The 144179-nt window shown below is 35.1% G+C and overlaps 2 protein-coding genes and 1 long non-coding RNA gene across 7 annotated transcripts; 1 reads left to right on the forward strand and 2 right to left on the reverse strand.

Annotated features, from left to right (window-relative positions):
- Positions 1-50444: 50444 nt before the first annotated feature.
- On the forward strand, positions 50445-96633 carry LOC127859943 (galactocerebrosidase-like). Of its 4 annotated transcripts, none has more exons than XM_052397582.1 (19): positions 50445-50649; positions 60858-60929; positions 61980-62048; positions 62439-62502; positions 63243-63331; positions 67524-67688; positions 70772-70810; positions 71186-71322; positions 72105-72222; positions 74019-74056; positions 75287-75411; positions 77553-77692; positions 78279-78368; positions 80251-80340; positions 81943-82084; positions 83900-84071; positions 84459-84625; positions 88237-88313; positions 89499-96633. In XM_052397582.1, the coding sequence occupies exons 1-19, from the start codon at positions 50509-50511 to the stop codon at positions 89778-89780; spliced, it is 2217 nt and encodes a 738-aa protein (XP_052253542.1). In that variant the 5' UTR covers positions 50445-50508; the 3' UTR covers positions 89781-96633. The 4 variants fall into 4 exon arrangements, with proteins under 4 accessions (XP_052253542.1, XP_052253544.1, XP_052253543.1 ...); XM_052397585.1 differs by lacking the exon at positions 50445-50649 and adding an exon at positions 53130-53247; XM_052397584.1 differs by lacking the exon at positions 67524-67688.
- A 1252-nt stretch (positions 96634-97885) lies between these two features.
- On the reverse strand, positions 97886-109961 carry LOC127859944 (uncharacterized). Of its 2 annotated transcripts, XM_052397586.1 has the most exons (9): positions 108319-108452; positions 106224-106526; positions 105332-105629; positions 104801-104938; positions 104358-104495; positions 103916-104062; positions 101864-102051; positions 101089-101214; positions 97886-98691 (listed from the first exon to the last, which is right to left on the reverse strand). In XM_052397586.1, exons 2-9 carry the CDS (start codon positions 106512-106514, stop codon positions 98599-98601), a joined length of 1419 nt encoding a protein of 472 aa, XP_052253546.1. In that variant the 5' UTR covers positions 106515-106526; positions 108319-108452; the 3' UTR covers positions 97886-98598. The 2 variants fall into 2 exon arrangements, with proteins under 2 accessions (XP_052253546.1, XP_052253547.1); XM_052397587.1 differs by lacking the exons at positions 105332-105629; positions 106224-106526; positions 108319-108452 and adding an exon at positions 109879-109961.
- A 7075-nt stretch (positions 109962-117036) lies between these two features.
- LOC127860549 (uncharacterized) lies at positions 117037-119191 on the reverse strand. The gene is made up of 2 exons (XR_008039839.1): positions 118678-119191; positions 117037-117731 (listed from the first exon to the last, which is right to left on the reverse strand). It is a non-coding gene; the product is annotated as an uncharacterized LOC127860549 (long non-coding RNA).
- Positions 119192-144179: the final 24988 nt, after the last annotated feature.

Here is a 144179-nt window from a genome sequence, read left to right on the forward strand (position 1 = left end):
GCAGTGGCAGTGGCCGCGGCAGTGGCAGCGGCAGTGGCAGCGGCAGTGGCAGTGGCAGCGGCAGCGGCAAGTAGTAGCAGTAGCAGTAGCAGTAAGAGTAGCCGAAGCAGTAGCAGTAGCGGCTTTTTGCTTTTTTGTTTTAGAAGTGTTTGTCGTATAAGAAGAACGCAAGGAAGACAAATTAATTGTAACATGTGTTATCTTAGTCTCCGTTGTAGTAGTATTTGTTGTATCTACACAGCCATTTTTCAGTCACCTGAGAGACATGTTTTGATAAGAGATTTAATGGTGGACCAATACATCGTGTATTAATATCAGTGTACCCACTGGGACACCACATGGGGCGAGGATTAACAGATAAACTAGGCCTTCAATTAATTATGCGCCTAGAGGCAAACAATACTATAACTTACTGATAATTTTAGGATTGGGATGTGTTTGTATCTTATTTGAAATTAGCTAGCTTAATTCAAAAACTAATTATAGCCTCAATATTATCACAAGAACATCATCACATATTCATTGTGCAATATATAATCATATCACCATCACAATATGCCAGAGCGTTAGTATTTATTGTGCATACATATCCTACAGCAACATTTACAAAACTTATTACAACCAACCGCTCAAGCTTTAATTAAGATTGATTTCAATTTATATTATGACATACATTAAAGATCACTGTCAATTAATTAAAAAATAGCTTGATGCTTCGTACTCAGCGATTTAAATAAAAGAAACGTTGCGTACACAATAATTGGGGTTAATAAAAAAAGTCTGCAATTAAAATAATCAAATTTAAATAATACTAGATTTAGTTTCAAATTGTCGCTCAAAAATGTATCAGTTATATCAGTTACTAGGGAATCGATTTGTTTAATCTCCGCAATCCAATAATAATTATGGTGTTTGTTTGACAAATTAATAGCTATTCGTCATTGAATGTATGATACTCATAAAAATATTGAAACAATAACCACAACAACAACAACATATGTGATTATGTATATATCTTCTTCAGATACTCTGTGTCATACTTTCAAAATTATCCTCATAAGATTCATAATAATAAAATAAACACTATTGCAATCTTAGTAAAAACCAACTTAGCCGTTATGCTAATGATTTTATGTTCAGTATGCGTGTACATTTCAATATTATATAACAACAAGTGTTCACAAATACCTATGTTTAATAAATATTAAAACATGAGAACCAATGAAGGTATTTCATTTTAATAGACTAGTTTTACCGTGTGTGTACATTCATATAAAATCTTTTGAAAATCACACTTGAGATAATGTCTTTAGGTTTTGCTATTTCTAATCGATTTAAACACCATAAAACCACCGTATTTTCTCTTACATTCTAAATTTTCTTACATTTCCTTTTTAAGCCAAAATATTTATGTTTTCATGATTCTAAATTTTCGGACATACGGATTTTCGTACAGTCAGTTAAACAGCGCTATTTTATCAGATTTTGACCCTGTTTTTGCTTATCTGATGACCCTTCGGTCATGCATTTTTACAACCGGATTAAAGTAATAAAACAGAATCATGCCTAAGGGCAATCGACCATTACATTTGCGTACTTGGGTAAATTACCTTGTAAACCTCTAATAAGCAATGGTTCCTTCCAACAGCGTTTGAAATGATATCGTATTAAGAAAGCCAAACGTTTATTGTTTTTACTTTTTATATATTATTTCAGTTGATTGCAAAGCTGTTAAGTTGCATTTTTAAAGTTAAGAACGAAGGGAACAACACAATAAAATTATGTACACTGATGTATTATTTCTACTTCAATTAAATAATTGACAAACAAACATAACACACTTGTCTCTAAATATTTTTCGTATTTAAATTTTCCAACACGAAAAACAATATCTTTAAGTGAACGGAAACTTATAATTATTACGGCATATAGTAAAAGCAGAGTTGTCTGAACCATAAGTAAAATAAAAATAAAAAATGACACAGCTTATTTTTCCCTCAAGTGTTAATGATAATATGGATAAACAATTAAAAATACATAAAGTCAATTGTGTTGATAACTCGTTATTGAAATATTGCAATGCCAATTATAAGACATATGATTAAAAACAAAATGTATGGTGGAATACCTAATCTGGAAATACAAACTAATGATACTATTAATGCAACAACAACAATCACATCTTTTCAAGCGCAATCAGAAAACTGCTACAGCTTTGTATTAACAAACATAAATATGTTTGTGCTTATAGATTTAGATAAACTTCAAATCTTTAAGCGTGCTATGAATTGAATATAATTTATATTTAAAAGTTTTGCTACTCTGTTGATAACTAGCAACAGCAAAAAGGAAGATACCATTTTTATCATCTAATTTTATTTATATTTCATTGTTTATTTGTTTATGATCACAAGGATTGTTTGGATAACAGAGTGTGTCTAGATATACCGGTACCCTTAAAAATATTTTTATGAATTGCAATTAAGCGTAGAAATTAAACAGGCCCTAATACAGACACCATTTTTATCGGAATGCGATTATAGTTTCAATAGCAACTCGTAACGCTTTTTGGATTGAATGTGTAATGACTACTTTTAGCGACAAATTGACTTGGTCAAATACTGCATCTTAAACGGATAAATAAAATTGAAACCATTTATTTTCAATATTATCAACATTATTATTTAGTTATTAATACATTAAGCAGCAAACTCTATTAATCAAAAAGATTTGATATAACATCCGAATTCACTGCAAAAATGAGCTGAGCGATAGGTTTTACGGTTGTTGAAATTGTTCATGATGAGAATGACGATGACGACGATGATGACGATGACGACGACGAGGAGGAGAAAAACGACGATAACAATGACGATGATGATGATGATGATGACACTGATGATGATGATCACGACGATGACGACCATAACGATGTTGTTGGTGATAGTGACGATAATGCTGCTGCTGTTGCTGATGACGATGCTGCTGCTGATGATGCGGTGGAGGCGGAGGAGCAGGACGAGGACGAGGGCGACGACGACGACGACGACGACGACGACGACGACGACAACGACGACGATGATGATGATGATGATGATGATGATGATGATGACGATGATGATGACGATGATGATGATGATGATGATGATGATGATGATGATGATGATGATGATGATGATGATGATGATGATGATGATGATGATGATGATGATGATGATGATGATGATGATGATGATGATGATGATGATGATGATGATGATGATGATAATGATGATGATGATAATGATGAGATGATGATTATGTTGATGATGATGATCATGATAACGTTGATAACGATGATGTTGATGAAAATAACGATACTGTAAGTAGTAAATTAACTCATTAATTGTTATTATAATACACAAGCACATGCTAATGGATCTGTATCCGCAAGGCGGTCAAATGGAAACTTACTTGGTATAAATATGAAAAATTGAATCAAAATATCATAATGCGGAGTGTTAAAATGTGTTCAAATCTAGCGAAATTGTTGCAGTACTTTTCTACCGAAACCAATGCTTAGCCCAGTTATTTTAAAAATAATTTCAAAATACCACGATACACGTCAATTGGCTAACAAATACATTTGTAAGTTTAACCTCACTCAAAACAGTATTTATTGAAGACAGGGCGTCAACAATGTCCGAGTTTCTTCAACGTAGCTTAAGTACCTAAAGTACCTTTCCGTTTGATTTATCGCAGGATCCTGGGTCCGCACCCACAGTCTTTTAAAGTGTCTGCATTAAAAAAGATAATAATTGTTGTTTGTAATAATCTTTGACAGCTCATAAAAACATGTAAATCCTCAATTCGTAGAGTTTCAGTATGATTTCATTTATTTAAAAAATAAAGACGGTTAACATATTTTATACACACATATATTAGTAGCTATACGCCATATAACATAGGACATAATCTATATTATAAATCAAAGCGCTGAAGGCACTTTAGTTGTTCGCTGTTGTCGTCCTTGATTAGCTTGTTCGCATTGCATATGCTTTTCATTGTGCACAGGCTAATCTTATTTGACGTGCATTAAGCCTCGTTTTCCATGAAAGCAGCCAATATGTGCATATTTTAATGATAAACACTAGACTGGCCAATGGCGTTTACAAGCTGGTATATACATTCACTGCTAGAGCAGAATCATTTGTCGTCTGCTGCAGACAGGCAGTGGTAATCGTTCCTAGCAGAGTGAGTTGTGGTTCTTGCCGTACTTAAGTCTTCTAAGCACCTACTGATTTGCATTTATTACCCATTCTCTTGAAACGCCGACTAATAAAGTGCGATAAACCGCCTTTAAGCACTTGGCACATTAACAAATAAGAACATTCCACACCTAACCGAGAACCGACGTCTTTAATCGCGAAACTATTACCAGAAATTGAATACCGCCAGAAACAACAATGTGCTCACTTCGATTAAATATAAATACACTATATTCATTGCGTCCTAAGCAGTCAAACATATCAACCGAAAATACCAGCGAATACAGTATTATATATGACATCGATCTTATATATCGCCTCAGACATGCGAGAGCGCCACGATGAGTGAAGAGTGTGTGTATGAGAGTTTGTTTACAGGTCCTACTGGCCTCTTCACGAGATTTGTGTAGCCCGACCTGAATGATGAATGAAATGGATGTAGTAACAGTTATATGAACACGATATATCCGTACCAATATCCATGTGAGCATATACTAATAATAATTAATTTTTTAATCGCCATAAGCTTGAAAATAAACGTAAATAGATACAACAAAGACCAATTCGGAGACTTTAAAAATTTTAAATTACCTCCCCTGCAATAGAAAATATATATGGAGACTCGCATTCTATGGAATATCAAAATCTCAATATATCTTTCTCCGAAATTTTTTTCTGGTAAAAATCATCTTAAATTTAGCTGTATATTCGTATGTAATTAATTAAACAAGAGTTATAAAAAGGCATTGCAAAAATATCGCGTTTTACTTGAATAAGTTACCTCCCTTAAGCCTATCGGAATATCAAAAATACGTATATAAACAAAACGCGTTCCTTGCATAAGTGATATTAAAGCGCGTGCCTGTGCCACTCGTCCTCCAAATACTTACTAAATATAGTACAACGTATCTACGACTAACTCATACCTCAGTAAATAAGTAACCAGGATAAATATACGTTTAGGTAATTAAGATATAAAACATACATATAACAAGAAATATCTTTAAAAAAGATATACGGCGTTGATTGTGGTTGCAGTTAATGATAGGTAAAGACTTCAATGAATGAGATCAAAGATAGCGAATGTCTTTTTCTGTGCAGTTCTTAGCTGCAGCAAACGCAGTACGGGATGATACGCGGAGTTTTCGCGGCTTATTTTACATTATTACATATTGCTGGTCATAAACGTATAGATACAAAACAGAAAACCAAAAGAAGAATGGAAGTGAAACATATGAGTCAACCGGCCACACGCGAAGTATCCGTACATATTTTAAATATTTATACGCGCGTTCTTCGAACAAACCTGTTTTAGTGGTTTGTCTGGCGTTGCTATTTGATTCGATTATTAACAGTATCGAGAATCATTGCGCTCATGCTTAATTCATTAGACAATATGATGGCATAATTCTTGTTAAATTAATTAAAAATAATATTTATCATGGTATTGTTGTAAAACACATTAAGAATCTGTTATTGACAAACCATATGCTGGATATCTTCATTTAACATCTGTCTGGTCTAAAGAAAATTCCAGTTCACCTAGTTCACGCTATAGCGTCTTTATTATGTAACGATTATTTTCCTGGCCGCGAACTCCGATCAGCACATAGGGTAGAGACGCAGCGATGACCTGTATGTAACCTCTGACATTCACACACAGTGGCCGCAAATTGACCCGATATACCTCGCGAGTTGAAATGCAATGCATTAAAGTGAGTCTTCGCTTACACTGCTCTCTATACTTTAACATGTTAACATGTTGACAGGAATATGGAAGTTAGTACTAAATATGAGAACATAGCCTTTAAATGCAAACGTTCTCGCGCTGAAAATCTTCTAAAAATAAAAGGTGGACGCACAAACTGTATTGATGTCGAGATTGAGTGTAAAACTGTTCTATCTATTAAGCCTTTTCATTAGATATAAAATTGTTTCATGCTGAACACGCAGTAAAACAGTTTTCCAAAGACGCGGACATGTTTCCAATGTTCTGGTCGTATTCTCAAATCAGCCAATGCAGTCAATGAAGTGTATTCATCTGTACTTGGCCGCGGGAAGTTTTATTTGAATTCTATTGGACGCTAACAAAGGTCAGGCTAAGGTGAAAAGCTGGCGTATACAGCTAACGCCGAAAAATTTACATGTTCCCTGTCTGCCGAACCCGATCCATGGACTATAGCCACAAGAGGTTTCTATGTACCTATGTAGCCGGATTGCGCCCTCAGAGCGCCCAACACCGACACAGATCACGCTACTCTCCGGTCAAACACAATACTGCATAGGACTGCTGCCTTTGTCACCATATTATCAGAATCATTAACGTGCAAAATGGAAACTTTCAACTGTCCTTTCACTTCATACATAAGCCATTGCCGATCTTCAATGATCGCTTATTTCCGAGAGATGCAATTTTTTTTTTTCAAACTTCGAATTTTGATATATGTTTAACTTATTCATTTAGATTACATTATTTTCACTATAAATATTGACTTTGATCCAATTATCATCTGAAAAATACGATTTCGCGATTTCTTCAAAGATCGAGCGAGCCTTTTTACCTGTTTACTTATATATATCTAATTTAAGGTTACACAGATGTAAAGTTGTCGTGGCCGAGTGGGTAAGGCGATGAAATTGAAATCTTTTGGGATTTTCCCGCGCAGGTTCGATTCCTGCCGACATCGCATACTTTTTGCGACGCGTTTTATTTCTTTTCTAACGTAATTTGATTTAATATAGCACATAAGCTATGTTTATTGTTAAATATGTTGAAAATTGTATGCACATCCTTCAATTTTAAAATTAAAACAACGTTATGGCTAAATTGATTAATTTACTGCTGAAAATACGAATGATGCATGTTGCATTTTTATTTTTATTTCAAAAAGTAAACGGTAAATCTGTTTATTTTTTGGTATTTTTGCTGTATATAGTGTTTCTATAAAAACTTCATTTAAAATATAACTTAAATGATACTATTTTGAATTTTATGACACTTTGTTTTTAACCGACCCAATTTTTACTTGGCTGAAATCACTTACATTTCATGGCGCTATTCCATAGATTAAAATTTGTAAAAAATAAATGTCTGTAAAAGAATACTTATTTCATCTTGTTTTAACTTTAAACACCTTTACTGCATCTGTACACACCAACTGCATGCCCATATTTGGAAATTTGAATGAATTATGGAACTTGTATATACCCCAGGGGTGAAAATAAACTGGACAAAAGCCGAGCGTGAGGGTGGTTTTGAAAAAATCGGTTTATTTTTTTTTTAAGCATGGAAAGCTACCTACAAATTTGCATGTAGTTTAGTGAAATGATGCTGATTAGGAAAATAATTAATTAAATTATATTTGGATATGTGCCCATTAGAGGTGCGCAAGCTTAAAAAGTTAGAATTACCGAAATTCCCGTTCTTACACGTTGTAGCATGGATCGGGTATTGAACACGATACACGTGTGTATTAGCACCTTACTGTAGTCCCGGCGGGGTTATCAACTGCACCAATACACCGGTAAGCAACCAGGGGAATATCATATGAAAAAAGAACTATCATGCATGTTTGATTTGTTAAAGTGTGTCACAAAATTTCCCTAACTGCCGATGTCTGCTATAATTTCGGTATAAACATGCAAAGAAATTAACATATATATAATGTTAATGCCGATATGTTATTGGACATTTTGTATGTCAAATGTTCATTATTTGTATTAAAATTAAGACGATTGTATTGAACACGATACACGTGTGTATTAGCACCCTACTGTAGTCCCGGCGGGGTTATCAACTGCACCAATACACCGGTAAGCAACCAGGGGAATATCATATGAAAAAAGAACTATCATGCATGTTTGATGTGTTAAAGTGTGTCACTAAATTTCCCTAACTGCCGATGTCGGCTATAATTTCGCTATAAACATGCACAGAAATTAACATATATATAATGTTATTGCCGGTATGTTATTGGACATTTTGTATGTCAAATGTTCATTATTTGTATTAAAATTAAGACGATTCTTATTTGCCAGAAAGCGTTTATTTCAAATTCAAAACAAGCAATAATCATACATAATACAAAAATATAAAACTAACAAAATGACAACACTCTCGCTTAACGCAACGTTCAGAAGCACGCGCACTTAACAAAATTATTGCAACTAATGCAAGCTGTAATTAATATGTGACTACTTGCTATACAACCAGTATCATGCGAAAATTGATCTTATTTAATTGTGGTTCCCTCTTTGAATTTATGTTGCCTGTCGACTTTTAGAATAATGTGTCAGTAAGAAATGTATTGCTTGCTCTACAACCAGCATCATGCGAAAATGGATCTTATTTAATTGTAAATCCCTCTTTGAACTTAAGTTGTCAGTCGACTCTTAGAATAATGTGTCAGTAATAAATGTTTTTCTTCAGTTTCACATGTTTTTTTAAGAAAATTTAGTGAAAGATGCAAATGTGTCTTATTTATTTTTTTCTGTGTCTTCAATGTATCTTATTTATATGTGACTGCGTGCTTATTTTTTTTTCAAGAAATGAAAGATGCAAATGTGTCTTATTTTAATTATATTCATGTCTTAAATGTGGCTTATTTATATAAGATAAAATGATATACTGCCAGTGTCATGCAAAAAAGGATCTAATTTCTTAATATCCACATTCACGCTTTGTTCTTTATTAGCACCGTCTTTAATTAGGCTATCTATTTAAAGTACAGATTACTGTGAACTTAATAATTGTGCAACGGTGATGTTGATCCATTATCGTTGTTAATTTAAAATGTAGACAACAAGTTAGCAATTAATGAAATCAGTTATTTTGGAAGTAAATCTAATTTTTTCTGTACAGTAGCCAGGTGGATGTGTATTGAGCGGATAAGATAGGGATCACCACAACAAGTTTCTAATACACAGTATAGACTTCCCCTATTATTATTAATTACCTGATTGGAATAAATAAAGTGTTAAAGATCATTTCATGTGAAAAGCAGGATTTCTGACATAATTTCAATCGTTTTGCTTTTATACACAATTTCATGGAACAATGAATATATTGGCGCGATGGAACACAATTTATAAATCAAGCTGACAGTATAGTATCATTTTTTAATTATGTGTAATTTAATTCGCATCTCTCCCTTAACTCGTTCAATGACACGTGAACTTATATCAATTATAAAACATCACGTGCATCATTAAAAAAAAATTTTAATTATGAAAACATATATGTTCTACATGGCTTTGTTTAGTTTTTTTTCTCAACCAGAGAGACATTATAAAACATTGTTATATATAAAGCGCTTTACTTTTCTACATTACATAAAGATATATCGATTTTTTTTTGTTAAGTGTACGTGCTTGACATATTTATAAGAAGGCAGTGTTTATTTTTGTAATAAAATCGAAAATTGACATTTAATTTGATGCAATCCACATTGTTTAGCGGCCAAGCGCAGTATTCCGCTCTCGGCGGCCGATGGTGTATTGCAATATATACAATGAAAAGCTGGGTTTCTTACATAATTTCAATCGTTTTGTTGACGCGGACGTGCTTTTTGGTGGCCAAAAATACTATTGTTCCCTTTATTTAAACCTAAATCAGTATTTGTTTACACTTGAAGGTTTGTACAGCGGGGATTTCGGTACCGGCGCGGGTTTATGTGCTTGTTAAGAATTACCGAAATCCCCGCTAAGAGGCAACATATTATCCTGATTTATGCTTTGATTAAACATTGATAACTAAATTGCAAAAGTGTATAGCATATTGTAAATAAGGTAGTACGATATCATTTGTTTCATCAGATTTGTTTGGAAAATACTTTCTGAAGACTTATTATTACTATGTCATGTTATATTTACATATACTTTTGTGTAACCAATGTTTTAAATGTACATTTTACCTTTTTTACATTCGTTTACACATTTTTCACATTAATAAACTATTTAATAATGGAAAAAAATATTCTGATAAGAGTGTTTAAATGATTAACACTAATAGGATTGTGTACAAATCAACATTAATGCAAAGCCAAAATCCAAACATAATGACATATAGACCCTTTAAGGCGTAATATGGGGGATTGGCGTAAACATGGGTGATTTCGGCTCTGGGCGTACGAATGTAGCAGTACCGAAATCCCCTCTAATTATTTTCCAAAAGAAGTAACCGAATGGGAGATAATACATGTCACTGGTTGCTAATGAAAAAAAAACACTATAATAATTTTGTTGACACTTGAAGGTTTGTACAGCAGGATTTCGGTACCGGCGCGCGTTTAAGTTCTAGTGTAGAGTTACCGAAATCCCCACTGAGAGGCAACTTAATGCTGTCAAGAGTGCTTAATAATTAAAATTAATATCATTTTTTTGCACCTTAACATTCATGTGAAGTCAAAAACCATTCATACCGATGACCTATTGACCCTTTAAGGCGTAAATATGGGGATTTCGGTACTAGGCGGGCGAATGTAGAATTACCGAAATCCCCTTTTCATCATCGCACATTAGTGTAACATAAACTTTAACACAATATATGTAGGGAAACTCATATGATTCGCGTAATGTGAAAATGATTATTATGCTATAATTCGACCACGAAACTTGACGTGACTTAATACCGGACATTATGGAATGGAGCTACGCTTGCCGTATTTGACATAAGACCCATTTTCGCAAATTATCTTATCAATGCTTATATGAATTTGATTGCTATAATCTAATTCGTATTCGACACGGAATTATTGTCAAGGTTTTTCATTTTGTCAATATTTATCATAGCAGGGGACATTGCTGACATCAATATGGATACTGTTTTCATTTTCTGTCGAGAAATGATATGACTTATTATCAAGATTATTTTATAGTACGGTAGCGTTCTCTTCACAAGTGAGATTTATTTGTACTGGTAAATTGCTCTTATACTCACCATTCGGACTCGACGATCGGCTCGAATAAAAATGTTAGTCGCTTAAAAGTACAAATTCATCATATTGAGCACGATTATTATTATTATTATTATTATTATTATTATTATTATTATTATTATTATTATTATTATTATTATTATTATTATTATTATAATTATTATTATTATAAAGCTTTTAGAAACTTATACATTAAAAAAAATCCCATTGGAAAAAAAAATCCCATGGGAAAAAAAATCCCATGGGACAAAAAAATCCCATGGGACAAAAAAATCCCATGGGATTTTTTTATTATTTTAAAACACGATATAACGCGTTGAAATCGCGAGAAATGCTCATCATTTGTTAAAAGGTAGTGTTTCTGAAGGTTACATAAATAAATCTCTAAAAATCAGAAAAAAATCCCATGGGATTTTTTTTTCCCATAAAAAAATGGGATTTTTTTTCTATCAAAGTAAATTGAACGAAAATAAGCACAAATGCTTTAACAATGCTTAAAATCGATAACTAAGCACAAACGAACGTGTTTTATGTTTTTGAAAATCCCATGGGATTTTTTCTCCCATAAAAAAAGCTGGAGAAAAATCCCATGGGAGAAACCAAAATTCCCATGGGATAATGAAAAATCCCATGGGATATTACAAAAATCCCATGGGAACCCCAACTTTGCAAATAAAGTTCATAGTGAAGAAAACGCATTTAACAAGCAAAAATAACCAATTATTAATCACAAGTTAGACTTTTATCTTATACTTTATCACAAATAAGCAAACCTTCAAGAAAAAGGGTACTTAAGTTTGCGAAATTTCGGTTTCGCAAAGTTTTTCCGGTGGCCGTTCATAAAGAAATACAAATAAATTTTACCGAAATGAAGTCTTGCTTTTAAATGACCTCAATTGTTATTTTATTCCCCGCTTTCGATGTGTGAAATATTTTCTATTTTCCTGTTAAAGTCTCTATAACGGTCAAAATCAACGAAAATTTCGTAAAGTATTTCGTAAAATAAAGTTAACACCTAAACAATCAGTGTTCCTTATAGCAATAGCCACAATTTCAACGCTAGATGTGCTATGAATACATAGATTTTTGTAGATACAAAATGCTCGTTTTTATTTATTTGTGACAATTAATTTCATTTTAATTTCCCGCGAATATATATATATATATATTCATACGACACACGAACATTATGTTAGTGTTCATGTGTCGTATGAATAGATATCGTTGCGGGAAATTACAGTGGAAAAACAACGAGCATTTTGTATCTACAAACATCTATTTTACAAGACCACATCTGGCGTTGAAATTTCGGCAATTGCCATAAGAAACACTGATTTTTAATTGGTTAAGTTTATATTACGAAATATTGTACGAACTTTTCGTTTATTTTGAGTAGTAATGTTACAGTAATTGAGGTAATTAGTAACTGTTGTTGTTGCAATCAATGACAACCTCCATCCTTACGTTCAAAATGCTATTATCGTGGGACGATCGAAATCTCCATGGTTGTAAATTTGACTTCCTGCAGGCGCTGTAACGCTGTAAAGAAGACACCGTAACATGCCTTAGTCGTAAGAGAAGATACCGTGACATTTACGCGGAGTTGACATGCTACAACTTTTTTGAAAAATCGGATAGAAATCACCAATAATAGTATACACATGGGCATCACATGTTTGTAAAAGAGTGAACTTGATACAAATCATTGAAAATAATCATCGTGACAGAAACTGCAAGCAGAAACAACGAATTTATTGGATTTTGTTTTGAGCTTGAACTTCTTTCTTTTATCATGATTTCACGCTAGAAAATGTCTCGATAGCTTAGGTAGCGAGTAAAGACACATTAATAAATGAAAATAAATGCCATATCGCGTTTTACGTGTAAGTTTAAACAAAGAATTAACTCTGTAAACGCGTGTGTATGTCTTTAACTGTCAAGACGCTGTAACCGCTGTAGTTATGACGCCGTATCGCGTTGTCGTACAGACGCACCTCTCAGTGTAACGTAGTTCAGCGGGAGTGTTATTTGTTGTAACACGCACAAATGTTCAGGAAGTTTATTCAATTCGTCTAGAAGTGAAACATATTGCTTTATTGAAACTGGACGATATCTTGGTATATATAAAATATTATCTAAGATAGTGTACACGTACAGTGTCGTAGAAAACACTTGTGTCAATCAAAACGACTACGTAACAGTTATTATCTCTCGAATCTATGATTTTACAACATAATGGTGACTTGTTTTTATAAATAAAAAATAATGTACATGAATACATTTGCAGATATGAGCCAACAGCAAAGAGCAGCTGCTCTTTTAAGGCAGGCAGCAGATTTGTTGAATGTTAACACATGTGACAGGAGTACACAATACCAGCACCTGCACCAGAAACCTCTGTCAGTAGCACTAATGCTGCAAAGGCAATTTTTGCACCCGACAGTTGAAGAAGGATGCATGGACATGCAAATACAGGAACTGTGGCAGTGTCAGCACTTGACTATTACACCCAGGTGTAATCAGGTAGGCATCACTAAAGAGGCCTGTGCTAGATATTTTGGAACTACAGTCTATACCACATTAATTCTTTTTTAATGTAAGAGTTCTATTGTTTCATAATATTCATGGATATACATCTTATTTTACTGTGCAAACTTAAAGAAGTCATTTATTATTGAATACTTCCTAATTATTGTTTACAAGACCTTCCTGTACTTTCAATTTTTTCTTGAAACTCCCTACATAATTAATGATAAGGAAAAATGCTTTTAGCAGCTAACTCTAAAAAGGTTTATGGAATGAGTTCCATAGTTTAGGATATTTCAAACACTTTTGAATTAAAAAAAAATAATTCCCAAGTGTACCCGTCCTTTTTCCAATTGGGCAAAGACATCGCTGCAATACCGAAAATCAGATTCCACAACACGGCACTTATAAGTACTGTATACAAATTAACATGTGTATCAAGTTGAGTCAGGTTCAAACTGCACAGGTTATACCGGTAACTCTGCTGGTATCAGTTATAGAATAAAAATGTTTTTTTGCCCGTAAAATCCAAGGTAAATAACTATAATAAGTTATCAGTTATACAATTGCATATACTTAACGTTTCTTAATAAGGCCCAAGCTTCGCATAAATCAATCTAAATATTAAATGATTTCAACCTTAACAAGACAAAGGTTTTGCATTCACTTCCCTACTGTAAATGCAGGTTCCTGGTTACAACTAATGACCACCTGTTGAAGGAGCTAGACGTTACCAGGGAGAGACACCAGCACAAAGGTAAATCAGATTAACTGGAGCTACAAGCAGCTTAAGAAAAACCTTCAGGGACCAGTCTAAATGGTCTGATAATGATAATAGAGTGTGTTATGTGTTTTATTGCTAAGAATTTTGGCTACTCTGTATCCAATATCTAAAGTGGTATTTTATTAAGATTTAGAAAAAAATAAGGCCAATCTTAATAAGAAATATTCTGCTGGAACATATTGAAATGTTTATTCAATCATGCAGCAATTTGTTGTTTGCCATTTGAGCATTTGGCATGTTCAAGCTCAACATAATATTAGAGAAATTGATTTATTTCACATTATTTTACTTATCTTGCAATGATTTTACAAGCATCTTTTTCACACATCTTGTAGATTGGTAAGCAGATATGTTCTTGCTAGATTTCAATGGTGTAGTTTTTTAGTAAAAATGTCTTGCCTTTCTATTTTGTTGTGCTGCCATTTAGACATTAGTTATAATTTGTTTGCAGTGAACAGCCTAGGTTAAGTAGACCTGTATTCAATCAAATTGAGCCGCGTTCTGGGGAAATTGGCTTTATGCATGTGTGTGAAGTGTCGTCCCAGATTAGCTTATGTGGTCCACACATGCTTATCTGGGACAACACTTTCGGCCTAGACTGGATTTTCTTTTTCAAAATACTTTCTTTCAACGAAAAATCTCATAAAACCAGAAAGTGTCTTCCCTGATTAGCCTGTGCGGACTTTACAAGTTAATCTGCGACAACACTTTAGGAACATGCATTAAACCCCATTTTCCCAGAGCAAGGATCGATTGTATTTATTTCCTTTCAATATGCACATGCCCTTTATTTTAGGATCCTACAGATTCTAAATGCCTATTTATTGAAAGCTGAATATTCAGTTATAACCAAAAAGTGTCATAAGATCTTTGTTAAGACAGGGCCCTGAATTATAGCATTTAATGAGGTTATGTGCTTTTCCACACTTATTCTATGTCTTTTATAAGTAAAAGTTGAAAACTAGCAACAATTTGCTACCAAAAATGTTTTCCATATATATTACTTCTTTTACATGAAAGAAATTAACATGTGTAAAAACAAGTTTGGCAAACAAAATGACGGGTATTAATTTCTTTGTGATTTTATGCATTTATTTTACACAAATTATAAAACCATGATGAAGTAGATCTATATGTAATTAACAAATATAAATCAGTTTATTTATTGTTCATCCAGGCATATACACATAACCAGACAGCAGTGCAATCTCACATGTATATGTAGGTTTTTAACTTATATTGCATATAGATTGTTTTGAAAACAATTGTATGATCATGTTAAAGTTGCATATGTCTAGTCATAAGCAGTATGTGTGGGATACACTAGCAACAGGACCAGAGTGATCATTTTGTTTTCAGATGATGTTTATTTAATGTGTGTTCCATCCTAATATTTATTTAACCAGTATGCCATGTAATACATATATTTCCTAATTTAATTGTTAAAAAGGTTATTCAGTATTTAGATTATGTTGACACGCTATTTCATCATGGATGGCTTCATCCACCGTCATTACAAGACACACAGCAACAACCTAATTGAGCCAAGGTCTGGGAAAATGGGTCTTAATGCATGTGTGTCAAGTGTTAATCAGGGCAAATCAGCGATGACATTTTACCTAAATGGAATTGTTCGATAAAAAAAGTCTCTGGCGGAAAGTGTTGTCCCTGATAAGCCTGTGCTGACGGTACAGGCTAATCTGAGAAAACATTTTAAGCACATGCATTGAGTCCAATTTTCCCAGAGCCAGACTCAAATGTTAAAGCAATGCACTATTAAAAATATATCCAATGAAGAGCAGCAATAGTGGTTTGCATTTTATTGAAAATCTCATAATTGTTCAAATAAAAAAGATTTATTCATTATTAACAACAAGATGCAATCATCTTTCCAAAACAACAACACAGTTGGCATTTCTTGTAAACTTTAAAAGGCTATTCACACTATATGATAAATTAAACTGGTATTTATTATAAACAATATCATATTAAAGAAGCACATACAGTTCTCACTATTCTATTCATAGCAATTCATATTGATTTCAACAACGACTACCATAAACGACATTCAAATTTGCATCTTTTAAAAAGAACAAGTATTTTAAATGCTATTTCAAAACACAACCTATCATGGAAACATAATGTTGACTTTTGAAGAGGCACTGTCGTATAAATCTCTTTCTTAAAATGCACGTTTTTTAGTAAGCAAGATAGAAAATTACAGTACCTCTTCGACTCCTTCAAAATATATTGGTACATACAAAATAAACACAAACTCATACTGATGTAACAACCGGTGACATGCAGTCTGATTTCTGGTTATCTGCTGAAACACCCTTTACAGTGTGAAAATTACATAAAAATAGTATTGTATCTAAGACATTTCTTGCTGAACAAAAGCTTTTTATAACAAACAAGAGCTGTGTTCGTGAAACACAATGCCTCCTACTGCGCCGCTTTGAAGCCATATATTTGACCTTGAAGGATGACCTTGACATTTCACCACTCGAAATGTGCAGCTCCATGAGATACGCATGCATGCCAAATATGGAGTTGCTATCTTCAATATTGCAAAATTTGACCTTGACCTTGAAGGATGACCTTGACCTTTCATCACTCAAAATGTGCAGCTCCGTGAGATACGCATGCATGCCAAATATCGAGTTGCTATCCTCAATATAGCAAATTTGACCTTGACCTTGAAAGATGACCTTGACTTTTCATCACTCAAAATGTGCAGCTCTATGAGATACATATGCATGCCAAATATCAAGTTGCTATCTTCAATATTGCAAAATTTTGACATTTGACCTTGACCTTGAAAAATAATGACCTTGACTTTGACCTTTCACCACTCAAAATGTGCAGCTCTATGAGATACGCATGCATGCCACATATCAGTTGCTATCTTCAATATTGCAAAATTTGACCTATGACCTTGACCTTTCACCACTCAAAATGTGCAGCTCCATGAGATACACATGCATGCCAACTATCAAGTTGCTATCTTCAATATTGCAAAATTTGAACTTTGACCTTGAAGGATGACCTTGACCTTCAACTTTCATCACTCAAAATGTGCAGCGCCAAATATCAAGGTGCTATCTTCAATATTGAAAAAAATATGGCCAATGTTAAAGTTTTCGGACGGACAGACAGACGCCATATATATGAAATTTGACCTTCAAGGATGTCCTTGACCTTCACCTTTCACCGCTCAAAATGTTCAGCTCTATGAGATACACATGCATGCCAAATATCAAGTTGCTATCTTCAATATTGAAAAAGTTATGGCCAATGTTAAAAGTTTTCGGACGGACGGACAGACGCCATATATTTGACATTTGACCTTGAAGGATGACCTTCACCTTCACCTTTCACCACTCAAAATGTGCAGCTCCATGAGATGCACATGCATGCTAAATATCAAGTTATTATGTTCATTATTGAAATAGTTATGGCAATAAAAGTTTTCGGACGGACGGACAGACAGACAAACGGACTGACTGACTGACGGGGGCATAAAAACATATTCCAACAATTATATTTTAAGTTATATCTAAGAAAAGGTTGTTGTTTTTTGTACAAAGGCATTACCTCAAGTGTAAAAAATCTTGTATAATCTATATAAAAAAAATCATTTTAAAATCATTTTTCAAATTTCTTGAATCATTCATAATAGTTTTCTAATAAACGTTCATTCATGTATTTACATGATTTTTAGTATATACATTTAGGAAATAATAATAGTACATAATGATGTTATTTATCATGTCTTTTGCTTGTTCTAATCGAGCAACAATATGAAAGCAGACGAGAAGTCTTTTCCACCAAATCCGTGATTAGTCATGATGCGGTAATTCTGATGAGAAAGAGACCCATATGGTGTCGGTCACTTCACTGCCATCACTCGTTTTGAGCAAGACCCAGGTCCTACAATGTTGAACATTAATGTTTATGAGCCTTGTCGTGCGAATGGATATTAGAATCTAACTTGTGCATCTGCCTACCTGTCTGCCATAAAGTCACGTAAGGTTTCGTGGTCTCATAAGGGGACATTATGAATCCTTATCAGAGTGTACGGATGGCAGAGGCATATCTGCAGCACCGCGCTGATATGTCCTAAGACCCATTTTTGCATGAGCTTCTGAAGTAAATTTCTCCTTAAGACATTTTTTGTGATCAAAATCTCAAAGATAACAAGCTGGTATATATTGTTTATAACTTGTTTGTAATGTGGTAGTTTATACTATTAAAGGGAAAATAAACCAAAAAACTACAAGATAATTTAAAATCAGATGCATTAATAGTAGAGGAATCGTTCGTAAAATGATTAAGGGCTAGTCTATAGATGCATTTTAACATTATTGTTTTGACAAGAATAGCTGGATGCGGATGTTCTGATATTGCAGTGGTATATTGAATGCTTACTTAGGTGATCCTCACTCAATGCCGCATTGTCATGACAAAACCTCATTAAATTTAAAAACAAACACACATACAAGATATGCACTCACCTTGGTCATAAAGCGTGTCCTGAATCCACCTTTGGAGTAATTGCTTGATGGAGCCCCCTTAACGACACCAGGGCCTTGGTTTAACATTTTAGAAGATCAGCATCGCCCTGAACGCATGTTTAGAACCTTGGCAAGCAACATTAGACACAGCCGGACCTGCAATAACACAGCAGACATATGGATTTTTGATGGCATTCACACTTACGCAAGAACATGACTATATATATATAGTAAAAACACTCTTTTATTAATATTTCGCCCAAACGGGCTTTATCAAAGTTTACAAACACGAATTCACTACATAGTTATAACTGTCGTATACACCAATAAAGTAAATGTTTTATAACGTCAAATATGACAGGAAATGACGTCATGACGTCGTACTTTACCATGCGATATACAATTGCGCCAAAATACATAATATACATGACATTTCGTTGTATGGTTCTTATACTTTATCAGAAATTCATGCCCATTGTAATTTTCCAAATTGAATTTGATAATAAAAAGTATTACAATAACATCATATTGTTATATCAATAATAATAACTATATTAATGATAACAATAATTAGGTTTTGTGTATAAAGATGTTATTACTTTCCTATCTTCTATCTTCCTCAGACAAGCACATGTATTTAAACTACAAATCAAGCCATCCAAGAAAAACAAAAGAAGCCATTCCATATAGTCAAGCCATTAGACTGAAAAGAATCTGTTCTAAAGATACAGATTATCAGGTCCATAAGAAAAAATTAAAACACTATCTTCGTAGACGTGGCTATAGCGGAAAGATCATTGACAGGCAATTTGATCGAGCAGACAAGCTGGATAGGGATACTCTTTTGAAACCAAGTGAAGACAAGAAGAAAAACATGAAAAGAGTTCCACTTGTACTTACGTACTCGAAAAAACTACCACGCATACACGATATTGTGAAAAAGCACCTACCTCTACTGCACGAGTCGAATAGAATGAAGGAAGTTTTTAATGAAATGCCTATTGTTGCATACAGACGAGACAAGAACATAGCAGATATATTAGTGCATGAAAAAACCAATCGTACTATGACAAGGGAGGTCAATCCAGTAGAAAGATGCACCAAAAAGTGTGTAGTGTGTGACATGCTAACAAGGGGGTTGCACAACCGTGGAGGGGTGAGTGGAGTGACCATTAGCAAAAGGCAGACCTGTGAAGCATGTAACGTCATCTATGGAATAAACTGTATACAGTGTGGCAAAATAGTTTATGTGGGGGAGACATCACGCTCACTAAAAGAACGATTAAAGGAGCATGAGGCAGATACAAGGCACCACAGAAGCAAACCTGTTGCTGAGCATTTTAACTCCGGACAACATAGTGTAGAAGACATGGGAGTATGTGTTTTACAAAATATTAGAGACAATTCGGATTACTACCGCAAGATAAAAGAACTTAACTGGATTCAATTGTTAAAGACAGAAGTTCCAAATGGACTTAACACAAAAGCAGCTTCCGATTTAGTATGGCAGAATTATAGGCGATAGTGTAGGCCAATACGAGATTCGTGTAGACAGTTTAAGTAACGATAACTATTTTCAAAATGCATAATTCTCCAACAATAGTGCATGCGAGCGTAAGTATGTGAGAGGGTGGATATGTATGTGTGTATATATGAGTATATGTGTGGGTGTGTATATATATATGTATATGTGTATGTATGTACACATGTAGGTGTTTATTTGTGTACCTGTAATTATATGTGCAAGTATATGAGTGAATATGTACAAGTGTGAAGGAATGCGTATATATGTGTGCATATGTATGAACACAATACATTAGAATTTAACTTCATTTAAAAGATTGGAATTAAAATTATTATAAATAATTAATTATTAATCATTTCAATGTGTTTAAATGTTGATAAATATAGTCAATAAGAATTAGTGTTGAGATATTATAGTAATAGTGTTGACTACAAAATAGGAATTTTGAGTTTGTGAATATTATTTTTAGGTTGGTACAGTAAATATCTATATTATTATTATAGTAATTATTGTTATCATTAATATAGTTATTATTATTGATATAACAATATGATGTTATTGTAATACTTTTTATTATCAAATTCAATTTGGAAAATTACAATGGGCATGAATTTCTGATAAAGTATAAGAACCATACAACGAAATGTCATGTATATTATGTATTTTGGCGCAATTGTATATCGCATGGTAAAGTACGACGTCATGACGTCATTTCCTGTCATATTTGACGTTATAAAACATTTACTTTATTGGTGTATACGACAGTTATAACTATGTAGTGAATTCGTGTTTGTAAACTTTGATAAAGCCCGTTTGGGCGAAATATTAATAAAAGAGTGTTTTTACTATGAAATATGTATATCGTTATCCCTACTGGATATAAAACTGAGTATATATATATAATTTACTCATCTCTTCAATGTCTTTCATTCATGTTAAAGGGACAAAGAAACAATACTTGACTGATTAATTCACTTTATGCACTTGTTCAAATTTAAACATGTGGCATAGTACCTCATTTTTATGCCCCAGGATCGAATGATCGGGGGTATATTGCTTTTGGCCTGTCTGTCTGTCTGTCAGGTCTGTCAATACTAAATAAACTGTACGCTGAAGTTTCTTTAGCTAGTTACAACAGAGACACGTTAAGCTTTTAAGTTCCTGTTGTAGCGTAATTACACATTGTTCGTTGATATCACACAGTAATAACCAACAAAGTTCATTTCTGATTTCTTTGCGTTTTATTTCTGCTTATTAACACAACACAACGTTTCCAAAATGTTTGTCAAATACAAGATACATGCGAAGCCCGCAATGGGCCCATCCCGCGAAAGCCAGCAATAATGCGACTTGTATGTTCGGCCGTTTAAGTAAGACTGTCTATAAATATAGATATAAACAACGAAAGCTTTGATAATTGTTATGTGTACAATTCTGATTGGCTGTGTAACGTCACGTGTCTACATGTACAATTCTGATTGGCCGTTTGTTAAGTCACGTGTCTGCAACCTAAATATACGTATGCAACGGACACCTAACGAATACATACGGAAATGACCGAAGATTGGCACATACGGTAAGCAAATATTCGTGTCCGGTAATTATAACCCGAGGCTAATGATTTGTTGATCCAGATGGCTGCCTATTTAAGATTGTATGAAATGTGGTACAAATTTCGATCATTATATAAATCCAACAATGCCCCAAATGTGCGTTTTGTGTGCGTTATGAACGCATTAAATTTCTAATATAATTGTTTAAGGGTTACAATTATATTTTATGAGCAGCACGGCTGACTGATCAGCGTTCGGACATACCGAGCCCGAGGTTCTGATAACCTTAGCGTCCTCATGAGTTAGAGAATTTATCCCTGTGCCATCGAAGCAAATTACGCTATGGACAGAAGATGCGATGTCGCATAAGAATTATTTGAGTAGTTCGATTAGGAGCAAAGACCTGAATTTTGAAGTATACCGATACGTGTTCTTATATTATGAAAGCATATATATAAAAGTCTGCCTTGTCATATTTGCGCATTTTTACAAGTGCACAGGTCAAACATGTCAATAAATCTATGCCCAACGGCAAAACTATAGTGATAAAGATGAGGTTTATGAAACCATGATATGAACAGGTACGTCTATCATTACCCATTACTCTAGGTCAATAAAGTGGCGCGCGCCTGTCAAAAATTTACTGGCTGCACGTGCGTAAAATGATTATGCCTAAGGCGGTACACAAGTCATATTAAGTAAATGGCTTGTCAGATGTCAAACTGATTGGCCGTTTGTTAAGTCACGTGTCTGCAACCTAAATATACGTATGCAACGGACACCTAACGAATACATACGGAAATGACCGAAGATTGGCACATACGGTAAGCAAATATTCGTGTCCGGTAATTATAACCCGAGGCTAATGATTTGTTGATCCAGATGGCTGCCTATTTAAGATTGTATGAAATGTGGTACAAATTTCGATCATTATATAAATCCAACAATGCCCCAAATGTGCGTTTTGTGTGCGTTATGTTACACTGTTATAGCGTAAATAAATCACAAAAAGTAGATCTTACCTGGGCATCATGTTTCTCAAAGCGTTGCATCATTTTTCTCAAAGCGTTTACAATAGCAATAAGGTGTCGATAGTGGGAATCCAAGCAAAACAATAGGCATTATGTCGACGGGCAAGTTTTTTACTCTATCATCGCTTTTTACGAAGGATTCCAGAAATAGTCGATGTATCGTGGTTTATACCGGAGATTTTGATTTTGATGTTAAGAGTGATCTCCCGGCAATAGTAATTTACGCTGCAATTTGCGCTGGAATTAGGTTTTTTAATACTGCTTCCCCTTTCGGATTGTGAACTATTTATAATGGCGGTGTATGCAAAATCGAAGACTAATTCTTAATCAAAGACGCACTAGCAATCGACTTAAGAAGTAATATAGATCCACAAAGATATTAACAGCTTGTTAAATTTAGTAGCAACATAGCCAAATGCACATAGTTAAACAAAGAACGCCATTAGAATAAGCATTAATACAAATTCCAAAAGTCCAACTGCAGTTGTCAATAACACACACGAAGTAAAGATATATATGAAGTAATTATAAACTTATCATCGTGCGACATGAAATGTTTGCATAGCAAATGTAACTAGGCAAAATACAAAGACCATGTATCAGAAAGCATATGACAGTAGTTAAAATGAGAATGTCATTTAACATCATGCATGTACTGGCGGATATTCCCTTCCATATTTCATTGGTCTACATTTCACGAAGAACATAACATTCATCTTTTTTCTTGGTATAGTGGAAACAGAGAAGAAATAAATTTTATTAATCTAATGAAAACTAAAAATGATCTGACATTGAAATATATATATATATATATATATATATATATATATATATATATATATATATATATATATATATATATTTATTTATACTGTAACCATCAAAAATCGTCTAAAGACAGGAACTAAAGGGTATTATCTATACTCAAGAAGTGATGTGTTTACATATTTTCCTCTCAAATATACACTGAGAGACTTTAAAAACATACATTTGCTCATTATTGCCAAATATCATACAAATAGAAGAATGTACTTTACCATTTCGTTATTTTTACAACTGGAGCGTTTTTAAAGTCTCTCGGTGTATATATTTAAACAAATGCACTTTACTTAATCACAATCAGTACATTAATGAGGTGCAATATTAAAATATAAGAAAATTTATTTATTATCAAAGAGCATAATGTCAGGTATAAACATCAAGTGGGTATTGAACTTGTGACTTAAATAGTAACATAACGACTTTCAGATCGGAACGTCCAAATTACCAACAACGCAGTTCTCAGGCGTTCTTGGTCAAGCTAGTGACGGATCACACTGGATGTAAAGAGGTAACTTAGGCAATCAAACAGACATTGTTTATGTAAATACTAAGTTAGAAAGATATAATTAAAAACATAATAAGAAATGACATAGATGAATTGGTATAGTTATGCGTGTAAATTTTTCAAAGATGAAATTCTTAAGTTTGCCATTTAAATTTATTTTCCGAGACCCTACTTTTATTTTAATTAGGTAGGACACACACGTATTGTTTTACAGAGCAATTGTATTATTTACCGCTTTCTTCAGAATACCGAATATTTCGCGGTGTTTTATTGTTTTATTGAGTATGCGTCTTTAATAAACTAAGTAGGAACCCATTTAGAAAATCTTATCTTGATCATTATATGTTTTGTTTTTGTAAAGGATGTCGCTTATCGTGGCCCTCGTGACTCGTTCATGCAATATTGGATGTAACACGCATATATATGTGTATACTAAATATGATCCGTTTTGAACTCGAACGACTGTTAAAGTTATACCAAAAACGCCCATGTGGACACGAATAAATGACGATTGCATTTTTTTAAATCCGAGCTCAAATTTAATTTTCAATGTGGTTAAGTGCGAAAACTAAGGAAAATTGACCTTTAAAATTAAAATATTCATACTTATTTTTGAGAGGAAAATATATAAACACATCACTTCTTGATTATACATGAACCTATTTTCCAAAAACTTTTGTTCCTGTTTTAAGACAATTTTTTATGGTTACATTCATGTCTAACTTGCATTTCCAGGTTTGATATTTAGAAAGTGTCGCCGCACTCTATTCTTCAAAAACTGCTGGTATTTGATCAACACACATTATCTTTAGTCTCATGCCAATCGTTCAGTACAAAGCATTTAGCTGTTATCCAATATAGGGATAATACACGTTTTCGAGGGCATGATCATCTGCGGGCGCTCGAACAGTCCGTTCCTGTCCAAGTGCGTAGCTTTCATAAAAAGTCAAGTCAATCGTGCCTGAATTCTCTAAAAGAAATCAGAAGAGCACTTATGAATGTGAATGTTCGATGTAGCAAAAAAATGAATGGCTGGTGGAAACACTGCTCTACGTAGCAACACAATCATTTTTACATATTCATATGAAATACGAATTCGTTAACACATATCAAACATACATGAATAAGAAACGTTAACAAATTGGGCAATACAATACTCAACCAACTGCATTTACATGACAAAGTTAAGCATTTGTTATTGATGGCCAATGTAACCTGAAACTTTGACCTAAATATAAACACAGCAGGGGAAATATAGTTAAATATGCATGTGCAATTTGGAGTCGGTGTGGTGGAAGCACTCTCGTTCAATGACAATGGACCTTTCACATAGTGGCCTCAAAGTAGTTCAGATTTCATCTAGATACATGAACATGTCAAATTTTTAGGTAATTAGTAGAAGTTCTGTTTTTAATATTTAATGCGAAAAGGAAATGTTTCTACAAGAATTAAGTACATGTTTGCCGTGAAATTTGACCAAGTACCCTCAATGTGGATGCGATATGCAGCGATCATGCATGTACACAGACGTTTGTATGATGTGAATATTTGATGAATTATGTACGGATCATTTTATGTCCCCCAGTCTATACTGGGAGACATATTGATTTTGCCCTGTCTGTTGGTTTGTTGGTTTGTTTGTTGGTTTGTTTGCATCAAACTTTAACATTTGCCATAACTTTTGCAATATTGATGATAGCAACTTGATATTTGGCATGCATGTGTATCTCATAAAACTGCACATTTTAAGTGGTGAAAGGTTAGGGTCAAGGTCATCCTTCAAGGTCAAAGGTCAAATATATGGGGGTACATAGTGTTTCACAAACACATCTTGTTTTATAATGAACTAGAAGCGCCCGTCCTGATTTTCAGCAAGAGTCATCTAAGGCATCCGAAACACGTATTCGCCTCGTTTGTTTGAAGCCAACCATTCATTAATAGAGGAGGTGATGTAACAAGTAAGTGCGTTGACCGCAGAGCGGCGGGTGAGGAATCAAATCTGTATTACATTATTGAATTGCGTCATCAGGAAATTGAACTTGTTAAACCTTCTTTATAGTTTCGACAGTATTTCTCGTCTCATAAACAAATATAGATCTGGAGCCTCAATACCGATCTAAGAGGGTAAAACATCGAGTTCCTGTATAAGAGCAATATAAAGAAGTGAAACTCCAGCTGCTGGAGCAGTATTAAATTCTCATTATACACAATTAGTTGGTCCTTTATTTAAGGCAAGGCAAGTGATCTATTGCCAAAACAGCACAAAACAGCACAAAACAGCACAATACAAAACAACATACATAACACATAAATGAATAAAGCTGGGGTCACCGCCTTGGAACGGTCAATGCAAAACATTGGGGGTTTAAACCGGTTTTAGAGGGCTCAACCTCACACTTGGCCCAGCAGTATTCATGATACATTTAAGTGTAAAATATTTAACCTCATAGCATTGTAACTCAAATTAAACAATATTAAAAGGAAATTAAAACTCATTAAATTTAATTACCGTTTAATTACTCAATGGTAGGAAAGAGATCAGAGCAACAGAGCTACAACTTTTTGAGGAACGATGAAATGAAACAACGAACAAGTGTCAACTACATTCCTTCTTTATATAAAAAGATTTAGGATTATAGCGTTATAAATTAATAAATCAGATCATCATCGCGCAAATACAGGAAGAAGCAGCAATAATGGGTGTAAAAGTTCCATATTACATTGCTTGGTTGTTTATGTGACTGCAAAAACATAAATCAAACAAGAAACGCCTGTCAGAGAGAAAATAAAATGAAAATTGAACGCTATAAACCCAATGACCTATGCATGTAGATTACAGCTGTGAAAGTTGGTCGTATGACTTCTTCAGTGGTGTATACAGATACAAGGTGCCTGAACCGCGTGACTTTTTCGGCTATGTGTGGGACAATCGGATGTAAACAAAACGCTTCAGGTAACGTTTTTGATAATTTCTTCATTATTTCAAAACCATTTGCAAAAAAACAAAGACGAGTGCCCGGTCATTGTCAAAAGACACAACTTTGGTAAGTTTGCGCTAAATTAATTAAGTATTTTTTCCAAAAAGTGCAACCGCGCGTTTTGAAAACACACGAAGGGAAATGTTATGTGTGGTATATTTTTTATTCGATCAACAAAAACGTTGATTACAATGTTGTCGAGGGTTTAAAAATAGGGCGGACATTGTAATTCTTCATAGAGAAGCTACATACATTGTATGTTTGCGCAAATACATCTGATTCGGAGTGTGTGTATGAAAATGTAATGATGCTATGTGTGGGACAAAAAATTTAAATGCTATGTGTGGTATACAAACTAAACTAGAGAATCGAAAGATTGACATTAACGTCAATAATATTTAAAGTCGGTCTGAATAACAAACGTTGGTCAATAAACATTGTTGGTAGTGTTTTGCGCGCCTTAAATATGATAATCCTACGTTCATGTTACTCGAAATTATCATGATTGTCGATAACTTATATTCATATTTTGTTTACTTTTAGAATGCCATTTGTTTGCGAACGGTGTGGCAGAGAGGTCAAAACACGGTCGGGGATCTCCTAACACAAAGCCACCCACGCACGGACAGGAAAATAGTTCCGTTGGGCAAACTTTTTCTTGTTTCTATAAAATTGAAGTTTTACAAAATGTTGAATTTCAGTGAATTGTTACTGCCAACTAATGCACTTGTTTAATACACAAAATCGTAAGGATTGTTTTTGCAAGATGTCATGTAAATATTGTTGCAACAAAACTACAAACAGTGTTAGTTGTGTGTTTTTTAGCAGGAATGTGTAGGCATTTTTGACTGTAATGATAGTTATTAAATAAGCATGAAGAAATCATACAGCATTTTGAAACAAATAGACACTAGGATCAATTTTTTTCTGGAAAAACACGTATTTGTATCTAAATCCTATTGAGCTATCTGATATATCACGCATGCTATTTTTTTCGGCGTAAGCTGTATTAAGCCAGCTTTTCACCCTGACTTGACCTTTGTAAGTGTCCAATAATACTCAAATAAAATTTCCCGCGGCTAGGTACGAATGAATACACTTCATTTATTCCATTGGCTGATTTGAGTATAACACCAGAACATTGGAAACATATCCGCGTCTTTGTAACACTGTTTTACTGCATGAAACAATTTTATCTTTAATGAAAAGGCTCAATAGATAGAACAGTTTTACAATCAATTTTCGACATAAATACAGTTTGTGCGTTCACCTTTTATTTTCAGAGAATTACCAGCGCAAAAGCGTTTATACTAAAGGCTATGTTGTCATATTTAGTACTTACTTGCATTGCATTTCAACCCGCGAGGTTTCGGGTCAATTCGCGGCCATTTGTGAAAGTCAGAGTTTATATACAGAACATCACCGGAGTTCGCAGAAGGGGTTGCGATCATTGTGTTACACCGGTCTTACTGACAATAACGTAGTGACTGTAATGCATTGCATTCCAATCCGCAAGGTATCAAGGTCAGTTTGCGGTCAGTTGCAGAAATCTTTATATAAACGCCGTCTCGTAAACTTTGTGCACTTGAAGTCTGTTTTGATCAGAAAGATACTAAATAAAGATATTCGGCGATATTATTGTGGTATGTCAATCATCGATTTTTAATATGGTTTCAACATTTGCATGATAAGGACCAATTTTTATAAAAATTAATTAGAAATATTTATCCATTTAGACTAGTTTATTAAACATGAGCACAATAATTCGCTATACTATAATTATGCAATTAAATACGATTCGAGTATTGCCGGCTGACCTATATGCACTCGTTTATTTTCATGTTTCTTGTGTTTTTCTATTCTGTAAATATAGATATCTGAGTAATAATATCACATAAAGCAAAATAAGCCACGAAATCTGGCGCAACACCCCGTAATTGATTTGCTTGTGATGTAGCTAAGAACTGCGCAGAAAAAAGGCATCCGCTACTTTTTATCTCATAGAGATAACTTTTGATCGTTCATAAACATCGACAACAATCAACGCCGTATATCTTTTTTAAAGATATTTCTTGTTAAGTTTAACAGTTTATTTCATTTGTATTTTGTTCTTTTCAGGGAGATTAAAGTATTTTTGGAAGCACCTTTAAGAGACGTACTGATATCTTGATCAATGAAAAGTTGTCATATACAAACATGTATAGTAAATGTTCCAAAGTTTAAATGACTGTTTTATTACCAGATGGTGCAAGTATTGCAGGAAAAGAAAACAATCAAAGTAAACATTACATAAAAAATTGACATTTTAACAAATTGAACAACATTATATGATTTAATGTTAATTACTTGGTGCAGTGGTAACAAGATCTTGCAGCGCCCTTTCATGACCGGGGCGAATGAGTATTTTCATTAAACATCTCAAACTATTTTCAGTTATAAAGATTTCATTTGAATTTGAGTAAATGAAGTATTGATGCAATTCAATATGTTTGTTGGTATAATATACCCCCACAAGTCAAGACGTTTTGGCGATGATCATTTGTTATGACTTAATTGGAGCATTCATATGTTTGAATAGCAAGATTTGCAAATTCATAAATTGACTGATTACAATTTCTTTGTGAATACTTATGAACTTCTTTATGTATTTGGTGCTTTAATTTCTATTGTTACATGTGCATGCTAGTTATAAAGTAATGTTATAATTAATGACGTGTTTATTTTGATATACGGAAGATATTCATATCGAGATAATATTGGAATAGACCACAAACAAGCATTATTGGATTCGAAGATGTTCATATGGAGATGATATTGGAATAGACCACAAACAAGCATCATTGGATTTAAATTGTTATTTGTTATGAAACACCTGTTTTATTAACACACATAATCAGATTTTATATTCATCTAATCAATTTTAGTAATAACATAGATACAAAACCCATAAATATACACACATATCAATACACACGCTTTGTTTTGCTTATGCAAAAATACATGTTAAATGGTATGTTTGCATAGTAAGTTGAAATAGCTTTCCATAAACATCACAGAATGAAGCGGGGTCCCTGTCTCTGTCACTGTGGTTTTGATAATTTACTTGCCACATATCACCTTCCGTGTGGTTTGATGGTGTTCATGTAGTTCTTACACAGCTTCGAACCTTAAAAGCGTTACAGATCTTTCGTCTAATCCTTTTCAAGTCTGAAAAACAATAGAAGTAATACCCATTTTAAAGCATGTGCTCTTATTTTCTATGTCATTCATTAAAAATGGACCAAATTCAATAATCAGGCAGAAATATCAATCATTATATTTATTTAAAGACAAAAAGTAAAACAAAGAAATATTACATTTCAACATAACATGTATGCGTTTATTAGAATTATGTTCAGTTAAACATAAATTGTTTAATCATTACACGATTACTTCAGTATCCAATAATGTAACATTTGGTTAATTTGATATATTTTCAGGACAGACTAAAGTTTATGCTCTAGATTCTTGCAAAACTGTGTTCAGATTAAATGCAGAACTGACGGGCAAATTCTTGTATACCACACATAGCATTTAAAAAATGTGTCCCACACATAGCAGTATAACATTTATATACACACCCTCCGAATTAGATGTATTTGCGCAAACATACAATGTAAGTAGCTTATCTATGAAGAATAACAATATTTTTTTAAACCCTCAACAATATTATAATCAATGTTTTTGTTGATTGAACAAACAATATACCACACATAGCATTTCACTTCATGTGTTTTCAAACACGCGGTTGCACTTTTTGGGAAAAATACTTAATTAATTTTGCGCAAACTTAATAAAGTTGTGTCTTTTTACAATGACCGGGCACTCGTCTTTGTTTTTTTGAAAATGGTTTTAAAATAATGAAGAAATTATCAAAAAAGTTACCTGAAGCGACGTTTTGTTTACATCCGATTGTCCCACACATAGCCGAAAAAGTCACGTGGTTCAGGCACCTTTAGATATGAGTTAACGATTCTCCAGTGCGAATGCACAATAGAACCATTGTCTTGTAAAAACCTGCAGCCACATGAAACAACTTCACGCTGACTTATGCCAAGGGCTTAAGACTGGCGCCCGCGGTGTTAATGATATCGATGAAATTGTAAAATTTGAGGTTAACTTTTTGGCATTCAGTCCTGTTTTTATAGTTATGTGTCGTTTTATTTTTTGTATTTATTTATTTACGCATATTAAAATTGTGTTATAGACAGACGCCCGTGAAATTCATGATTCGATATGTGATGTAAGTATAAATGTAGTTATCATGTAGATTTGTTTATACGACACAAAGACACAATTATGTTCAACAGTGAAAAATGCCCATAATATCACTTAAAGATTCCAAATTTTAAGAGAAGAAAGATATAGTGAATCGAAAACCAACAAACACGTGTTTTTAAGTACGTTAGCATCATATCCTTTTGTTAAAAACGAGTTAATTAAATTGAAAAGTTTAATATAAACATTTTCTTTAACATATTTTAATTTGCGAACACGCTTCAAAACATCTCCATAAAATGATGGATGGGAAATTCCATTAGTTAAATGTCATTTTAAAGAAAAATTATATTTTGAAATTTAATCACCATACTTTGAGTGAAATTTAGCGAATTTACTGCTTAGTTTATGATACAAAAAACCTTGTTTAAGCAATTTCTTCGTTTATATAAGATTACGATCATTAAAATATTTAATACATGAACATGCTCTGGCATAACGTACCAACTGCTAATTGTAAATACCATAGGATGGACATTTAGCACACTTTATATACAACTTTATTGCGAGGAATTACTGATCTGAATTCTGCTTCACGCTGCTATATCAGTCTCCGAAAACGCTACAATGTGATTCTCTGCACTCTACAATGACGGAAAGCTTAAGATTTATTCTGTTTGACAAATTGGCATGTTACTATTAGACAAAGGTCTGATGTGGTGATCGTTTGGCAAGGGCCCGGTCAAGTTCGTCATGTAAGGTAAAATATGTGATTAGGTTCTACAGATCTCAGAAGGAAGTAAATATTTTGCAAAGCTATACAGTGGTACGTTGCGGTGCTCGTTCGAATCTATACAAGACTAGTCAAATCCATGATCAATCTAAATTTTGACACTGCAAACGTCTGATATATCCCTTACCGTCAACCATACTGTATGCCCAATATAGACCATATAAAATATAATTACAATTTTAAGACGTGCACAACATGTGTATTGTTCAGCGTCCGATCGGTAACGAAAATGGGTATAAGGGCGGGGTTAACTGGCGCTCATTATTTTTAATTGACGTCAGTCTTGAAATAAGTGTTTATCGCAGATTAATTTAAAAGGAATCAGTTATAAAATTTACGTAATATCTATCGGTAATGAAACAGTACATGAAAGACGGTATCGGGCATCCTCATCACACCTTTTTACCGTAAACAATTACTTAACCAATAATTGTTCCTTATGAGAAGTAATTCAAGTTAAATGCAAATGGGGAGCAATTAATTACTTACAATGTATGGCGAGTAAGTTGGAAAAACATTAACCGGTACAACTTTTATGGGGTAACAATTTAATTTCAGTACAATTATTTTATCATGTCCATTTATAGAACTGAATTACACAATTTGTCTACAGCCACGTGATTATATTATTTAGTCCCTTTGAATGCATATGCACCATTCACTATGCCATGTTAAATCCGTGTTTTAATAAGAGCGCGAAATTGTTGCTGACAGAGAAGTTCCACGCATGGAATGCATGCGTGTTAAATCAGGCCATGTGCCGTAACTAAATATAGACGTACAACTCAGTACTTGTAGTATCTATTATTAAAAAATTTACATCGGAATCAATGCATACGATGAAAAAGTATTGCCCATTGAAACTATAGAAAAAATACGTACATTAACGAATAATAAATTAAATTGAAGTCACTCATTGATTGGTCGTTATAACGGTTATATTATAGCTTCCTCATGTATTCAGGTAGCCAGTCTACTATGAGCCACAAGGCTTATCAGTTTAAATAGCCAGTACACGCTCCAGCGTGGCAGTTCAATTTTACCAGTCTCTCTCTTAACAATAGTACTCACGTTCATCAAGTAGATTCATATAGTTGTTGGCATTATCCCCTCTTTTGGTCCGCGGACCAAACTATCTTTGATGCTTCTTTTGTAACTAGTATGTTGATTTTTCTCTAGCGTAAGAATATAATATTTTCTTTGGCCTATTTTCGGTGGCGTATGAATACACTACTATAGTTATTACGATAGTATAGTCTGTTTCATCATTTTCTTCAGAAATGCAGTTTATTCCGTATGTGAACATATTTTTGAGAAAAAAGTTGCATTCTAATATACTCCCGTTATTTGGTCCGGGAGAAAGGAAAATATTATCATTTCATTGTATATTAAATAAGCTGATCAAATAATTAGAATATATTATAGAGGTGCAGACTCTTTTGGTCCGGACCAAATAACGGGAGTATATATATAGTGAGCGCGATGCTTTTACATCCAACATTTATTCATTATTATATTGGTATTTTTGGGGGAGAGTGTCCTAAAGATTTTAAAATAAAATTATTAACATTTTCAAGTATTATGAACGAGTGGACCAAATAACGGGAGTATATATAGAGACGCAGAACTCTTTTGGTCCGGACCAAATAACGGGAGTATATATATAGTGAGCGCGATGTTTTAGATCGACCATTTGTTCATCAGGCAAGGAGAGGAACTTTCCGGAAAGAGGGTTTCTTTGGGGGGTCATATTTTTATAAACTGGGGCTTGCTATTTTTAGGGGAAGAGTGTCTTAAAGATTTTAACATAAAATTATTAAAATTTTCAAGTATTATGAACGAGCGGACCAAATAACGGGAGTATATATAGAGGCGCAGAACTCTTTTGGTCCGGACCAAATAACGGGAGTATATATATAGTGAGCGCGATGTTTTAGATCGACCATTTGTTCATCAGGCAAGGAGAGGAACTTTCCGGAAAGAGGGTTTCTTTGGGGGGTCATATTTTAAAAAACTGGGGCTTGGTATTTTTGGGGGAGAGTGTCTTAAAGATTTTAAAATAAAATTATTAACATTTTTCAAGTATTATGAACGAGCGGACCAAATAATGGGAGTATATAAAGAGGCGCAGAACTCTTTTGGTCCGGACCAAATAACGGGAGTATATATATAGTGAGCGCGATGTTTTATATCGACCATTTGTTCATCAGGCAAGGAGAGGAACTTTCCGGAAAAAGGGTTTCTTTGGGGGGTCATATTTTTAAAAACTGGGGCTTGGTATTTTTGGGGGAGAGTGTCTTAAAGATTTTAAAATAAAATTATTAACATTTTCAAGTATTATGAACGAGCGGACCAAATAACGGGAGTATATATAGAGACGCAGAACTCTTTTGGTCCGGACCAAATAACGGGAGTATATATATAGTGAGCGCGATGTTTTAGATCGACCAATTGTTCATCAGGCAAGGAGGGGAACTTTCCGGAAAAAGGGTTTCTTTGGGGGGTCATATTTTTAAAAACTGGGGCTTGGTATTTTTGGGGGAGAGTGTCTTAAAGATTTTAAAATAAAATTATTAACATTTTTCAAGTATTATGAACGAGCGGACCAAATAACGGGAGTATATATAGAGACGCAGAACTCTTTTGGTCCGCTTGCTGCAGATTACCAAAAGCGCGGACCAAATAATCTCAGGTTTGCATGGCTAATGAGCTTTGACGGAGCATGCAGTAAATACACCACACTGCGTTATGGGTGTTAACCGCAGTTCACAGTTTAAATGTTTGCGGTCAAGATTCAACAGAAAATTTTTAGATAAAATCATAATATTTTCACTGACATGCAGTTGTATTTGAGATGGAAACATGACAACATCGGCGGGAGGTTTATTAACAATTTATGTTTCTACAGGAATTAATTGGAGAGGCAAATAAGTGGCCACAGTTAATAAGGAAACTTTTTTGGAAAAGAGGCGTTGAACATTTTGAACGATTGTTATTAGGTGCTTTTGTGTACGTTAATGGTATCTGTGTGAATGTATGAATAAAGTGAGTTGTGAGTTACCCACCAACGAGTTCAGAGTTATTACAACTATCATTTCGGTCTTGCAGGTAAGTTTATTTCAAATAATGACGGAATAAACTGTAGTATTTTTTAGAAACAGACTATAGATCATGTCTACTGTTTTCCTTGTTTCCGGAAACAGACGGAATAAACCGAAGTTGATATTTATTTACATCCGGACTACTTTCTTCTATGTTTTGTTTAACTGTGTAGGATCGGGCCTAATGTAAATTTTTAAATATAATTTCAAGATTATATAGTTCTGTTCATATACAAAATTCTACATGATCCGCGGACCAAAAGAGGGGATAATGCCAAAATATGAACCATGCTCGATGCTCGCACATCGTGTCACATGATTAACGCATGTTACATGGGAATTATCCAATCCAAAAAATCACTTTGCATATATGCGCTTGCGTAAAATGGCGGACTGTGTGTTTATAAATTTCTAAAACACATTAGCGTCAATACTGGTCATATTTGGGTTTTGAACATTGAAATCGCAATTATACTGGATTATAGGGTAATGGATAGAGTCGGAACATGTAAGTATCCAGCTTATTCATTCATATTGTAGACGTACCTGTGAATTAAAACATATATTAATTTTCTATACAATTATCTTTATTTTTATTAGCCACAGTATTTAAACAATTTTTAATTACAATGTTTTTATTTTTTGCATGCACAGTAGCACACTGCTACCACGGTGTTGCGCGGCAGTGTCCTGATAAGAACGGAAATTGTCTGCATTTACCGACTAGGCTAAAGTAATACACGCCGTGGGTATTAGCTAACTCGGCGGAACGCCGAGCGTTTTAACGAGTACACCTCGTCTTCCCCGCCGCGGAAGCACTCGCTAGCAGACAAAAGCCCCGCGGTGGGAGCGAGTTTTTTGGGGAAACGCGTGGACTATACTGTACGTTCCGACTGAAATTAATCCTGCTGACGAAACGTCTATGGGATTTTATGCGCATGAGATAGAAAATCATGACATTTGGCTGAACGGACCGGATTTCCTACTGAAAGGTACGTCCGACTGGCCACCAATACAACAACCAGTAGCAAGTTTATCAGATGATATTGATGTTAAGCAGGACCGTTATGTGCACGCAACTCAATTGAAACCGCAAAGCGGGCTTGATAACCTGTTGATAAGGCATTCATACTGGTTTAGGCTGCAGAAGTCGGTAGCCTAGCTTCTCAGATTCAATGCATATTTTATTCAGAAATATTTATAACAGAAAGAGAATGTCTGCTAAGACGTTAAGCACTTGACGGTAAGTGAAACGCGACAAATGCTATTTTGTCACTTGTACAAAGTGGTGAGTATAGCAGCGAGATTATTAGTGTTGTGACATCAGGACGGGTTCTAGAGAAGAGTTCGATGGCAAAGTTAAGTCCGGTTTTCACAGATAATTTGCGAAGAGTGGGCGGTGGTCTTGAGAACGCTAACTTGCGCAGTGATACTAAGCATCAAATAATATTGCCAGGTAACCACCACGTAACACGGATCCTTATCAAGGCATACCATGAAACAAACGCTCACATGGGTGCTCATCATATTTTGTCGTTGTTAAGACAAAAGTATTGGATATTGCCAGGTCTTAAGACGATTACGTCTGTTTTGAACAAATGCATGATTTGTAAAAGACAGAAACAACGTCCTGAATCACAATAAATATGTCAACTTCCAGTTGAAAGACTGGAGCCGGACAAACCACCGTTTTCGTACGTCGGTGTGGACTTCTTAGGACCAATGTACGTCAAAGCCGACAGAGGCAACTGAAAAGGTATGGTTATTTATTTACATGTTTGTGCAAGAGAGCTGTACACATCGAGATAACGCACAGTCTAAATACAGACTCGTTCATACGCGCCATGCAACGATTTGTAAGTCGTCGAGGCCATCCAGAAAAAGTTTAAAGTGACAATAGCACAAATCTCACTGCTGGCGAAAAGGAGCTACGTGAGTCCATGCATGAATGGAATCAGAGCCGAATTTCGAGGCATTTGCAACAAAGGGGAATTATTTGGTACTTAAATCCTCCATACGTAAGCCACATGGGCGGGGTTCGGGGGAGGTTGGTATGCTCTTTCAAAAACGCATTGAAATCCGTAGTACGTGAACAACTGCTTGGCCACGAGGCGCTGTCAACTCTCTGTACGGAAGTAGAAAATATTTTGAATCACCGACCGATTACACAGGAAAGTGGTGATCCCCGTGATCTAAAACCGCTTTCGCCGAACAAAATTTTGCTTCTTTACCCAAAATAGGTGTTTCCCTCCAGGAGTATTTGAGAAGGGAGATGACTATTGTCGGCTATGGTGGAGACAAGTTTAGTACCTGGCAAACATTTTCTGGAGACGATGGCTTAAGGAGTATTTACCGAATGTAAGAAATGGCATAACAGTCGGAAAAAATATAACAGTAAATGATCTTGTTCTCGTATGCGACCAGACATCGACTCGTGGTCAATGTAGTAAAGGTGAGTAAGAGAAGAGCCTTGTTCGGTCATGCAGTTAGAGTGAACGGTACGGAACGGTACGGAAAAGGTTCGACCGATTACCAAATTGTGCTTTTGAAAGCACAACGTAGTTTAGAATCATATGCAACAAAATGCATACAGAATAGGTTCGTATATTAATAGTCTGTATCATTTAGTATAGAAGTAGGATCTTAATATTGTTTTGTGTAGTCTAGCTGGTTGATGTAGAGGGATATACATGTATTCATATATGTTACGAGTTAGGGTTTCAGCTTTTGAGTTCGCGCCTTGTCTTGAAAGTCATTTTAAGTATTTAAATGAACTTCTGTGGAAGAATCATTGGGAGGCGGTGGTGCAGACTAGCACCATTGTTTCAAAATAGCAGAATGGTGATATAACGGTGTTCCGGGACTGGGAAGATCGACCACCCATATATCTTAATTGCTATGTCACATCTAAAGCTTAACAATTTTTTGAAATTTCGACTCTCCGAATATGGTGATGGCATTTCCAGAAGTCCAAATTTGGTAAGGGGTATATTTAGAAATTGTTGCTGGGGCTAATACTATAATTCGATTAGTCAGAATGATGTCATTTTCATGGTTTTATTTAGAATTATTTAACGTCCGATTGGAACGACGCCCGAAGCCCGCAGAACACAATTAGACTCGGAAAGTGGGTCGTGGTTTCTCATTAACGAAATATAAATGTTTGGGGATTGAGAAGGCATTGTACAGTAAGTTAATATTGTTATTCTATGGGTTTTTTTTGTATTAATATTTTTGCATTTTTTTTATAAAAGTGTAAATTAATTGATACATTTGGTTTGAGGTAATATTAAAGTCTGATTAAAATTAACTCTGTTATACGGGTAAAAGAAAACCACCAAGTCATTTGTGAATGAAATATAGTTTTCATTTCAAGTATGTATTAGTGTATCAGTTGAGAGCAATGTTGTGTAATTAAAATAATATTATATGTTATTATTACGCACATGTATTTTGATCCTGCATGAAAGATTGTCATTTGCTTATTATAATTTTTATTCGCATTGTTAATTAAGAAATAATTCGTGTACGTTATAGTTTGTTGTCGAATAACCCACGGCCGGAAGTTCAGATGCGTAGGGATTGAATCACGAGTGCGCAGCACGAGTGATTTGAAACCACGCATCTAAACTTCCGGCGGTGGATCATTCGACAACAAACTATAACGTACACGAATTATTTCGATTCTAACACGTTTTTTACTAAAGATTTATACAATCTATCTTATTTTTCTTGTGTACTATTTTATGTTAAGGTCCGCCCATAAAAATAACTTTCGGCTGTTCTGTCGATCAAATCTCCGCCCTTACGTGACTTTTATTCATAAAATACCGGATTATTACGCTAGTGGAAAATGTATCGGCATGTTTTGTTTCAGCGCGTTCTTTTGGTGTATCAGCTCCGCCCATTGCAGAATTGCAGAATAACCCATAGACGATTTTCTTCTTTGTTTATATGAAATGTTGCACGTGCCGTGTTAAAAGTACAGATAACCGTCACACACACATGTATATATATTATAATAAAAATAATTATTATTTTTGAAAACACAATTTGTGGCACTTTAATTTATTAAATATATATATATTCATATCAACAGGGTTCAGTGGTGTCCGCCTTGCTTTCGGGAAGTCCTGATCTTGATACAATACTTAAAAGACATTAAGAACAAACATATATAGTTTTTCGTCATGTGAAGAGTTATAAATGCTTTAAAACTATACCTTTACCCTCTAAATGACTAAGACTAATTAAAGATGCTCTATGTTAACCAAAAATTATACGTTTTTGTCCCTCAAAAAAATCTCCTCGATGAAGGCTTTGATACTTGAATGGGTGTTATCTATGTAAATTATCGAGATACCCACATCATCTTACCTAATTGTCATAATAACATTGACCTTCTTTTGGACTCGTTCAGGTAAACGTGCAACGTCTCTATTTCACAGGTATTTTATTGAAGCTTCGTATATGTGTTTGTGGGTCATCGTGTGAGGTGTTAGATCACTGACCAAGTTTCATAATTCTGACTTGCTTGTACTGGGCCTCACTTGGACTACTTATTAGAAGATTGGGGGTTCGATTCTAGTCTGGAGCACATAACTTTGCGGTTTGTACGTGAAATCCTTTCTACGGCCATTTTACCATTTCCCACTACCTCTGATTTTAGTAGGGACGTTTTCATGAACTGGCATTATCATGAGCGGATTCCTGGTCTTCTTTTATAACACTGGTGCGATAGCTCATAGATCTCCCGTTCAACTCCGACTCATTAACTCATCTTTCACATGAAACGTTCAGCGTACTCGGTTCTTCACATCGGAACTAAAGAACCTATAGTCGTCACTGTAACGGGGCGTCTCCTGTTTCTCGCACTATTCCTCGAAACCCAACTAACAAAATCTTCAGGGAAGTGGTGTTGGCCATATAACATTTTATCGGAGCATTCGATTTAATCAAATCCATACGTACTGACATATTATTAAACTAGCTTTCCCAGGAAGAAAATAAGGGGGTTGATTGCCGTCGTGACATGACGGAAATACTGTTGAAAATGGCGAAATATTGCTCAAAAACAATCAAGAAACATAACGTGTTGTGAATTACGGTTTGTTTAAAAACAAAACTTATAAAAAGCGACAAGAATGTGTCCCCTTCGTTAAGACCGATGTCAAAACAGGAAAAGGATGTGAAAAAAAGGAGACATTATCCGCCTTTTCCGTATGTCTTAGCAAATTTTGGTTCACCTCCGGCTTTATCTCATAAGTCAGGCCAATCACGTTTTTCTCGCGTCCAATGGGAACAACTTTGGACGGGTGCCTGACCGCAGTGACTTCTACGCCGCGAGGGGTAATTGCGTCATCGTCGCAACTGACTGATGTTTTCGAGCGCGTACCTTGAATAAGACAAATACGCATCGGCTATTTACAGGTGTGTGATTTAAAATATGTATACACAGGAAGTGGATTCATTGCAGAGCGTTAACGTGGAAACATAAATTAAGATGTTTGTGCAAAATTAGACATTTGTTTATTAATGTGGCACTCCTGTTGATGAAAGGCCAACCGTTTTCGGGGAACATCTCTTCTTCCGATTCCTTTCCTTTATGCCGGGCGCTTTGATGGAATACAATCGTTGCCATTTGATGTAACTAGCTGTCTGGTGGTCAATCTGCTATGCAACAGCCTACATCGTGTGAGAATAAAACTCAATTTTTATGATCTTCGACTCACCGTCGGAACAGGCTTTGTTATACGAACACGACATAAAACTCAGATTGATACAATACTTAATTCAACGGGATCATTCTGCAGAAACCAACAATATTATTATATTAAGACATAACTTAATAACTCAACTAAACCTATACGAACATGTTATTGATTGTGGAGTTGTCATATCCGACAGTGAGGCTGGATCGTTCTCAACCGTCAGTCTGATCGATTTACTTGTTCGATCTAACTAAGTTGTGTTTATCCCTTCACCACTTAGATGCTTATTTTCACGCATGTGTAGTCCCTTAGAACGTGAAATATAATTAAATACCTTTTTTACTGTATTCAAGTTTTAAAGCCTTCATTTCCAACCCTAAGATACTGATGAGTAGCAGACAGCTCAAAACCTGAACAGACTGCAAGTTACTCACAGGCTGTTCTGGTTTTATGCTGTTTGTACACAGCAATTTTCACTTTGCTTCTGAGTGGGAAAGGGTTATATCGGCAGACCGTCTTACTCAGTTCATGTGTTTTGTGTAACACAAATGGTGAATAAAAATGTTTGCAAAATCTATTTTAAACAAAAGACAATTACCGTTGAAAATCCGTATCATTTCAAGAATGCATGTACCGCAAAAGTATGTTTAGCTCAATAGCGCTTAAAGTACTCATGATGAGCTTTTGTGATCGCCTTTTGCACTTCTTTCATCATTAAAATTTACATTGTCGACACTCTATGGTCACATTTATTTCCAATCTTAATGAAACTTGGTCAGATATGTTCCCGGTGATATATATATATATATATATATATATATATATATATATATATATATATATATATATATATATATATATATATATCGGACGAGTTCGAAACTAGATCACATGAAGTCAAAAGTAGGTCACTAGGTCAAATAAAAGAAAAAGCCTATGAAAACTATGGAATTCATAATGTTTGTTTAATCATCATGAAGCTCGCTCAGATTATTTTTGTAATGCTGAGTTTGAAAAAAAATATGGTCCGTGCAAAAAACGTTGCCAACAAATTGGGGCATTTTTCCTTACATGGTTATTGTGAAACCTTGTCAACACTCTATATATATAGACGTCACTTTTTTTACCCAAACATCGTAAACACACTCAAATCATTTCTCTATGATGCTTCCGCAGAGTTCGAAAACGGTTTCGGTGAGTTACAAAACGACAGGGGCGAATAAGTTTTAAGTATATTGCTATAGCGAAACCTTATCATTATGGAACTCACATCTTTATTCCAAAACCTAAAGCGCAATGTGAAAACTCAATTATATTTTATGAAGCTTTCTATTAGCTAAAATATCAAGATGTTGTTTCAATGTTTGTCGCATGTGTTTTAAACCTTATTTAAAAATGCACTTAAGAGATGTTAACAGGCAAAGGTGTCGCGAGCTCAAACGTCGTAGGCTCCAGATCAGGTAAGTTAAACTAACCTAAACTGTCATATAATACTCTATGAAAAAACGTTCGGAGGGAGATAATTTGTACTTTTAAATAGATTACGAGTCGGTGTCTTCTTAAATGATTTTGTTCTCAAAACCTAAAAATTATGTAACATTTTACCCCCCCCCCCCCCCCACACCGCGCCCGAAAAGTATGGTCAAATTCGTGTGAAAATGAAACGATTGAAACCTAAAATGAAGAGTTTGGTACATGTATGTGTATAACAAAATCTACACCTTTTAATGTGATAATGCTCGTTGTAAAACTCGACAAATAAATTGAGTGCAAACTACACAGTTTTACATACCCAATACAAAAACATGTTCTTACTTTAAGGTTATGTGCTAATGCATGAAGAAAATATCAATACCATAGAAATTTATTTCACACGTTTATTTCAACTTGAATCCTTATTGGGTGTTAATTGTTTCGAATACTGAAGAACGAGAAATATAAGATTATCGGTATGACTGAATAGCGGAAATGATCGGTATGACTGAATAGCGGAAAGGGCCCCTTTCCGCAGAAAAGGCTTTCGGAGTTCGGAAAGGGCCTAAATTTATTTATTTTCAATGTTTTGAAAACATTTATTGGTTTTTTCATAAACAGCATCTTACATTGTGTTTATAATTTAAAATTCATTCAAATCTATCAAGAAATGATTTAACGTTACAATATTTTTGAATGCCGTACGATACGAATAACGGAAAGGGGCGAGCACCACAGAAAGGGCTCGTCGCGGAAAGGGGCCTCGGTCTTCGGAAAGGGGCTAAAATTGTTTAATTTTAAAGTTTTTTTAGACATTTATCGGTATTTTCATAAACGAAACCTTACGTTACTACTATAGTAGTCCGATACTTTAAGTCATTAAAAAAGGAATCCAGATTTCGTATTAGTTTTGGTAATTGTTTAACCTTAACAAGTCAATTGAATTGAAAATCAATTTGATTTGTAATCAAAATGATTGGTCCATTTCACGGTTAACGCCTCGGTCATAGATTAAACTTTTTATCTAGTGCGTTAATTATATGACTTTGATGTTAAAATGATACTGCTACAAACACATTTTATTACGTATTGGATCCCTTTTCAATGATATTGAGAAGCATAATTGTCATTGATAAAGTTGTCACAATGTATATAATTATCGAACATTCAAAGAAAATTATTTAAAAAAGGGACTTTCAATAACATCAAAAAAGATTTTGTAAGTTTCCGCATTTGACTTTCGCTATATAATGTGCAAGACTTTTAATAATGGCTTATTTCGTGAAAAGTAATGAAAACCACACTGAAGGATTTGTTTTGAAACATTTGTGTATTGTTTTCGAAACGCATTACTTGTGTTCGGTGTGCTCCGAAACTTGCAATGACCACTGCATCTACTGCTGGGTAAGGCTTTATAGTGATATATCTATGTACATGTACATACGTCAGCGTATAATCCAAAGAAGTATTCTGTTTTTTTTCTCAATATGACATTGTTTTAGTGTGTGCTTTTTTTCGCTAACCATCGTTTTTTTTCTTTCATAAAATGATATTAGTGGGAGATTTCTGTATAACATTTTTGTAATTACTGGATTATTTGATCACGCAATTGGGAGCATGCTTGTTATGTCACATAGCAACTGGTAACCGTATGGTTGTTTTAATCTCTTATCAGTGATATTCGATCGCATATTTACTGAAATTAATTGCATTAGTAAAATGTTAGTCTATTGTATTGTAATGGCTAGAAAATCACACATTGTTGTATGTGCTCTAATAAATTTATAGCGTCTACTGAATACTTATAAATACATACAGCTGAACACCGTTAAACCGAAGTTCATTTATTCGAATTCTCGATTATTTCGAAGTAAAATTTCGGTCCCAAATCGAAGCCTACGTATTTTAATTAAAATTTTGAACGCTTATATCAAATTTTCTTAATTCGCATTTTTCAGTATTTCGAAAGTCATTTTCCGGTCCCATTGTCTCTTCCAATAACTTTCTCAGTGCTTTTATCATCGGCTACACACCATACGCGCACATCGACCGAAATATCCACGGCGCGGGCTCAATCATCGGACGCTTCCACGGTGCGTACATCGACGGCTAAACACCCTACTCCCACATCGACTGATGAACCCACGGCGCTCAATTCATCGCCTGGCTCTTCAACGGCGCTCACACCCGCGCCAAGAGCATCAACTCCATCGAAAAAAAAGTCAGCGTATTTTACCCATAAGCTGTCGACCATATTTGAAGCATCACCAACTACCAGCCAACCGACAACACCGGTACATAGAGTTTCGTTGGACTCAGATGGATTTCGCAACACGTCTTTTGAACCTGTTTCAGATAGTGACAGTGACTCTGACTTTAACACCGGATAAACGCCCGGGCCGTTGAAAAACTTCATGGGAATACAGAAATACGAAACATATTAATATGTCCGTACACGGTTATCGACGAAGTGCAAATCGGAAAAAAGAACACATATTCGTGGTAAACAACACAAAAAATGTCGATCGACGCGCACTCGGATGGCATTCTGAATTTTGGGATGATTGCGGGGCGTGGATTGCTGGAACAACTCCGTCCACATTGTACATTGAAAGAGACGGTGGACTCGTTAACGTGGTAAAGCGTGATAATGATTACTGTTTCCTTAAACAACATGCAAACAGGAGAGAATTTATTCCGATATCGCCCCAACCTGAACAAACAGACATAATCAAAGTCCATCGGTTTTACCACACTCTGAAAAAAGATAAGACTTACAAACGGAGAAAATCGTGGTTTGAGACAGTGAATACAAATGTTGATGAAATAAAATGCGACCTGGCAGTGTATGAATATATAGAAACATTTGCCGGGAAGAGCAGTTCATGGATTGGTGAAAAGGGAAGTAAAAAACGTTAATTACCTACGAACAAAACCGGAAGTTATGAAACAGATGCAAAATGAACTTACCCGTACAGAAATGAAAAGGTAGCCGAAATGGGTATCCTGGAGGTAGCGAAAGTCAGACAATAGCGGCTAGGTTGCGGCTGAGTAGCCAAAACCTATAGCCGGTACTGGCTACCATAGCCGCTAGCGGCTACTGTAGCCAAAAAGGTAGCCAGAAACAGAACACGTGAACTATTTTTATTAATTTGACACATTGTCAGCCGCTAGCGGAAACTGTAGCCAAAAAAGTAACCGAAAACAAAACTTTGGTACAAAAACCTATATTAAATGAACAAATTAGCGAAAACTGTAGCCAAAAAGTAGCCGAAAATCAAACTTGTGTAAAATAATTATATTAAATGAACAAAGTGTCAGACACTGGTGGCAACTGTAGTTAAAAAGTAGTAGTGACACTGCATTACAAATCTATTTACACTTATTTTTTAATTCAATCCATTAATTGATCTTATTTTTTTGCAAATTTTGCTCCTTTTTATTATAATATTTCATTATTACAAACTGACTGTAAGGTTTTATAAATAACAAGATTTGGTTGTTTTCATCATTTTACAGGTTTCATTTAAAATCCACACAGCACTATTTTAATTTTATTTTTTTATATCATCAATAATCAAGTTTCTCTGCATGCTAAACTTAAATAAAATTTCATCATAGCAGTTGCAATTTCTGGAAACAAAAATGCAACGTCAAAATATATTCTATACTGAAAAAAAGACCAAGGGCCATAATTATGCCAGAAATTTGTACAACTAAAATTCCTTTCTTCATAGTTATCTACACATCAAGGTTTTTAAGATTTCATAACTTTGATTGAGATTTATTAGGTAATTAAAGGGATCTTTTCACGCTTTGGTAAATTGACAAAATTGAAAAAAGTTGTTTCAGATTCGTAAGTTTTCGTTTTAGTTATGATATTTGTGAGGAAACAGTAATACTGAACATTAACCATGCTCTAATATAGCCATTATATGCATCTTTTGACGATTTTAAAACCTAAAAATTATAAAGCGTTGCAACGCGAAACGATTGAATAATTTGGAGAGATCTGTTTTTGTCGTTAAATTTTGTGAAACTACGAAGAGTGCTTATATGAGGTATAAAATACGTCAAGAATGTGTACTCGGCGGAATAGCTCAGTAGGCTCAAGCGTTTTTACTTCAGGACTCTGGCAGGACTCCAGGGGTCACTGGTTCGAAACCTGCTCCGGGCAATGTTATTTTCCTTTTTTTAATTTTTTTCTTGATTTTTTACTGGAGCTTTTACGATCCCATGTTTACATTTATCAATATAAAGCATTTAATGAATAAGTTAAAAAAATGCCAAAATCTGTGAAAAGGCCCCTTTAAACGGGAATTACAAACAAAGAAGTTTTGAACTAAATATATATTGGAATACCATACAAAAGGCTTTAATTCTGTCAAAATTGTAGCCAATGTACATTTCTTTACAATCATCTACACATTGAGGACATTCAACTGTGAACGTTTGAGCGAGATCCAAGCAGTCATTAAAAAAGGGTTGAAACAACAGCTACATAGAACTCTGTATTATATGTTGGAAAAACAGACAAAGGACCATAACTCTGCCAAAAGTAGTCACAGCCCAAAATGCTTTCTGTATGATCATCTAAAAATTACTTGTAACTACACCCAGTGGGGCGTCAAACGTTTTACGAACGTTGCTGAAACGTTATATTTAGTTCGCAACGTCGGCAACCATTACCGAACGTTGCCATAACGTTGCATACAAAACATTACCAGGACTGTTCATCATAACGTTGCAAGGACGTTTTAGAAACGCTGCATTCTGGTCGCGACATAAGTAACAACTTCCGAACGTTTCTGCAACGTTGCAAGCGAAACGTCGGTCGAACGTTTAATTGAGAAGGATGTTGAAACAACGTTGCTTCTAGGTTATTGTGCACTCTTTTAGCGTCCGCAGTTTTTTTTCTGCAGTTTTCTCTCTTGAATTCAGTATCGCCGCTAGTTTTTTTCCCTTGAATTTAGTATCGCCGCTAGGAGGAATGTTAACTTTTTTTTCTAATAATTACTGTACTGGTATTTTGCTTGTAGGATAAAATAAACATTTGTTAACTATCGATCTGTGAATTTTTAACGACATAATATTAAAATGAAATGCAAAATTCAATTCTTCAATGTATATTTTTTCTTGCCTATTTTGTGTTATTGTAACATATTTGTATCAATATATTACAATTTAACACATATACTTATCGTATAATCTCGCTTCAAACTTAAAGATGCTTAAGATGAACTTTTACTCAAAATCGCCGGATAAAATTAATTGTTTAAGTTTAAGTTAAAGGGACTGTCCAACAGTTTAAAGCGTCGTTCGACGCGAATCGATATTTTGGGAAACTACGAGGATTACTTATATAGCTAAAAAAATACCTCCGCATTTGACGTGAGCGTGGATGGTCGAGTTGTAAAGTCGGGAGACATTTTACTCCAAGCTTCCATTACTCTAGGGGTCAGTGGTTCGAGCCCTGTGGAGGTTAACGTTTTTTCTTCTTTTTTAAAATTTTATTCTTGTTTTTTACTGGAGATTTTTAGTTCAAATGTTTAAATTTATCAATATAAAGCATTTAAAGCAGTTAAATGACAAGCTTTAATACATGCCAAAATCTGTTGGACGGCCGCTTTAACAAAATTTGCCGAAACTTTTAACTGTCGCGGTGGTGTAGTGGATGCGGTGTCCGCCTAGCGATCGGGATTTGGTGGGTTCGATTCATACTCGGGGAGCATTCTCATTATCTCATTCATAGACACTTAATACTAGTCCTTCTCAGGAAACGGACGCAACAGTGTCCATATCTGCATATAAAACTCGAAAGAGCGGTTGGCAAGTGAAAATGTGATTTGTTTTTATATAAATATATGTAAAATATATCAAATTTTGGCAACGTTCAAACGTAGCCAGAAAAGACAGCCGCTACGTAGCCGCTACTAGGTAGCCAGAAAAGGTAGCCGCTACGTAGCCGGAACAGGTAGCCAGAAAAGGTAGCCGCTACATAGCCGCTACTAAGTAACCGGAAAACTAATTTGCATGCGCAATACTACCCAGCTACTCAGCCACTAATGGGAAAACGAAACTCTTGCTCGTGTTGTTCTTTAAACATGTTTACACTTTATTCACAAATAAACGGCATATAAAACTGATCACAATAATTATTATCTCCAAAAACCTTTCAGTAAATAAGATTACTTCGGAAATATTAACTTGCGTAAGCTATGATTAGAATATATAGACATTTATTAAATGTACTGATATCCACATCAACTAATGATTTTACCTGTATTATTTGGCATTGAACGCGTATATAAAATTATATATGGTATTAAATAAAACGGATAAAAAAAAGTTAATCAGTTCGTATTATTGTATTCAACAGGTTTTTTAAGGTGCATATACTCTTCTTATTAAATAATATTAATACTTATACTAATTTAAGTTATTATATAATCTGATTGCGCGCTGCGGGTAATCAGATTATCACCTTAAATCGGAGGCGATTTAATTACAACCCGCTGATAAGATAACAGGATAAACACCTTCAATCAGTTGTGATGCAATTAAAACTCCGCTGATAGTTTAACTGTGCATTCCGTTAATATTTCTATCATGAAATCAATGAAACACAAGTTAAATACCCCGTCTTATATATTTCTGTTGTTGTAATGTTTTAAAAATTATTATAGATGTGAGAAATGTTTGATAATATTTTGAATTGTATTTTCATTCTCTTCATAAATCTTTGTTATTTATTTCATTTAATATGCCGTAATTGATGCTTTGTATGTTTTCAATACAAATGTTAGTATCTTGAGTATGTAATTGTTATAAATTATGAATATAATTATGAATATAACACATTTCTAGTTGTGTTTTTTTCCCCATGTATTATTCGTTTTGTGTATTCGGCACTCCTTTTAAAGTCAAAAATGTTATAAAATACTTTTTTTCCCCACAAAGAGTATTATATATATATGACAAAATATGTTGTTGCGCAATGTCATTTTATTAGGGGCGAGTTGTCTTTCATTTGGGGCGAGTTGTCTTTCGATTGGGGCGATTTGTCCAAAAACATTAGGGCGAGTTGTCCAGATTTTTGGGGCGAGTTGTCTTGGGGCGAGTTGTCTTTTGGGCGAGTTGTCTGTTATAATTTAGATTCATTAGTTATGTGGAAACATTAGATGCCTGACCTGAGAAATGTAAGTCACAACAAATAATTATATTATAAGTTCACTTACCAGATAAAATATATGAGAAACAAATTTGGGGCAAGTTGTCTTTGGTTGGGGCGAGTTGTCCAATATATTTGGGGCGAGTTGTCAAGATTTTTGGGGCGAGTTGTCTTGGGGCGAGTTGTCTTTGGGGCGAGCTGTCTGGCTCCCGTCCATAACACAGAGTACTACATTGAGCTAAGTCTACCCAGTATTTTGTCAAAACAATGCCGATTTAAATGCAGTTTTGTTGTTTTGTCCAAGAATACATATTTAACGACAGATTTAGATATAACACATACGTAGTTTTTATTTGTTCACTTCCAAAATTCGTATGTATTCATTAAGAGGGCCGATACAACGGATAGACATTCTAGTGTAATCTACGTATCTGGCTATATTACGGAGAGTCGATAAACAATATTTTAAATTATCACACACCGTTTTGACGTGTGACCATCTTGTCCTTAAACAAAAACAATAACAACGCACAACTTCATAGTCTGCAAACTTTTGCCAAGTTGGTGTTGCTTATTAAAATGTCATCAGTTATAGCAAATCTATTTGTCTGCATCGTAGGATTTGTTAATGTTTTAAATGCCTCCACTGTGTATAAAGTTGTTCCAACACGAAATGAAGCTGGAAGATACAATGGCATCGGTGGGCTGAGCGGAGGTGGGGTAAGTTACGCTCGATTAGTCATAGTCGGCTTGGGTACTACTTAAATGTACCAGTCCACGGGTACTCCCTAGATACTAAGCCTCTACACCTATAAGTTCGTGCACCTTAAACTTCAAAGACATATATTTCATGAAAAAATCATTAGACAATAACTAAACTTGATATATACTAATGTGAAAATACTGAGCTCAGGCCGGGGATTGAACCCACGACCTCCAGAGTGGTAGTCCGACACCTTAACCATGTCGCTAAAGAACTAGCCCAACAGCAAGGCTGTTGGAAGTGACCTTATTTCACTACAATACTTTATGATTTATCTTTTGTTTAACAAATAACGAGTGAAATATGTTGGTTTTCAGATAATAATAATGGAGTTACGTATCTTTAAACATTCATGTACATCGTAATCTGCGTCACAGAATTACCCTATAAGATCGTTCACTGATTTTGATGACGTCTAGCGAGGCTCTGGGATGTGTTTATAATAACCAATACACTGTAACTCCAATATAGTGTGGTCCGTTATAACGCTGTGTCCAATATAACGCGGGGGATGCTTGGATTCCGTTTTTTCTCCAACCTTCCATTTCTGATTCAAATCCATGCTATGCAACTTCATGTATTTTCAGAAAATTCAAAGAAGGCGGCGATCACAGCTTGATTGCTTTATCCATCCGTGTAACTGATTTTAATCGATTAGAGGTTAAACGCCACTCAACAGCTAATTGGTGTTAATCTGTTGTGTAATGTCAATAAAGGTGTGAAAACTTGCGAGTCAGTGTTTATTACATGTATTCCCTATCAGAACGGTTCGGTGCGCTAATTTCAATAAGGTAAGTGCAAGTGGGATAATTATAAAATTAAAGTTATTCAAAACGATAAAACATTCTTACTTTGATATGATTGCAGTTTGACTCTATATTAAAGGAGCGGCTTTGAAATATACTGCGCACAGTATAAAACAAGTTTTTCAGTCATTTCATTATCATTCTAGTATTTTGTCATTTAATTCAGTTCGTGTACAAGAAATTAATTAAATAATCCAGACTATTTATTTACATGCTAACACAGTGTTATTGTTAACAGAGATATACTTTTGCCCGGTATCAGAAAGTCCCCGAAAATCACGTTTTTTGCAGGATGGCGTATGACGCAATTTGTACATGTATTGTATTGCATTAAATATAAATTTAAATTCGCTTGTCCAATGAAAGCTCGGCCCCATAATGCACGGTTCTCTTTACACTTCTGAAAAATGGCACATGCATATAGTTGTGTGTACGAAATTTGTAAACTTATTTATCATCATAAATGTTGAAGATTATTATTTTTTTAAGTGATGTAACTTTATTGGATTATCGGATTAATGTGCACATCATAAAAGCGGTATGTATAATGTTATTGATAGGATTCGGTTTATATGCATGTATTTTCGGATGACAACACAACATGTTAATACACAGCCTATATTATAGGCTATACTAAACATGTTTTTATAGTCCCCTGCAATAAATGAGGTCAAAACTTTACGCGGATCCGTTTATAACGCTGTTGCGTGGCTGTGACCCCGTCATCCGCGTTATATTGGAGTTACAGTGTATATGTTTTTGTGAATATGTGTTTATTTGTATTAAACATGTGTTGTTTAAGATGAATTTCGTGAATTAATGGTATTAAACAGAATGGTTTAAACAAAACTGGTCTTCATAAAAACGAAATATGAACTGTGATAACTTCATTCAGAGGTCTAGATAAAGTGTATTTACTAACGGAAAATAGCTTAATAAAACTCTATTCACAATGGGGGCATAAAAAGCTGTCACCCCTTCTCATGACAGTTGTTTAATGACAAAATCCCAATTGGACGCAGTGAGAACATTTATCGCAATAGGCCCAGGTCACGATCTTAACGTATGGTCTCGTGTCATCATTTGGGGGTTAAAATTTTCAGCATACACAGCATAATTGTATCGCAATGCAAAGTACTCATAACAGAGAGCACAATACAAATTCGAGAAGGGCCTTCAAGGGAAACTACCCTTACAACATTTTACAATCAAAACATTGAAAAACATGGTGGAGTCCATCTGATGAAAGATTTTAAACATAGTTTAGGCTATTTCTATGGGAACGAGGTTAGAAAAACGGACAATTTATATCATATTTATTGTTTTTTCCTCATGATTGTTGTCTTATCGACTGTGGAAATTCTCGCGTTACAAAAGTGAACAGATTTCGGGCACTTGCGTTTGAATGTTGCTTAGAAGTTTACGTCATAAAAAAATACACGATCTTAAAGGGCTGCATGAAGTTATAGGAAAAGAGGATAAATGTATTCGGGGTACGGAAAATATACTAAAACGTACCAGGAATTCTAACGCTTATTGATGTTGTCGGCTTTTTTTTCAAATTAATTTTATACTAACACGGTGTATAACCATATCAGTCTGGGGCCGGCCCCCTCTCGGATGAAACGCTATATTGGCATCCCTCGCAGATGCAGTACAAGTCATTCTCAGATAAAAACATGGTACTGTGATGCAGAGGGGTCACCAAAAATGTGTTTTGGACCTTGAAGAAAACGCAGTTTGTAAAAAGTAAGTATTCCACTTTTAAACATTACAACCACATATTTCTGCCAATGCGATGTCACACCTATCATACATGTTGTAAGCATGGACATGGTTACATGGATTTGATGATGTTCGATCAAGTGCTCAGTATCATGCACAGTGATCGACAAATTGTTTTTCAGCAACTTGCCCTGCAGGGCAAGTAGCTAAGAATTTTCACTTGCCCTGCTGAAATATGTACTTGCCCTGCAATTTATTGAAAAACAAGAGATGTGTTCGTCAGAAACACAATGCCCCCTATTGCGCCGCTTTGAAAAAGAATTATTTTTTTGACCTTTGACCTTGAAGGATGACCTTGACCTTGAACTTCCACCACTCAAAATGTGCAGCTTCATGAGAACGCCGCTTTGAATTATTTTATTTTTTTGGACCTTTGACCTTGAAGGATGACCTTGAAGGATGACCTTGACCTTGAACTTCCACTACTCAAAATGTGCAGCTTCATGATAACACCGGTTTTAAATTATTTTTTTTGGACCTTTGACCTTGAAGGATGACCTTGACCTTGAAGGATGACCTTGACCTTTAACTTCCACCACTCAAAATGTGCAGCTTCATGAGAACGTCGCTTTGAATTTTTATTTTTATTTTTTTTACTTTTGACCTTGAAGGATGACCTTGACCTTGAAGGATGACCTTGACCTTGAACTTCCACCACTCAAATTGTGCAGCTTCATTAGAACGCTGCTTTGATTTTTATTTTATTTTTGACCTTTGACCTTGAAGGATGACCTTGACCTTGAACTTCCACCACTCAAAATGTGCAGCTTCATGAGATACACATGCATGCCAAATATCAAGTTGCTATCTTCAATATTGAACAAGAAGTTATGAGCATTTTTCGAAACCTAAATGCAGATTTGGAAACCTAAACGCGGACCCTAAGTTGAAGGTCAAGGTCACAGGGGTACAAAATTTTGTTCGTATGGAAAGGCCTTGTTCATATACACATGGATACCAAATATGAAGGTTATATCTCAAGGGACATAGAAGTTATGAGCATTTTTCGAAACCTAAACGCTGATTCGGAAACCTTAACGCTGACAATAAGTTCAAGATCAAGGTCACAGGGGTAAAGAAATTTGTGCGTATGGAAAGGCCTTGTCCATATACACATGGATACCAAATATGAAGGTTATATCTCAATGGACATAGAAGTTATGAGCATTTTTCGAAACCTAAACGCAGATTTCGAAACCTAAACGCGGACCCTAAGTTCATGGTCAAGGTCACAGGGGTAAAAGAATTTGTGAGTATGGATAGGCCTTGTCCATATACACATGTATACCAAATATGAAGGTTATATCTCAAGGGACATAGAAGTTATGAGCATTTTTCGAAACCTAAACGCAAAGTGTGACGGCAAGACTGAGGGACAGACGGACAGTCCGATCACTATATGCCCCCTCTTCGAAAGGGGGCATAAAAATCAGTAACTAATATGTTTAATTGTGATTTTCAATTGGTTATAAAATAGAACTGTTAGTGTGAACTCAATAAAGTTAATTAACTGTTTTAACACACTTTTAACTGTTTTTTTTCATTTAGCGCAGTGTGCAATATCATCATCCGGTAAATTTTTAATCGCCGATTAAACGTTGTTTTTTTGGGGCAAAAATGTTTTAAAAATTGAAATTTTAATCTTTTCGGCCAGAAATGCCACTCGCCCTGCAGGACGAGCGCTGCGGGAATATTCACTCGTCCGGAGCCGATTTCTACTGGAAATTACAAGCAGGCGAGTGGATTTGTCGATCCCTGATGCAGCATAAGATTGCCAATGGTGTGTGTGCGATGGATCTCTTACCAGTATATGCATTTGCTTAATGTGGGCTTATTTAAGTTTCACGCAATATTTAAAATTGGGTTGGAATACTCATTTATAGATAAAAAATGCCATTCTACTGACCCTGAAATTTTTAGGGTTGGTACCTGAAATAGTTTTCGAAGTGAAAGACTGTTTAGCAGATTTTGATTTGTATCAAATTAAACCTTAAATGTTACAATGTCTAGGTTAATTTTGTAAATGATTAAACTAGGCATAAACAAAAATATTGTTTGTTTCCGATGGCCCGACCCCTTCCTAATTTTTTGCCGCCGGTCCTAATCTTTTTTTAGCCCAAAATAAAAAAATAATCAAACCTTGATTTTTCAGCGCCGCTCAATAAACTTTATCTGCATATTTTTTTTTTCGGCGCTGTACATTAAACTTTCAACATAAACAAGATGGCGGCGCCCAGCGCCAGCTGGTTATTCGCTGCATCCTCAGTTCTTGGGCTAACATTTTTAAAATGCCAACATATGGAGGAGCAGAAACTCATAAAAAATATTCCCCATTTAAAGCTGCTGCACGAATTATTCGAGGAACATCACTTTCAAGGAAAATCTCGAGACAAAACTATCTCTTGCACAGTGAAGTGTAGGACAGATATGGATAAATCAGCTGAAAGTTTCGAGATCGAAGGCATACATGCCATACATCCCGGATTGTCCCGGAAATAAAGAACGTGTCCCGCAGTCCTGGAAATCTGTCAAATGTCCCGGATTTTACATTTTATATATACATGTATCTTATCTTAACTGCATCTCGAATCTGTGTTCCCACTAATCCGCAGCGTCTCCTTGGCAATGCCTACCCGAATAGGTGACCAGGCTACGTGTCAAATCGATCAATGAACAGGGGTAGTGTTTTCATATCGATTGTCTCGCGTTCGCAGTCAAACTGTAAAGGGGGCATTGTTTAATGTGGTTGTTAATTGGCTTTGATATACTATGTTATAATTCCCTCTGCATAAGTACAAAGGAGTTGTTCACACATCTGAAGAGAGAGACTTTTGATGAAAACATCGATGTTGTCCTCATGGAAATTGTGCATTTCATGCATAATTCAGTTATAGGAGCCCGGTTTTTCCGTCCAGCACTTTTTAGTTCCATCCCAAAAAAACATGTAAAATATAAATTTCATGAATGTATTTGAAAAATGTTGTGGCCATTTTTGTTAGATTAACATAAAACTTGTTGAAAAATATCATAAAACTACAAACTTCTACCCTGTTTGTACAAAAATTTGTAACAAATACATGCGGATTCTGGACAAAAAACCTTTTATAGTGCCCATGAGTTCCTGTTTCCATCACTCTACCAAAAAAACTTGGGCTACTTACCTTTATTTCAATATTATCAATTAAGGTTATTTCTTGGATATAAAACTTAAAAAAGGCACAAACCTATACAATTTTCAGTCTGACAATCATTATTTTTTATGAATGGTGACGTAACAGTTTGTGTCCAATATGTTACATCTTGAATACAGATCTCAAACTGTTTTAACATAGCTTGTGTAGCGTCTACAAATGTTTTGATACAAAAAACGATGAGGTCGAAACGCTGTGATGACCAATCAATGCCGTTTATTTCAACGAGAATGTTTTAAAATTTTGTATACAAATCATTTTTGCTAAGTGGTGTCCAATCTGTTGCATCATTGACTTTTAACCAATGTAAATTGTCTGTTTTTGCAAAATGCCTTAACATATTTTTTTTTCAATTTATTAAATCGTAGGACTTTCCACAAACTCAGCACTGAAATAAAATTTTGTGGTAAACACACCAGCTTAAAATTCACAAAATGTTGGACATCAAGCTATTTATGATGTAACCAAAAAGTGCTGGAAGGAAAAACCGGGCTCATATCAAAATATTTATTTTTACGCGAGATTGAATTTAAAAAACTACACACAAACAATGTGTATCTTTATCGTCTTTAAGATAATTAATTATTGAAACAATTACTGTAACGTATACTAATTAAACAAAATGCGAATCCCCTATTAGGCGGATATATTATACAATTTTACATTGCTAGGCGCACCTGCTGATCACATCATTTCAACAAGATGGTGGACTTTAAAGACAATAAATTGTGACACGGCAACATGGAAAATAAAGATCGAATTAACGATGGAGATCATACACTTAGAAAAGATTAATGAAATGCCTGTGATAATCAACGATGCATAAAATCATTTTAGATGCTAACAACATATTTATTAGTAATGTACTCAATTTATGATGTGAAAAAAAATGCGTACCAAAAATGCATATAATATATCGCTATATGTATAATGTCCCGGAAAATCGGCAAATATCTTGGAAAATTGAGCTTAATGTCCAGGAATTGGTCTGAAAATGTATGGCATGTATGTCGAAGGTATATTAAAGCAGTTGCAAACATGTCAGTTATACAGTATATTTTATTAATATATTTTTAACAGGTATATATCATGTTGGAATGTGATAGGTATGTGTTTATTTATATGGTGCAGTAGTTTCATATTACCCCACCCACTTATTTATTCAATATTAAAACTTTGTATGACTTGGGACAAAGTTGGGTGAAGGGTTGGGGAATTGAGCTATGCTGGCATGGGCCAATGGATAACCTCTGCCGGATTTTTTCAGAGGGCTGGACTTTGTTGTGTTTTTTTTTTCTAGGATTTTTTTTCTACAGGTATAAAATTGAGGTAGCGGTGGTGTAGTGTCCGCCTAGCGATCGGGAGATCGTGGGTCCAATTCCTACTCAGGGAGCATTCTCATTATCTCCTCCGTAGACACCAAGTACTGGTTCTTCCCAGCAAACGGATCCGACAGTGTCCATAGTTGCCAGTAATACCCGCGTGGGGAGTTCGAAAGTATTGAAAGATAGCTAGATAGGGATTTATTTCTGAATAGCCTGTCTAAAAAATCATTTTTTAACCTCTCTTATCAAAAAGGCTTTGTCTTGTTTCAGGTGGAATGTCCGTTGGAACACTACGTGACTGTTTCCAAATTTAAATATATTATAAAAAAAAAAAAATATAGTATACACTCCATGATCCCAAAGGACCAGAAAGTATAACAACACTGAATCCCTATAGATACTGAGGGTCAAGCTTACTGTGACTTGTAATAGTTATGCCTTTAATTGGTCATAAAATGGACTATAAATGGACTATTTAAGCCGTTGCCAAAAGTAAACATTAAACTTGGAAATAAGGAAAGCAACAAATGCAATATTAATAGCAAGTTTTTATTTTATAAAAGCATTTAAATACAGCCATATAGCATTACATACATCATCAAATTTATTGTATATACAGTTGTACACAAAAAATGAGAAGAAGATGCACCATGAACAACATTTTCTAAAAAAAAATATTTTCAAAAATAAAATTATTTGCCTACCAACCTACCCTTATATTTTTTGCCATGTCAGTGGAAACAAACACTTTTTTTTAAGGCCTTATAATTTAAATCAAAATCGAACAGTAATCATTAAATAATTGATGTTTTAAACAAATTATCAGTCGGGGTTTTCAATAGTTTCTGAATCTTATTTTAGCAGCAGTAAACCAACTTTATCTTAGATGTTGCCTGTGAAGGTATAATCACATATTGAAGTGGGATACCAGTGCTTCATATAAAGGGAAAGTACACAGATGTTCAATATTTTTGACAATGTTAAGGGTCTGTTCATGTTTTAAACCATATCTACCATCATTTTATACAACTTATTTAAACAAAGTGATCAGATGTTGGCATTTCACATGCAAAAACTCATTCAAAAACAATAAAGCTCATATTCAATAGTGGGAAATCCCTCGACTGCGTAGCTTATATATAAGTAGTCACTAAGGAAGCAAAGAAAATAAATATATACATGTAACTACAAAGCAGAATGATTCTAATGTTCCGTGCAATAATTACTTTGAATGACCCGTGTTCTTTTTTATCAATAAATTATTGTTTTGTGGATGACTATCCACACAGAACCATGTTTTTATCTGATAATGATCCGAGAGGGTTACCGATATAGCGTTTCATCAGAGAGGGGGACGGATATGATTATACACTGTGATTAATGTCAACATTTTGGAAAATGGCCTCTATATTATCGAAACTTATACTCAAAAAAGAAAGTTTAGGCAGGTTTTGTTCATAGAGAATTGTGTTTTGTATTCCGTAGCGTGTTTCCAACATCTTATTTGGGCAGAATAAAACTCCGGTACAGTCTTAATTTACTGGGTATGTTTTAGTATATTTTCTGTACCCGGGGTACATTTAAGTATACTTAAGAGTACCTGAGGTACATCAAAGAAGTACCTGAGCAAACAATGACCAATGGAAGGTAAGGGACTTTGCCGTATGTTGAATTGCACTAATTCAAGTTCCTATAGGGTCCCAATATACAACTGTCAACTTTCAAAGCATTTTTCATACCTTTTCTATGTATAAAATTGTGTAAGTCTGGTGGCGATAAATCTGTTTTCTTAGTTTTTGTTAGTCAGATTTCAATAAAAGCATTGTACTTCAATAAATGCCACCCATACATGCATCTTTCAACTCCCCTATGAAATGAACCAAATGGTTGGTAAGTGAAAATAAAATATTAACTGGAAACACCCAAGAAAAATATACGAAAAAAAAGCAGCATTTTCTTGCAATAGACTGTTATAAAGTTTTAGCAAGTAATCATTATCTGAGTAGTATGTCTATATATGTAAAAAATACTTAAAATACAGAGCTGTCTAATGTGCACACCGCAGTGTGATGTCATTTTACTATGGCATTTTTCCATTCGTTGTAATAGTGATAGAAAATCGGGACATTCTCTCTCTATCATAAGCAAAAGTTATGCAACTGTGCAAGATTTTGTGAATGACACTATATTTTGTTATAAAAGAGAAATTACTTATCCATAGATAGGCCATTTCTCTGATATTTTATATTCAATACCGTGGGGAAAACACTAGGAAACCATGTGGCAGATATTTGGCATGTTTCAGATTACATCGATACGTTGTACCCACAAAACGCAGTACTGGAAGGATGCCCCATGAGTCTATTTCCTGGTGCTTTTTCTAGGAAATCATGAGAACGCTTCTAGTGTGGGGATCATACCCATAACTCCTCCATGAATCAGAGTCCAAACTTTTCAGTTAACCCTTTCCCACTCAGAAGCAAAGTGAAAATGGCTATGAGTGTGAAAATAGCATAAAACCAGCACTTCCTGCGAGTAACTCGCAGTCTGTTCAGGTTTTATGCTGTTTGCTTGTCATCAGTATCTAAGGGTTGGAATAGAAGCCTTTAAAACTTGAATCTAGTAAGAAAGGGTTTTAATTACATTTAACTTTCTTAGGGACTACAAATGCGTACAAATACGTATCTAACTCTAAGTGGTAAAGGGTTAAAGTTTTTTTCTATTGTCAACCTGATTTCTATTCACAGTTCTCCTGATATTCCATCCAACCTCATTTTTTACCAGCTCTACAACCTTCCCCCAAGTTGTAAACATAAAACCACAAAAATTGAATTTCATGATTTTCCATATTTGCAAATTATTTTGGTTCTCATTTTATCGGAGTAAGGACGTATATTTCTAGGTTTTTCTTGCTTGTGATGGCTTTCTTTGAATGTTATTAATAAAATACAAGCTTAACTGTCACAAGTCTTTAAAGATGTGCTTGTTTACAGTGCATATATTATTCTGTTTTCATGGTGTCTTTTTGCAAATTGTGGTAACTGTTGTATGCTTGCAGAAAGACGTTTATGTAGTTAAAACAGATAATCTCGAGAGAAGATTTTTAGGCATTGGCGGCCTTAGTGCTGGAGTAAGAAAAACTCTTTACCTTTTACAAAATAAATCTTGTCTTTGGGTGTGAATGTAATAAACAGTGCTTTGATTTTCATCCATTTGTGAGAGGTGTGAACAATCATTATTTTTGCAATTTTTCATTTCACATATTTGAGTAAAACATGCTATGATCCGTTGGAATAAATATTTTAAGCCTGTCTTATTTATTTCAGCAACCAATATATGTTTGCCACAAAATGCGTCCCATATAATCATTTGCTTAATTTTGCACAAGTTTTGCTCCTGTTTTACTGCTGTCCATGCATCACTTATTTTAACCATTTAGCAATTAGATTGATATTGGTTTGTTATATTAATTGTAATCATGTTATTAAAAACATCATGTGCTTAATTAAAGGGGCCTTTTCACAGATTTTGGCATTTTTTAACTTATTCATTAAATGCTTTATATCGATAAATGTAAACATTGGATCGTAAAAGCTCCAGTAAAAAATCAAGAATAAAATTTAAAAAAGGAAAAGAAGATTGCCCGGACCAGGTTTCGAACCAGTGACCCCTGGAGTCCTGCCAGAGTCCTGAAGTAAAAACGCTTAAGCCTACTGAGCTATTCCGCCGAGTATACACAGTTTAAGTATTTTATACCTTATATAAGCAATCTTCGTAGTTTCACAAAATTTAACGACAAAAACAGAACTCTCCAAATTATTCAATCGTTTCGCGTTGCAACGCTTTATAATTTTTAGGTTTTAAAATCGTCAAAAGATGCATATAATGGCTATATTAGACCATGGTAAATGTTCAGTATTACTGTTTCCTCACAAATGTCATAACTAAAACGAAAATTTGCGAATCTGAAACAAAAATTTTCAATTTTGTCAATTTACCAAAGCGTGAAAAGATCCCTTTAACAGACTGTTGATGAAATTGAAAACTGTCTGTGTTTAAAAAGAATTCATCAAATTATAATCCACTCAAAATAATATTAAAGTCTTTAAATAATTTGTGTAAACATACCCACAGGTTGATATAATTTTTTGTGGCTAAAAGTTGTTGATTTGTTTTGCAGGCAACATCAAAACTTTTGATGAATTACCCAGAGGAACAAAGAAATCAAATTCTCGATTATCTCTTCAAGGTAGGGTATCACGCTGTTAGAATGTACTTACAAACTTGGATGTGTAATTTGAGCAAAAGATTCCAGGGTTTCTGATATTGTTTAGTCTAAAGTGTCTGAACATGATGTTGCAGCAAGCAGGCTTAACATTGTCAATTAAAGCAGGCAATTTTAATCTCAATTCAAATAATCTACCATGTGGTGAAGTTATATAAGTGGTGACTTAATATGCCCCAGTAACGTTCCAAACAAGATTTCTCGTAATACAGATAAGCGCTGTCTACAATTATGGTGTCAGTATTGAAATTTGCCACAGTAAAAAAAAGCGTCACCACATTTGTTAATTTGTTGCATTTTGCAACAATTGAAAACAACCGTGAAATCTCTGCTATTTTACCTGCCATATTTCAGCCAGGGTTTGGAGCCTCCCTTCAGATGTTAAAGGTGGAGATAGGAGGAGATGCACAAAGCACCGGTGAGTGGAAATTTGGCATCATTAGATCAATAGAATCTTTTAAGTATCAAATTGGCACTGACATTTTGCCTTAATCCCAAGTACTTTCATATATTTTTAGCATTATAGATGACCATTGAGTTTTCAAATGACATATAAACAAAAATAGAGAGTATTTAGGAAGTTTAATGCAGCTGTCAGAATATTAGTATTAGAGTACACATGGCATAACACAACAATAAATGTTGAGAACTGCTATGGAAAAGTCCATTGAAATCTTAGGGTGTAATATGTCATTTGAAATGTTAAACCTCACACAAATCTCAGATTCTGTCACTATACATCATAGGCTTGTGAATTAATTTCATAGAGCTGATTGTATAGTATACGGATATTTGTTGTACCCTTCAGATTGTATTATAGGGTAATGCCTGTTTTGATAGAGTGACTGTGATGAAAAGTGAAATTAAGAATGACCCAAAAATACCTTATGGGGGCCTAATTTTTTCAGACGGTAGTGGTGCAGGACTAGTGGCTTTAAACAGATTTGGTCACCTCTGCTCTTATTAAGTATATTGCTGGTCAGTCTTGTAGAGTAGAAAACCCCTATTGATTTTGAGATCAAGAGATTAAAGGTGGAGATCCTATGACCATGCAATATTAATAAAATATATTGACAATTGCACTGATGGACAAGCTGGGTGCAGCTTGCTGACAAAAATGTTTTGAAAACTGGATGTAGATATATAATTGTAATTCAGATGGTACAGAAGCATCTCACATGCACTACCCCTGGGACGAGAATTATCAGAGAGGCTATGAGTGGTGGCTCATGGTAGAGGCAAAGAAGGTGAGAATATGGTCCCTGGACTCTGTCTAAGCCAGTCGATACGAGAGGAGCGACACTGTCTATAACAGTCTATATGAGAGGGTGTGACTCTGTCTATATGAGAGGGGGTGAACTCTGTCTATACCAGTCTATATGAAAGGGGCGACACTTTCTATAACAGTCTATCTGAGAGGGGGAGACTCCGTCTATACCAGTCTATATGAGAGGGGTTGACTCTGTCTTTACCAGTCTATATGACAGGGGCTGACTCTTGTCTATAAGAGTCTATATGAGAGGGGATTAATCTGTCTATACCAGTCCATATGAGAGGGGAGAACTCTGTCTATACCAGTCTATATGAGAGGGGAGAACTCTGTCTATACCAGTCTATATGAGAGGGGAGAACTCTGTCTATACCAGTCTATATGAGAGGGGAGAACTCTGTCTATGCCAGCCTATATGAGATTGGGTGAACTCTGTCTATGCCAGCCTATATGAGAGGGGGTGACCCTGTTTATCCCAGGCTATATAAAAGGAGATGACTCTGTTTATACCAGTCTATATAGTCTATATGAGAGGGTGTGACTCTGTCTATGCCAGTCTATATAAGAGGGCGTGACTCTGTTTATACCAGTCTATATAAGAGGGGGTGACTCTGTTTCGACCAGTCTATATAAGAGGGGGTGACTCTGTTTATACCAGTCTCTATGAGAGGGGGTGACTCTGTTTATACCAGTCTATATAAGAGGAGGTGACGTTGTTTATACCAGTCTATATGAGAGGGGGTGACTCTGTTTATAACAGTCTATATAAGAGGGGGTGACTCTGTTTATACCACTCTTTATGAGAGGGGGTGACTCTGTCTATGCCAGTCTATATGAGAGGGGTGACTCTGTTTATACCAGTCTATATGAGAGGGAAGAACTCTGTATATACCAGTCTATATGAGAGGGGAGAACTCTGTATATACCAGTCTATATGAGTGGGGATGAATCTGTCTATACCAGTCTATATGAGAGGGGGTGACTCTGTCTATACCAGTCTATATCAGAGTGAGTGAACACTGTCTATACCAGTTTATATGAGATTGGGTGAACTCTGTCTATGCCAGTCTCTATAAGAGGGGGTGACTCTGTCTATGCCAGTCTATATGAGATTGGGTGAACTCTGTCTATGCCAGTCTATATAAGAGGGTGTGAACTCTGTCTATACTAGTCTATATGAGAGGGTGTGAACTCTGTCTATGCCAGTCTATATGAGATTGGGTGAACTCTGTCTATGCCAGTCTACATGAGAGGGGGTGACTCTGTCTATGCCAGTCTATATGAGATTGGGTGAACTCTGTCTTTGCCAGTCTATATGAGAGAATGTGAACTCTGTCTATGCCAGTCTATATAAGAGGGGGTGACTCTGTTTATACCAGTCTTTATGAGAGAGGGTGACTCTGTCTATGCCAGTCTATATGAGAGGGTGACTCTGTTTATACCAGTCTATATGAGAGGGGAGAACTCTGTCTATACCAGTCTATATGAGAGGGGAGAACTCTGTATATACCAGTCTATATGAGAGGGGAGAACTCTGTATATACCAGTCTATATGAGAGGGGAGAATTCTGTATATACCAGTCTATATGAGAGGGGATGAATCTGTCTATACCAGTCTATATGAGAGGGGGTGACTCGGTCTATACCAGTCTATATCAGAGTGAGTGAATACTGTCTATACCCGTCTATATGAGATTGGGTGAACTCTGTCTATGCCAGTCTATATGAGAGGGGGTGACTCTGTCTATGCCAATCTATATGAAATTGGGTGAACTCTGTCTATGCCAGTCTATATGGGATTGGGTGTGAACTCTGTCTATGCCAGTTTATATAAGAGGGGGTGACTCTGTTTATACCAGTCTTTATGAGAGAGGGTGACTCTGTCTATGCCAGTCTATATGAGAGGGGTGAACTCTGTCTGTACCAGTCTATATAAGAGGGGTTTGAACTCTGTCTATACCAGTCTATATGAGAGGGAGTGACTCTGTCTATGCCAGTCTCTATGAGTGGGGGTGAACTCTGTCTATACCATTCTATATAAGAGGGGTTGAACTCTGTCTATACCAGTCTATATGAGAGGGGTTAACTCTGTCTATTCCAGTCCATATGAGAGGGAGTGGCTCTGTATATACCAGTCTATATGAGAGGGGAGAACTCTGTATACACCAGTCTATATGAGAGGGGATGAATCTGTCTATACCAGTCTATATGAGAGGGGGTGACTCTGTCTATACCAGTCTTTATCAGAGTGAGTGAACACTGTCTATACCAGTCTATATGAGATTGGGTGAACTCTGTCTATGCCAGTCTATATGAGAGGGGGTGACCCTGTTTATACCAGGCTATATAAGAGGAGGTGACTCTGTTTATACCAGTCTTTTTGAAAGGGGGTGACTCTGTCTATGCCAGTCTATATGAGAGGGGTGACTCTGTTTATACCAGTCTATATGACAGGGGAGAACTCTGTCTATACCAGTCTATATGAGAGGGGGTGACTCTGTCTATACCATTCTATATAAGAGGGGTTGAACTCTGTCTATACCAGTCTATATGAGAGGGGTTAACTCTGTCTATACCAGTCCATATGAGAGGGAGTGGCTCTGTCTATACCAGTCTATATGAGAGTGTGTGAACTCTGTCTATGAAAGTCTATATAAGAGGGTGTGAACTCTGTCTATACCAGTCTATATGAGAGGGGGTGAACTCTGACTATACCAGTCTATATGCAAGGGAGTGACTCTGTCTATACCAGTCTATATGAGATTGTGTGAACTCTTTCTATACCAGTCAATATGAGAGGGTGTGAACTCTGTCTATACCAGCCTATATGAGAGAGGGTGAACTCTGTCTATACCAGTCTATATGAGAGGGAGTGACTCTGTCTATACCAGTCTATATGAGAAGGTGTGAACTCTGTATATGCCAATCTATATAAGAGGGTGTGAAATCTGTCTATACCAGTCTATATGAGAGGAGGTGAACTCTGTTTATACCAGTCTATATGAGAGGGGTGACTGTCTATACCAGTCTATATCAGAGTGAGTGAACACTGTCTACACCAGTCTATATGGGATTGGGTGAACTCTGTCTATACCAGTCTATATGAGAGGGGATGAACTCTGTCTATACCAGTCTATATGAGAGGGAGTGACTCTGTCTATACCAGTCTTTATGAGAGGGTGTGAACTCTGTCTATGCCAGTCTATATGAGAGGATGTGAACTCTGTCTATACCAGTCTATATGAGAGGAGGTGAACTCTGTTTATACCAGTCTATATGAGAGGGGGTGACTCTGTCTATACCAGTCTATATCAGAGTGAGTGAACACTGTCTATACCAGTGTATATGAGATTGGGTGAACTCTGTCTATACCAGTCTATATGAGAGGGGATGAACTCTGTCTATGCCAGTTTATATGAGAGAGAGTGACTCTGTCTATACCAGTCTATATGAGAGGGTGTGAACTCTGTCTATACCAGTCTCTATGAGAGTGGTGAACTCTGTCTATACCAGTCTATATGAGATGGGTTGAACTCTGTCTATACCAGTCCATATGAGAGTGACTGAACACTGTCTATACCAGTCTATATGAGATTGGGTGACCTCTGTCTATACCAGTTTATATGGGAGGGGGTGAACTCTGTCTATGCCAGTCTATATGAAAGGGAGTGACTCTGTCTATACCAGTCTATATGAGAGGGTGTGAACTCTGTCTATGCCAGTCTCTATGAGAGGGGGTGAACTCTGTCTATACCAGTCTATATGAGAGGGGTTGAACTCTGTCTTTACCTGTCTCTATGAGAGGGGGTGAACTCTGTCTATATCAGTCCATATGAGAGAGAGTGAACTCTGTCTATACCAGTCTATATGAGAGGGGTTGAACTCTGTGTATACCAGTCTATATGAGTGGAGTTGACTTTGTCTATACCAGTCTATATGACACGGGTGGGGTGTTATTTACCTATGTAGAGGTGTTCTGCCTTCATAACCCTTGAAAGGAGAACTCATGGAAAAGGCAAATAAGGATATAACATGATCCCCAGAATTCCTATTAATTTTCAATGCATTTACGCATAATTTTAATTAACATTCATTACCTTTGGTTAACTATTATTCTAAATCCTAAAGTATTCTGAAATTGGGAATAAATGTGAATCCTGTCTTTTCAGAGAAATAGTGACATCTTGCTTTATTGTCTTCCCTGGGCATTCCCAGCCTGGATTGGGGCCAGAAAGAGGGACCCCTCCAATGACCCTGAACTGACGGCCTCCTACGTTGTTAAGTTTATCCAGGGGGCCAGAAAATACTATAATCTCACCATGGACTATGTAGGGGTATGTTTTGGGGCCAGGTTTTACTACAATTGCATCATTGACTATGTAGGGGTAGGTTATGGGGCCAGGTTTTATTACAATCCCACCATGGACTATGTAGAGGTAGGTTATGGGGCCAGGTTTTTACTACAATTCTACCATTGAATATGTAGGGGTAGCCATAGGTTATGTGGCCAGGAAATACTACAATACCAACATGGACTATGTAGGGGTAGGTTATGGGGCCAGGAAATTCTACATTCCCGCCATGGCCTATGTAGGGGTAGGTAATGGGCCTGGTTATTCCACAATCTTACCATGGACTATGTAGGGGTATGTTATGGGTCCAGGTTATACCACAATCTTTACATGGCCTATGTAGGTGTAGTTGATGGGGCCAGGAAATACTACGCTATTACCATGGACTATGAAGGGGTAGGTTATGGGGCCAGAAAAGACTACAATCCAACCATAGTCTATGTAGGTGTAGGTTATGGACTATGAAAGGGGAGGGGGTAGGTTATGGGACTAGGGAATTATACATTCATATCATGTAATATGTTGTGGAAGGTGGATGGGACTATGGGATTATACATTCAAATCATGTCATATGTTGTGGTAGGCAAATGGGGCTATGGAATTATACATTCATATCATGTCATATGTTTGGGTAGGCAAATGGGACTATGGAACTATACATTCATATCATGTTATATGTTGGGGTAGGCAAATGGGACTATGGAATTATACATTCATATCATGTCATATGTTGGGGTAGGCAAATGGGACTATGGCATTATACATTCATATCATGTCATATGTTGGGGTAAGCGAATGGGGCTATGGCATTATACATTCATATCATGTCATATGTTGGGGTAGGCGAATGGAACCATGGCATTATACATTCATATCATGTCATATGTTGGGGTAGGCAAATGGGACTATGGCATTATACCTTCATATCATGTCATATGGTTGGGTAGGAAAATGGAACTATGGAATTATATATTCATATCATGTTATATGTTGGGGTAGGCAAATGGGACTATGGCATTATACATTCATATCATGTTATATATGTTGGGGTAGGCAAATGGGACTATGGTATTATACATTCATATCATGTCATATGTTGGGGTAGGCGAATGGGACTATGGCATTATACATTCATATCATGTCATATGTAGGGATAGGCAAATGGGACTATGGCATTATACATTCATATCATGTCATATGTTGGGGGTAGTCGAATGGGACTATGACATTATACATTCATATCATGTCATATGTTGGGGTAGGCAAATGGGACTATGGCATTATACATTCATATCATGCCATATGATGGGGTAGGCAAATGGGACTATGGCATTATACATTCATATCATGTCATATATTGGGGTAGGTGAATGGGACTAGGGCATTATACATTCATATCATGTCATATGTTGGGGTAGGCAAATGGGACTATGGCATTATACATTCATATCATGTCATATGTTGGGGTAGGCAAATGGGACTATGGCATTATACATTCATATCAGGTCATATGTTGGGGTAGGCGAATGGGACTATGACATTATACATTCATATCATGTCATATGTTGGGGTAGGTGAGTGGGACTCTGGCATTTTACATTCATATCATGTCATATGTTGGGTAGGCAAATGGGACTATGGCATTATACATTCATATCATGTCATATATTGGGGTAGGTGAATGGGACTATGGCATTATACATTCATATCATGTCATATGTTGGGGTAGGCAAATGGGACTATGGCATTATACATTCATATCATGTCATATGTTGGGGTAGGCAAATGAGACTATGGCATTATACATTCATATCATGTCATATGTTGGGGTAGGCGAATGGGACTATGGCATTATACATTCATATCATGTTATATGTTGGGGTAGGTGAATGGGACTTTGGCATTATACATTCATATCATGTCATATGTTGGGTAGGCAAATGGGACTATGGCATTATACCTTCATATCATGTCATATATTGGGGTAGGTGAATGGGACTATGGCATTATGCATTCATATCATGTCATATGTTGGGTAGGCAAATGGGACTATGGCATTATACATTCATATCATGTCATATATTGGGGTAGGTGAATGGGACTATGGCATTATACATTCATATCATGTCATATGTTGGGTAGGAAAATGGGGCTATGGAATTAAACATTCATATCATGGAATATTTGGCGGTAGGTGGCTGGAATTTTGGATTAATACAATCACACAATAATTTATGTGGAATATAGCTTTATTGGATTTGGGAATTATATAAAGGATATTTGTTAGTTTAGGTTTATTTTAATTTACGAGTGGTCAGAGAAATTAATATTTTCATCAGCCACTAATGATCTTTTTCTGATAATCTATTGAATCAAAGTGTTTCGTTTTTTTTTAATGCTTTTACTTACATTGTACGCAATTTGATATTTTAAAATGGTAAAACTGGAATATTTTGCGGAAATGATAATGTCATGATGCCTAGCATAAGACACTATTTCATAATAAAACATTGAACATTATCAATTATTTTAAATGTTATTTTATTACTGTTCACAGTTATTAATACCAGTTTTAAAAAAAAATAATTGTACCATTAACTGTTAAATAAAAAATAAAAAGTGTACATAATAATAAAAAAACACAGCCAAAATATGACGACTCTGTTTTTAAAAAAATGTATGCCTGCAAATGGACCATGCAGGTGCAATAGAAAAAGACAGTATTTTATTTTACAAATTTTAGGTGCTTTAAACAGACAAACATCTGATCAATTTGTTGTTACCTATTATAAGCAAATCAAATGAAAATTTGCCATATTCACAACATGAAGGCTTTTATTTATTATATTAAGTACACAATGAACATTATTAGAAGTGCATTCTTGCAACAAAGCTTTGTTTGAAATTCTTTCATCTGTCTGTAATGAATTGGAAAGAAACTTTATTCTCGTAAGAAAAGTTCAGACTTCACACTTAATACTTAGCCAGTAAAACACAAAAATATGAGCATTCATGAATTAACCAACTTAAGCCAGGCATTGAAATAAAAATTTGTATATTTCCAGATATGGAATGAGCGGCCATACAGTTCAAAATATATAAAGGTAAACAGTTTGTCATGTTGATGTTTGTTAAACACCAGTGGATACTGTATCCATTAGATATACAATTGTATAATATACCAGCAAATGGACTCAACAAATTGTTCCTTTAGCTTGTTTCACTTAAGAGAACCAGAGGTTTAATAAGAATTTTGAACTTTGGGATGAAGTCCAGCATTCTAGGCATTATATACCATCATTGGTCTTGCGCTTTTGAATATAACCTTTGTTATATGAATGTCTCATCAAAATTATAAAACTTTTCAGTCAAATAATAATATTTTACTTTATACAAACCAATAACATTTAATTATTGAATTATTTTCAGCAGACCTGTTATTTTATCTGTTGAGTCTTTTGTACAACATAAATCTTCAGACGCTGAGACAAATGTTGGATGAGGCTGGTCTGGACCGGGCCCCAAAGATTGTGGCATCAGACGATTTAGGCTGGGAACCAATAGCATCAGACATCCTGGCAGACGAGGAACTCGCAAAGGCTGTTGACATTATTGGGTAATATCATGTAATTGGCTATAGTTACACAAAGGCTGTTGATAATATTGGCTTATGTCATGTAATTGGCGGTAGTTACACAAAGGCCGTTGACATTATTGGCTAATGTCATATAATTGGCTATAGTTACAAAAAGGCTGTTGACATTATTGGCTAATGTCATATAATTGGCGGTAGTTACACAAAGGCTGTTGACATTATTGGCTAATGTCATATAATTGGCGGTAGTTACACAAAGGCTGTTGACATTATTGGGGAGTGTCATGTAATTGGCAGTAGTTACACAAGGCTATCAATTTCGTTTAATGTATAATATATAAATATATATATATATATATATATATATATATATATATATATATATATATATATATATATATATATATATATATATATATATATATATATATATATATAAATATGATACAGTCATTGTAAGGATCTTGACAGTATTTATTATGTTTGTATGATTAAACACAGAAACCATGTCCATCCATATTGAAGGTCAAATGTCAAGGTCATAATAAGTCCTAAGAGAAACACACAATTTGTCAACCATAGATGGATTTTCATATTCATTATATATTGAGATTTTTCTCACACAAAACTAAAAGATTCTCGAGTTCCAATGTCATGGTCTTAATTCAATGTCAAATACAAAATGTAAAAAATATAATAAATCAATGCTTTGAGAATTGGTCTCATGTTACTCTCCACAGACTTCAATAACTGCATATAATATTCATGATATTAATATGACTTAAATTCATAAATGTTTTCAGAGTGCACTACCCTGGAACTACAACCACTCAAAAGGCCATTGACACAGGCAAGCCCCTGTGGTCCTCGGAAGACTACAGTTCCTTCAATGATAATGTGGGGGCAGGCTGCTGGGCCAGGGTAAGAAATGGGGAACCAGATAGGATTTATGAGCCAGGGTAAGAGATGGGGAACCAGTAAGGAATTATGACTCAGTGTAAGATATTGGTACCAGATAGAAAATATGAGTCAGGGAATGAAACACCAATAAGGAACTATGAGCTATGATAAAAAATGTGGAACCAGTTGGGGAGTTTTTGAGCAAAGGTATGTAATGGGATACCAGTTAGGAATTATTAGCCATGGTTAGAAACGGGGAGCCAGTTAGAAATTATGAGCCAGGGTGAGAAAGGGGGAACCAGTAAAGAGTTATGAGCCAGGTTATGAAATGGGGAACTTGTAAGGAATTATGAGCTAGGGTAAGAAATGGTGAATCAGTGAGGAGTAATGAGTAAATAGGAAATGGGAAATAAGTCATGAGTTATGAGGCAGTATGATAAATGGGGACCCAGTTAGGAATTCTTAGCCAGGAAAAGAAATTGGGAACCAGTTAGGAATTATGAGCCAGGAAAAGAAATGGGGAACCAGTAAAGAATTATGAGTTAGGGTAAGAAATGGTGAACCAATAAGGAGTTATGAGCCAATAGGAAATAGGTTAACCAGTTAGAAGTTATGAGGAAGTGTAATAAATAGGGAACCAATTAGCAATTACGAGCCAGAGAATGAAATAGGGAACCAGTAAGGAATTATGAGTCAGGTTAAAAAATGGGGAACCAGTAAGAAGTTATGGGCCAATAGGACAATGAGAACCAGATAGAAGTTTTGAGGCAGTGTAAGAAATGGGGAAACAGTTAAGAATTATGAGCCAAGGTATGAAATGGGGAACCAGTTAACTCATGTACCAAATTACTAGAGGAGTTATGATCACATATAATTTAAAAATAATTGCCATTGCATGTCTTTAACAGTTCAAATGATTGTACATTGTTTCCAGGAATATCTCAATAACAAAAAAGAAAAGCAGTTTGGACAAATTTCATGGGTTTTTTTTACTTACTATTCACAAGTTTTTATTCAAATAAGTATGGATGTTCTATAACAGAAAGGAGCTCCATTCCAAGCAAAATTGTTTATATGTAAAATTGCATAAAGTGAATATGATGTAGTGTTAAAAACATTATCAAAAACAAAGAGTCTGAGCTTAAAAGGCAGCCCTGACTACAACCTGCAATTCTAAAAATATATAGTTCAGATTTGACTTTTATGTTCAGTATGTCACCTGTAGATTGAATGTTAAAAAAAAGTAGTATGCAACCTTATTGAGGCTACATCTTGAATTTCACTATGGAAGATGATGAAAGACAATATTTTGTCGATTCCTATTTTGGTTTAATTTAATTGTGCCACAGAAAAGTATCTTCCCAGTGCTCTGGTTTGTATACAACCATTGAGTTGTTAAATGGTCATTAAACCCTAATTTATTCTTTTTATTGCTATTTAACTTGTGATGCTATAAGGACACTTTATTTACATTTAAAGGTTTTATAAATAGTTCTGGGCAAAATGTGAAGTTTTTAGCTCCTAAAACTTGTTTTAGTCCCCAATGCCAAGTATTGACACAGGTATGTGTATTAGATAATACACATACCTGATTGACAGTTCCAAGAGTGTGACCCTAGTTTTGGCCACTGTTGTGTGTTTGTTTTGTACATGCATATCTTGTCAACATGTGTTTTGTGCCTAATTGTTTGCAAGGTTACTTGCCATAAGTAAAGAGCCACATGGCATTATAAGGTTCCTCTCCTGCTGGTGCATACTTGTCAATGGAGATGCCTTTGCTGATGCTTATTTTCACGACAATTTCAACTATGTTTCAGATACTGAACCAGAACTATGTGAACGGCTACATGACAAGGTAGCACTTTTGCTTTGTATGTTTTAGATGTTGTCAATGTCTTTCATGACTGTGTTGAGCCATATTCTGGAAAAACTAGACTTTATTCATGTACCTAGAGTGTCATCCCAGATTAGCCTGTGCAGTTTGTACAGCCTTATCAGGGACGACTCTTTCTGCCTTTTTCTACGAAAGGTGGTTCCTGCTAAACAAAAATCCTGTTAAGGTGGAAATGGTCAACCCTGAATAGCTTGTGCCAACTGCGCACACAGCTAATCTGGGATGACACTTTACTCACATGCATTAATTAAGCCCAGTTTTCCAAGAGTGAGGCTTGTATTACCAACATCCTTCATTAAGCTGTTTTATGACCACATGACTGGGGCAATTACATTCTTACTTGATCTTATTTGGGTCCCCTAAAGATTGTGTTGCGCTTACAAACATTTTAAACAGGTGCATGTGTAATTCATCAATGTTTCAGCTGTGTTGACTGACAATTCCTGCTGTTGGCGCTTATCTGTTTCTTTACGATTGCAGTTTTTCACTTTTTCAGAAGCCTCTACATCAAGTCAGCTAACAGTTACTGTAGTAAGAAATAGCAGGAATGTCTCAGTTGTCTATGTCCAACAAAAATGATGATAGTTATTTGAGACACTGATAAAAAAGTATGGGCTCTGAGCATCTAAAACACAACCTTTTTCGAAGAAATAAAACATAGCTTAAAAGGACTTGCAATTTGCACCACAGGTTCATAGTCCAAATCTACTGTAAACAAATGTAATTTAAATGCCAAAATGTGACCTAAGGTTAAACTCTGTTATCTAAAGATGTCGATCTGTGTACATATGGCAAACAAATGCTGTTTAACTTCTTTAGCAAAATTTTCCAGAAACCTAAAAGCCAGCTACTTTTATTATGTGTTATTATTTCAAGCACAATTTTCAGGAACAAGATAGCAAGCTTTTATGTATTTCAATTTTAAGCTTAATTTCCTAAAACCCAATAGCCGGCTTATTTGTTTATATTGTATTTTAGGTTACTAGTTTAGCATTATCCTCAAACCTGATATCTGGCTAGTATGTGTTATTATTACTTCAGCAATATTTTTTGGAATCTCTTAGCAGTCTATTTTGTTTTCCTATTTTAAGCACAATTATCTGGAACCTCTTGGCCAGCTATTATGTGTTCCTATTGTTGGAACAATTTTCTAGAACCCCATAGCCAGCTATTATGTGTTACTATTTTTAGCACAATATCCTGGAACCTCATAGCCAGCTATTATGAGGACCTTCCATATGCGCGGGATGGACTTATGACAGCAGACAGTCCTTGGAGTGGCTACTATAGAGTGGATGCACCCATATGGGTCACAGGTATTATTATTTGTAAACCATCATGGATCATATGTACCTTTCAATTCAAGCTCTGTCTGGTGAAAACGTATCATGGCTAATGCCTTTTTTTTCACCCTGTAAACAACCCACTTCTACTGCCCAAGTGCACCAGTGTTTCTGTTGACACCTTTTCAGTGATTTAACAGCAAATTATTTATTTTAGTAGGCCTTCACACACTCCGTGGTGTTGTGATGTGAGGGGTCAATAATTTCTATTGATAGATGAATCGTGAAATAAATGCCCATTGCATTTCATGTCCCAATCAAGTCCAAAGATACTATGATCCTGTGTATTATACCACATGAGAAAAACCTACCAAAACAACAACTTTGTATATCAAACACATTGAATGCTGACCAATACACATTTATATCATATTTCACCTACATGAACTATGGTTTTCCACTTAGTTGGAGAAAATTGTGTACATACATGTATTTCATTAAGCTAAATTAAAAGTTAATAGATGATTAACTTAAGAAGAACAGGGATTGATGTGCGCACATCGTGTTAATCAATTTACACATGTTCGATGGGAATACCCAATTCCTGATTGGATATCAAATAAAGGCATTGCCCACATTTAACTTTATGATGTCATGCGCATAGTGCTCAATTACGTTTAATCTTGGAATATAGACAATGGTAGTGTTCCTGCAATTCTTTAACACATTTATTGTTAATATTGGACATGCATTAAGATTTATTTGGTAAGTAATATATTGACTAATGACTGAATTATTGATCTTTTAGCATCCCGGTGGGACAGTCCTGCCTTTTGGTCATATGTCCCAACGATTGTTTACGGAATGAACTTATTAAGACCTGACAAATTCTGGCATGTATGCTATATCATAGCTGCTTATCCTATATGAATCACAATTATTTGTATCATTATTAGTCCCCTTTAACCAGAGGGGACTTTAGATTAGCCCCCCTGGTTTGTCCGCTTGCCCAAATCAGGGTCCTGCATTTATGAAACTTAGTATGAGGATAAATGGCCATATGGGAATTGTATGGGTAATTTCAGTTTTTTCATCTCAAAAAAATTGTGGTTGGAATGGTTTCGGACATTATTGAAAACTTAAATCTGGATCCTGCAATGACTGAATATCTACCTTAGCTAGATTCATTAAACTTGCTATGTGAATAGAGGACCATGTGGTTATTATGCAGGGCATGTATCTGTACTAAGGAATAACAGGAAAGTTTTTTTTGACAACATTGGGATTGCTATGGTAAGAGATGCTTTGGTTACACAATCGACAACTAAAATCTTGATCCTGTGGTAACTCAAAAAGTATGTACCGTAATAACTCAAAGTTTTGAGCACTTAAAAATAATAATTTTGTTTCTGTCTGAAAATTAAGAGACACAAAAATAGAGGTGTTTGAAAATTTTGAGACACTTTAAATATTGCATAAAGTTTGGATACGCATATGTAATGTGTATAGTGTCAATTGTTCAACAAATAATTGCAATTGCTCGTAAAATACAGCGCCATTAAGTATAAACTTATTTTATATATGTTTCACTTTAAGCTGTCGGATGTAAACTTTGTCTATTACCAATATACATAGCTATTTATCCAATAACGCAAATGGCATGGTCAAATGCCTTAAGGCATCAGTCTTCGAGGTTTTATGACTGTAAGCACGATCTTAGTGTCACATGTAACAGGGAAACCCTCTGGAAAAATACCATTGTATAATAAACTGTCTGTAAATTAAGATTCATTAATTATTGACAGAAACCCGTTTGTCTGAAAATTTAGAGTCACGAAAAAAACGGGGATGTCCGAAAAATTCAGTGTCGTTCCTTTTTAGCCATAGCAGACTGAAGAAGATAATCTTGGACAACATTAACGCACATGCATTAAACCAAGTTTTCTGTGTCACTCTCCATTCAGCCCATACAGCCCAGTCTGTGTCACTCTCCATTCAGCCTATACGACCCAGTTTGTGTCACTCTCCATTCAGCCCATACAACCCAGTTTGTGTCACTCTCCATTCAGCCCATACAACCCAGTTTGTGTCACTCTCCATTCAGCCCATACAACCCAGTTTGTGTCACTCTCCATTCAGCCCATACAACCCAGTTTGTGTCACTCTCCATTCAGCCCATACAACCCAGTTTGCGTGGCCAGGATGGTACTACGCACCCCAGGGGTCGGGATCGTCACTTCTCAAGGACGGAGGAAGCATGGTGTCACTGGTCAGCTGGGACAGTACCCAGTTAACTATCGTCATAGAAACCATGGTAAGTATTTTATGGGCACACACAAACAAGATGGAAATAGGTTTTTAGACCTAAAACATAATTTTTATGGACGTGTTGTTAGATCTGAAACAATAATTGTTTATAGATGGGTTGTTAGAAATTAAACTTAACCAATTATGAAACAATATCGTTTTAGGTGAAAACAAGTTGTTTGTCTCCACCAACCTACCAGACCATAATTTGTTGTGGCTATGCTAAACTTCCTTGGGTTTTTGTGGTTGGGTGTTTGATCATTTTTCATTAATTTAATAAAATGATATTTGATAAATTAACTTAAAATTATCTGAAAGTACTTAAAAAGAGAATGTTAGATTTAGATAAGGGAAATTCTGCATGACATTACATGTTTTTATTAAATTCGAGTTGATTTTTAAAAGTTAAAGAAAGAAAGAAAAAAACACCAGTTTTTTTTGGGCTTATTTAACATTGAAAAATGAATTGATTTTTGGTCATGCCAGTCATTTATTCACAAATTTAAACAGGTTAGATATAAATGCACATAATGTGATTCTTCGGTCAATTATCAAGGCACATTATGTGCAGGGTTATTTTTCTATTTTTCCAGAGTCGCAACCATTCCATGTGTATCCGTCCATACCTGCCAGAGTATGAAGTCAGGCCCCAAAACATCTCCATTCAGCTGCAAGGATACTTTGTATACATGTTTATCTTTCTATCTTCTTACTAGAACTAGTACCCTTTAAATGATGTTTTAATTTTAAGGAAGAACACTTATTTTTATTTCATCTTAGTTTGAACATCCTACAATAATGGGTTAAATCATGATGGCTTTTACTGGCCTCTGGGGATGTTTTAAGACCAAAAAACCATACTGTCGCTATTATAGCATCTTTTTAAATAAAACTGAAACAAATGAGTATATTTATAATGGTATGTTTATAGTACATGTAAGGTGTAACCCAAACTTGATTGTCTTTACCTCAAAATTTAAGCACAGTGTTCTATTATGTATTTAATTTACTAAATAAAACCCCTTTTTATGCCATAACATACAAATAATTTTATATCATGCTCTAACATTTACCATATTGGTATATTTTTCCAAAACATAGAAATAATTACATTGTATTACCTAAGATACCAAAAATATTAAGTTTTACCCTTACATATTATTGTTGCATTTTATGAGTTAACAGCATACATGCCAGAAATTTTCGGGTCCAAATCAGGACAGTCCATTAAAAATGTCAGGACATTTGACCAAAAAGCAGGACACCTAAAATGATCAATCGTGCCACCTTTAATGAAGTCAGTAATCAGCTAATTACTTACAAAACCTCATAATTTCTGGCAAATATTGACGATAAACGTGTTTAGAATTGCATGAACACAGACGTTTTCCATTTTACGGAAGTAAACAAACATGTGCACTATGTGGATGAATCCATTTGGGACTAAGGCAACGTTCAACGGGATTTGCGCACATCAAGCACTGTTTTTATTTAACCAATCATCCATTAGCTCTAAATTTAGATTGATACAATATGTACAAATTATTTTCTGAAAATCAGTCAAAAACGAAAGTAAATTTATGTCTCTGGTATCGGTCAGCGCTTGATTTGTTTGACATATAATACACTGAATACCGCGTAATTATAGTATCTTTGGATTTGATTTGTGCCTTGAAATACAAAAAGCAATCTGCTTATTGCACTACGATTCAGTTTTCACCAGCAATTAACGACCCTTATCATAAAAATACCCTGATGTGAATGCCCGATAAAATCAATAATTTGCCGATATATCGCTGATAAGGTGTCAAAAACAACACTGGATCACTGAACTAGTAGATATGGTTTGTTAATAGGGGGCAATAAAGGAATTAGCGATGGTAGTTAAAGCCAGACGTAGCTTGAATAGGGAATTTTATTGTGAACTTATAGAGCGTTTATCGTTTTGTACGAATGTCGGAACAAATAGTGTCACATCGGGACACTGGGACTAACACCCCAAAAGCAGGACTGTCCCGCCAATATCGGGATGTCTGGCATGTATGGTTAACAGACCTATAAATGCATGTTATCCTCTTACATACATGTACTTCTAATTGCATAAATTCCATAACTTACTGATAATTGTATGGTATGCATTCACATGCCAATAATTGTATTTTATGGACGTACACATCAAGATTTGTATTTGATGCCCTAACATTCAAATAATTTCATGTTAACCCCGTTTTATACCAATCTTGCATTTTATGCCTTAGCATTCATTTAATTGTATTTTATGCTGTAATATACCAATATTTATATTTTATGCTCTTATATACCAATTTGGATATGTTATGTCCTTACATTCCAAAACAGGAATGGAATTCCCTAACATACCAAAAATTGCATTATATGCCATAACATATCAATGATTGTATTTTATGCCTCAAAATACAGCTAATTGTATTTTATGCTCTTACATACCAATAAGTGTATGTTATGCCTTAACCTACCAATAATTGTATATAATGATGTATATATTCATTATATGCCTAAACATACCAATTACTGTATTTATTCCAGGCACAATTGACGAGCATGTTTGTTCACTACAGCAAACTTGGTTTTGATGGCGAGGACTCCATACTGTTCAAAGACATGGGAACCATACCAGTAAGCAATCCAAACAGTGCCTTAGAAACTTCAATATGAGCCATACTGTGCCTTAGAAACTTCAATATGAGCCATACTGTGCCTTAGAAACTTCAATATGAGCCATAATGTGCCTTAGAAACTTCAATATGAGCCATACTGTGCCTTAGAAACTTCAATATGAGCCATAATGTGCCTTAGAAACTTCAATATGAGCCATACTCCAGGAAAACTGGGCTTAATGCATGTGCGTAAAGTACTCCAGATTAGCCTGTGCAGTGTTTACATGATAATCATAGACGACACTGTCCACTTTTATGGAATTTCCTGTTTCAATAAAGTTTCTTTCAAATGAAAATCCAGTCTTAGTGGAAAGTTTCATCCAAAATAATCCTGTGCGGACTTCAAAAGCTTATAATATTGGAGAATATCTTACCCCCATGCACCAGCTAAGCTCGGTTTTCTTAGAGCAAGGACCATTTAGATTAAAAGTTTATCTCAATGCTTATTTTAACATTGGTTTCGATTTTAATGCAATTCTTAGTGAAATTTCAAGGTGTATCATTTAATTTGACTTATTTAATTCTTGTTTAATTGTTGATGATGTAGGCTGTACTTTTCTTTATAAACAAGTCTTGTGTGAGAGATGTTTTTAGTTGCACGAACCTAATAAGATGCTGGCCTCTGACAGCTATTTAAACAAGAAACCGTCGGAGTCGGGTGATGCTCCCCAAATGTTTTTTTTGTCACAATATTGCACTATATATTAAGATAAAAGGAAACGTCTTAAGGGCACAGTAGTTGGGGGGGACAAGAATTTTTTATAGAAAATTTCAAAGGGCCATAACTCTGTGAAAAATCATCCAACCAGAACCCGCTGATAATATGCACATCTCCTCTTGGTAGTGAAGCTTCCCATAAAGTTTAATTGAATTCTGGTCATTAGTTGCTGAGAAATAGCCCGGACAAAAATTGTGCACGGACGGACAGACAGACTCACACACAGACAGACGCACACAGTGACAGACGAAGCGGCGACTATATGCTCCCCCCCAAAATAAATTTTGGGGGAGCATAATAAATGAACAGGCTTGCCTTCACTGTCACCCTTGTTTTCTATTATCAAGTGCATACATGCCACTGCTTCATCAGTTTGTTGTATCCTTTCATCCCCATTAAGGTGGTGACTGAAACATTCTGGCATGTGATTCGTCAAATATTCTGGTGGTTTTTCCAACAGTCCAATATACAATGTGTCCAATATTCAGAGAGTGCTTGGAACTGTCCAATTTGTTAATTGTCAAATATTTAGTTTGCGTACGGAACAGTCTATTTTGTGATTTGTCCAATATTCAGATACTGTTTGGAAAAGTCCAATATCTTTGTCTATATTCAGATGGTGTACATGTATATAACTGTGCAATATGTGATTTGTCCAATATTCAGGTGTTGTATGGAAAAGTCCAATATGCAATTTTGCCAATTTTCAGTTAATGTTTGGAACGGTCTGATATGTGCTTTGTCCAATATTAACAAATTGTATGGAACAGTCCACTCATGCTTAACCATAATATTCAGGTGGTAAATGGAAGAGTCCAATTTTCGCTATACCGTTATATTCAGGTTGTAAATGGAACAATCCATCTAAGTCTGGGTGTAGATGAGATGTACACATTGAATACCATCGGGGGTGGCCGTAAGGGCAATAGCAGCAATATTCCACCGCAAAAACCCTTCCCACTGCCGTACATGGATGACTTTGAATGTAAGTAAATATGAACACATATTCATTCAGGTTCAATCGCATAAGTTTATAAACTTAAGTCAACTTTGATTATTTGTCCTTACAGGTGGTAACAGAGGGGACAAGAGGTTTATCCTTGGTTCGTCTATCTGGCGGTTTCTCTGTTTGTCCGTCTGAATCTTGATCCTGCTATATTTCATAAAGTGCTTAAAATGGATTTATGAAACTTAGTAATACTTTTTATGTGGCCATATGGGAAATATGCATGATATTCCATTTTTTTTTGTCAGACAAAAATTGTGGTTGCTATGGTTAAATAGAAATAAAAAAATTATATAAATTTGTTTCTTGATTCTGCAACAAGTAAAAAATGTGATGAAGATCTGAGTGTAGATGAGAGGTTATATGGTAAACCAGAATGTTAATCATTTTGTCTGTCAAAAACGGCTAGATCCCGCAATGATCTTTGTTAGACAAAAATGATTAAAAACTAAAATCTGCATCCTATCATAAAATAAAAGTACTTGAGCTAGGTTAATGATACTAATGGAGATTTTCTGTTTAGTCTAACAATCCGGTGAAGGACTGTTGTACTGCTACCGGTATTTTGTCTGAGGGAGGAATATAGAATTTGGCTTATCCGTCCATCCGTCTGTCACAAAACATTTTAGGGCTTTATCTTAGAAACTATGTAAGATATCAGCGTGAAACTTCATAGGTGGAAAGATATCAATGAGGAAAGTGCCATGCTTAAGAACCATAACCCGACACTTTCTTTAAGAATTATTGTGCTTTGTTTGTTTTTAGTATGATGAATTTTTTCTCTGCTAGATTTCAGGTACCATGCAAGATTTCAACATGAAACTTCGTAGGTGTATTGATATTAATGAGGAAAAGTGCAATGCATAAGAACCATAACCATTCACTTTCTAAAATAGGAGTTGTTGCCCTTTGTTGTTTTTGTATGATGTAACTTTTCAAGATACGCTTCAAGATTAAACATGAAACTTCATAGATGTGTAGATATGAATGAGGAGAAGTGCAATTCATAAAAACAATTACCCTACACTTTATTATTACTTATTAATCATTACCCTACACTAAATGATTATACTGTATATCAAGGGATTTGCACAGATTCATAAACGAAAAGAAACTAATCCTCAACTGGGCTCAAATCACTAATCCTTTGAGTAAAATATTTGCATTAAACCACTCTGCAATCTGTGGTCATACAGTGAGAGGTGTATTTTTTTCAGAATTCTCCAAATTATTCCATCATTTCCTGTTTGTAACACTTTATCATTTTCAGGTTTTCAAATTGTCAAAATTTTAGAGTATGGTTAATGTTCAGTGTAACTATTTCCTCGAAAATATCACAAATACAATGAAAATTTGCAAATCTGAAACAATTGTTTTCAATTTTGTCAATTTTTCAAAACATGAAAAGGTTCCTTTAAAGCCTGTTACCTCTCTAAACAGACCATTTAAAGTAAAATTCTCTGATGCATGTCAAAACTGACCTTTTAAAGCTCAATTTTCTGTAACCTCTCTGAACTGACCATTTTAAAATAAATTATATCTTACCTTTAAAACTGACCATTTGAAAATTAATTATCTCTTACCTTTAAAAACTGACCATTTAAAAATAAATTATCTCTTACCTTTAAAAACTGACCATTTAAAAATAAATTATCTCTCACATTTAAAAACTGACCATTTAAAAACGATTTCTCTGTTACATGTCAAAACTGATCGTTTAAAGCTATATTCAGTGTTACCTACCTCTACACACTGAACTTCTGCAACTCAATGTTATGTTTCCTCTCCAAACAGCGTATCAAGAGTTCATGGAGCCATTTAACCTTGCCCAGCAAGTTGGAGCCTTTGAAATCATAAAAACAACCAGTTCCCATGGTAACGTTGTACGCCAGATGGTTTTGGAAGCGCCGATATTTTGGTGTGAGAAAGAAACGAGCCCTTTTAACATCATCGGAAACACGAGCTGGTATAACCAAGGAACATGTCGTAGATTGATGTGATATTACCAAGGGGAAATGTATTGTCAAGTGTTTTTTTTGTTCAGACTTATAAAATAAGCTGTTATTGTAAACATGAATGTCCCATGAGTTTTGTATAAAAATGTATTCTGGTTTGATTTTTGCCTATAGGAACAGAAATACATAGGGGCCTAATTTTAATTATTTAAAACTGCGAATAAGTGAATTATTGTATTATCACTAATTGTCAACTGTATTACCTTGATAATTTTGCACTTTTAGTTGACTTTATTGATGTCTACATTCTCTGGTATATATTTAGGTCTGACATTTACTTAGAGATATTGCCTACATTGGTGGAGTGTCAATATCACCATCCTCTGGTATATATTTAGGTCTGACATATACGTAGAACTAGACGTCTACATTGGTACAGTGAATGCTACGTCAGGGGCCTATGTAGCAGCCAGAGTCAACAAGGGTGGTTGTGAGTCGTTTTCTGCCGAGGGCGTTTTCTTCTTCATCTTTCCTGGACAGGGAATCATTGTCACTGGAGACCTAGGTATGCCACGCTCTAGAACATTGGGGCTTTATGCATGTTCTTAAGCATAGTCCCAAATTAGCCAGCATAGTTCACGCAGGCCACGCTCTAGAACATTGGGGCTTTATGCATGTTCTTAAGCATAGTCCCAGAATAGCCAGCATAGTTCACGCAGGCCACGCTCTAGAACATTGGGGCTTTATGCATGTTCTTAAGCATAGTCCCAGAATAGCCAGCTTAGTTCACGCAGGCTTAGCAGGGATTTCACTTTTCGCCTAAACTGGATTTTTGTTTAACAGAGACTTTCTTTAAAGGAAAAATGTCACTACCAATTGCCTGGGTTTTTCTCCTCTGTCCTGTGCCTACAAAAATAGGTGCCATTTCCAATCCAAATCGTTCATTTTTCCAAATCCAAAAAATATTTCCAAACCATTCTTGCGCTTAAATCAGAAAAATAAAAGTTGTTTGTATCAGAATTCCCTATTATTAAGTTTCACATATATATATTGTTTTAACTGGATTCACAATAATGGTCAGCTGTCCGTATGCCTGTCTGTCTGTCAATATGTGCAATTTTCATTAAACTGGTATTGACGAAAAGTTATAACTGTATTTTTATACACCCGTATAAAATACGGGACGTATTATGTGAAACCCCTTGGCGGGCGGGCGGGCGGGCGGCGGGCGGAAGGCATCACTTTGTCCGTACTCTAATTCAAATTGTATTCATCCGATCTTCACCAAACTTGGTCAGCAGTTGCATCTAGTTGATATCTAGGCCAAGTTCGAATATGGGTCATGCCGGGTCAAAAACTAGGTCATAGGGTCAATAAGTGCATTTTCAAAGGGGCCACTTTGTCCGGACTCTATTTCAAATTGTATTCATCCGATCTTCACCAAACTTGGTCAGCAGTTGCATCTAGTTGATATATAGGCCAAGTTCGAATATGGGTCATGCCGGGTCAAAAACTAGGTCATAGGGTCAATTAGTGCATTTTCAACGGCGCCACTTTGTCCGGACTCTAATTCAAATTGTATTCATCCGATCTTCACCAAACTTGGTCAGTAGTTGCATCTAGTTGATATCTAGGTCAAGTCCGAATATGGGTCATGCTGGGTCAAAAACTAGGTCAAAGGGTCAATTAGTGCATTTTACTTTGTCCGGACTCTAATTCAAATTGTATAAATCTTATCTTCACCAAACTTGGTCAGTAGTTGCATCTAGTTGATATCTAGGCCAAGTTCGAATATGGGTCATGCCAGGTAAAAAACTAGGTCATAGGGTCAATTAGTCCATTTTCAACAGCGCCACTTTGTCCGGACTCTTATTCAAATTGTATTCATCCGATCTTTACCAAACTTGGTCAGTAGTTGCATCTAGTTGATATCTAGGTCAAGTTCGAATATGGGTCATGTCGGGTCAAGAACTAGGTCATAGGGTCAATTAGTGCATTTTCAACGGCGCCACTTTGTCCGGACTCTAATTCAAATTGTATTCATCCGAAACTTTTAAACAACTTTTTATCCTGCGTCAAAGTGGTATGGGGGTATAAGTCACATTCAGTGACAAAGCTCTAGTTCAAGTTGAATTCACCGAACTTGGTCAGAGGTAGTATATAGATTATATATCAGTCAGGTCTGATTGGAGACATGCAACCGATTAACACATGCAATATTTTTATGCAATATTTTTATCCAGTTTTATTTTGCGATATTTTCATCGGGTTTATTTTTTTCGCGATTTTTGAATTTTTTTTTTGCTTATTTCCAAAACAAATACATCAATCATCAGTGTATCATCTCCAATGGCACACGAATCGGGCGTATATTGCTCCGTCATGCGGCGCTCTTGTTTGGAGTATAAGACACAATTTTCTGGTGCGTATAATTTATGACAAAAATCCACTCAAAAATTATGTCAGAATAGCAAATGTTTCAAAGTCCAAATTGCATAAATGCACGAGGGATTATCATAACCGGTTATTTGTGCTTGATTGGTCATTGTCGGCTCGGGTACTACTTACATGTACCCTGGGTACATGTAAGTATACTGACATGTATCCCGGTTACGGTAAATATTCTACCACATACCTGGCTGATATTAGACTGTACCAGAGTTTTATTCTCGCCCAAAATCGGATGTTGTAAAACGCGCTACAGATTACTGTTATTACGAATAAGACTTCTTTTTTTTTTTTATGCATCAACATGCTTATGTAGGCCATTAACAGAAAATTGACATAAATATGAACATAATTAATTTTAAAATAAAATAGCCGACAACGACCAATTTAGTGTTAAAACTCCCGGGTACATTTTAGTATATTTACCGTACCCGGGGTACATGTAAGGGTACTTAAGAGTGCCCGGGGTACATTTAAGTAGTACCAGAGCCGACAATGACCAATCAAGCGTTATTTGTTTGGCTGTTTTCATTCAACAATTTTGTCTTACACAGAAATTAATACCCACTTCTGATCAACAAGTATAACTACATTGTATATGTACAATATACTGCAACTTATGTTTGTGTAACATTGATTATGTTATAATTTATAACAAATCAAGACACAAGTAGTCTTTGGATGTATGTATTTAACGATTTTACTATACGATTTTCCTGAAACATGTTCCAAAGGCACTAAAGTTATGAACAGTTGTGAATCATTCTTGCGTAAATAACCCCTTAACACTATTTTTAACTATCTGTCACTCTCAGTGCATCATTTGAGGGGTTGTGTGGCGGTTTGTTTGCCTTGCTATACCTATAACACTAATTTGTCCCTTCCGTTAACATCTTCATGATAAAATCCATAGAAGACCGATGATGGCAAACGGGTGTTATCCTTGTGAAAATTTAGCATTTGATACATAATATTGTCAAATCTTTATATTGACATGTAAAGCATTAAAAACAAAAAATATCATTGAATTCCAAAAAGGCAACTTTAAATTTTTGGCGATTTTTTTTTATGACCATAATTAAATGTGTAATCTGAAACATTTTTGAATGGTTACCGTATGTAAACGGGACGATAATAAGTTGTAAGCTTAAAACAGATAGTGCTCATGTATCTTGTGTTGATCCTGTGTCCTGATAAAAAGCATGGAAAATTAATGCTGCACATGTACACAATTACTTCATCTGCATAGCAAGTGTGGTTTTATTGATATTTGTATACAATTTTCGTAGCACAGAGAACATAGAGATCTTTTAATTTCGATTTAAAGGCTTGCATGGTGCTGGTATGCATATTGTGTCAAAATCAATATCTGGGTTATCATTGTTAATTTATCATTGATAGGAAATAACTGTTACTTTATCAATGTAAGGCTAATGATTGTTCCTTAGTCACTGTCTTGATTAAAATTATTCAATATTCACTGACTGGGTAATAATTGTTCCTTAATCAATGTCTGGGTAGTACATGACTTTAATCAATTTCTGGGTAATAAATGTTCATTTAGCAATATGTGGGTAATAATTGTTCCTTAATCTATGTTTTGGTGTAATTGTTGTTTAATCAGTTTATTGGTAATAATTGTTCCTAAAAACAAATCTGGGTGTAATTGTTTCTAAATCAATGTTTTGTTAATAATTGTTTGCTTTTTCCTCTTATACTGGTTCACAGCCAGAACCAAGGAGTTATACAAGCAGGATATGAACATTTCCACCAACACCTGGTACAAGATGGAGCTACTGGTTAAGGTACAGCATAGCTATTTGTTGCATTACTCTGTGCTGTGATGGTATTTCTCTGGTTGGTGATTTGTTACATAACTCTGATCATTGATTTGTTGTATTTCTCATTGTTTGGTTAACTTGCATTACTCTGGTCTGTAATTTCATAAATGTGATTTAAAATTCTCTGGTCCCTGACGTCACTAAACTCAGTTCTGTGATGTCACTGCTCTGGTCTGTGATGTCAAAACTCTTGTCTGCAATGATATTACTCTTGTCTGTGATGTCATTACTATTGTGTGTCATGTCATTACTCTGGTCTGTGATGTCATAACTCTGGTGTGTGATCTCATTTCTCTGGTGTGTTGTCATAAATCTGGTGTGGGATGTCATTACCCTGCTCTGTGATGTCAATTCTCTGGTCTGTGATGTCATACTCTTGTATTTGATATCATTACTCTGGTGTGTTATGTCATAACTCTGGTCTGTGATATCATAACTCTTGTCAGTGGTAAGTGATGTGGTTACTCTGCTCTGTGATGTCACTTCCCTCGTCAGGAATGTCATTCTCTGGTCTGTGATATCATAACCCTGCTCTGTGATTTTTAGCTCGGCTGTTTTCGAAGAAAACCCGAGGTATTGTCATAGCCAGCTTGTCGTGTCGTGTCCGCCGTCCGCTAAAACCTTGACATTTTGTCAAGGTTTTGAACATTGGCTCTAAAATCAAAGTGCTTCAACCTACAACTTTGAAACGTCATATGTAGCTGCACCTTGAGGAGTTCTACATGCCACACCCATTTTTGGGTCACTAGGTCAAAGGTTAAGGTCACTGTGACCTCTAAAAAAAAAAAAAAATCTAAAAATTTCTGACAACCTTTCATTTATTCAAAACTGCTCCCGCAGCCAAGCGTGGCACCCGTTATGCGGTGCTCTTGTTTCCACTTTCAGCTGACTTTAATTTTTTTATTGCTTTGAATTGTGTATGTACTTTACTGCACTATATTTATAGATAAAGAGGTTTTGTAAACCCAGGAAATGAGTAGGGTTTTCTCTTTCAGCAAAAAAGGCCAAGGTCTTTATTATGAAGCTCATTGGCTTGAATTCTTATCAAAAGTTACTTTACATACTTGATCCCTTACACATAGAACACATTGTAGTTTATAACTTGTTTTGTTTGCTCATGATGGACATTGACAGAACTTTCCATTACAGGATGGTCAAGTGATTTGTTTACTGAATAGTAAACTAGTGGTCAGAATCGCTGCACCGGTCAGTCCCGCTCCGCAGAACGGCTTTGTTGCCTTGGGAACGGCAGACTTCGGTCTTGCAGACTTTGACAACCTCAAGATTGCGGACAGTACGGAAGGAAGTCTAGTGGTGAAGGGGAGATTTACTGCTGATGAGGTCTCTTACGATGATAAGTTCAAAGATGTAAAAGACAAGCTGAAAGATACCCTGTACTTTAAGTCTCAGAGATTTGATACTGTAAAATAATTATTGTCGTTGGGAAAATAATATTTTTTATTTCATGGATTGACCAATTCACAAATAAAAAATAAGCACTTCAAAAAATGACCAACGCAAATTATTTTAAAGTTATTTATGCGGCAAAAAATTATAACATACATTGTTAGCATACTTACCATAATTATTTTAAAGACATTCCAAATTTGTGCAATTTTATTAGCTGGACTTTTATATATGAAATATATATAGTGGAGCTATCCTACTCACCCCGGTGTCGGCGTTAGCGTTAGCGTGCAAATGTTAAAGTTTGCGTACCACCCCAAATATTTCCTATGTCCCTTGACATATTGCTTTCATATTTTGTATACTTCTTTACCAGCATGACCCCAACCTATAAACAAGAGCAGACAACTGTATCAAGCATTTTGTAAGAATTATGGCCCTTTTTTCACTTAGAATATGCATATTATTGATAAATCAATTTTAAAGTTTGCGTACCACCTCAAATATTTCCTTGTCCTTTGATATATTGCTTTCATATTTTGCATACTTCTTTACCAACATTACCAACATGACCCCAAATTTTACACAAGAGCAGACAACTGTATCAAACTTTTGACAGAATTATGGCCCCTTTTATACTTAGATAATTCAACATTTGGTTAAGTTTTGTGTTTTGGTCCATTTTACTCCTAAACTATCATAGCTATTGCTTTTTATACTTGGGAAACTCGCTAACTATCGTAAGGGGACTGAACAGGGCAAGTTGCATAACTCTGGTTGGCTTTTTTAACGGAATTATGGCCCTTTTTTGTCTTTGTAACTTAGAATATTTTGTTAAATTTTGTGTTTAGATCCACTTTACTTCTAAAGTATCAAGGCTATTGCTTTCAAACCTCAAATACTTTCTTGCTATCATGATGTTACTGTACCTGGCAAGTTGAATTTGACCTTGACCTTGAATGACCTTGACTCTCAAGGTCAAATTATTAAATTTTGCTTAAATTGCCATAACTTCTTTATTTATGATCACATTTGATTCACACTTTGACAAAACAACACACCTGACATACCACAATGGACTCCACCCAAACCATCCCCCACGCCCCACCCCAGAATCCCCCCCCCCCCCAAAAAAAAAAAAAAAAAAAAAAAATGTTTTCTCTTTTTTGGAAGATCATCTATTAAATGACCACACACCCACATTATACCCCCCTCTCCATTACGGCTTACGTTATACTGTCAAGCACTGGAATAGTCGAGCGCGCTGTCCTCTGTCAGCTCTTGTTTATTTATTGCAATTTGTATCATAAAATATTTATGTACATTAATTGCAATTTAGATGAAGATGTTTAAATTTTTATAATTTTTGAAATTTAAATTGTTCATTAAAGTGCAATTACTTTTTAGCTCACCTAAGCACAACATGCTCATGGTGAGCTTATGTGATCGCCTTTTGTCTGTCGTGGGGCGTCAACATTTTGAGTTGTGACCACTCCAGAGGCCACATTTATTGTCCGATCTTCATGAAACTTGGTCAGAACATTTGTCCCATTGATACCTCGACTGAGTTCGAAACTGGGTGATGCTGGGTAAAAAACTAGGTCACTAGGTCAAAAAAACAAACTTTGTGAACACTGTAGAAGTCACATTTGATGCCTAATCTTCATGTAACTTTGTCAAAATGTTTGTCTAAATGAATTGTTGGTTGAGTTCAGAAATGGTTCCGGTCCGTTGAAAAACTAGGCCACCAGGGGATGGGGCAGTATTCCTTATATGGCTATAGAGAAACCTTGTGAACAATCTAGAAGCTACAATTTTTGCCCAAGCATCATGAAACTTGGTCAAAACATTGGTTTCGTTGATATCTCGGACGAGTTCGAAAATGGTCCAGATCGGTGAAAAACATGGCCGCCAGGGGGTGAGGCAGTTTTCTCTATATGTATATAGTGATAGTGTTAAATCAATAGGCAGAGGAGCATGGCGCATGACTTAAAAAAAGGCATTTGGCACGGCAATTCTCTAACAAAGGGCACATTGGGTGTTTTCAACTTGTTGAAACTTTTAATCACGGCTTAAAACACGTGTTTGTATACGTCCCTGAATGAACTAAATAACATGTGTTTCGTAATGCCTTTAATAAATGCCACTTTTTAACTATAAATCTTGTCTGTATTCATTAATTCATGATACATTGAACAAAGAAAGTTTCAAACAGCCTGAAATATCCGCATGTTCCTCGTGACAATGAGAGTCAAACGAACAGCTGTACATGTATATGCAGGTTTGCCACTCATGGACCTGGTTGTCATTAAATACCAAAAAAAAAGCTATACATGTAAATAAAAGTTCTTTAAAATTTGCGAGGATTCGACTTGTAATAGACACTGTCACAGTATTCAAAACTCGGCTAATCTCTAAGTAGTAGCAATCTTTACCGTTACGGCCCTTGTGTCTTACCAATATTCTGATATTAACAAAAGATTTCGGATCATTTTAGTTTGAATAACAATACGTAACATCATTGATTTAGGTAAATTTTATTTGTACCTCATGTAAGTGAGCGAAAAAAAACAGTCATATGCGAGGACTGAATAACAACTATTGCTGGTTTCTTTCAGATAAATAGTCTGCGCCAGAAGTTTGGGTCGTCGTTGTTTGTCATTTAGAAACCTGACTATCATTATTCGTCGACACAAAACCCACGCCGTTTTCTTAAGAACAAACTCCTTTTTCTGATTGGCTTCCATTGAAAATGCTGCTTAGCTAATCAAAATGACGCATGCATCACAAAAATGCCTGGCGGAGTTAAAATGTCGTATTTGGAGTTTTACCAACTTGCGCAATTAACTGTTTCGGGATGATTATTGATTTTTACAGCACTTTTTGGGTAATAGGCCCCCTTTTATTGCGTCATACGCAGTCATGCATTAATATGCGCGTCTTGGGGACACCCAGACACGCGATTGCAAAAGCAGATAAGACTTGATACATATGGATCTAGATAAAAGGGCACGTGGCGCTAATTGTCTTTGAAAGGGGCAGTGTGGCGCTCCGAAAAAAGGGGCATGGCGGGTCCCCACGCTGATTAGGCCTGGATAAAACACTAAGTGAAAACATGTGAACACTCTTAGAAGTCACATTTTTGATCCAATCTTCAATGAAATTTGGTCAGAACATATGTTTTTTGGATGACGGTTGAGTTCGAAAATGGTTTGGATCGGTAAAAAAACATGGCCGCCAGGGGGTGGGGGTCATTTTCCTTATATTTAGATAGTAAAAAAAGCTTGTGAACACTCTAGAAATCACATTGTTTGCCTAGTCGTCATTAATTTTTTTCTAAACATCGATTTTTATAGATATCTCGGACAAGTTTGAAATAGGTCATGATGGGTGGAAAAACATGGCCGCCAGGGGGTGGGGCAGTTTTCTCTATATGTATGTAGTGAAAACATGTGAACAGTCTAGTTCTGATAAGCTATAATGTTAAAGAAAGATAACCTGTACATACTTTCTAATAGTTAACTCCCTTGTATAAACCTGGTACTTCCTTCAAAATGTGGTGTACATAAAGACAGTAGTTTGCATGCAATTTAAGAAACCTATTGTTTCTATGTCATAAAATAACTGTACATGTACTATTGCACTGTAGAGCCTTATCTTTGATCTTTACTGATAAGCAAAGTTAACCTACTGTGTTTTGGTGTATTGATTGAACATCTTCTAAGATCAATTGAATTGGGAAAATCAATAATCTCAGCCGACTACTGTGCTATCAAACTGTTTCCATGGCAACCTTGACTCCAGTAAAATGCAATGGCTTACCTGTACATATTTAGTGCAGTAGATAATGACCATCCATAAAGGAGACATAATGCTGATCATTTTCATGCATCATTTTCACTATAGGGTGTCATTATTTTGCATTTACATGCGTATATACTTTGTTTGGGTACATACTGTAATTCATTTCTTTCTGAGTAGTGTTTAGATGATGTTTAATATTTCAACTGCCAGTAACTAATTAATGACACAAGTCTGTCATCTGATAACCAATATATGTCATGTTTATACTCAAAATGAAGAATTTTGTTAGAGGAAAATGAATATGCTATTTGTTGTTTTGTATTATTTTGACTTATTTTTATGTCCCCCACTATAGTAGTGGGGGACATATTGTTTTTGCCCTGTCTGTTGGTCTGTTGGTTTGCGCCAACTTTAACATTTGCAATAACTTTTGCAATATTGAAGGTAGCAACTTGATATTTGGCATGCATATGTATCTAGTGGAGCTGCACATTTTGAGTGGTGAAAGGTCAAGGTCATCCTTCAAGGTCAAATATATGGGTCAAAATCGCTCATTTAATGTACACTTTCGCAATATTTTAATATTCAAGATAGCAACTTGATATTTGGCATGCATGTGTATCTCATGGAGCTGCACATTTTGAGTGGTGAAAGGTCAAGGTCAGAGGTCAAATATATGTGGCCGAAATCGCTCATTTTATGAGTACTTTTGCAATATTGAAGATAGCAACTTGATATTTGGCATGTATCTCATGGAGCTGCACATTTTGAGTGGTGAAAGGTCAAGGTCATCCTTCAAGGTCAAATATATGGGTCAAAATTGCTCATGTAATGTCACTTCTGCAATATTGAAGTTGGCAATTTTATATTTGACATGCATGTGTATCTCATGGACCTGCACATTTTGAGTGGTGAAGGGTCAAGGTCAAGGTCATCCTTTAAGGTCAAACGTCATATACGGGGACATAGTGTTTCACAAACACATCTTGTTATACATAAAATTTAGTTAATTGTCATGTTTCCATTGTCTAAGCTAAGGAGTCAAAGAGGGAGGGGCTGAAATGCCTTGTCTTAGATCCTTATCTGTCAATCAAAATCTCAACACTCCTCTAAGATTATGCAAAGCCAATTAAAATTGAGATAAGCCCAGAAAAGATGTATTGAAGTATATTATTGGATGTTGACTACTGGCCAATGTCCTTCAGCCTGAGGGTGTATAAAACATGCTGCACAGGGCTTATTAGCATCCCGAAAACTAAATTTTTACTGCTTAAAGAATCTGCATCGCTGGTAATTAATTAATATTTTGGACATTGAAGATAGTTTCTAGAAATGGACATTTTGGGAAATTTACCAACATCTAAGATAGTTTATTAAAGAACAGAGATGAAGATGATTCAATTGTTTTACAAGAATGATGATTCTCAACTTACGAATGAACTTAGTAATTTCTGGACCAGTTTCAATCAGGATCAGTTTTTATGTGTACTTTAACTATTGGGAACAAAGCTATCTTACATTAACCTGCGCAAAGAACAAGTCATTTCTTTTTATCTCAGGTGAGTGACTTTGGGCCTTTCAGGCCCTCTTGTTTTGAATTTTCTTTTTGTTGTTCTTTTACATTTTTTGATGTAATTCTTTCAGGTTGTTTCATCAAATGTTCTTTTACAGTGATTATTATTATTATTTGAATATTTTATCAAATTTTTTATTGACAATACTTTCAAATTGTTATGGCAAGTCTAATGAAACATTTAGGAGAAAATTTAAGTTAAGATACACAATTTAAACTATAAGTGACACGTCAGAGGCTGACGCGTATCCCCACGCCGCATAGATGTTATATTAAAAGGCAAGTTTGGGTGGGAAAGGCCTATGTTGGTGGGGCCCCGGGGTGGATAATGTGGACATGGATGGTCGAGATAGACCGTGTTGTCATAAGAGATGTTCAGTATTAATTTGAAGTAAATTGGTGAATAAATAAAGAAGTCATGTTAAAAAAAAAATTGGGTACGAAAAAATTATGCCCCAAAACAAATTGGGTACGAAAAAAAATTAGTAAGAAAAAAATTTGGGTACCCAAAAAAATTTGAGCACAACAACAAAATTTGGGTACGAAACAAAAATTGGATACAAAAAAATTTGGGTATGAAAAAAAAATTGGGTACGAAATAATTTGGGTATGAAAAAAAATATGGGAAGGAAAAAAAAATGGGTACGAAAAAAAAGTTGGTACTAAAAAAATGGGTACGAAAAATCAATTGGTTAAAAAAAAATTGAGTACAAAAAAAATTGGGTACGAAACAAATTTGGGTACGAAAAAAAATTGGGTAAAAAAAAATATGGTTACCAAAAAAATGTGGGTATGAAACAAAATTGGGTACCAAAAAAAAAATGTGGGTACGAAAAAAATATGGGTATGAAAAATAAATGTGGGTATGAAAAAAATTGTGTATAAAAAAAATTATTGGGTATGAACAAAAAAATTCGGGTATGAAAAACAATATGTGCGACAGTGCACTATTTGGAATTTTGATCTGACTTTTGGGTCAAAATTTATTATCATGTGCGTCGCTTGTTGTTAGTAAAATGAGGGTTTTTTTTACCCATTTATTTACTCATAACTTTTTACCCAGGGGTCAGATGAATATTCCAAATAGTGCACCGTCGCACATATGCTATATTAAACACATGCACATATATGCACATAAAAAAAAATATAATCAGTTAGCATCAACTTGATTGATTTGATAGTTCAGTAACTATATCCTATAAACCTTTTACATGCCTCTTATTAAATATACAGATTGATTATGAATTTGTGTTTGTTTTGAGCTGAAACATCAGTAGAAACTTAATATGTCTATTTTTAATAAGACAGGCCTATGTTATCTGTTTATCATGCTATTTTATTGAAATCCACTTACAAATTAATCCAAGTTTAACATTTCATAGCTGTACTGTGATGTTATCAAATTTAATAATGCTCAATCAACATTCCGAATGACATTTATATAAAAAAAGTAACATATAGTGTTCATCATGTTTATTAAAATTGTTCTAACTGAAAAAATGTTAATTTGTTGTTACATTGGTAGAATATGATTACTGTGTCAATGTAGTTTACATTGGTTTCATGCCCTCCTTCGAAGAAGATGGTACATGTATATAGGAATCGCACAGTCCGTGTGTGAGTCCGTCCTGTTGTCCGTCCACAAGTGTATGTCTCAGCCTTTACTTTGCCAAATATTGATGGTTTTTATAATGACTTGGTGGAAATGTCATCATTAGACGTCTTGTCGGGTGAATACCTGTTTCCCTTCCCCAAATGTCAAAGATACACTCAGGTGTCATAGGCCAAAGTCACGCGTACAGTTGAAAAGTCAAATGTCCTGTCTCAGCCATTACTTTGCCATATATTAATGATTTTAAAAATAACATTGGGCAAATTGCTACCATCATAAAACGGCATGTCGCTTGAAACACTCGTCTCTTTACCTCAAATATCTTATGTATAATTGAACCAATGTCTAATACAATATTTTCAGTCCTCACATTGTAAGTGTGGTTTCCATCGGCTTAAAAAGAGGTTTGTTTCCATTGACCCTCACCGACCTATTGGTTTGTTCCCATTGGATTTTATGCAGAGTTTTCTGTTTGTTACCATGGGATTTTGGGGATTTTATGAGTTTTCGATTATTTTTTATTGATTTAATTATGTTTACTAAATTAAATCCACTTATATTATAAGTAATTAAAGAAAAGGCTTAATAAATAATTGCAAGATGTCTGTCATTGAACAGCCTTGTTAAAGGCAATGATGTCAAAGTGGCTCCTTATGTCCTCCCTCGGACACATACGGGTACCTTAAGTTTGTGATGGTCATGGGATCAATATAACTACCATATAGGCTATGATGCGTTGAGGTCCATGAGATTCCAGACAACGGTTGGTTGAACCTTGGCCGTTTATGCTAAGTGGACTCTCCCATCCTTTAAAATTGGATCAATTTATTTCCAAAATTAGGGATGTCTAGTATATTTATTTCTATATTTAGAATATTTCTTACAGAATTTTATTTAACCAAACAGCACAGCCCTGATGAGACGCTGCATCATGCGGGGTCTCATCTGGGTCTACGCTGTTTGCAAAGGCCTTTTTTTCTAGACGCTAGGCATAAATGGGTTAATGAATAATTCGAGGGTGTATAAATGAATATTTTGGGTTCAAGTATGAGGTTGGAAGCTCCTTATTGAAAGTTTAAATCCGCAGTGCTTTTGCACTGACAGTTACAATGCAGTGACCCCAGTTTTATCAGAGCTGAACAGAACTTAATGGTTTATTTTGACTTGAGCATATATACAGCTCATGGTCATAAACATACATATGCAATAACAGCACGCTTTTGAATTAAATACAAAACATACATCATTTCGAATAAGATAGATTTAAAAAGGATTTAAATACAACATGGTTTAGTGAGAATGTCACTTGGAAGAGGTTAAAACTTAGTGACCACATGTAAAAACGTTTAATGATTGCAGATGTGTACTACATAATTTTATATAAGACATTGCACCACACTTCAAAACCTTTTAAACAAAATGTCATGTTTTTGCGTTTGTTATGTACAAATGTATTGTGTCTAGTGAAATTATTATGAACCTCACTGTTTGGCATATGTTCATTGCCGTAAATAATGGACTTAATTGTAAAATGAGGGTTTTCTCTCATACAGGTGCATCTGATATTCACTTTATCTCTTTTCAATGATGATTGCTGTCGATTGTTCCATATCTTCATGGATGACCACAACGTAGCTACTTTGATGAAAACACACACTTATTTCTTGGCAGAGAGTTAGTGACACTATACGTATGCTCAGTAGGCGTAATTTTTATGATGTAACTTTGTCAAAGTACACTGGAATATACGTACCCATTAAATAATGAGATCAGAAACTATTGCATACTATATTTTAACAACTTTCATCACAGTGGCATTCTACATGAAATCTCGAAGCAATCCGTTTCTGCTGTTAAAGCTTGGTACTTGTTGCAGATACTGGTATTTCCTGCAGGATATAGGTTCCAACAGCATTGTCAATTAATGCTGACAAGTTTCCACATACCTAAAATAATATGACGGGGTCAAACTTTATGAATGATTACATAGAAGTTTATGCAAATGACATGTTTACTATTTAAAATGCGCAAAATATTTACCCCCACTAAACAAAGTTTAGGGAGGTATATAGGAGTGAGCTTGTCTGTCGGTCGGTCCGTGTCCGCTTTCTAATTCAAGTAGTTTTCATCCGATCTTTACCAAACTTGGTCAGAAGTTGTATCTAGATAATGTCTAGGCCAAGTTCGAACATGGGTCTTGCTGGGTCAAAAACTAGGTCACGGGGTCACTTAGTGCGTTTTAAACATTCTGCATGTTGTCCGCGTCCAAATTAAGTAGTTTTTATCAGAGTTTCACCAAACTTGGTCAGAAGTTGTATCTAGATGATGCCAAGTTTGAACATGGGTCATGGCAGGTCAAAAACTAGGTCACGGGGTCACTTAGTGCGTTTCAAACATTGAGCATAATGTCCGCTCTCTAATTCAAGTAGTTTTCATCCAATCTTCACCAAACTTGGTCAGAAGTTGTATGTAGATAATATCTAGGTCAAGTTCGAATATGGGTCATGCCGGGTAAAAAACTATGTCACTGGGTCACTTAGTACATTTTACGCATTCAGCATGGTGTCTGCTCTCTTATACAAGTAGTTTTCATCCGATCTTCACCACACTTGGTTAGAAGTTGTATCTAGATGATGTGTAGGTCAACTTCGAACATGGGCCATGCCGGATAAAAAACAGGTCACGGGGTAACTTAGTGCGTTTTAAACATTGAGCATGGTGTCCGCTGTGTTTTTGTGAAGACAACATGCAAAATATTCTGTGTCAATGCGGCATGTGGGGGTATTCGTCACGTCTGTGACAAAGCTCTAGTTTGTATAAAAACGTGTTCACAGACATTTAATTTACCCCCACAAATGAAGTTAAAGGGGGTATATACGAGTGAACTTGTCTGTTGGTCTGTCTGTCGGGCGGTCCGTATTAAGTGTACGCTCTCTTATTCAAGTTGTTTTCATCCGATCTTTTCCAAACTTGGTCAGAAGTTGTATCTAGATGATGTCAAGATCAAGTTTGAATATGGGTTATACCGGGTCAAAAACTAGGTCACAGGGTCACTCAGTGTGTCTTAAACATTCAGCATGTTGTCCGCTCTCAAGTAGTTTTCATCCAATCTTCACCAAACTTAGTCAGAAGTTTTATCTAGATGATCTCTAGGCCAAGTTTGAATATGGGCCATGCAGGGCCCAAAACTTAGTCACAGGGTCACTTAGTGCGTTTTTTAACATTCAGCATGGTGTCCGCTCTCTAATTCAAGTAGTTTTCATCCGATCTTCACCAAACTTGGTCAGAAGTTTTATATACATGATTTCAAGGCCAAGTTCGAACATGGGCCTTGACGGGTCAAAAACTAGGTCACAGGGTCATTAGTGCGTTTTAAACATTGAGCATGGTGTCCGCTCTCTAATTATACTCCCACAAACGAATTTTTGAGGGGTATATAGGAGTGAACTTGTCTGTCGGTCTGTTTTAAGTGTCCGCTCTCTAATTCAAGTTGTTTTCATCCGATCTTCACCAAACTTGGTCAGAAGTTGTATCTAGATGATATCTAGGTCAAGTTTGAATATAGATCATGCCGGGTCAAAAACTAGGTCATGAGGTCACATAGCGGGTTTTAAACATTCAGCATGTTGTCCGCTCTCTAATTTAAGTAGTTTTCATCCAATCTTCACCAAACTTGGTCAGAAGTTTTATCTAGATGATCTCTAGGCCAAGTTTGAACATGGGCCATGCCGGACCACAAACTAGGTCACGGGGTCACTTAATGCGTTTTACACATTCCCTATGGTGTTCTCTCTCTATTTCAAGTACTTATCATCGCTCTTCACCAAACTTGATCAGAAGTTTTATCTAGATGATTCTTAAGCCATGTTAGAACATGGGCCATGCCGGGAAAAAAAATAGGTCACTGGGTCACTTAATTAGTGCGTTTTTCACATTCAGCATGGTGATCCCTATTTCAAGTACTTTTCATGTGCTGTTCATGTGGGGGGTAAACGTCCCGTCTGTGACAAAGCTCTAGTTGTTATTAACACTGAATAGTTTGTCGGTATAGTGAAATTAAGACGAACCTTAAAACTGTTACAATTAAGTTCTGGTTAATATAAATATGCAAACAAGCCAGCTTCGTAATCAGTAACACAGTGGATTTTAAAATATAAAAAAGTTGTTAACTCTCCTTTGAAGAAAAGGTGGTTATGAACATGCAATCTATATTGTGTTTTATTGGTATCTAGAATAAATATCTTATAAAATAAGAATCGCTGTCAAAAATATTAATATCCGAGCAGGTAACGACATATACATTTACAACAATTTAACAAATGCTTGAACACTGAATACGACACCTTATGTTTAAGGTAATATCCTTTGCTGTCACGAACAATATCCAGAGTCTTCACTGCTTTATTCGAATCGATGAAGGCCAAAGATTGCTCGCATGTTTGAGATGTGTAAACCAGGAAACTTCCTTCCTAAAATGTTTAAGATATTTACTTATATCCCAGCAAATAAATAATTTTAGTTGCGCGACACAATATGAATAATATGAGGCTTCGCATATGTCATCTGCTAAAAGTACTAAGCATATAAAATAAGCTAGATGCCAGTTGATGAATACATTTACCAATGGGCACTAGTCTCTCTTTATTACTTTAGCTAACTGATTTTTTAAGTCTTCCGTATGTTTACATTTGTCTCTAATAGTGCAACTTATAAATTTTGCTGCCGCTAAATTAAACAATACTAATTAAAGTATTATTTTTAATTATGCAAATCATTATAAAGTAATATTTTAAACACTGGTTTCGCCAAATGGTATACATATTGCTGGTAGATGATAGTTAAGTATATAGCTCATTTTTGTTTTACACGTGATAATTATATGTTGTAGGATAACGTATACGCGTTATTTTGATGTATATTTTTTTAAGAAGTCATCAAATTTCATAATGTACCGTTACCTTGACCTAAATACAATGAAACGAAACAAAATAAAAGATGGCATCCGCCATTTTCACATTAAATATAAATCAAGGAGAAATTAGCATGGATGCCAAATTTTACCTTCCTATGAGATGACTCGACATATTTACCCACACTGAATTGCAGACTATTACACACCTTTTCGAATTTTAGCTTTTCAAGAAGCTCGGCGAATTTCATTTTGCCATGGTGACATCTTGGCCAAAGCTTTGGACGCGGTGGAGGATTATGAATTGTCGCTGAACGGCGAATTGTCGCTGAGCGGCCCGTTTTATTCGTCATGTCCGATACAGACTTGGAATTGACTAATCTCCTTTTCGGCATAACTTTAATTGCAAATCAGAAAAGCCGAATGACAGTCATATACAATTAATTGCAAAAAAGAGTTAAATTTCAAACCAAAATATCACTTATTTGAACTGTCTATTCCTCACTCACCAAACGTCTTGTTTTACAACAGTAAAGTAAAACTCGTGATTAAAACGTTCTTTCGCTAAGGTTTAATGAACGCCTGAAACGCAGATATGACTAAATGATCGACGTTTTATCGACGGTTAAAACAAATTTCGCCTATGTTCAAATATTTTCGCTGAAATGTATATTATGGAATTTCTAATGACAAGTTATTTATAATGAAATAAAGAACATATGTAAAGACTCAAACTATTATAAGACATGTCTATCAGGCAAAACATTTAGCGATAGTCGAATATGCTTAAGAGAAGTACAGGACACGTATTAGTTGCATGATAAAACACTCTAATGAGTAATGCGTACCATTTGGTTCAAAAGTCAACAAGACATACTAGGCAAAAAGGGAAATGTACTTCGACGTACAGTTTTTACAGACCCCTAAGTGTTAGCCATTCAGAAGACGCCTTACATATGTTGCTTTTAGAGATTTTTGACATTGAACATTATTATTATTATTATTTATACCAAATTATGCGACTATCGACCGCTAACTCATAGATATTGTGCGTATTTATTGAACATTATTATTATTATTATTATACCAAATGATGCGACTTTCGACCGCTAACTCATAGATATTGTGCGTATTTATTGACCTGGCGTGGCTTAATCAACCTCTGACTAACGCGAATAACGGTTATCACAAAATACGACCAAACCAGGGAGGTTATTATACATGATTACTCCCATTATCGTTTGGTAACTGTTTGGTAAACGTTGGGAATTTCCTACACAGTAATGCGCTGGACCGCCCCATATGGTCAATACATACAATATGCTTGATAATTTTAATTAAATAAAATTCACATCGTACATGCATGATTTACATGCTGGCGAATTCGACTGTACAGACATTTTCGATTTCAAAATTAAATATCTGACTTATTTCGCATTTTCGACACATGTTCTTCTTAACTTTTATTTTAATTAATATTGAAATATATGTTTAATAAGTTTTTTACACATTTTATATAAATTAATAAATATTTGACAAAATCGAATAAAATCGCTTTAATGGAAAAATGAAACGCTTGCTCATGTTGTTCTTAAAATATTTGTACATTTTATTCAAAAAAAGCGGCATATAAAACATTTGATAAAGCTACTATTGATCCATAAACAAACTTACAAAATTGTGGGTTACGTTATTACAAATCATAGCATCGGCCTGGAATATACATGACCTACTTTCCAACGAAGCCCGGAAATCATGTGAGTTATCGTCGTAATAGTAATGGATAACCATCTAATAAATTACAACTTCTAATAATTAAAAAAATGCATCTTTCCAGCACTTTTTGAAGGACCGATGCTATGAGAGTAAGGGATAAGTTAAACAAAAAATAAAATAAAAACGTTAAATATTTTGGCGCAATATTTTTGGTAACCAGTATGTTTAGTAATGTCTATGCAATAAGAAAACAATCTCTTTCTTTGCACTACTTTGAACTTCATTGAGATATTTGTTTCTAGCCTAACAGCAACGGAGTTGTTCTCGTTCTGAAAATAACAGCCCCATACCTGCGAATACCGATGTGATTTCTATGATAAGTATGTTTATTTACGAATATAGTTTATAAGAACTGTTTTTTTAACAAAATATTATTGTCTTGTATTTCCAATCATATATAGTTTTCCATTAGAAAGTAGCTTGATCATAGTGAAAATTGACATTATTTCTTGAAAACTTTTGCGCACGCGTCTCGATAAAAAAACCTGTTGGGGGTGGTGGGCGAAGTGGCAACTTTGGTGGACCTGAAGAAGCAAGAACATGCTCGTCTTGAATAGTGCTATAATGCACGTAGTCTGCTGGACGGCTGCGATACAGAGGCCCATCGTTGAATATTCCTTCCTCGTTTACTCCTTTTTAACAAAAAGCAAATGGAAAAGCATTGTTCATTTATTGATCTATGAAGAACGAACAAACAACTTACAGACTATATAAGAAATTATCAGTATAAACCACTATCTAATTTGAATTGCGGGTCTTGAAATAATTTAAATTTATTTCTTTTGATTTACTTATGTTCTTTACTTTTTACGTTAGTTCCTCGTCCGGCTTATGGTTATAATTATAAAACAATGAACAATAACGACTCGTGTCTCATATTTTGCCAAGTTATATTTTTTTCTTAGTAACGTTAGTTAAAGTAAGTACTTTTATCGTCACTGACACGCCTCTGTTGTTTCCCGTAGTCAAAGTCATGAACTGTCACTTGGTAGGTACAGTATGGCTTTGACATAAACTGTTCAATAGTTCTGTGACGTAATACATTGTCAAGAGAAAATTCCTTATCTGGAATGTAAAATGTAGAAATAAATATTTTTAAACTTTTTCTCCAACACCGTTTGCTATTATTTTTCTTTGTTTTCGTTTGTGCATACAGCTTATACTTATTGTATAAACGATTTACTGTTCAGCTATTACATATTTGTCACATAGTAAATATTGGTATTTTATTGTATTGCTTATCGATAACGATGCATATTCCGTCTATATATACATATATACGTTCATTAATTTGCTCATTTATGTATGAAGTCGTGTCCATATGACTTTATCATTAACTGACATGCGTAAGTATATTGAAATTGCTTTACCATTACTTCTCTGCAGTCGAACTGATAGCAAGTCCTCTTGGACAATACTTTCAATGAGCATTGAGTTGTCAACATCATTGACAGTCTGCATCGTCTGTCCCTCGTAAACTGTTCTTATTCTTTTGATGCGAACCCATACTGGAAATATATAAACTACGTTTTCTGGTGCCGTCAAAATATACCGATGATATGTATTAATATTAAAATATCTTAAATTAAAAAAATATATAAATATAATATTTATAAGTTTTATATATATGTTCACTTTAATATGTGCAACTTAGTGTGTGCTTAGAAAAAGAATTATTTACACCGTATGCATCGTTCTTAATCTAAATTTACATTAGTTTTGTTATTGATGTCTGGGACAAAATACGCATAAGTGTATAGTTGTTTGAAATAATTGCCCTTAATAGAAAGAATTCAAGAGGCACTTTGTCGGTTACACAATGATTCTATTAAGCTACAGTATTTGCGATCAGTAAAGTAAAACCTTACAATAAAGTTTACGAAAGTTTTGTGGAAATGTACCTTCTCCATTTGCGTCGCTTGGAATGCATTTAATATTTTCTCCACAAAACGTTACTGTGCTTGAATGTATCGTAACGTTAATTATTGTTTTATTGTCATTCCCTATCTGTTTTGCATAAACATCACACTTCTTTTCTTTGGGAACGAATACAATCATAGAATTTTGGTCTCCACATTGAACATTTGCTAGATAAACACATTTATGTTCATTCACCGACAAAATATTTTCTTTGCAAACGGCATCATCGGTGTTAGTTTCGCTCTGTCGGACGTAATTCATAAAACTTTTTTGCACAAACTGAAAATTGATATACCTTGGAATTAATGCACTCTTATGTACATGTCAATTACTTGTATAATTATAAATGAGCTGATGATTGATGAAAGGCCAGCCGAACTGCGGTCACACTCTACAACGACTATGTCTCCATACACGACATCTTACCAACTGCTTCCTGACTATTTAATACTTAGTGTGCCCATGAATCTGTGATCTGGTATCATTTTGCTTAAAAAGAGACCATATATGTATGGTATGCAAATTCTAATATATAAATTGTAGGTAACGTAATATATTTGTGTTGCTCAGATTTTTAGTCGACAAGAAAATAATTATAGAGCGCTTTGAATAAATAGCATATCTAACGGAGTAAAATTGTGGAGAAGGTATTACTCTTCTTTGTATTTGCAAAGCCAGTTTTTGCATTCTCAATCTATTAAAAGATTCTAAATCTGATATGAAATAAAGATAATAATGATGTCTTTGAAACTTTACTACGCAAGCAAATGAAGACCTATTTTTCAGAAAAGATTTATGGTTTTAAACGAACTAAGCCTTTCGTTCATTATTGCAGAAACAATGTTTAAATAAGAAGTTAATTAAGCGGTTTACCTCAGCCTGAGATACGGGTGCTTTTACATCAATTATTTGGGTCTGTGGCTCAGATGGTACGGCATCTATTGAAATGTCATTCTGACGTTGCATTGTATCTATGGTTGGATTCTGAATTTGAGCGTTTGGTACATAAAATCCCATCGGTTGATTGTGTGTCATACCCTGTGATGACGGCTTAAAATTTCTTTGTTGAGCTAAAGTAGGTGTCAACTCAATATTTTGCACAAATGATGTGTGTGGTATTTCAGCCGATTGTTCATTTTCGGCGGATGACGTTGTCTCTTCCATTCCATAAAAAATCTATATTCAAAATATGTAGCAAGTTGAATTGTTTTTGTTTTACTTAATTAAAAAAAATAATGATATATTTTTTAAATAGTTTATAAGCTGTTTATGTTCGATTACTGAAAACAATAATCCGAAGTAATCACACTCCAAAACATGTTAAGTATATAGCATTAACAAAGGTTATCAGGGTTATAGTAAGCATGTAAAAATAATAAATATACTTGGAGATTTTTCCAACGCAACATGTATTCAAATCAATATATTTGTTTACGGATTTTGTTGAAATTTGGACCAAGAATAATTCAAGACATATCTGATCATTCCTGTAAATTTCATTGAAATTGCTTAACAAAAAGAATATACCTTAAAACTCAAATTATCAAAATTGATCGCATCGAAAAATTTATATCAAAATATATAACGGATATATTCAAGTTTAAAAAGTGATGCGTCAGAAAAGTCTCCAAGTGTACATGTAGATTATTTGCGTTACGAGACATATCTTTTGGATGATTTTCTTAGATTGTAAATGGATGGGTTATTCAACCATATCTTTGTGCAAAGGCATACCAAATATGCCGTATACTTTTGGTAACTCGAGGTCTTGAATAAGGTGAAATACGTTAAATTTGATTTCTGAACACTATCATTAATATACACTTACCCATCTCGACCTTTGTTTTAATTTTGTAAAAAAAATATGTCTACAAGGTAGTGTTTTGAATAACAAACCATTAATTCCTTTATTTCTACTCATGCTGATTTTCTGTGTGTATGAAGTTTTGTATGAGAAGCGCTATAAAGTTTTGTTTGAGAATCGCTTGTATCAAACAAAAAACTGTTTCGACGCATTACAAGCGCAATTTTTATAGCATTATTAGTTTTTGTACATGTAGGTGTCCGAAACATTGAATATATTTAAGAGATTATATTTTCGTTTCATTTTATTCTTTTATACCGAGTTTTAAACGATTTGGTTGGGTCGTTGAATTGTGAATACATTTTAGACGATGGCTATTTATCATCCCGTAGCTGTGAGTGGGCAGATATGGATGTCTGTATTATGCCGTCAAGAAATATTTTATAATATTTAAATCCTCGTGATTAAGAACACTATTTATTTATAAGTATAATTTTATTGATGTTATAGATTGGATATATGTTTTATGTTATGTTGATTTGAGAAGTACTTGCAGTATGCTATATAATATATTACTTATTATTCCGGGTTTTAAATACGCGGTTAAGCACGTCCGGTTTTCGTTTCATATTCCCTTACAATTAAAGCGAAATGTCTGCAAATTAGTATAGCTATAATTGTTTGTTTAAAATAAAATTACGGAATTATAATTGAAATCGGCAATATCTTGTATATTCGATAAAACATTCAATTGATGGTGTAAACTAAAGTATAAATAGCATGTTTAAACATGTTCGTATAAGCATACTTTAGTCATAACAATTTATCGGGAATGGCCATTTAACATATATATTTTCTTAATGGCAAACACCTTATCGGATTGATATGTATATACATATTATACATGTACTCACCATATGGGTCGAACTTCAAAACTATGCTGCAATATACTACAAGAAATGAAACATTTACACCCTACCAATGCAAAATTAAATAGGTCAAATTTCAAATCAAATTTTAAGTAAGTAGTGTGTATTAGATATGTTTATATTTCGAAAACAAAACTATGGTTTTGATTTATAAATCAATCATACAAATAAGAAAGATTACATGAATATAATTTGTAAACGACCTTTTGAATAAAAATAAATAAAAATTACTTACCAGAGTACCACCCTTGTACCGTTCTTAAAACAAATACAATAAGGAAGCTCCAAGCTTACGTATTCAGTTACAATTATATTTATAAAGCTGACAGATCCACGCAATTATCGATTGTTATCAATACAGTTTAAAGGGGCTTGTTAAAATATTGACGAATCGACAATTTTCATTGTTTACTGAATACAATGAACAGTGTACTAATCGAAGCATAATAACACATACTTGGTTAATGCTTATACTAAAATACCTGTTCGATTATACGCAGTCTTGTGAAACGGATAGAATTATATAGCGTTATAAATGCAAAAAGATGGTTTGATTTTTAGTATTCTTCTTGTTTCGTTGAAATTTTGTGTCAACGCGTGGGTCGATTAGATAAACTAATTTAAATACGGTAAAATATATGTTTAATTCGGATTCACCGAGATTTTCAGGCGGCAGCTTTGTAATTCGAACGTTCAGGGTTCGATTGCTCTGGGGCCAAGTGTGTGTGTTAAAATATGATATGTTCTTTTTCTCGTTGTTTAGCTATACAACTCAGACACATTTATACAGAAATGGCATTTAATACGAAATTCAAAAAGCCCTAATTCAGTCAACAAGCCCCTTTAAGATACAACTAAGCGCTTAAACTTCTGCTTATGAGGAATACCAGCACTATTCAAGCTCTGTTTGAAATAAAACTGTAGCCATTACACGCTGCAGAATCAACGAGGTTTTCAGGCGGTTACACACAGGTTGGACAGAATGAAAACATACCGTTCGGAACTTTATTTTTTAAATATCTCGAGTTATTGAAATACATATGCAGAAATATTTCGTGCTTAAAAGACAGTTTTTCTTGCAGTGTGTGCTGATATCTTAAGGTATAATAATAAATCCTTGAATACGTCTGAAATCGGTGACAAAATTTCACGTTGCGTGCAGCAAAACCATTCATTACACAGCGCATTGTTTAACAAGAACACGGGCTTATTAAATAAAGTTATTCTTGTGTATTTCGCATTGCCATAAGCAGCATAAACATCTGTCTTTTATGCACTAGTTGAAATTCTAAGAATAGAATCTTGATAAAATTTGTTTTAACAAGTTTTTTTAAAACCCAATTACCTGTGTTTATTTCATCCATTAACGTTTAATTGGGAACCCAACAAAGTCACGTGATCCTGCACCCTGATTAAATTACCATCAATTTCAAATGCTTGACGTTGGTTTAAAATTTTAAATCGAATGATTATTAACTGTTTAAGTTGTCTCTTTAAGACAGCACAAAATGTGTCGTTTTATAGAAACATGGGTAGAATGACAGCGTGTAGATCGTTACATCAACTACGTGTGCAAATACATTTATTGTATGCGACAACAAAGGAAATCTATATCACGTCTATTAATTTGTACTGTATATCATGATTTTCATATGCTACTATATTGCGTCCATTGCACGTGAACGGATTTATCTTGTACCGTATGTCGCCTCGTCAAAGGGCATTGCTAGTTTAGTTTTAAAGAGTCTTATTCATCACATGCTAAGGTAAAATGGGTGAAGAATACAATCATTACCCATAAGAAAGAGTAAACACCTAGAATAACAATGGTAATACATAGACGATCTCCGAAATCCTCCGTAAGTTAGGCCTCGTGCCTAATGGTCGCCATCTTGGCTTGTATTACCACTTTACTACCCGAAAGGGTCTATTGCAATCTCCACGCAGAGTTGTCGTTCCTTGCTATCACATACAACTCTGCGTAAGGCTCAGCACGCCATTTTGTCTACCAAATAGCTAAAACCGAACAAACGCATTCAATGTATATTTGAGTTGATATTTAAGATCGCATGCATTAAATTAAGAAATATGACTTTTAAATGTACGATAATTCATGCAAAAACTTGCGAGTTTTTGTGCAACTCTTTGGAACTATTTTATCGCTCATTTACGCAGATGGAATCATTCCATGCACTTCACAAATGTAAACAATTGAACATACTTTTTTATTGAGTGACATTAGGAATTGCTTCGACGTGTGTATGTATGCTGGTTTCTTAACATAAAAAACATATCAATTTTATATAATAATGAATTAAGACTGATATAAGATATCATGGTATGAGATGGTTTTCTTTAATGCAGTTAATGCAATGTCACCGTCGTGCAAGAGATTGTTTAGTATACTGTAACCTCAATGATGAACGCTTGGAATGATCATGACATGAATGAGACGCTTTCATAACAATAGTCCGTTCTGAGCCCAACACAGAGGTGAATCACTCTGGATCAGCAGACGATTTATTTCATAAATCAATCTCTGGGTTAATGGTCGCCATCTTTCGAACTACTTTCAAAAGTACAACAACAACAATAACAGTAGAAGACAATTTTAATTGCGAAAAGTTGAAAAATTGAGTACATGTGTCACGGTTGTTGAGTGAAATAGTGTTATTTTCAACTGTGTATGAAACATGTGAACTGGTAGTGGAATAACCGAATTGTTGGTGGAAATGGAATTTAGAAATATATCTAATAATTCATCATCGTGTAGAATAATCATCAGCAGCATTTCTGTGGAACATTGCAATATTAAAAAAACAAGTGTTTCATAGATATGGTGCTTTTGACATAGTTCACTAACCATCAAGACTGAAATGATTCATGCACACAGGTAAAGTAAATAATTGAATTTGTGCAGAATGTTTATTTTTTACAAATTATTATTTAATTTGACCAATTTATTTTAGATTGATTGCACTGAAACTCAAAGTCTAAAGCTTAGTAAGACACTTAAGCCAGTTTTCTGAGAAGAAACAATACTTGTTCAGAGTATAGCAGGCTCATGCGGCCTCTGGTTTATTAATTTGGCCTCGGCCTTTAACCTGGGTCGCTTTGATTTCAGGTGTTTAGCCCCCATATCAACAAGGCTCTCGACCCTATATGTAGTTATTCATATTGTTTAAAGATTTTGAGAACCCTCACTCGGTGCCAGTGGGGATAAAACAGGGACCTTCTTATAGCTACATGAATGCATCAAATATGCCAGCAACACTTTATAATCAATAACTTTATAATTGATGATTCTGTTCTTTTAACTACATTACTAATTTACCAAAACAATGTGAAACACATTTTTATGCCCCCAAAGGAGGGCATATAGTGATCGCACTGTCCGTCTGTCTATCCGTCACACTTTGCATTTAGGTTTCAAAAAATGCTCATAACTTCTATGTCGCTTCAGATGTAACATTCATATTTGGTATGCATGTGTATATGGACAAGGCCTTCCCATACACACACAAATTTTTACCCCTTTGACCTTGAACTTAGGGTCGGCTTTTAGGTTTTGAAAAATGCTCATAACTTCTATTAAAGCCTTTATCGGGGGCGTATGTCATCCTACGGAGACAGCTCTTGTTAACTGTCCTCTGCACAAACCATGATATATCTGCATATATGCATCCAACCAAATCAGTAAAACTATTTTTCACTTAATTACAGTAAACTTATTGCATGTTAACTTTTCATCAATATATATATACATATATATATAATTATATATAACAGATCTTGAAAAAAACTCACATCAAACTTCAAATTGTTTTAGTAAATTATAGGCTTTAATTGGTATTGTGACATTGACACCACTCATGCATGCGACTATACAACTATACAACTATGGAGCACATTATTTATGAGAAATTCCCATACATCAACATATCGTCTCAGATTTAAGGCAGATAATCTAGTGCTTTTTTGCTGCCATTTTTACTATTACACATTTTTTCATTTTATGTTATGATGCATTGATCTTGTTTCTAAATTAACCAAGCAATCATGTTAAACTTTTGAAGAAAGATGTTGTCTGATAAATATAGAAAATATTATCACTACAAAGTGAACAAAATTCAGTTGAATACTGTGACCAACAAAGATTTGCCAAAGAGCAATTCAGATCATGATTTAAATTAAATACAAGTAATATGAAAGTCTGCCTATTGGATCCCAGTTAAGACTTATTTGTCAAATCTGCACATTAATTTTGCCTTAGCCATGTAGAATTGGGGATTAAATACCATCAAGTCATGTAAAAAGGAGCAGGGTATAGCACGCTGCTATTGATTTCTTGAGCTTTCACATGAATTTTACGGGTAATTTTCATACAACAAATGATATTATGTAGTGTAATGATAAAGCATTATGAGCACAAATTATATCTCTTACTAGTGGTGCAAAAATCATTTAAGTGTCACATTTCAAAAGAAAATTTATATAAAAAGGTATTATTAATTGTTAAAAACGTTATAAAAGGTTATTTCAATACACTAAAGCATTTAATTACAAGAACAAGTGCATTTTATGTCCATTACAATACATGTAACAGTATTGGCATTGTATTTATCTGCATTTGATGTGCATTTAATACACTTAAAAATGCAGACAAGACACACTTCTAACAGAAACAAATGTATTTTTTTCTGCATTTTTCCAGCATTAATACTCTTCAAGTGTATTTTTTATCATCCCAAATACACTTTACCAGGAAAAAGGTATGTTAAAATGCATTTTTAGTTTGTTTTAAGTATATTTTCAAATGCATTAAGACACTCTTTTCTTTTGCAAAAAATGTTGAACAAAAACTTGAAAATATTTAATATACTAAAGTGTAGTAATAATTAAAGTTTTGTATGAGCATCAAAAACAGTGTCAAATTCATACCAGTGCCTATTTAGTAGCAGTAGGCCTTATATGGTCTACTTGTGGTAGAAATAATGCATTTTGTATAATACAACATACATAAATTAAAAAATATAGCTGCCCATACAGTTCAATACAATGTTCAATTAACTACACTATGCAAAGTTGAAATATGACATCAAGCTTGGAATAATCTTTTCAATAATGAATAATATGCTGTTTTAATTTATAAGTGAAATAGACACTTGCATATAAAAACTGATTTTAAATCAAAACTAAATGTTTAATTTGATTTTTAGCTCCACTGGCCAAAGGTCCTGTGTCCATCGTGCATCCATGCATAAACTTTTCCTTTAAACATCTTCTCCTAAACTACTGGTCCAATTCTGATGAAATTTCTTAGGAATGTTCCTGGGGTGTACCTCTTTCAAATTTGTTCAAATTATGCCCCTGGGGTCAAATTTGACTCTGCCTTGGGGGTCACAAAATTGAAAATTTGCTTAAATAAGGCCTATTTTGTGAAAACTTTCAAAATCTCCCGTCCATAACCATTGGGCCTAGGGCTATCAAATTTGGTATGTAGAGACATCTAATAGTCCTCTACCAAATTTGTTCAAATTATACCACTGGGGTCAAATTTGACCCTGCCCCGGGGGTCACAAAATTGAACATATGCTTATATAGAGTATATTTTGTGAAAACTTTACAAATCTTCTCGTCCATAACCATTGGGCCTAGGGCTACCAAATTTGGTATGTAGTGGCATCTTATAGTCCTCTACCAAATTTGTTCAAATTATGCCCCTGGGGTCAAGTTTGACCCTGCCCCGAGGGTCACAAAATTGAACATATGCTTATATAAGGCCTATTTTGTGAAAACTTCAAAAAAATTCTTGTCAATAACAATCCGGCCTAGGGCTATCAAATTTGGTATATAGTGACATCTAATAGTCCTCTACCAAATTTGTTCAAATTTAATCCCTAGGGTCAAATTTGACCCTGCCCCGGGGGTCACAAAATGGAACATATGCTTATATAATGCCTATTTTGTGATAACTTAAAAAAAAATCTTGTCCATAACAATTAGGCCTAGGGCTACACAATTTGGTATGTAGTGACATTGTATAGTCCTCTACTTAGTTTGTTCAAATTATGCCCCAGGGGTCAAATTTGACCCTGCCCTGGGGGCCACAAAATCAATTATATGCTTATATAGTGCCTATTTTGTGAAAATTTTAAAACTCTTCTTGTCCTTAACCATAAGGCATAGGGCTACCAAATTTGGTATGTAGTGACATGTTATAGTTCTCTACCAAGTTTGTTCAAATTATGCCCCTTGGGTCAAATTTGACCCTGCCCGGGGTCACAAAACTGAACATACGCTTATATGGGGCCTATTTTGTGAAAACTTTAAAAATCTTGTTGTCCATAACCATTGGGCCTAGGGCTACCAAATTTGGTATGTAGTGACATCTAATAAACCTCTACCAAATTTGTTCAAATAATGCCTCTGGGGTCAACTTTGACCCTGCCCCGGGGGGTCACAAAATTGAATAAACGCTTTTAAAGCGCCTATTTTGTGAAATCTTTAAAAATCTTCTTGTCGAAAACCATTCGGACTATGGCTACCAAATTTGGTATGCAGTAACATCTTATAGTCCTCTACCAAGTTTGTTCAAATTATGCCCTTTGGGTCAAATTTGATCCTGACCCGCATGTCACAAAATTGAACATTATATACGCTTATATCTTTCTTATTTTGTGAAAACTTTAAAAATATTCTTGTCCTTAACTCTAGGACCTAGGGCTACCACATTTTGTATGTAGTGAGATATAGTAGTCCTCTACAAAGTTTTCTCAAATTATGCCCCTGGGGTTAAATTTGACCCAGCCCAGAAGGTCACAAAAGTGTACATGTGCTTAAATAGGGCCTATATTTAAGTATTTGCACATGCAGAGAAATTTGTTTCAGCCTTTTTTTCAGCAGTGGAGTGATACAGGGCCATCATGGCCCTCTTGTTTAAATACTCAAAAAATGAAACCGTGTTCATGCTTGCATGAACACAGTTTATAAATGCTGTCAGAATTATAAAATATGCAATTACTATAAATACAAATGCCAAGGAAAAGTGCTTTTTGTACTAAAAAATTCAAATAAATATTACAATAATACATTTTGAATACTTTAGTATGTAATTAACAGTTTTTGTCTGAGAAAATCACTAAATTTTATATATTTATTCAAATTCACATAAATCATATTTCAAAAACACATCATTACTTCAAATCCTTTCACACAATAATGAAAAAAAAGCACAGTTTCTGATTGTTATTGATTCTTTATTAATTAATACATGTACCATTTTTAGCTCATCTATTTTTTGAAAAAAAATTATGAGCTATTGTCATCACCTTGGCGTCGGCGTTGGCGTTGGCGTCCGGTTAAGTTTTGCGTTTAGGTCCACTTTTCTCAGAAAGTATCAATGCTATTGCATTCAAACTTGGTACACTTACTTACTATCATGAGGGGACTGGGCAGGCAAAGTTAGATAACTCTGGCGTGCATTTTGACAGAATTATGTGCCCTTTTTATACTTAGAAAATTGAAAATTTTGGTTAAGTTTTACGTTTAGGTCCACTTTTCTCAGTAAGTATCAATGCTATTGCATTCAAACTTGGTACACTTACTTACTATCATGAGGGGACTGGGCAGGCAAAGTTAGATAACTCTGGCGTGCATTTTGACAGAATTATGTGCCCTTTTTATACTTAGAAAATTGAAAATTTTGGTTAAGTTTTGTGTTTAGGTCCATTTTATTCCTTAAGCATCAAAGCTATTGCTTTCATACTTGCAACACTTACTAACTATCATAAGGGGACTGTGCAGGCAAAGTAATGTAACTCTGACTGGCATTTTGACAGAATTATGTGCCCTTTTTATACTTATAAAATTGAAAATTTGATTAAGTTTTGTGTTTAGGTCCACTTTATTCCTACAGTATCAAAGCTATTGCTTTCATACTTGCAACACTTATGAACTATCATAAGGGGACCGTGCAGGCAAAGTTATGTAATTCTGACTGGCATTTGGACAGAATTATGGGCCCTTTATACTTAAAAAATTGAAAATTTGGTTAAGATTTATGTTTTGGTCCACTCTACCCCTAAAGTATCATAGATATTGCTTTCATACTTGGAACACTCACAAACTAAGGGTACAGTAAAAGGACAAGTTGCATAACTCTGGTTGTTATTGTTACGGAATTATGGCCCTTTTTTGACTTAGTAACTTTTAATATATGGTTAAATTTTGTGTTTCGATCCACTTTACTTCTTAAGTATCAAGGCTATTGCTTTCAAACTTCAAATACTTTCATGCTATCATGAGGTTAGTGTACCTGGCAAGTTGAATTTTACCTTGACCTTTGAATGACCTTGACTCTCAAGGTCAAATTATTAAATTTTGCTAAAATTGCCATAACTTCTTTATTTATGATTAGATTTGATTGATACTTTGACGAAACTACTCTTACCTGACATACCACAATAGACTCCACCCAAACCATCCCCCGTGCCCTCCCCCCCTCCGCCCTCCCCCCCCCCTAATATTTTTTTTTTTTTTTTTAAGATCATCTCACAAATGACCACCACACCCTCACACTTTACCCCCACACCACCCCCCCACCCCACCCCACCCCCCCAATTTTTTTTTATATTTTTTTATATATTTTTTTTTTAATCTCATCTCACAAATTACCACCACCCCCATCACAAAATAACCCCCCACCCATTTTTTTGTTAAAACGGTTATGTTTGAAATACCGTCCAACCATCGCACCCAAAAAATACCCCCCCCCCCCCATCGCCCCCCCCCCCCTCCCCCGCCCCCTATTTTTTTTCTTTTTTTTTTTCGCTTTTTTGGAAGATAATGTAATAAATGTCCACAACCCCACACTATAAACCCCTCATCACTCCACCCCTCCCTTCTTTGTGATTGAAAATGAGAGTCCCTTCACCTTTGAAAAGAAAATAGATGAGCGGTCTGCACCCGCAAGTTGGTGCTCTTGTTTAATCTTGATGCATCCTCAATTGTATAATGCACATCTTAATCTGTTTTAACAATTATAATATAAAGATTAAGGCTGACTCAGTAAAATAATAATCCATGATTTCTGCAGTACTTGCAGACAAAATAGAAATACTGCTGTGATATTATCTATCTATCTAATGGGATATTAATTTGGCTTCAATAGAAAAAAATCAAAGCATACACATGTATAAAATGTGTATGTATATATTAGTTAAACTTAAATTGATTGACCATCGATAAAAGATATTATAATATATGTATGTATATATATATCCTTGTGAAACTAAAAATTAAATATGTATGTTTCTATTACATCATAAAGGACTTTTATTTTCAGACAAAGTACAGTGAAGCTTAAAACAAATCCAATTGTAACAGTCAATTTTGGGAAAATCAACCTTATAATTATTTTCTGTGTTGGCCAATGTCATAATTGGTATAAAATGTATATTGAACTGGAAGTTCTCTTTATTTTAAATGATAACATTTGCTTGGTCAGCCATAATTGTCACAATCAAGTGGTCTTTTTACACTGTAGTTTTCTCACTGACTATGGGTTTGTTCTGAGAATGAGCCACACAAAGTATCGTTGGGGAGATGAGTTGTCAATGTTTATCAGTCTTTCATAATCCAGTATACCTGTAAAAAGGGAATTTGTAACTAATAATCACACAATATACACAATTAAAATTGTATGCATTTAGATTTATTTAGTACTGCACATTAATCATTTTCCAAAAATATGTAGCAACATTACATTATATAATGCTGCAATACTAAAGTAATTTACTAATTAAAGGTCGCTGATGTGTAATGGATGTGGTGTCCACCTAATGATCTGGAGGTCACTGGTTTGATCCCCAGTGTGGGAGCATTCTTAAGAAATCTCCAAGAGACACCCAAGTACTGGTTCTAGGCCCAGGAAACGAACTCAAGAGCATTTCACATACATGTACGTAGTTAGTACTTTAAATTTAATCGAACTAAAAAAGGGTTAAAACTAACAACTGAAACCCTTATTAATTCATTTTATTTTGAATCAAGCAAATGTGGAAATTCATTAAAAATAATGAGTAAAATTTAAAAATTCTACTTTAAAGTAATCATGATAATTTAGATCATTTTCAGAATATTTAATGATGATAATGATACAATTATATATTCCCTAAATGATAAAAATAAAACATGTAATGTTAATTTATGAAAAAAAAACGTTTTAATTTTATCAATATCATGGTAATTACAACTAGATACAGGCAATTAGATCAGAAACGTGCATTAATTATATTAACCCATTCATGCCTAGCGTCCTGAAAAAAAGGACATTGCAAACAGCGTAGACCCAGATGAGACGCCGCATAATGCGGCGTCTCATCATGGTCTGCGCTGTTTGCTTAAAGAAATTTCTGTAAGAAATATTCTAAATATAGAAATAAATATACCAGACACCCCTACTTTTGGAAATAAATTGATCCAATTTAGAAGGATGGGTGAGTCCACTGGGCATAAATGGGTTAATGAACAACCCAGACATTTGTAGTGATTTATGGTCACTATTTCATTTGATTAACGTTCTATACATGACCTGTCATAAAAGGTATTTTTTAGCCAGTACTACAATCGGCAATGATGGTCTGTATTGCATACATATTCCAACGTCTATTATCGATTCGCTTCCTCAAACTGAACAAATATTTAATGTTTACATCGCGAAACGTAATGCATCCAGTTTCACTTTCGGTTTGGTTGGTTTTGTAAACACCGTAATTTCATCTTAAAAATTGGATGATAGGGTGATTAAATAATAATGGAAAAGTAAATCACTTGGATAATAGGTCAAAATGCAACACAAATGAACGTTAATAGTGCTCTTAATATCAAAGTTTCGGTAAAAAGTTTGGCGCTAGTTCAACGCGCATCGTATACAGCCTCATAACAATAGACTGACAACCTTTTGGGTAGTAAAGTAGTAATACAAGGCAATATGGCGACCGTTAGCCACGAGGCCTATCTTACGGAGGAATCCGAGATAGCCGATGTATCACGATTGAGAGGTGAATGTAATGTGACCGTAGTGCGAGAGATTGAGTCTATTGTTATAAGGCTGTATACGACGCGCGTTGAACTAGCGCCAAACTTTCTACCCATACGTTGATATACAAAGCACTTTCTACATTCATTTGTGTTGCATTTTATCTATTATCCAAATGAATTACTATCCCATCATTATTTTGTCACGCTATTGTCCACGTTTGAAAATGAATTTATGGTGTTTACACGACCAACCAAACCGAAAGTGAAACTGCATTCATTACATTTCGCGATGATAACTGTAGTGTACCGCTACCATTTAGTTTTACCCAGCCTATAATTTAGCCGCTGTTGTCAGGATGGCTTCAAAACAACTGCGGTTCATGTTTTCAACGTCTTTTATTTGCAGATACTAAAGGTTACTAATATTATCGCATTATAAAGTCGACATGTTTCAAAAGGCACTTCAATGTAGACTTTAAACACAGATCTTATAGCAAGTATTTTCTTATAGCGCAGATAAATTCTTGAGCTCTCTGGAGTTCATAAGACATAGGATGAATCATTTTTAATGTACTAAATACTGTAACCATAGATGTAAATGTAGTTTTAACTTGTAAAATAGCTTACCATTCTCAGAACGGAGAAGATCTGACAATACGATCTAAATAATTGATAAAGATCTGATTTTTATGCCGTAATGAACGGAAATTTTGTGATCATGAAAGATGTTGTTTATCCGCGCTATTTATACCTGTCGCAGCAACTTAGGATTTAGGATTCTGCGTGATTCTGCGCACTAACCAATCAAAATGACTTAGGAATTTCCTCAGCCAATCAAAATGACTTCGGAGTACAACAACCAATCAAATGCATTTAGGAATCCTAAAACCTAAAAAAAGTTCTCTAGCGGTAAACATTCAACAATAATATTATATTTTAACTAAAAAAACATTTTATGAGCATATATAGATGAGCAAAAGATTCTACATCTAACAATAAACAAATATACTTCTCTCTGACCTTAACAAAAATGCAGTTATGACAGAGAAGAAATATTACGGTACAATATATCCGAAATATTGAAACTGCTGAAAAGTGCTTTTTAGGAATGGCGAATTTTACACAAATAACAGCACATATGAACATTTAACGACAATGAAATAGTATCTAAAAGTAACTTGTAGTTGTATTATTATAATTATACAATGTTAAGTCACATGGAAATGAATATAATCAAAAGAATCATTGCAAGATGACGGTTGGACTAGCTTCACTAAAGTTCGGACATTGACAGTAAGTTTTAGCAAATACTTTTGGTTAATGATCTATTAAATACACATGCCAAATAATCATCTCAGCTTATATGTGCAGTCCTTAAACTATATGTATAAACATGAGGAAGGAGTGATAGATGAGTGATTAAAATAATTAACAAATGACAATTGTTTACTGAACATGGTAGGAGATACTGCAAGGCATTACATTTCCCCTACCTTAAACAGATAAACTTCTCCTGAAGTTTGTAAATGAACAGTAACTGGATAACAGCAATGAAATTTATAATATACAAATTGTCACATAAAAAATGCAATAATTATGTAAATAATTAAGTTTCGTTTGAATTTTTCTTCAGTTCTTGAAAGTGCTGTTTACCGAAAACAGCTGGTGCTTCAGTTTTCAGGTAAGGTTATTCACAGTTCCTTCACTAAGCACTTTTTAATGTTAATTCACACTGTGGTACACATAACAAAATACTTAAACAACTTTAAATGTCCATAGACACACTATTAAAATACAATGCATGAATGTTCATTAAACACTTGCACATAATCATTCATGAAAGTCCATGAAGCACTGTTTACTTATTATCCACTAAGTCCATGAAACACTTTTTGCAGTTCATGAAATACTGAATACATATTTTTCACAAAGTTCATGAAACACTGAATACTTTTTTTCACAAAGTCCATGAAACACTTGTTGCAGTTAATGAAATACTGAATACATATTTTTCACAAAGTCCATGAAACACTGAATACCTTATTTTGTTTCACAAAGTCCATGAAACGCTGGATACATTTCATGAAACACTGGATATATATTGTTCACTGAATACTGTTAGTACGTCCATTTAACACAATAGTACCTAGTCGTAAAATGTCTGTCACACTATATTAATGTAATTACTGAAATATAACTTAATTAATGTAAACAGTCACTTGTTTATAAAAAACAATCCATACAAAAAATGTTCACTAGAATAATTGCATGTTTTTCAAATTCTTGCAGGAACATGCGCAATACGTGTTTGCAGATCCGTCAGAAGTTGGGAGTCGGGAGTGAGGGCCTTCAGGAGTTCTTCTTGTTGTTGAGTAGAGGAGGAATCTCGTCCATTGGCAATATCCAAGAGGGATTGATATGTATACATATTAGCTTTGGCCTTACTGTCCATTGGATAGCCTGCTGAACCGGGAAGGACCAAGAAGTGAAAGTTATGGATCAGATATGGACGTTCTGGAAGTCGAAGAGATGAATTGTCGGATTGAGACAGCAGCACTCCAGCATATTCAACAGCTAGGAGACGTTGGTCAGGAGTGAGAAGACGCCAGATCTTCGGAGGCCAAAGAAGATTTTTGAGGAGAGGGATCGATTCTTCATCAACTGGTGTCCAATCACGTTTGGCCGCAGGAAAAAGAGGCATGTTGCCATTCATCAGCAGTGACTTGGCTTTGTATCGAAGAAGTTGCGGTGATGGAGTTGGCATATACGAGTTGTCGGCCGGTGTGTCGATAAGATTTAACTTTTCTTGAAACGGTGAATTTGGGATATACTTTGGTGTTGGTTGCTGATGAACAGTACTAGTTGGAAGAGGTGATGCAGGAGGACGTGCAGGCATATCTTTTATCGGTGAGGGTGGTGCATAGTTTGGTGTAGGTTGATTAAAAGCTTAGGTGCCGGTCTGAAGAGATGATACTGGAGGAGATGTGGGAAGTTCATCATGTGTCGGTGTAGAAGAAATGGATTGCTGTTCTCTCTTTGATTTGTGTTGGGGACATCTTGAATTGGACTTGGAGTTGGATCTCTTTTTGGGTTCTGATGAAATATCTTGAGTTTCTGAAGTATCATCTGGATGAAGTGATAATGGTGAGGGAGAGCGAAGCGATTGGGTGTCCTCCTCAGCCAAGCGGAAAGCTTTAATGATGATGTTTTCCTTCTTCCGGATAGAGTGAATGTCAGATGATTGAATTCCGAGAAGTGATGCAAATTCTTTGATGATGAGGGTGCTGTCATGGAAAGTAAACCATTTCCCAGTGGGTTCAGGGGCATCTTTAACCAATGACTGGCGCCACTTTAACGATTCCATTGCCCGGCGGTCACTGAAGAAGTTGCTGTTTAGACGGGCTTGAAATATTCCAGTAGCAGATTCGGCAAAGGTAGAGTCGAAGGTAATAATGATTGCAAGGAGGAAGAGAGAATCAGTTGCCTTGCGCTTTGGAGGGCGGGTTTTTTTCAGGGCTTCTTCCCATTGAGAAATGCTTGAATACCAGGTTTTCTTCCAGTAGACCATTTGGACATATGGTAGCGGGCGTACTGTGCTTCAGGAGAAAGATTTCCGTCGACATCATGGATCTGAACGTATTTGAGAGGGTTTACTGAGAAAAAGAAGCATATTCTGGAGGAAAAGAGGCCCTTTGGTGCATTCGCCATTTATCCTTTTGTAGGGCGTATTTCATACTGTGATATGCGTCTAACTTACTGACTTTAAATATAGATTATGTGTAATGAAAGTGTGCAGACATCAGTAACATGTTGCTTATTTAATTTTTATTATCATTGTGCTGAACAGTGCTCTGGAACATTTGTATCCATTTAGGTAAATAAATGCCTTTGTATCTCATCAATCTGTCAACATGTATTGCTTTGCTTTGTTTACTGTTGATTTTTTAATCATGTATACAAGGTCGTCTATCTTTTTAGTGATCACATATGGGCCTTTCCACTGAGGAGACAGTTTGCTACATATTCCAGGACGGCGTGTGGTGTCGTGCAACCATTCAGGGTCACCAGTGTTAAAAAGTCGAACTTTTGCATGCAATATAAAGAAGTGAAACTCCAGCTGCTGGAGCAGTTTTGAATTTTCATTAAAACAATTAGTTGGTCCTTTATTTAAGGCAAGTGACCGATTGCCCAAACAGTACAAAACAGCACAATACAGCACAATACAAACCAACATAAACACAATATATCAATAAAGCTGGGGTCGCCGCCTTGGGACGGTCAAGCAAAGCATTTGGGGTTTAAACCTGGTTATAGAGCGCTCAACCTCACACTTGGCCCAGCAATATTCATAATACATTTAAGTGTAAATAAAATTTAACGTCATAGCATTGTAACTCAAATTAAACAATAATAAAAGGGAATTAAAACGCATTCAATTTAATTACTATTTAATTACTCAATTGCATTGAAGATACAAGAGTAACAGAGTTACAACTTTTTGACGAACGATCAAATAAAACTATTAACAATTGTCAACTACATTTCTTCTTTATAGAAAAAGATTTGAGAATATAGCGTCATGGAGTTAATATCTCAGATAATCATCGCGCAAATACAGGAAGAAGCAGCAATAATGGGTGTAAAAATTCCATATTACATAGCTTGGTTGTTTATGTGACTGCTAAAAAATAAAAATAATTAAATCAAACAAGAAACGCCTATCAGAGAGAAAATATAAATAAATGGAACGTTATAAACCCAATGACCTATGCATGTAGATTACAACTGGGAAAGTCGGTCGTATGACGTCACAAAAATCCATAATGACATAATGACGTGAACAAATTTCAGGGGCAGTACTAAATGAAAATATTAATGGGGCTGTGCTACTAATAACAAGTTTAGGTGATTTAATATTAAGAAGCAAATGAATAAAAATGGTAATTCCATTAAAGCGACATTATTGGAATCAAACAGTATATAGGTGTTTTGACAACTGAAGACAGAAATGATTAGATGTACGATTTGAGTCCAAATGTAGTTTTCATGCAGATTTGTTCATACGACACAATGACACAATTTTATTCAACAGTGAAAACTGCCTATAATGTAGTTTTCATGCAGATTTGTTCATACGACACAATGACACAATTTTATTCAACAGTGAAAAATGCCTATAATATCACTAATGATTCCAAATTTTAAGGGAAGAAAGATATAGTGAATCGAAAACCATCAAACACGTGTTTTAAAGTACATAAGCATCGTATCCTTTTGATAAAAACAAGTTAATTAAATTGAAAAGTTTAATATGAATATTTGGTTTAACATATTTTAATTTGCGGACACGCTTCAAAACATCTCCGTAAAATGATGGATGGGAGATTCCATTATTTAAATGCCATTTTAAAGAAACATTATATTTTGAAATTGAATCACCATACTTAGAGTAAAATCTAGCAAATTTATTTCTTAGGTTATGATACAAAAAGCCTTGTTTTAGCAATTTTTTAGTTAATATTAGATTACGATCATTAAAATCTTTAATACACGAACATGCTCTGGCATAACGTACCAACTGCGAAATGTAAATACCATAGGAAGGTCCTTTAGGGATGTTGCCATCTAGAAACGGAAAATTCACAATTTCAAAGTTAAAATCGTCCCGTTTGTCGTATAAACTAGTTTTGATCAAATTATTATTAATAGTTAAATGTAAGTCTAAATACGCAGCGTCTGTATTGGATATACACGATCTATTTAAGACTAGTTCTTTTGGGTAGATTTTGTGAATATATTGTTCAAATAATGGATTATCTAAATTAAGTATGTCATCAATGTACCTACTAGTAAGGTTAAAACAATTTATCAAATCTACTTGCTTAGTTTTAGATAATTCTAACATAAATTCGCTTTCATAACAATATAAAAAAGGTCAGCTATAAGTGGCGCACAATTAGCACCCATAGGAACGCCAATAATTTGTTTAAATATTTTACCATTTAATTCAACAAACAAGTTATCCAAAAGAAAAGTAAGTGCTGCACAAAAGTCAAGACCAGTCCAAATGATGTAATTATCCAACACCTGATTAGTAAAAAAGCTGTTTTAGTGTTTAAAGCTAGATACAAACACTTCTCTCTAGCAAAAGTTTTTTCATTCAAAGAAACAAGTTTGGATTTTATTAAAGCGTGAGGAAGCGTTGTATATAGTGTAGAAAAATCATAAGTACTTACCTGTGACACCTTATATTTTTTATTTTCAATTTTATCAATAACTTCTAAGGTGTTTTTTATTGACCAAAATAGGTTAATATTACTATTTTCATAAACTTTATTACAAAATTTAGCTATATGATATCTAATAGCACTCAATGCAGATGTAAGATACACTGATAATTGTTTGGTGGTACAAGACACTGAATTAGCGATAAAACGACTTTTATATGGCGTCTTATGTAATTTAGGTATCCAGTAAAGTGATGGCAATTTCTTGTCAGTAATATTGACTATTACATTTAACTTTATGCATTGGGCAATATGGTCGGTAATAATTTCATTAGGTTGCTTATTGTACTTACAATATGATGTAGTTTGTGAAAGTTCTTGTGAAATAGTTTGAACATAAAACACTCGTCATATTATTATAACATTATTAGCAGCCTTATCAGCAGGAACTAAGACAAATTTAGATTTTAAGTCTTCAAGCAATTTACAATGATTTTGTTTATTAAATTTAGGTGAATGTGGTAGGGCCAAAGGATGTGTATCATAAAAACATATTTTATTCATGGCCATACTAAATATTTTTGTTTTCCAATCATTAAGTGCAGTAATTTCAGCATTTTCCTTCCTGCACCATTTAGTGCAATAATCATGTAAGGATGTTACGATATTCTTAATGCAGTCATCAAAATCAACAGGAATAGGCAGTCTGTACTTAGGGCCTCTGCGTAGCAAATTTCTAAGGTTTTTATTTTGAATGAAATTAAGGTCCCCAGTAATAACATGTCCAACTGGACCATATATATATTTAGAACTAGTACAGTCACATAATGTAGGACCATTTCTTATTACATTTATATCTGTGGAAATAGAATTATAATTAAAAACGATACTTCTTACAGGTTTACTATATTTGTAGCAAATAAGTGGTGATTCAGTATTGCGGAAATAAGGGGGAATCAACCGACGTACATTTTTATCATTGAATATTTTAGGAAGGTCAATTAAATCAAGACCTTTGTTACAAAACTCAATTTTGATAAAACTTCTAGTTTTGTTAAGTACATTTTCAATAAAAGGTTTAAGATAGTAGTCAGTGAAAGATTCAATAATACAAGCACATTCATATAGAGGGTCAGATTGAAGTAAAATAAGTTTACATTCCTTATCAATATGCGCCAACGAAGAAATAGAAAGAGAGCAAAGTGCACTTAGTAATTTATGTTTACCCCCATTTTGTAATAATGTGTAGCAATCATTTAAAGAAAGCAGACGTTTAAATGTACGCCTTAAGTTACCTTTTTTCCTAATGCCATGTGAACGTTTATTTCTTAGACGTTTACTAAACAGAGAAAATGAATTTATCGATTTATTTTTAGAAATTGTTCCAACATTTAGAATATTATCATTTAATCCAAGTGGGTAAGCTGATTGCAAACGTTTAATCCATTCAAATTCTGACATGCACCTTGCTTTTAATTGGCACTGATTTGAAGTACTATTATTAAAAATAAGTTGCTCCACAGGTTGAATTGAAATATTTGTTACGCTATGACCCGTTTTATTAAAGTGCTGGTAAATGAAAATCTAAAATTTATTGTTATTTTTAAGTTTAAAAAAATGTTCCCTAAAACGTGTTTTAAGTGATCTACCCGTCTGCCCAACGTATTGCGCACCACAACAGGGTACATTTCAAGTAATAACATGCATAGAATTTCATGAGACATCGGATTTAATATTAACTGAAAATTTGCGGTTATTAACCGATGAAAGAATAAAAGAGGACATATTTAAAAACTTGCAACATAAACACTTCCTGGAGTTGCACTTATTTATTGTAGGATACCGATTACACGGAGCTAAATTATGCTGCGAACTAGAAACCAGCCGCATTGTACCTCAAATGAAAGATGTTCGAAGTAAACTTAATTTGACTGTAGGTTTAGAAAAAAGTAATTGTCTATAATTTAACGGCAAATGAATACTACGTGTAATCGGAATTCTCAATGGTGAGAGAACAACTTTCGGGTTTTTTGTAATCAATCTGTCCATAGGTTATTTATTTGGCGAAACCACCAATCTTATAATCACATTAATACACATTGCCAAGTCAACATACATAAAAGTGTAAGAGGCAGCTTGTCAGATAATGGTCTGTAAAAATTCAGTATAACCTGCAGAACTCTCAATTGATGAACATACACGTTTACTTTATAAGTACAGAAAATGTATAAGAATCTTAGTATAAGAAAGGTCTTAAACAAGTTTCTTAAAAAATAATAAATACACAATACCGCCACCAGCCTCTGAAGACTGAAAATATAACAACATCGAAGATATGTACGGGGATACACGCTACTGCATCCACGCAGCACACATCAAACTGTTGTGCAATGCAATATAAAGAAGTGAAACTCCAGCTGCTGGAGCAGTATTGAATTTTCATTAAAACAATTAGTTGGTCCTTTATTTAAGGCAAGTGACCGATTGCCCAAACAGTACAAAACTGCACAATACGGCACAATACAAACCAACATAAACACAAAATATGAATAAAGCTGGGCTCACCGCCTTGGAACGGTCAATGCAAAGCATTGGGGGTTTAAACCTTGTAATAGAGCGCTCAACCTCACACTTGGCCCAGCAATATTCATAATACATTTAACTGTAAATAAAATTTAACGTCATAGCATTGTAACTCAAATTAAACAATAATAAAAGGGAATTAAAACGCATTCAATTTAATTACTATTTAATTACTCAATTGCATTGAAGATACAAGAGTAACAGAGTTACAACTTTTTGACGAACGATCAAATAAAACTATTAACACTTGTCAACTACATTCCTTCTTTATAGAAAAAGATTTGAGAATATAGCGTCATGGAGTTAATATCTCAGATAATCAGTCATAATTACGCTTGCTATAATTAACTTTGCTTTTAAGACATTTTCTGGCTAGATTGTGAATTGTTATGAGATTATCATGAAGGTCCTTTACATATGTTTCAGGTTGATCGGATGCATTGCACTGAGGCGGCAAACCAATACATGCTTGTAAAGGCAAGATTATTTCATGACCGAAAACCATCCGGTTCGGTGTTTGACCAGTGTTGGAATTAACAGACGAACGGTATGCCATCATAACTTGAGGGAGGAAGGTATCCCATGACCTTTGGTTTGAAGCGCAATACATTGTCAACATTGTCCCAAGTGTTCGATTAAAACGTTCAACCATGCCATTTGATTGTGGATGAAGAGCAGTTGAAGTTGTATGCTTTATTTGAAGAAAGGTACACATATCGTTGAACAAGGAGGAAGTAAAATTGCTACCTTGGTCGGAGTGAATTGTCAAAGGGACTCCAAATCTTAATACATACGTATCTACAAAAGCCTTTGCAATGGTTTGTGCTGCTTGGTTGGGCAATGCCACAGCTTTAGTCCAACGTGTAAAACAATCACAGATGACCAGAACAAACGAATTACCGGATTCTGATCTTGGGAGTGGTCCATAAATGTCAACAGCAACACGTTCAAGTGGACCTAACACAACCGAATTACCCAGATGTGACTTTCCCGGTTTGCACGTTTTACGAGCTGCACATTTTGTACACTGAAGGCAATATTTTTCAACATACTCCTTTATACCTGGCCAATAAAAAGTTTGACGCACTTCGGTCAGTGTCTTGTCAGCAGCTAAATGACCACCAGATGGTAAATCATGAAAATAGTGAACAACATCTTTATAACGATTTGCTGGAACAACAATCTGCATTTGATGTTTATCATCGCTTTCGAACCAAGTACGACAAAGAAGACCCTGCGACACACTCAGTCTATCCCACATGCGCCACAACGTTTTAATTGTAGATGACTTGTCTCTGACTGCTTGCCATTGCGGTTGGTCTTCAGACTGTTGCAGTAGTTGAATGATAAATTTAAGGTCAGGGTCATAAAGTTGATAAGCTTTAATGCTGTCTATTGACCAATCGGGCATGCTAGCCATTGTATTTTTGAAAAGCACAGTATTGGAATCTGGACTTTGTTGAACAACTCTGGTTGAGTTTGTGAATCCGGCAATACATCGTCTGGTATGCTTGCTGTTTCTGTCTGTGTCACAACACTGCAGTCTGGCTCGATGTTTCCGCTATGCTATTTAGCACATTTTAAACATGGCGAACGCGACAATGCATCAGCATTTCTGTGTGTCAAACCTGCTGGATGAGTGACGGTCAAGTTGTAAGTACCAAGTTCTTCCAACCAGCGGGCAACTTGCCCAGTCGGATTCTTAAGATTTCGCATCCAACTGACAGTAGCATTATCAGTCCTAAGAAGGATCGGCTGACCATAAAGATACGAGTGAAATGACTTTAATGCTTGAACAACAGCTAGCAGATCTTTGCGTGTAACACAATATGAGCGCTCATGGTCATTGAGGGATTTGCTGTGATAAGCATTGACGACCTCAACATCATTCTGTAGTTGAGACAGGACAGCACCATTAACAACATCACTGGTGTCAGTATCTAAAATAAACTTTGCCCCAGGTATTGGATAACCAAGAATGGGTGACAAAATAAGGGCAGATTTCTGAGCTTGAAATGCGCTCTCGCATTCTGACGTCCAAACAAATTACACGGACTTGTCATAAACTTTATGGAGTGGTTTTTCAATTGAGGCAAATCCTTTGACAAAACGTCTGTTATAAGAACAGAGATCCAAGAAACTTTTTACTTCCTTTGCGGTGTTGGGTGTTGGTCAGTCTTTAACGGCTGAAATATTTGCTGGGTCGGTTTGAATACCAGTCTCAGACACAATGTGCCCTAAGAATTTCACTTGTTTTTGAAAGAACATGCATTTGGATGGTTTAAGCTTTAAATTAGCTTGTTGTAAACGCATAAAGATATTCTCTAGCCGGATTAACCCATCAGCAACTGTGACGCAAGGAGAAATAATATCATCCATGAAAAGGAGCAATTCTACCCATTGAAGTCCTCTAAGTACATTCACCATTAGCCTCACAAATGTAGAAGGAGCATTAGCCAAACCAAAACTCATAACTGAATTAATACAGGCCCATAGACGTTGCAAATGCGGTCTTCCCCTTATCACTGTCTTTCATGCCAACTTGCCAATATCCACTGTTGGGATCCATTAACAAGAAATACTTAGCACCACTTAACGAGTCTATGCAATCATCCATTCTAGGCAGGGGATATGCATCCTTTACTGTCACATCATTTAGCCGCCTGTAATCAACGCAAAATCGAGGGGTGCCATCCTTCTTGGTCACTAATACCACAGGGATGCCCACGCACTGTTAGATGACTCGACTACACCTCTGTCTATCATTTTGGAAATTTCCTCCTGTTCAATGGCCCTTTTACCAAGTGGTAACCGACGAGGTGGTTGCCTGATAGGGGCTGCATTTCCTGTATTTATGGCGTGCTCTACTAAATTAGTACGACCTATGTCTTCAGGTGAAGAGGAGAACACACTGCTATATTTGCAAAGGAGGCTGTTGAGATCAGCTTTTTCTGACTCATTCAAGTGAACAGTGCTACGTTCAAAAAGTTCTGTCAAATGTGAAGGAAGTGATAGACAGGGCTCTTGCTCTGTAACTCGTGCAATGCGTGGACCATCGCTGCACTCGTCAAACGACTCACATGTACCTAACGCTGTCTTTGCATATAGAGTAGCAGGCTCTGACCCAAAATTAATGACTTTTGCATCCGAATTTGAAACATCGATAATGCCACCAACAGCACAAAACCCATTTTTACTTATCAGATCGAAAGAGGGCTCAATAAAACCTGTTAGACCCAAATGATCTGAAAACGGTATGTTTACCGGAACCCATGCACGAGAATGGGCCGGGATTTGGGTAGTATTGCGCACCTCAACTCAACAAATTTGTAAAGCAGTACCACCCATCCACAAAGGAATTGTTTTACTCCCAACAGTTAGACATGAACGTCTATAGCTGATACTATCAACATTTTCGCTAAGAAAATCTTGGCCAACAATACAATCAGACTCATTATCACACACAATAAATTGGACCACAAAGGAAATAGAACTCAAATCAATAGCCAACTGCACTCTGCCAAGTACGTTCATGTTTTCACCATTAACAGTACGGAACGTTTGTTGCAACGGCATTAACGCCAAGCCATGCTCCATTTGCAACTCAGAAAACTTCCTGCATGAAATCAACGACGTAGTGGCTCCACAGTCAATCAAGAAATTGCATGGATGATTAAAAATTGTACCAGACGCGTAAAATCCATTATCATATTTACTAACATCTGCACCAGAACGAGCAGTATGAATATCAACAATAGGGACATCATCACATTGAATGGGTCTTTCAAATGTTTTGGCTGACACTTGACCCTCAGCACCAGCTACAAATAGTTTTCCGAGTTTTGTTTTTGGGGAGTAGAACGAGGGGGAACATCAGGGACTTGGGAAAAGGGACGGACATTGGGGGGGACGGAAATTATTATTTGGTCTGTCTTGGCGACCTGGTCGTGGATTCATAAAACTGCGTTGATCGTTGGGCGAAAGTTTGTTGTTTACATTTTGTGGACAATTTCTCCAGAAATGCGACGGTGAGTTGCACCCGAAACATGCACGTTGAGACTTGTTCGGCCTTATAACAGGGGAGCTGTTTTCTCAATTCGCTCCATTCGAGCTTCAAGTCGCTGAACTGCAGACAATATCTGTGATTCAGGTTGTGTTATATCGTAAGCATCTACTGCACGGACGTGTGTGGGTTGCGGTGTACCAAGAATAGCTTCATATCGTTCTATGACAATTACAGCATTATTAACTGTATGGCAGTTAGTGTCAATGCAACGGCAATGCATATCACCTGAAAATTTTTGTAAAGCTGGTTTAATGCTAGTCGCTCAACTGCAATGGGATCAAGATCTGAATACGCTCTCTGTTCTAGCTGCCTGATATCGTCGGCTAGAGAAGAAATGGATTCACCGCGAAGGCGTCGTCGGTTCTCAAATTTCGACAGCCATCAAGTTTGGTGTTTACTACTACCAAATCTTTGGGAGAGTCTTGACGTCAGTGTTTCGTATTCATGACGTTCTGATTCGGACAAGCTCATGTAATAGTTACGAGCTGCACCTCGGAGACTGCTGGCTAATATTAAGACCTTTGTTCTATAGTCCCAGCAGGAAAGTTCAGTACAGTCCTCAAAATAAGACATGTACTGCTCAAAGCATTTGGTACCACCATAAGAGTCGGGCTTCATGAGAGATTGTTGTATAGGAACATTGAATGTTGGGGGTATGGGATAATTGCCATGCTGTCGGTTTTCTGGAACGTTACCGCCTCTAAACGGATTGTTATTTGTTTTATTTTTATGCATCTCTGTGTTATGTTGTGCGTTTTCAGGGTTTTCTGCTTTATTATTTCCCGAATAAATTTCAACTGTATTTAGTGAAGATTGGTCACTTAAAACGCTACGTCTATCAAACGATATTTCTGGATCTGGCGATGCCATAATTAAAAGGTTGAGTCTGCTAATATTATTACAGGATAGTCTTATTAAATTCCAAAATCTGAAAAATAAATTCGTCTGTTATTTCATTTCTTTTTCTAGGCGTGGATTTCCATCACTCGGCTGTTTATGTAAAGAAAATGTATCCCACTTTTGCAACCAATTGTAATTACCGCTACCATTTAGTTTTACCCAGCCTATAATTTAGCCGCTGTTGTCAGGATGGCTTCAAAACAACTGCGGTTCATGTTTTCAACGTCTTTTATTTGCAGATACTAAAAGTTACTAATATTATCGCATTATAAAGTCGACATGTTTCAAAAGGCACTTCAATGTAGACTTTAAACACAGATCTTATAACAAGTATTTTCTTATAGCGCAGATTCCAATTTTTGAGCTCTCTGGAGTTCATAAGACATAGGATGAATTATTTTTAATGTACTAAATACTGTAACCAAAGATGTAAAGTTAGTTTTAACTTGTAAACTAGCTTACTATTCTCAGAATGGAGAAGATCTGACGATACGATCTAAATAATTAATAAAGATCTGATTTTTTTTGCCGTAATGAACGGAAATTTTGTGATCATGAAAGATACCAAATGTTGTTTATCCGCGCTATTTACACCTGTCGCTCAGCAACTTAGGATTTAGGATTCTGCGTGATTCTGCGCACCAACCAATCAAAATGACTTAGGAAATTTCCTCAGCCAATCAAAATGACTTAGGAGTACAACAACCAATCAAATGCATTTAGGAATCCTAAATCCTAAAAAAAAGTTCTCTAGCGGTAAACATTCAACAATAAATTATTATATTTTAACTAACAAAACATTTTATGAGCATATATAGATGAGCAAAAGATTCTACATCTAACAATAAACAAATATACTTCTCTCTGACCTAAACAAAAATGCAGTTATGACAGAGAAGAAATATTACGGTACAATATATCCGAAATATTGAAACTGCTGAAAAGTGCTTTTTAGGAATGGCGAATTTTACACAAATAACAACACATATGAACATTTAACGACAATGAAATAGTATCTTAAAATAACTTGTAGTTGTATCATTATAATTATACAATGTTAAATCACTTGGAAATGAATATAATCAAAAGAATCATTGCAAGATGACGGTTGGACTAGCTTCATTGAAGTTCGGACATTGACAGTAAGTTTAAGCAAATACTTTTGGTTAATGATCTTTTAAATACACATGCCAAATCATCATCTCAGATAATATGTGCTGTCCTTAAACTATATGTATAAATCTGATGAAGGAGTGATAGATGAGTTATTAAAATAAGTAACAAATGACAATTGTTTACTTTTGAACTACACAACCATGAACATGGTATGAGATACTGCAAGGCATTACATAACACTAAATATTTGTTCAGTTTGAGGAAGCCAATCGAGCATAGACGATGCATTTATGCATTACCGACAATCATTGCATATTGTAGTACTGCCTAAAAATACATATGCCATGTCATCTATAAAATATTTAGATTATAAAGTATATTATAATAATATATTTTTATCAATGGTCAATCAATGTTAGTTTAACCCATAATTCTATGCTTTGATTTGAGTTTTCTCTATTGGAGCCAAAGTAATATCACATGCGCTAAATTACTATCACAGCAGTATTCCTTGCTTGTGCTCAGGTACTTTAGAAATCAGGAACTATTATTTGACTGAGTAATACGGTGGCATAGAGGTGACATTCACTCCTCTTTTTAAAAATTGCACTCCTCTTTGTTCTATCTCGTGGCCACGAGTTAGCTATGTCGTTGCCTCGAGTTACTAAGTCGTGGCCACGAGATACAAAAAAGAGGAGTGCAAAACTAAATAAAAAAAGGTGTGCAATTAAAAAAAGAGCGGTGCAGTAAATAAAAGACGGGTGCATTAAATAAAAGAGGAGAGAAATTAACCTATCTCGTGGCTACGAGTTAGTTAGCCAATCAAATTTTGCGTAACATGTGCAAATATTCTGTACGCATATATATAGCTGGCCAAAGCGGGTTTTTACGGTGATGTTTACTTTTCTTTGTATAAAGATCATCACGAACGAACATATGGAACATATGGAACAATTTGATTGGCTGACTAACTAGTGGCCACGAGTTAGCTAAGTCGGGATCTCGAGATAGCTTAAATATTTACTGCACCGCTCTTTTTTAATTGCACTCCTCTTTTATTTAGTTTTGCATTCCTATTTTTTCCATCTCGTGGCCACGACATAGCTAACTCGTGGCCTAGAGTTACTAAGTCGAGGCCACGAGATAGAAAAAAGAGGAGTGAATGTCACCGTAGAGTCAGCATAAATCTTAAATATATTATTACTAAAACCAGGTTAATCTTTAATTCCAGATCTGAATTGCTCTTTCGCAAATCTTAGATTGCAGTATTTAACTGACTTATTCAAATTGCGGTGACATAATTTATCTCTGGTCCAAAGTTTAACACGATTGTTTTATCAATTAAAAAACAAGATTAGTGCATCATAAAATACAACTTAAAAATGTCATATAAACAATGGTGGTCAAAAATCACTTGATTATATGACTTGAGACTGATAATAAATCATGTTAAACATAATTGTATAATTATGTAGCCAAATGCATGAGTCACTTGAGCTCGATTCTCAAAATCATCTTTAAAGAATATCTGTTATTTATAATAGTGCTGAATAAGCCTTTTTGATTTGGGGCTGAATAGGCATGTAACCAAATCAACCAAGATTTGAGGCCGAGGCTGAATGAGCCTGCTATACTATGAAGACACCAAGTATTGGTTCTACCAAGGAAACATTTTTGAGTGTTTGAGTAAGCCTCAGACTTAAAGTGCAATCTATCTTAAACGAAAGAGTGTAAATAAATAATTATTCTTTAAAATAAACATTCTGGCTTTCTGCACAATTATTTATTATACCTGTATACAAGTTTCGTTCCAATCTTGGTTGTTAGTGAACTATGTCAAAAGCACCATAATTATGAAACTGTAGTATTTTGCATATTGCAATGTTCCCCAGAAATGATGTTGGTGATAATTCAGCACGATGATAAATGATTGGATATTCATTAATTCCAATTTTACTAGCTAGTCCACTTGCAGTTCGATTGCTTCGAATAAAGTTGAAAAAATCACTATTCCACTGTATAACCGTACCACAAATAATGAATTTCTCAACTTGAAGCAGTTAAAAAATATTCCGCTGTTGTTTTTTTCGAGCGTCCTCATGATTTTGACATTTTCTCTGGCGTTTGAAAATAAGAATTTCGATGGCCATATTGAAAGAAAATAAAAAGGTGACAATAAGATCAGAGATTTATTTATTCAATAAATCGTCTGCTGATCCAGAGTGAGAACTTACCAAGAACGCTGGTACCATCATGAACGCAAATTTCAAAATACTGATGATATCACATATGTAAGTCTAAATGGCGATCTGTAAAGGAAAATGGAATGGAAATAGTTGTTCAGAAGACAATGCGCCATATTCAAAACTCAGCTTATCCCTTGGTAAACAAAACTTTTTACTGCTGTCTGTACATGTCAGATGAGAAATCACAAGTTGTACACATATTTTAGTTCACGTTAATTTTATAACATTTGCATAACGTCCTTGATATAAATCACTAATCTCCATGCAGAGTTGTCGTTCCATGCTCTCACATACATCTTTGCCATAATAAAAAAATCCTACCAGATTTGGTATCTTGTCTAAATAAAAAAAATCCAGTTCCAAATAAAGTTATTGCTTTCCATAATACAGATATTAATAAGGGAACACAATAGTTCCCAGAACCAGTTATTAATAACAAAATAATGCAGTGATGTTGAAAAAAGACATTTATTACAATATATTTTTTATGTATTCCGATTTTTGACTCTATGCGATTACCTCGTATAAAGCAGGAAAACGTTAGATTTCTGTTTAAAACAGAACAGAACAGAAATGTATAACGACCTGAACATAGTTCATCGTGAGTCTTTACCATGTAATAATACACATATCAGCATGGCATGTCAATAGGAAGTGATAATACGGTTATAAGTAGTGTACATGCAATCTAACGTAATACATGACATTATTTTGAGGAACAAAAAAATAATCGCATTTTTACAAAATATTTATGTGGAAGGGTGGCTATCGTTTCGTTATATTTCATACATTATGTTGGTACGAGAGCCCACTGATGTTTATTGCAAGTTTTGAGGCCAAGAATTTTGTTTGTATATTTGAAAAGTTATTTTTATATCCTTCCGGAAAACCCATTTCTTAAGAGTCACAGCCGTGCATTTCTATGATTTTTTGGGAACAATCACTCAACCATCGAAAATTTTCCTGCTGATTTCTGGAATAATTAAATAAATAGATATTTTCAGTCATGGGAATTTAACCAGGGTTTCTGTTTTGGGGCATTAAATAGGTATAAGAAACCTTTCTGATAATTCATTAAAATAATAATTGTTCATGCATTGTTTTTTTAAAGGGTTAAAAACAACCAAATTTCGCATTTTGATTTAGTAGAATTTGCCCATTTTTCAATTTTTAATTCTGCGAATTATTTTTACCAAGTTAACAATTTCCAACATATTTGTCTAATTTTTTAAAAACACACATATGGTATCCTTGTTTCATTCCAACAACAACTTTTTTTATCAACATCTATTAGTGATTTTGGGGGGAAATGAATAATATCACACACAAAACTGCTGATTTTTGAAATAATTTGATTAAACTAGATTTATAAGACATGTGATCATTATAATAATCAAATATTGTTCGCATATATACTTTTGCATATGAGATCACTCTGAACAAACAAATGCAATGATCGCAGTGTGATTTTAGGTTAAAACCACTAATTGTTTTTACAGTTTATGTAGGTTAAAAACCACTAAATTTTAACTATTTTAGCTGTTTAGTCCATTTTTCAGGTGTTAGTTCCTCGAATTTTTACTCTACTGAAATCATTTTCAACATAGTAGTCTTACTATTGTATTAAAAACACACAAAAGGGTCTCCTGATTTAATTCAAACATGAACATTTTTAAATTACGACTTTTAGTGAGATTTCATGAACAATATACGAAATCAAACACAAAACTGCTGATTTCTGGAACAATTTTATATAGTAAGATTTATAAGACATGTGATCACGATAATAATAAACACTGTTCGTCTTTGTACATATGCGTATAACATAGCTCAAAATTAAACATTCCAATGAGTACAGTGTTCTTGTAGGCTACAAACCACTACATTTTTTACATTGTCTTGCTTTTTGAGTCATTTCACCTGATTTATTTGTGCGGTTTTCATACAAACATTGCAGATGACGATATCTATCTGCTAACGTTTTACATGAGCTAACATTGCTTAAATATGCCCTATAACATGTTCCATTTATAAATAATCTAATGTATTGATATTAGTGTTAATAGGTTGAAAAAGGGCCACTTGGTCCATTTAACGATTTTCCGGATTTATTACAATACTTTGTAACGGAACACAAAAATCTGTACTATATTTTATACATTTACAATATCATTATAAACAAAACATCTACTAACATTTTATGTCACACAACTGTTACATGTAACAACATTTGGCATGAAAATCAAACAATTATTTAAATTCATCTAGACATTAAACACACTTTATATACATAATAAATTTTTATATTTCATACATGTACTGTTTTTCATGTACACACATCCACTAGCATTTATCACGCAAATACTTAAAACAATAGTCTATCTACGTAAACTTTCAATAAATATTAATTTTTTAACAACATTTCACATGAAAATCAAACAATTATTGTCCCCTACCGGTAAAACCGGATTGTAGGTAGGTAGGTAGGAAGGTAGGCAGGCAGGCAGGCAGGCAGGCAGGCAGGCAGGCAGGCAGGCAGGCAGGCAGGCAGGCAGGCAGGCAGGCAGGCAGGCAGGCAGGCAGGCAGGCAGGCAGGCAGGCAGGCAGGCAGGCAGGCAGGCAGGCAGGCAGGCAGGCAGGCAGGCAGGCAGGCAGGCAGGCAGGCAGGCAGGCAGGCACGCAGGCAGGCAGGCACGCAGGCAGGCAGGCACGCAGGCAGGCAGGCAGGCACGCAGGCAGGCACGCAGGCAGGCACGCAGGCAGACAGGCACGCAGGCAGACACGCAGGCAGGCACGCAGGCAGGCACGCAGGCATGCACGCAGGCAGGCACGCACGCAGGCACGCACGCAGGCACGCACGCAGGCACGCACACAGGCAGGCAGGTACGCAGGCAGGCACGCAGGCAGACAGGCACGCAGGCAGGCACGCAGGCTTGCACGCAGGCAGGCAGGCAGGCAGGCAGACAGGCAGACAGACAGACAGACAGACAGACAGACAGACAGACAGACAGACAGACAGACAGACAGACAGACAGACAGACAGACAGACAGACAGACAGACAGACAGACAGACAGACAGACAGACAGACAGATAGATAGATAGATAGATGTTTCGTCTATAAGTGCGTTTGCTTAACTAATGGGACAAACGCAATATGATAATTTTAACAATTCATAGCATTTGCAGCCACAAAATGATGTCTGGTAACCTGATGTTGCTCTTCATTACTCCTTCCGGGCATTTACTGATCTAGGATCCAGTAATCTGTTCGTGAGTGCTCAATAATGGTATAGTTTCATGCTGTTCTTACCAGGTACGAAATTATTTATCGATGATAATATATCGTGATTGCTAAACGATCTGCATATATATTTGTTTAATGGGAATTATATATATGTATTAATATTTTATTATAATTTATTCGTGAATACGGAATATACCAAGAATATATATTAAGAATGCAACATAAAATATTAACGAGTAGCATTTAAATACTAAATATGTAGACATTACAATATCTATGAGAAAATGAAAAAAACAACAGATTATAGTTGAAACAAGAAACCTCAGCGTCATACAAATGGAAATAACTTTATAAAAAATGAATTAACATATTAGTGTGTACTTATGTACAGATTCTGGAAGCCACTTGTGACGTCGACATCACATATTTCCCGTTCGACACACAGGAATGTCCTTTCAAATTTTCCGCTTGGAGCTATTCAAAAGAGGAAGTACAAATGATCGTAGGAAAAACAGGCATCTCTTTAGACGAGTTTGAGGATAATTCAAGATGGTCGCTGGTATAGTTTGCAAATGTTTACATTAAACCAATACTAGCAGCAAATTCAAATACAGTATATATTCTACCCTTGAATAAAAATATACTCGTGATAATGGATATGTTTGAGTTTCATGTGTTAAATCATCCAATAGTTGTTCTTGTTACTTAAGCTTGTCATTAACAGGACGACAAAAAGTAAAAACCGTAATATAACACGCATATATAAAACAATATGTATCTCCGTAATGGTTATCGTCGAAATCAAAATGTTTCCCTTTGTTGAAAACTTTCGTTACCTTATATCAACCTGACATCATCAAACTTTTCTTTAAAATAAATGAAAATACAAATGGCCGTGCTATGGGAAAATGGGGTTTAATGCATGTGCTTAAAGTGTTGTTCCAGATTAGCATGTGCAGTCCGCACAGGCTTATCAGGGACGACATTTTCCGCTAAAACAGGATTTTTACGAAGATAAAACAATCTTTAAACGAAAAATACCATAAAAGTGATACAAATAATGTGTGTGAGCTTTATACTGCATACTTTCAGGTTTCCACCACAGCTGATGTGAACAAAGGTGATGACGCCATTTTTATTTGTAAGATGAAGCTGAAGCGGAAGTCAATTTTTTATGTATTCTACATACTCATCCCCATGGTTCTACTTTCGTTTTTAAACGTCCTTACGTTTGTACTTCCGATTTCGTCGGGTGAGCGCGATTCCTTTTCTGTCACAGTGTTCCTGTCTTTAGCCGTGTTTCTAACAATAGTAGCGTCTGAGATTCCGAAGAACTCCAACACCATCTCTATCGTCTCAGTTTACATGACGGCAATGATAGCACTTAGCACTGCGACCGTGATGACGTCACTGTTAGAATCGCGACTTGCGTCCCGAGATAAGGACAGGGACTCAATCGGCTCAGGATTTAGGTCAGTATACCGCATCGCTCGTATCTGTCAGTGTAACCGTGACGGAAACAGCCATTCCGCAACTGAACTTGAATGGAATGACATTGTGGACGCACTGGACTACTTCTTGTTTTGGTTATTTTTTCTTCTGACCGTCGTAGCAACTGTTGTGTTGTTTGTTATAGCGATCAAACAGTAAACTAGTGCATTAAGAACAATAATCATGCAGCAGAACATAACATATGGAAAAAGAATCATCGTGTGAGTACATATTAATTACTTGAGAAAAAAATAACATATTCGTTTAGTTGTTTTACACGGTGTATGGTTAAGATCAGGACAAAATTATGTTTTCAAAGTATTTCATTTTTGTGTTTAAACCAGTATAAACACAATTATCTGTGTATGTTTTGTGTAGCAAACTACCTTTTTGTTGGTCGCAAAAGCAAGTCGATGTTGCTTTTGCCTCAAAATGCTTTAAATATCAAACATTTAATACAAATTGTTTTCCTTTTATTGTTGATGTTGTTGTCCATATCCGTACGTCTTTTTTCTCTGCATGTTTATTCGCTTTGAATGACATGCTCAACTTTCATTAAGACAACAATTCAATGCGAATTCTTGGCAGTATCGAGCCTATTGGTAAGGGTGTTCATAAACGGGTTTAAATGTCACAGGTTTGAGTCGCACACAGGGATTGCTCTGACAAGGTGGCAGCCTGGCTCGTATTAACGAGGAACGCCCGTTGCAATTGGCATGTCAACCAGACGACAGGCACAATGGAAGACCGACTTCGATCCTACAAAGTTTTACATACGCCGAAGCTGCAACGCTCTTTATCGCCGAGGATGAATAAACAATACATTAACACGTTTAAGTCTCTATTAGCTATTATACATTTAGTTATTTTTACCTGTTTTCATTTTAATTGTAAAATGTTTAAATTAATGTCTCGCAGCGTGGTTTACTTGATTATTTACACCCGGTTGTTTGTGATAGTTCTTGGCTATGTGTGACGTTAAAGATCAATTGAAGCCACTGCTTTGCACTTACTTTCCGGGACGGTGAACACAGGTTTAAATACGATTGAGTGTTGGTGTTACATGTATTGTGTGTTATTGTATAGTAAATCGATCAATCGCCTCAAATAAAATACAAGGGACCAGACTTCCTCTTCTGATAATGATGCTGAATGTTCGCCGTTACTATATATGTACCTAAAGGATGTGATTTTTTTTAATACAGACGCGGCAATATATGAATTAAAATGGTTTGACCCGAACATCACACATGATGTTACATACCTTTTTGGGGACTCTTTGTTTTCCTTGGCTCAAACTATTTTTATTAATATGATACTGATAAATCCTTTTCGACGTGAATTTTTTATAAAGTAATTTCTGTTATGAGGCGAATCTCCAACGATTGAGCCTCAGTCATAAAGCTAATCATTGATGTTCTCCCTCAGCATGGGCTCAATAGCATGCAATACCCATAACCATAGAAGCAGGTTCAAATGAGATCATTTATTCACGAGATTTCATACAAAATATTAAAACAATGTGCAAAAAGAACTACTGTCAAAAGGACTAAACCGCCATTGAATTATAAAATAATCAGTACCTCACAACTCATGGAATGTCAATCAACGCTGTAAACAAACCTCTTAACATTTAAGCGTTTAACTTCTTTGAGTGTTTTATAATTGAAAAAAACGAAACGCATTAAAACAAAATGGATTGTTTCATGTTGCACAACACTGTTGTTCCAATCCAGAACTGATTCAACTCCAAGGTACGTTACCGTTGCAACGCAGTTTAATTACCGTAATTAAAATAAGTTTTCGGACACTCTACATTTTCGGAAACCACCGTTTTTAGCCGAAATAATTATTGATCGGGACTTAATATTTTCGGACATCATGGTTTTTGTCCAAAATAAACGACTCTAAATTTTCGAAAAGTTTATTTTACAATGCTAGTTTACCAGATTTCCGTCATGTTGCGCTTATCCGATGACACTTCGATTATGCGATTTTACAACCGATTTACAACCGGATTAAGGTAATACAACCTGGCAGACGATTTTTGCATAAAGAAATATCTGGTACAAGGATGGCCATTTTTGAACTATCGTACGGTTTCCTCATATCGAGCGCCCCATGATATCGATCATTTTGCTTGCACCAAGAACGAGGCTCTCGACATGATGTCACAGGCATACACTCCGAGTATTTAGTTTCACTAACATTACTACGCTTGACCATTATTACATACACAACCAAAATGAGATAAACACAGGAACAATTGCAATTCAAAATCCTAATTCAACTAAGATTAACCAAATATATCCATATTCCATATATTTCATTGGCCCTCTTCATTAAATTTCAACATACATTACAAAGTGAAGCAGACGACAGCGCTAGTGGAAAAGCAACACTTTCATTTGTTTGATTTTTTTTAAAGCAATACATCTACTTGCTCCCGATTCTCAAAAAATGTTGGATGCCAAACTCTACCATAAGACCTGTTAATAAGTACACATATGCCGAAATTTATTTGAACAAATGTCGAACGTTTTTGTTTATGGCATTCGTGTGCACTTTTATGCGCTTACCCTGCTTACAAGAAGAATGACCGATATAACAGAAACTTGTTAAACTGTAAATATAAGTTATAAATAGTTTAAATACTGTTAAAGTTTGAATAACAATGTTCAGTGAATAACACAAATAACTTAAGTTGGCCTAATTGCAATTGCAATCGAGTGATATACCTTTCCGGTGTGATGCCTCGATACGAGGTAACCACGTGCGTAGTAAATGTTATTGCGGGTGTGTATGGAACTGTCGGCTCTGCGTGGTTAAACACGCATTACATAATAAATTTTGACGTGGATTTAAAGTGAGTTAAATTCATCTTTAAAAGTAAATCGTTTATTGTAGTGTGTTAAATTAATACAGAAATCATGTTACTCGTTTCCATAACCGCTCGATACACGGAAACCCGAGGATATCTTCAATATGGCCGTGCCCGTGAGCATCGAAATTCAAAATGGCAAATGTCAGATACAATGTTTAAATCATAAGGCAACTCGAACAACAGTGGAATACAATTTTCATTATGCAAAATTGAGAACTTAATTATTTGTGGAACGGTTCTACAGAAGAATAGTGCTATTTTCAACTGTGTTCGAAGGCTTTGAACTGCAAGCGAA

The sequence above is a fragment of the Dreissena polymorpha genome, chromosome 15, assembly GCF_020536995.1.
Source record: "Dreissena polymorpha isolate Duluth1 chromosome 15, UMN_Dpol_1.0, whole genome shotgun sequence".
Taxonomy (NCBI): domain Eukaryota; kingdom Metazoa; phylum Mollusca; class Bivalvia; order Myida; family Dreissenidae; genus Dreissena; species Dreissena polymorpha.

What these genes read in the sequence shown, in the direction of transcription:
- LOC127859943 (XM_052397582.1), top strand. Translation starts at nt 50,509, where the DNA reads ATGTCATCAGTTATAGCAAATCTATTTGTCTGCATCGTAGGATTTGTT. An exon ending in TGCACCCATATGGGTCACAG is followed by an intron (nt 75,412 to 77,552) that starts GTATTATTATTT and finishes CTCTCCATTCAG; the next exon opens with CCCATACAACCCAGTTTGCG. An exon ending in CATTGTCACTGGAGACCTAG is followed by an intron (nt 84,626 to 88,236) that starts GTATGCCACGCT and finishes ACTGGTTCACAG; the next exon opens with CCAGAACCAAGGAGTTATAC.
- LOC127859944 (XM_052397586.1), bottom strand. Translation starts at nt 106,514, where the DNA reads ATGGAAGAGACAACGTCATCCGCCGAAAATGAACAATCGGCTGAAATA. An exon ending in CACCCGTATCTCAGGCTGAG is followed by an intron (nt 105,630 to 106,223) that starts GTAAACCGCTTA and finishes ATCAATTTTCAG; the next exon opens with TTTGTGCAAAAAAGTTTTAT. An exon ending in TCGCCCACCACCCCCAACAG is followed by an intron (nt 102,052 to 103,915) that starts GTTTTTTTATCG and finishes TTGCAATTAAAG; the next exon opens with TTATGCCGAAAAGGAGATTA.